General features: G+C 41.6%; 1 protein-coding gene and 1 pseudogene across 1 annotated transcript; one reads left to right on the top strand and one right to left on the bottom strand.

Annotated features, from left to right (window-relative positions):
* Positions 1 to 53602: 53602 nt before the first annotated feature.
* Positions 53603 to 119577, bottom strand: SLC15A5 (solute carrier family 15 member 5). Its single transcript, XM_073329880.1, has 10 exons — positions 119538 to 119577; positions 117523 to 117885; positions 114399 to 114621; positions 102215 to 102384; positions 95276 to 95496; positions 92177 to 92363; positions 77174 to 77362; positions 71617 to 71748; positions 58280 to 58388; positions 53603 to 53750 (listed from the first exon to the last, which is right to left on the bottom strand). Exons 1-10 carry the CDS (start codon positions 119575 to 119577, stop codon positions 53603 to 53605), a joined length of 1782 nt encoding a protein of 593 aa, XP_073185981.1.
* LOC140906255 (large ribosomal subunit protein eL33 pseudogene) lies at positions 103449 to 103845 on the top strand (annotated as a pseudogene).
* Positions 119578 to 144179: the final 24602 nt, after the last annotated feature.

The following is a 144179-nucleotide window of genomic DNA, read 5'->3' as shown; positions in this document are numbered from 1 at the left end:
ACTTCCCCACTCTTTCTAGGCTGTGGCAGAGGGGTTCCACATCCTTTTTCAATTGCCTTTAACCAAACTGCTGCTTTGGGGGTATGAACATTCAAACTAGGATCCATGTGTGAATTTTGCAAACGGTGCCATCTTTCTAATGAGCTAAGCACTCTCTATTCTCCAGATTCAAACACCCATTAATTTTGGAGTGTTAGAAATTCAGTTTTGGATGTGCCTTCCGATTTTCAAGCTTGGTGCTCTCTACTGAAAATCTGGCCAAGCCTCTTCCAGCAATGGCTTAGCAGGATAACCAACTTGCTAATTTTTTAGTTGTTTTGCCCCCTGAGGTTTATGTTACAATAAATATTCATGACACATTCCCCATCACATTGTTAACTTCTGGAGAAAACACTGTAATCTGTTTAAGAAGAACATGAATCAGGCTGATAAAAATAATTGGCTGGGTTTTTCTTTTAAATTTTTTTAATATATATCTATATCTATATAGATATATATTTTAAATAAATCTGTCAAAGTTTCCTATGGTAATGAGGAGCTTTGTTGTCACGACAACTGCTTATTCCTTTTCCTTTAAAGAAGCCTTTAATTTGATAAGCAAAACATCAGGAATAATTAAAACAAATGGTAAGTGAAAAAAAAACATCTGCTATGAAAAATCCCCACCAGAAAGCTTAACAATCTCACTTGTTAACTGACAAACTTCAGATGGGATGTAGACATGTCAACTAGCACAGACATACTCACCAGCTGCCAGGGGCTTGGATAATCACACATCAGGAATCCCAACTCTTTGTATGGAGCAAATATGTCTTATTCACATGATTATTTCTCATTATTTCTGATGCTTTCCCCTGTATATTATACACATATGCTGCTGCAGCAGCTCAAAAGAGGGATTCTTTCCAGATGCAATTCTTTCTCTCCCCCAACTAAAAGAACCTTCACAATATTGCCTCTGGGCATGTGGTAAGTGGAGGTACTGTCCCCTTTTGACTCTAGTCGTGCCCAGGAGGAAGGAAGAGGCTTGACAAGTGGGGTGAGGGTTTTCTTTGGAAAGTTAAGGCAGACTATGGTGTTGAACACTCTTCTGTGCTGGTTTCAGAGTAACAGCCGTGTTAGTCTGTATTCGCAAAAAGAAAAGGAGTACTTGTGGCACCTTAGAGACTAACCAATTTATTTGAGCATGAGCTTTCGTGAGCTACAGCTCACTTCATCGGATGCATACCATGGAAACTGCAGCAGACATTATATACACACAGAGATCATGAAACAATACCTCCTCCCACCCCACTGTCCTGCTGGTAATAGCTTATCTAAAGTGATCATCAAGTTGGGCCATTTCCAGCACAAATCCAGGTTTTCTCACCCTCCACCCCCCCACACACAAACTCATTCTCCTGCTGGTGATAGCCCATCCAAAGTGACAACTCTCTACACAATGTGCATGATAATCAAGGTGGGGTGGGGGGGGTGAGAAAACCTGGATTTGTGCTGGAAATGACCCACCTTGATTATCATGCACATTGTGTAGAGAGTTGTCACTTTGGATGGGCTATTACCAGCAGGAGAGTGAGTTTGTGTGTGGGGGGGTGGAGGGTGAGAAAACCTGGATTTGTGCTGGAAATGGCCCAACTTGATGATCACTTTAGATAAGCTATTACCAGCAGGACAGTGGGGTGGGAGGAGGTATTGTTTTATGATCTCTGTGTGTATATAAAGTCCGCTGCAGTTTCCACGGTATGCATCCGATGAAGTGAGCTGTAGCTCACGAAAGCTCATGCTCAAATAAATTGGTTAGTCTCTAAGGTGCCACAAGTACTCCTTTTCTTCTGTGCTGGGGAACAACCCCTAGAAGATTGATTTGGGAAGTACTGGAAGCCATCCTGGTTTTAATGGAGCTGTGCTGCCAAGCCGCTGGAGAAAATCACAGGGGACACCAGAACTGGTGCAGAGGCACACAGGCTCTGTGTGCATGGCCTTGTACCCCCATGGATGGATCCTGGAGATAACTCCCCCCCCCCCCCCGGCCCACTTCTGCTGTCTCGGATTGGGGCAGGCATGAAGGGACATAAAATGAGCCACAATGACTGAAAGATTTGGAGACATCTTTGCAAAGAAGTTTCCCCCTTGTTGCTTCCCTATCCTGTGGGTTTTCCCAGGGGATGGCACAGTCTGGCACTCAGTTTTTACTTCATCATTTCTCAGGAAAGATTCCTGTTTGACTCAATAGGACTTTTTGTTCAGTAAAGAACTTCAGTATTTGACCTCATAATAATAATAATAAAAGAACTGATGGAAATGCATACTATCGATCATAATGCTGAAACACTTTGGTCTTGACAATAAACTAGGAAGACATAAACCATTCAGAATTTGGAAGCTAAAATTCTTGCTCTGTTGCTGACCTCAGTGGAAGCAGGAAGTACTGAAAATCTTGCAATAGAGCCTGTTGTACTATTTTCCATGGCACTCTGAGGTCTACTTTTGTAGTACAGACCATTTCCACAGCACACTCTGTGCCACCCTCTCCAAAAGGATCTGCTATTCTTAAGCAGCACATTTTCTAATGGTTGTATTTCCATAATGTCTATCTTTGATACCTATATTTTGCATGCAGTCTCTTCTGGATGCCTTGGTGCTCTTCACTCATCCATCCAGGATATTCCTATTAGAGGTGAGGTTTTCAGCCCCTTCTCCTACAGAGAGAAGTTGTTCCTTGCATCTTACCCATTTCCTCATGAAGAGACTGCATCAGATTTCTGGAAAGATTGCCTTGCTTAGAAGATGGGAGGGCTGGGCAATCAAAATAGAGAGAGGCAAGGTGGCTTTTGGGGCAGTAGCTTTCCAGCTGCACTAACAAATACTTGAGCAAACAAAAAAAAAAACAACCCTGCCTTTGATTTTCACTGCTTCCTATCTTCATTACAGTCTTAAATTAATGATAAACCAGAATTACCAGTATGGACATTAGGCGGTGCTATGACAGTGGTTTCTGAGAAGTCTAGTAGGAAAATTCTGGGTAGAAGAGTGCAGTAAAGAAGATTGTAAATGGTTGCTTGGAAATAAAGGATCACTCTAATAGAGTTAATCTATTGCTATCCATTTCTATTCGGCTAACTTATATGATTGGACACTATGAGTTGTCATTGATGATGTCTGCTGCTGCCTTTTGCCATCCAGTCATTTCCCCCATTGCTCAAGAGGCTAGCCCCAGCAGCTCCACCTAAAAATGCAAAGAAAGGTGCTCAAGAAGTATCTTCTTGTGAATGATGCCGTTGTAAAGGAGATAGAGGTATAAGGACTGCAAGTATTAACTGGCCTAAACATGGAGATAGATCAACCACATACCATGTTTATAACACCTGTCACTGAATGCAATGCTAAAGTCAGCTGCACGTTGGGAAGGATTACATTAGTTCACTGTAAATACTGATACTTGGTACTGACCGCTATATGTTGGTCTAATAGGTCTATATAGCTATATATCATATTGTTAGTATGTATGAAGCATATGATATCTATATCAGAGGTTTCCAAACTTGGTTCACGGCTTGTTCAGGATAAGCCCCTGGCGGGTCACGAGACGGTTTGTTTACCTGAGCGTCTGCTTGCAGCTCCCAGTGGCCACGGTTCACCGTTCCCGGCCAATGGGAGCTGCGGGAAGTGGTGGCCCGGCATTTAAAAAAAGCTTTGCCATTTCAAAAAAAATGGAAACTTGTCCAGGGGCTAAATACATTAATGGTCTGCCCTAGTCAAAGATGAGGAGGTGCCTTCACAGACCTGTACCTGGAATGCTAGTATTCAAAACAAAAATAAAGGAAGGTACAGAACAATTAGTTAAGAAACTGGTATGAACTGGTGGGTTGGATTTTGGTGGGTAAAGCGTTTTGTAACTTGTAAAGTTATCTTATAAATACTACTAGCTGAAATGTGTAACTTTGAAGCACACCTTCTGTGGAAGGTCAATGTAACAATGCTGCACAAGATGGCTGCCTAGAGACTGGTATTGTATTGTACCTTTTCCCCTGTACTTTACGATTATTGACTTTTAACAATAAACCTGACTGATGTTGTTTATTCGGTCTCAAGTATATTTTGTAATGAACCAAAGTGTAGCCAAGCAATGGACTATACTGACCCATCCGCAATGGGTGTTTTTTTTTCTTTTTAAAATTCCCCAACCCAAACACCAGTGCTTGTAAAAGGGACTAGATAGGCCTGGACACTGAAATCCTCTATTCGGCCAGGTGTAGTACAGCACAGGCGATAGCTTCTCTCACGCTGCTGAGGGAACTACCTAGATGAAACTACTTCTAGGGAGTGAGTGTAATTAAGTCTCCATTGCCTGCTTTCCTGTGAGACTAGTCTCAAGATGCCAGTTCATGGTAACTATGGTGGTGGGAGTGGTGAACTGTGTGGAATTGCCCTCTGGGAACTCAGTTGGGACCACCAGCTCATTTCACATAGGACACTGAACAGCCACCTGATGGCAACAACTTTCAGATCACAAACAGACCCTATTTTAGAGGAGAAAGGCTCCATTTCCCATGATTAATATCCCCTGGGCCATCCAATCCTGCAGGAAAAAACATTTTTGATACTTATAGATGTGGGACATATCATGGTAGTCCTCCTGTAACTGCATTAAAGACACATTATTCTCCAAAAGTTAACATAGTTGCTGAACATCATAGGACTCTGACAGCATGTTAAGAGACCAGATGAAGCCATACATGGGCATGCTGCAGCTCTTTGTGCTCCTGCAGGTGTGAGTGAATATGGTGACAAGAGAGATGAATAATGCTTAGAGACCAATTAGTGGGAAAGTCTTCCTTTGTATAAGCTACATTTGATGCCCCAACTGAAGTGTTTCTCTTCACCTTGTAAGTGTTACACAAGACAGACCCTGAGCAAAATTCTGCCCTCAATTACATAGCACAAATCAGGGGACTTCACAGGGGTTGCACGGGTACAAAATTGGACATAATTTGCCCTCCATATGTAAGAAGAGACTGACCCGTGGAAAGCGTTACCTGTGGTCCAGTTTTAATCTGAGGAGTCTAAAGGACAAAGTCTGCACTGCATAACTGTGCTTGGGGGTAATAATTTGGCCTCTTCCCCCAACTAAATCAACTTACTCATGATCACTATGGCTAACAAAGTAAAAGGACTTGAGGCTTGCTCAATTGATGCTTCCCACTTCAGAGAGAGTTACAAGAGAATTGGATACAGTTTATAATACATTTGTAAATCTTAGTAAGAAAAAGCAAAGCAGAGTGATTAACAGTATACTGTAGGTAGTGGTGCATGTATATAGCAAATATAGACACAGTAAAATACATATATTTAATATTATAAGCACCCAGCTGAATAGTACACAGGTCTGCTCTCAGACAAAAGAAAGTCACATCAGTACAGGTAGTGCTTGTGACAAATTTCTGTTGCGTCTTGGGGCTCCTTGGTGCATATGTTACTATTTATAGCCTTATCCATTGCCTACCATTTATCACTTACCATGGCCAAGACAAAAAAAAAACAAAAAAAACCAATCAGACCCCACCATTGGACAGGCAGGAGCCAATATTCAGGAGTGGGAGTTGGAGTGTGTAGACAGAAATTAGGCTCACTCCCTCCCCCTCTGCCAATCTGCAATTAATGTGGCGGACAATGGATACAACTACATTTGCTAGGGTGACTCCATATGAGCTCCCTGTGCTACTGTGGTATAAAACTATATTAAATTTGTAAGCTATCAGTTTAAATGCTATGGGGTCTTTCCAGGTCCTGCCTGAAGGCTAGAGGGCTCTATAGAGAAGTGTGCAGTCTGCATCTAGCTTCAGTCAGTTCTGCAGGTGCGTTGAGTTGTGCCTCTCTGCCTCAGGGAGCAGCCTGCTTTATTTCTCTCTGTTTTTGAGTTCTTGTGGGTTAGCTAGGATGACCAGACAGCAAGCGTGAAAAAATTGGGACACAGGGCGGAGGGTAATAGGCACCTATATAAGACAAAGCCCCACATATTGGGACTGTCCCTATAAAATCAAGACATCTGGTCACCCTAGTATTAGCTTTCTGAATTCTAAGCAATGAAGTAGTGTTATGTTGCAACCTTCCAGTGAGAGTATTTCATGTTTTGAATTAACTTCTCTGTGTGTCTGCTGTGAAACATAACAGCTATCACCCTCCTCTAACCCACTCTCTACATGTAGTGATGCCTCATTGACCTGGAAATGGAAGCAGGATGGCTAAGCTGTGACAAGCTGAGAAGCTGTATCAGTGCTAATTGGGCAAATGAGCAGGAAAAAGTTTCCAATCTTCTTGGGGGCAATAGCCCTTAAATAGCCTTAGCAGAGCTAACAGTCATTTGCTGATGAGTAGCCTTACAACAACGGAAATAACTAAATATACAAATAGAGTTACAGTAAAGCAGCTACTCTGACATAAGCAACTAAAGATGTGGACACAGAATTTTCCTTAAGTAGGACATTCCCAACAGTGGTTGTTTATTGCCACCCTGCTTGGCCATGCAGTGGGAGAGGTACTTTGCGCAGCTGTGCAAGGATCTTAGATGATAGCAACCTATGTGCTCTGGAAATTTAATTACCAAATTTAAATACCAAATGCTTCGCAACCTAAATGAGTGGCCTCAAATGGGCATGTTGTTGGAGCTCACCTTACAACATGCTATCCCTGCTTGTTGAATGAAGAAAGTGCAGAGATTTGTGTTGCTTGGCTTCTGTCTGCACAGCAACATTTGTGTATCTTGGCACAAATCTAAAAGGTAGATTTAATATTTACATATTTCTAGCTTGACAAAACATTTAAGGAGTGATAAAATTATACACCTTCAAATATCAGAGGGAGTAAATATCAAGGAGGTGGAATATTCTCACAAGAGAACCAAAGAAAGGTCCATGTGATTTTCTCTCTGCCAGCCACTGGCTCAAATGTGGCCAGCCTGGTAGTGACCAATTATCCTCTAATGGTCATCTGGAGGCTTATATGAAATGCATTAATGATCTGATCCACTTCCTAGTGCACTGGCTTCTATATAATAAATGCTGTCAATGAGAACCTCATTTGTAATGGCAGTCTCAGATCAGAGCCCAAGGACTGCATGGCTACAAAGACTGAACTGCTTTCTGAACTACACTCAGGAGGTGAGGGCCAGGGGCTGGCCTGTTGGTGAAATAGCAGAGAGGGGAGCTTTCACTGTTGTGGTCTGTTCTGTTCCTGGATTAGGGGATTTCTGACCCCAGGTCTGCCAAGCCAACATGTTTTACCAGCACTATGTCTATGAAAAAGGCATGCAGAGATGAAGAGAGATGCTAGAAATCCCAAATACAGCAAAGATGCCTTGGTAAGAGCTGAGATTCCAGTGCATATCAGGAAACTGTTCTGCAGAGTTTCCTGTTAAAGCAAAGAAGGGCCAACCAATGCACAGAGAAGGAAAATGGACCCTAACAGACCCTTGCCAGTCTGATTGCTACACCAGACAATGCAGATAATGCTCCTGATCTGCACTTCTCTTACTCAACCCAATACTAGGGCACAGGGAATGAATGACACTCAGACCTGTGAGCTTTGAGATCATTTTTGGCACTTGTTAAGTACTGTTTGGAGAGAGATCTACACATTGGATCATAGAAGATATTAGTACCACTCTTGGGTTATTGCTGCTAGGGGAAATGTAATGGGTGCTCACTCTTTGGTGCCTCCTAGTGGCCCATCTGGGGATTAGCTCACCACATGGTAAGATGCCCCTTCCTGCGGTTACTCAGACGGTCATCCCACTCACTCTCTCCATGGCTTCTCTCACACTCCCAGAGCTGCAGCACTTTCCTCCTCATGGCTCAGCTCTCTGGCCAAGTCACACTGAAGTCCCCTCCCCCCACCTCCTTCAAGAATATTATCAAAGTCTCCTTCCAACTGTCCCTGTCAGTCCCTAACTAGGCTGCCCCGTGTGTGCCACACCCACAGTAGCTTGAAGGGGAACCTGAGCCTGCCCTCTACACCAGGTTCTAATCCAGGGACCCTTGATCCAGCAGCTCGGATCTTTCTTCTCCCAGATCTTACGGCTCCTTTCCCTGGACTGCTTCCTACGCTGCCTATTATAGGTGCCTACTCTTCCCCCACTCCCATATCAGGGAGAATGACCACAGGCCACCCCTCTGTTGCCAGCTCCCTGGCTTTATAGAAGCCCCACCTGTTTCTGCCCAGATGAGCTTCATCTCTTGTTAAGCTTCATTGTATCTAGTGCCTCTCCAGGTGCAGCCTACGGCTAATTACCCTCTCTTGCCTATATTAGCGCCTCCAGGGCTAGAGTGGGTGAATGGCCCATCACAGGAAACTTTAGGGGATAGGAATCTGGAGCCCTACAGGATGGGCCTTTGTGGTGACAAAGAGAATATTGTCTCATTGGCAAGATGCATTGGTGGAGATATTGAGAGGAGTGTTCCTTTTGCAGTTCAGTGTATGTAACGGAGGGTGGACACGGTGCTCAGTACCTGTTTGTTTCCAAGTACTTGGTTGTCTAATAACTATAATCCCAATTTTTTCTTACTGTATTAGTGATTTTTGTGACTAATTATACTTTGTTACTGTCAACATCTGTATCAAAAGGGATATCCTGCCACAGCTGACAGGTTGCGATGTTCACCCACATGTGCAGGTGTAGAATGAGGTGAAGATCTTGGTTTTACATTTTAAGGCCTTTAATGGACTGGGTCTCAGATGCTTCCCCCTCCCCCCAATTTTTTATATACCATTATGTCCTGAGATCCAAGTGGGGGTCTTGCTGGAGTTGGACCTTGCAGGGGCACAAAGGTTATGTCCCCATCTTCACATCTACAGCCTTCCATTCCAAACAGAGCAATCATAGAAACAGCTGCTTTAAAAATCTTTTCATTTCACAAAGCTCGGGCCTGGCACATTAATTGGAATGACGACTGTCTAGATTTACTTGAATTTGAAAGGTCTTGGGTGCATTTCAAGATAGGTACTATCAAACAAAATAAAGTCTTCCTCAAAAGAAGAGTGACTACCCTGCTCAGGAGTGTTCATTTTTATGACAGCTGAATACAGCTGGAAAAGCAGGTTTGTTAACAGTTTGTTCTTGTGAAATAAAAATCATATGGAGTTTGTCTTTCCATGAGGCCGATTTCCTTTAGCAGCCTGAATAACCAACTGGCTACTGGCCAAGTGTGGTGGATTTGTCCCATATTTGCAAGATCCGTGAGCAAAGCTGTTTTCTGTTAATAAATATTTAATTTACAAGGTATTGTAAGTAATAAAAAGGGAAGGGAGTTTAGCTGCTGGGAGATTTAACACTTTAGTAGCAATAATTAACAACCAGGTTTGGTTGGTTTTTTCTTCACATGGCCAGTGGACAACTGACTTCATCAGTCTTATTGCATTATACCCTGTAGTGAGAACAGCAAACTTGCTGAGCAAAACAGAAGTGGACTGGGACATGCACTGTACCTTGACTGATACACAGCTGAGGGCAACATTCTTAGAGTCTCCTCTCTTCTTCTTTCTGAGTAACCTGTGATAAATATTGCATTTCTCAGTTACACTGGGAAAAATCAAAAATGTTTGATCCTTCCTGTGATACAGGTAGCTCTATATGAGGGTGAGGGCTGGGGAAGGAATGCAATCTAGCACATACAGAATAGCCAGCAATACTTTATCAAAAGGAGGAACAGGACCTCAGATGAGATCAATCAGCTAACTAAGATGTCTCCAGTATTTCAGAATGGAGCTTAAGAATTAAGAATTCAGAATTAAGCTGGAAAATTAAGTTATTCAAAAATAAGCATGATAAAGGAAAACAGAGTGTTCAACAAAAGCCTGGGCAAAAGAAATATGAATTGAAGGCAGTGTATATCTAATTTTTAATGTATTTCTGAAGCCACTGTACTTTTAGAGAGGGAAAATTGGTCCTGTGGTTAAGACACAGGAGTAGATGTCAGGAGACCTGTGGTATGATGCTACAAGTTGCTAGATGCATCCTGTGATGCAATGAGCTCTCAACTCTCTGTGGAGACAAGGGCACACAACTGAATAAGAAGCAGACTCCTTGGTTCTATTCTTGAGTTTGCTAAAGACTGTGGGCATGTGACACAGAGGCCCATTTGTGGTTCCTTATTGTGGGTCAGCAACTCTTGTCAGGCATGACTATATCTCACACACCAGTGACATGATACTTATCTAAAAAAGTGTCATGTAATGTGTCATCAGAAAACTGATAACTTACTGACTAATATTCTTGTGTGATGTATGTACATGGTGCCTATTAAGAATTATGGATATATGCTATAATTATGACTCATGGGTGTTTAAACTAGGTATATCGGGGGAGTTAGTAAACAGGTCTGCCCTGGACAAAGGAATATGTTTGCTTCTCTAACTAGCAGCCTGGTCATTAGGCAGAGAGAATGAAGGTACAGGTACATTTACATATCAGGTGAACAATGATATCAAGCTAACAAGTGGGAGAGGAGACAGCATGATGTCTATGCCCCAGCAGGTAAGAAAAGCTGGTCTGGGTTTTACTTTTCAAAGAACACATTGCAAAGGTTTACTGGTCTAAAAAGACAGGGTGGCTGAATGTCAAGTGATAAGTAAGGCTATGTTTTAGTCAGAGGTATTTTTAGTAAAAGTCATGGACAGGTCATGAGCAATAAACAAAAATTCACAGCCCGTGACCTGTCCATGACTTATAATGTACCTCTGACTAAATCTTGGGAGTGCTGCGGGTGCTCATGGGGGGCCTGCGGGTGCTGGGGGGAGGATGCCTGGGGGGGCACTGCAGGTGTGCAGGGCGACCCTGCAGGCATTGGGGGGCAGTCTGAGGCATGTTGCGGGTGCTGTGGGGAGGGTGGTCCGGGGGTGCCATGGGTGTTTGGGTGGGAGCAGCCCAGAACCTCTGCTGGTGCTGGGGGAGGGGGGAGTTGGCAGGGCTGGCAGGCTCCCTACCCAGCTTCTCAGAAGCAGCGATTTATCCCGTCCTCCCCGAGCTCCTAGCTCCGCGTGCTGACAGCTCCGCAGCTCCCACTGGTCGGGAGCCGCGGCCAACGGGAGCTGCAGGGGGTGGTGCCTGCGGGTGGAGGCAGCGTGCGGAGCTAGGAACTGAGGGAGGGAAGGACACGTTGCTGCTTCCGGGGAGCCCCCCACAAGGCAAGCGCCAACCAGAGCCCTCATCCCCTCCAGTGCCCCAACTCCCAGCCCTGAGCCCCCTTCCACACCCAAACGTCTCCTGCTGCTGCTGGAGTGGGGGAGGGGGCGGTGGCCCAAGACTGCCCCAGCAGCGGTCAGTGCAACTGGCCAAGGGGCTGCCTGAGCTGCTCGGGCAGCCCCGGAGCCAGCCGCACTATAAGTCAGGGAGGTCTCAGAAAGTCATGGAATTCGTGACCTCCATGACAAACTCACAGCCTTAGTGATAAGCAATTGAATCAACTGATTGCATACTACACTGCTATATTATAAAAGTGTATAGAGTGATGTCTCTTCTGAAAACTAATGACACTGGTGATCAATATAATTCTGAAATGTATGTATTAACATTACATGAGGAAATATGGATACTTAAAGATATTATCCTTTAAACAGGTTCTCCCCCAAATGGGAGAGAAGGCAGTGTGTCTTCAATGAGATTAAGCAAGGTGTCACCAAACACAATGGAAGCTCCGTTTACACAGAAATCATCAAGAGCATGGGAAGCCCACAAGAAGAGAAGAACAGCATGAGAGCATCCTGCCTCTTGAAACAAGGTCGTTGAGCTTTGGAGGACATAAGCAAAGACAGAAGCCGTCTTTGACTCCATCACTAGATGCAAGGGAACAGAGCTCTTGCAAGCTGAGAAAGATGGGTCCTTCAACCAAGTGGGGCCTGAAGTCTCTGGAAACTGAGTATAGATGAGAAACCTGCATAGGCAAAGATCTTTCACGTAGGAAGACAAGAGAAACAAGCCCCTGATGCTTTTTGTGGAAGGTCCTGATTAAGAGAAAGTCAGCCATGGCTGGGAAGAAGGAAGATGGTTGATTTTTGAGAGAAAAAAAATCTTGAACAAAGCCAGTACTTTGCTAGATCAAGTTTTAGACTTTTAGAAGTGTATTTTTGTTTTTTTTCTTTTAACTCTTGTCTTCATTCCTTATACTTGAATACATTTAATCCTACGTATATTTTGTTAATAAATTTGTTTTATTTTTATTGTAAACTAACTCAGTGTTGTGTTTAAAGGGTAGGGTGTATTTACCCCAATTAATCAGCTGCAATGTACTTTTATCTCTTTAAAGGAACAAACAAACCTTTCTTTGAACTGTCTAGGAAAGGGCTGGATATGGCAGAGCACATGGTACTGGAAAATTAGAAACTCAACCACAACAGGCTGCAGAGCACTCAGAACCTCAGGGCGTGAGCTGCATGCTTTTCTGCTGGTGTGCAGGTTATGAGACACAGCATCAGGGCATTTTAGACACCTAGGTTTACAGGGTAAGAGATGACAAACCCTCATTGGTCTGGATTGTACCCCGGAATCCCATGACAGCGTGTCACTTAATCTCTTGGTGCCTCAGTATCCCCCAACTAGAAGATGGAGACAAGACTCGCCTCCTGCACAGGAATGCTAGGATGTTTAATTGTTCAATGTTTGCAAAGTGGTTTGAGTTAAGGTACTATAGAAGTGTAAAGTATTATTACTGTTCGGTTGTTTATTGTACATTACACAGACTCCTACAGAGCAGAAACCTTTTTGCTAGGGATTCTGAACAGCAGTACAGAAACAACCACCAAAAATACCGTGCATGCATACTGTTTTTGATTTTCTAGTATATGGTTGCTGGTGGCTGCCCCCAGGAACCATAGGTAGGTAATATATATTGTTGTTCCTGCCAACATAGAATTAGTATATCCAAGTTTTGACGATTTAATTCACATTGCTTTAGATTTTATTTTAGAGCTGTCACCTATGCATTTGATCACTGAAATTGGTAGGCAGAGTCCCCCCAAAAATTGAAGGCCTGCCCCTTCAAGGGGGGGGGCAGAGAACCCAGAAGTCAATAGACGGCAGGGAACAAAACAAAAAACAACCCCAAACCCAACCCTCTTCCCCCATGGGGTCAGGGTGAAGAGTACAGCATCCAAATGATGGATTCTGAGGAGGGACGTGGCGTGGAAACCCAATTCTCAGCGTATCCACAAACCAGCAGCTCTGCAAGCACTCCTATACTACCCTCCAGTCCTGAGTTAAAAGGCTAGCCTCTAGTCGTTCACTCTCTAGGGCCACGCACTTCTGGGCCTCTCGGATGAAACCATCAACAAGCAGTGCTAATTACGACAGTGGCTTTTGTGCCATTGATCTATTAGGAATAATAAACTATTCTACAGGCAGTAAGCAGCATTGTCCAGTGTCTGAGTGCACTGGAAATGAAGATACCTGGGTTCTAGTCCAGGTTCTGCTACTGACTTGCCTTTGACACTGTCTAGTCACTCACCTCTCCATGCCTCAGTTTCCCCAGCTATAAATGGGGCTAAGGAAACTTATCTTTTGTAAAGCAATTTAAAATGTATGCATGAAGAGTGCGATATAAAAACTAGGTGTTATTAGAAGTGAGCTGCTTCTACTACCTGATTTAACACAGGCTACCAAATCACCATCAGGTAGTAATAAGCCAATGCTGGGTAAGATTCAAAGTAGCAACCTTAGGGTGATATGGCTCCTAACTTCAGGGTGATAAGGGCAACATTTATTCTGAGACATCGATACAGCTCAACAATATTATAGACAAACAGCAAGGTCACATGCTTTAGGAAAAAAAAGGGATTTTTCCTTCATTTTTGCTTGAGACTTTAATAACCATATTTGTTAAAATAAAATGTGATAGCTGGACGAAACACGTTTATTGTAATAACAGCAACATTATAAAACTGATAAACCCTGTTCTTGAAAAGCAGATTATGCCTCTGTTTGTTTTTCTACTGAGTAGGGAATTGTCCCAAAGGATCTCCCTCTGGGAACTCTTGTCTCAGCATGAGATGAGTAACACGATTTATGTAGACACTGTTAGCTCCTTTTGCTTCTCAGACAGAAAATGTCTTTATCTAGTCAGGTAATGTCACAATAAAATAGTACAGTAGAAATTTCATCACAGGATGGGCTAAGAGAGACAGATCACCCAATCTATATTTTCACAGTCTGTTTAAACAGGGTGTTGTGCTAGGAAGGAGATGAGCAGTAACACGAGGAAAAGAAAAATTGAGACCACAACACAGCTTTTAAGCAGAGAATTACTTTGTGGATTGATGATGGCATTACCAAAGTTGGATAACAGACAGGGAGGGGACCTGGTAATGCATTTATTGGATTTAATAGGCTGCTTTCCCACTAACGTTTTCTAGAACCATTCTATAATTAGCATCTATTTATGTTTATATGCACACACTCCACCACCACATCCATACCAGCAGCCAGTTTCTTTAAAGAATAAACCATCAAAATTGCCTTTGGTAATCTTAACCCTTTGGAGACTAAGGGTTTGTCTTCAGCAAAGTTAACACAAGTTCTTTCTTGGGTGTTGCCCCTAACCTGACAGAGATGTTGATGTTTAAAAAGACTTAATATAGTCAGTACAGAAACACAGTAAAAACTGAAAACTGAACTACAAACTCAAAAATGATTGCCCAGCCCCAGCAGTACAAGTTGCATTTCCAATAGCCAATGCAGAATAAATCGATCCAAATTGCTTATAAGAATATAATATCTAAACACCAAATGAAGGCATCAAGCCACTAAAAATCTAAAAAAACCCAAAGAACATTGGCAGTGCCAAATAATTTACTTTGTCTTCTTTTTAAAATGGACCTCTTTGCTTGATCCAAAATAAAGTTGCAAAGCGTACCACAGATCTATTTGAGAACCTATATTTAACAGAAAAAAGTAAGAACAAGTAAAAAACAGTCTCCTCCATATCAAAAAAGGACATTACATGGACACCTCCAGAGTCACACGATGCACAAACGTATTTGTGGCAACAGCTCTGTGAAGAATTTGCTGTTGGAGATCAACCATCCTTTTTGCAATTGGAGACTTGTATACTGTTCACCAGGCTAGCTGGCCAGAGTCCGTTACAGAAGAGGTCTTCTCCGTATCAGATCGGGATAATCAACGAACGCTCGAAAAGGACAAATCTCTACCACTAGCATATTATTTTATATATGGCCTAAGCTATTAAAAGTGAATTCAGAAGACCCATTGAAGGCAAAGCTTCCAGGCTTGTCAACATCTCAATCCACAGCAGGAGCAACAGGCAAGAAAATAGAAACATTAGTACAACCAGGCATGGCTTGCTTAAGGAGGCAAATGTGCAGACTGGCAAAACTGCCTTTAAGAAGGGCTGATAAAAACTGAGAAACCCAGTGAATTGAATAAAAGCCAAGCTTGACAGCCAAGATACCTGCTGAGACCCACGTAAAATTAGTAAAATCAATTAAATGAACCAGTTTTGTTACACCTGCTGCAATAAGGGAAGAGAAGACTCCTAAAAACAAACCTAGGAAACCTCATGGCAAGTAGACCTGGGGACCCCAGTCGCCTATCGTGTGGCCTCAGCTTAAAAAATAAAAATCTCCAACTGTTAAAAAGGCTTTGATAAAAACTGGGTAGCACCTCAAAAATTGAGGAACCCAGGGTCCAACACAAAAATGTCCTGATCAAAACCCAAACCCTCCAACTGCCAAAGAAAAGCAAAGACCAGTTATTTCCAAGGAACAGGCTCATCTCCAAACAGCTGTTGTAGAGACTGTAACCAAAAAGTAGCAACTCTGCTCAAAAGATCAATGAGACCTGGACCCCCTTCCACAATGGGCAGCTACAAAATATTCTGCCTCAGCCAATGATGGCCGGTCCAGAAAAAGTCCAAAAGAACCCAATGTGCAAATCAAACATTTTTTAGGACAAAATTACATCCCATAATAGGACAAGTTTATCAAAAATGGACTTGCTGGGGATGCAATAGGTCTGATCAGTGGGCATGATCAAACCAATCACAGTTTCCAGTGTATTTACCAAGGCCTTTGAAAAAAGTTTATACATTGAGCAAAGCAGGAACACAAGTCTCCAATTCTTCACCTTCTTAAGGTCCCCATTCTTAGGCAACAGAGTAAGAATTGCTCAATGACAAGTGAGTGGCAAATCTTCTCTCTGATGTTCTCCTGAAAAAATCTGGAGCAAGTCAGGCCCAAAGGGCCTTATAAAACTCAACAGGCAAACCATCGATACCAGCTGCCTGCTCTGGAGCAAAGCCATTTAGGACAGAAGTTAATTTTGAGAGGTCAGGTCCTGTTCAAGTCTGTCCATGTCCAATGCTGAGATCCTAGGAAGATCCTCAAGGAGTTGTCGAGTCTCAGATAGACACACACACTCTGCAGCATAGAGGTCTGAGAAAAAAAATAATCGCAGCAAAAAGTTTCTAATCCCCACAGGATCAAAAAGCACTTGGCCCAATAACATCTTGAAGTGGCCAATTATCTTCTGTTCCACGTGTTTCTTTTCCAGGCTAAAGAAAAAAGGAGTAGGTGCATCCATTTGAGAGAGGCCCTGAAATCGGGCCCTAACTAGTGCTCCCTGAGCTTTGCTATCCAATAGGTATTGCACGAGATGTTTTTTTATATTTCAAGCTCTCAGGCAACCCAACATCATTAGTGCCATGAAAGGCTTTTTCAAGTTCCACAATCCCCAACTCATACTCCGGTGAAGGCTCAGGGTTGTCTGCTGCAAGTATTGGTGATAAAAACATTTAACTTTACTCACCTCCCACCATTGCCTCAGGGAGGGGAAAAACATCCTTTGAGGCAACCTAGGCACCCCAAAAATAATTGAGTGAACATCTTATAAAAAGTGAGTGTTAAAATGCGAATATGGACAACAGTCTTGAGTATGGACAACAGTCTTGAATAGAAGGAAGAGACAACACACATAAGACTAAACCACAATCTGAAATCCCAATAGGGACAATACAGCTAGAAAGCAAACAAGACAAATGATGAGTAAAAACATAAAGATGGTCCAAATGGGCCATAGAGAAAGACCTGGCACTGCACACAACCAGGCATATTGCTGTGCATAAGGATGAAAATGTCATCACACATCAATATGTCAGAATCCTGTAAAAGAGTTGCAAGTCTCTGAGCAGACAGAGGATATGGTTCCAAATGATTCCTATCCAATTTCTCATTAAGAGTACGATTAAAATTGCCCCTCAAAATAAAATGTCATTTGTCAAACAATGTGCCAAAAGTGCACCCAACCTCTGGAAAAAAAACAAACAACCACCCTCCCCAGCAACACGCCCTGTCTTTCCCTATTGTAATCAAAAAAGAAGATATTGCTCAAAAGTAGCTCAACCCGTTAATGAATGTCCTGGAACAACTTCCTGAACCACCACTGAATCAGGCTTCACTCTGTCTGCAGAGAGAAGGACAACCCCTGTGCTTGCCATGGAACCATGACACTGAAAAAACTCCCCTCTCCAACTAGGGAGACCATCGGTTTGGTTGCCTGCATCTGTGTGAGTCTCTTGAAAAATTGGAATGTCCACCTTTCTCTGGGACACACGCTTCAAAAAGAGTCATATGTTTTCTGATGTCCCTGCATCCATTCAGAGAGCCACATACAAAGTTATCCATCAGACCAGCATTCACCAGAAAAAATAGGAAATAGACAGACACAGAGTCCCCCTCCCCCAAACAAAAACATCATATTCTCCTAGATCCATTCATTCCCAACATTTTCACTGGTCAAAGAGACATGCACTTTGGTCATCAGTTTTTTCAATCTGTACTGCTTCTGTTTGTCAAACTCAGACACAGAGACACGTCTCTTTGTATACTGAGCAGACAACAAAGTCAAATAAAAATCAAGTAACCAATCTGCCACCTCTACTCCACGTTTCCCTTTAGTTTCACCCAGAAATCTACCAATAGCATCTGGAGTATATATCCCCTCAGGGAATTCAGGATGCAAAGAATCGATGGATTTGTCATCGCTCACACTCTCCGAGTCAGTCACTATTGAATTTAAGGGAGCAAAACTAATATCTGAGAATTCTCCATGCCCCCAACCAAAGAATCACCCTCAACAGCGTGCTTTCCAACGGCACTGACCAAACTAGCCTGCTTCGCAGCACCCTCAGAAACTGGAGCTGCCTCCACCTTCAATGGCCATTTTTTGCTTTGGGGCTTTGCCAGCAAGCCACAATCCACAGCCAAGGCTGCGGAATCCATAGCACAGCCTCCATTTCACAGTGGGGCTCAGGCCGAGAGGCCATAGAGTCAAGAGCCAGTAATGCCATGTCCCCAAGGTTGTAAAGGTGGCATTCACTGCCCCCCATCCCCCGCATAGCTAGAACACACTTCTCACACAGGCAGATTAGAACCTGGAGGCAAAATCCGCAAGCCATGGCCATGGGTTATGTGATGCTGTAGGATTAAAAGGTAAGCATTTATAGAATTGGTATAACCACTGTTATACAATTACTATAAATCTTGTACAAAGTAGGTCATGTAAGGTGTCCATGGAAAAGTTATGATTTGCCAAGTAGGATTATACCGTTTATATGCATGTATCATCTTTGTAACTGAAGTTATGAATATTGGCTATGTGCTTGTATCTTAAACCTGTGTTGTATTCCTGGATAACACCCTCCAGATAAATTTACATCAAGGCTAGACAGCTATGTGGTGGTGGCCCATCAAGGACCCGCAGCATTCACAATGGGCCAGAGAAGAAACTCATCCTGCCCCAGCTAGACCTTCCTGAGGATGTTTCAGCCAGCCAGGGGCCAATGGCCACACCCTGTGATTCAACAGACCATGTGATATGCTCATGTAAGCCTGGACTCCATCTTGCACCAGTAACTTTCCACAAACGGAGGTTGCGGGCTTTTCTTGGGACAGTAATTTTCCATGCACAGAGCAGAGGATATAAAAAGACACCCTGAGACATCTCCATTTTGCCTCTTTCCTTGTCCTAATTCTCTGGACTGTAGATTTACAACTAAAAGGAGCATCTTGAACTATAGACTGAGGATCTTCCAATCTTTTGGAGGTTATCAGAGACTTTACAAGCCAGCAGCCTATTCCATCACTGCTACAAACCTGATATAAGGACTTTGCAATCATTTGTATGTATATAATCTATTAACCAAATTCTGACTCTCTTCTTTTCTTAATAAATCTTTACTTAGTTTACTAAGGATTGGCTGATGGCATGATATTCGGGTAAGATCTGAAATACAAATTGACCTGAGGGTATGTGTCTGATCCTCTGGGATTAGTAAGAACCTCACATATGGTGAATTAGGTTTTCAATAACCCCTCACCATACTAAAGCTGTTTATCTGGTTGGGAGCCAAGGGCAGGAATGCCTAAGGGGAACTGTGTTTGGCTTCTGGTTAACTAGTGGAGTACCTCAGAAGCTCTTTTGTTACTGGTTTGGTGAATCTAATTATAGAATAAACCACCAGCTTGGGGTTTCTCTGCCCTATTTCTTGCAGTCTGCCCTGAGTATGGCATTCTCAGCAGGCCCATTTCAGGCACCCAGTTACAAGTCAAACCCTCAGAATCCACAACAAACAGGTCTCTGTCTCCCTTGGCTGGCCATTCTGGCCCTGAAGACAGACAAAAGCCTGCTAAAACAAAACAAATCCCACAACAACCACAAAACTAAACAAACAAAAAACCAAAACCCCATTCCCACAGCTGAAAGAAATACAGAGAGAACAGCAAAGTACACCCACTCTTAGCCTCATTCCCAAACACTCCCACAATTCAGAAAGAGAGAGAGAGAGAGACACTCACACACACACACACACACACACACACACACCCCTCTTTCTTCCAAGTGTGGTGGTGCTTTCCTCCTGGGCTATTTGTGCCATTCTGGATGGTAGGCTAAAGCCTGAGTGCTGCTTACACTCAAGCTGCAAACAGGACCACTCTGCAGTGTGGACATACAGTCTTAGCCTAACTGCAGACCAATCTTAGCCTAATTGTAAGCACCAGACCAATTTTTGAGGAGGAACACCTTGGATCTTACATAGGGTAGCGGCTTGAAAGAGTGAGCAGAAAAAGAGACCTTGCAAACACAAATAGCTCCAAAAATCTGAGAACTCAGCACAATACTTTAAAGAGTAAAAAGCATTCAAATATCCATTCAGTTGTTTTTATTATTACTCTCAGTCATGGATGTGAAGTAGTCTATTAAAGAACCGAGAGAAAGAAGATTGACTGAACCATCATGTCAAGTAATGAAGCAGATGGGTCCAAATCCTATGAAATTCTGTGTCTCTTCCAATTCCCTTTGATTTCCATGAGAATTTAGGGTGCTCAGCATCTCCCAGGTTCAGGCTCATAGCTACTGAGAGCTTTTATCAGACACGAAGTAGAAAGACTTCCCATATAAACAGCTTTTCTATGTCAAATATTAACATACAATATATGGCCCATATCACATTAACACATATACAATGCATAGCAAGATCCCTCCCTTGGACGTGGGAATCTACATCCAGGATTAATAAATTCTAGCACTAACAGAAAATTCTATACTGCTAAGAATGTAAAAAAAAAAAAAAGTCATAAGACCTTCAAAAAAACCTCACAAGAAACTTAACTTCAGAATAGAAGGCCTTTCAGTGATCATTTGGTAATTGAATATCAAAATGTTGTTTGCTGGTAGTGATATTTTTCTTCAATAAGCAAAACAAACTCATTGAGATATTGGAATGATAAATTGAAAGGTGGAACCTTAAATTTCTCTCTCTAAAAGTTCAATGAAAAGCAAACATCTATCAAAAGGTCCTTCTTGAAAATCTCAGCCTTACAACACGTGGTTAATGGATAACAGAGGAGATAAGTATCTCCCCCCATATAAACATCATGCCTTTTACTATCTTTGCCATTTTCTAATTTTGTCTCCTTTCTTTTTCCCCTCTACCAGGAGAGCTCAACAAGAAGAAAGCAGCATTTAACAGGCTGAAATAGATTGTCAGGGGAACTTACGTAGGTATGGTCTCAGATGCCCTACTGCAGGGGTGGGCAAACTTTTTGGCCTGAGGGCCACATCGGGTTTCCAAAATTTTATGGAGGGCCAGTTAGGGGAGGCTGTCTCCCACAAAATGGCCAGATGTGGCCTGGCCCCCGCCTCCTATCCGACCCCCTCCCCTGCTTCTTGCCCCCTGATGACTCCCCCAGGACTCCTGCCCCATCCAACCCCCCTGTCCCCGATGGCCCTCCCGGGACTCCTACCCCATCCACCTCCCTCTGCTCCCTGTCCCCTGATCACCTGAACCCCCCTCTCATTCCTGACTTGCCCCCTGGGACTCCTGCCCCATCCAACCACCCCTTCTCCCTGTCCCCTGACCACTCCCCCCACAACTCCCCTGCCCTCTATCCAACCTCCCCTGCTCCCTGCCCCCTTACTGCGCTGCCTGGAGCACCGAGTCAGGCCATGCCTCTGCAACTGCCCAGCCCGATTGCACAGAGGATTGCACCTGCGGTGCGGTGCGCTGAGGCTGCGGGGGAGGAGCCGGGGACTAGCCCCCTGGGCCAGGAGCTCAGGGGCTGGGCAGGAAGGTCCCCCGAGCCGTAGTTTGCCTACCTCTGCCCTACTGTCATGCTCCTTTTGTACTTCCTGGTTTCCGTCATTACTCAATTTGCAAGTCCTAAATACTTTACAGCAAAGAATATTTCAAAATACTTCCAATATGGCTGAAACTAGGAAGCATCTTATAAGCAAGCTTGAGCTCATGATATTTCCAGCCCATTTTCTAGAACATAGAAGTTCTGAAATAGTCTGATAAACATCTGGATTTTGCATCTAGTTCTGAGCCACACTCAGAACCTTGTTTTGAGGTTCACTCACCACTGTTTATGCTAATACTTAACGAAAATATCCAGGCAAAGGACAACAACAACATATCAGAACGTTTCAGAGTAACAGCCGTGTTAGTCTGTATTCGTAAAAAGAAAAGGAGTACTTGTGGCACCTTACAGACTAACCAATTTATTTGAGCATAAGCTTTCGTGAGCTACAGCTCACTTCATCGGATGCATACTATGGAAAGTGTAGAAGATCTTTTTATATACACACAAAGCATGAAAAAATATCAGAACGTGTTTCCTGAACTGGATGTTATCAAAACTGCCACCAGCTCTACAAGAAGTGCTAAGACACAGTTCCATAGGAGAAAATAACTAAAAATAGACCAGAATGAGCAACTTGACCCAGCATTGCAAGGCAACAACAAAAAGGAACCAGAATTTAACACATTGTCCAAAGCAGTTAGCAACCAGGCCAACAACCATTATATATTAAATAGAAAATCCTGCTTTATTGCACTATATAGAAGCTGAATAGTTGAAGTCAAATACCAATTTTGCATTTTTTGGGCTGTTTCTTTAACAATCTTATATATTTTATAGTAGATATATTATAATATAAAAAGTAATAGGTCAAGTTACATATTTGACCAGAAAACAGGAAGAGGAAGTACTAGATGGATGTGTAATGTGGCTGAGTTAACATCCCTTTCAGCCTTTTTGAGATTTTTTTTTAAACTATGGAACCCTAATGTTGCAATAAAGAATATATTTCTATTTCATTTCCTAGGGTTGTCTTTTTGATTGGCTGTCTGTGACTAATTTAGCATACACACTTAGGCTTTGATGCCCACACCTCACTGAGGTAAATGGGTGTGGCCAGAATGCAGTCTCATGCAGGACCTTATTTCTGTAATCATTTATTGAAAACGTACATAATATGGTAGAATTTTGGATTCAAAATTTTCAGGAAACTTTAAATTATGGGATCTGCAATTTTATGAACACCCCAAACTCTCCTGACCTCAATATCAAAGCAATTTTGTATTGGCAGTTTTGCTCTGTGTGTTTCAATCATCATCATGCAAATTGTTCTGAACAGCATTCCCTGATCCTGCCTAACTATCTGGTCAAGTCAGTCAGTGATGCAAGACCTACAAGAAATCAGGACCTGATACAAAGTACAATGAAATCAGTTGGAATCTCTCCATTGAGTTCAATGGACTGAGTTCAATGGTTGAGTCTATCAGACGATAGCTAGTTTGAGGGCCAAGCCAGATGAGCTGATATTGATAAAAAATTTATTTATTAACTTACTCAGAATCCAAACTGCTTGGAACCACCAAATTGTGCACAAAAAATTATAGATAATTGTGTGATTTTACTGTTACCCTGTTCACCAGCCCCCCCTTGAATCATCTCTCCTATTGTTATATCTTGTGTCAGGTTTCAAAATACATTATGAAGTCTTTTGGGGTAAGGACAATGTCTTTGTATGTGTTTGAACCTCAACCTAAACAGAGCCTTTTGGCACAACTGCAATTCAAATAATAATTAAAATTTTTTCTTCCCTCTACCTCCATTCTCTTCCTCCTTGAACTATAGCCATGTGAAGTTTCCCATTTTGACCCTATTCTAGTAAGTGTAGCTAGGGGAGTTTTTGTTTTGTTTTTATAATGGAAGGATATTTTTTCCCCACACTCTCATGACTCAAAATTGTCTGAAGGAATTTTTTTTTAAATTACACCTTTAGTCAAGGACTAAACATAAAATATTTCAATCCAAAAAGTGACTTTCAGAAAGTTAAGAACATATGAAATCAGGGGGTTATTATGGAAGTTGTTTAGCAACCACCGTAACTGAGGTTGTTATTAGTAAGTGACAGTAAGCCAGAGTATCCAGAATAATGCAAATCACTATATATCACAGTAGTTACACCAGGAACGTATTTGGTCTAATCAACCTGCATTTATATAGCATCTTTCATCCCAAAGGATTCCCAAAGCACTTCACAAACTACAGCCAAAGTTTTCTACTTAACTGGTGGCTTTGGGTGCCAAGTCTGAGACACCTTAAATAAACCTGATTTTCAGAAAGTGTTAACACCAACTCTCTGAAAGTCAGGCCTCTTTAAGGTGTCTCAAATTAGAGACTCAAAAATTAAATCATCCAGAATTACTAGTTACTTTAGAAAAATCAGGCCAGAAGGGCCTGATCCTGCAAGTGCACCACCCACAGAAATGCCATTAAAGTCAAAAGGATGTCTGTTCAGAGTGCCTGCCAGATCAACTTTTCATGGATGAATCACTATTTTGAAGGGGTTAAATATGGCAGCTACTTAGCAGTGCATAACAGCTCTATACCACACAAAGAAAATAATCCATTATCCAATGAAGTAAGTAGAATGCAATTGCCAGCATCAGGGTTAATAGCTATACTCTGGTAAAAAGTGCAGAAAGAGCTTTCAGGAAGTGGTCAGGATCTTGGTTTTAGTCTCATCCACACTATGGCACCTTTTGAATCATTGGCGTCACTTCCTGGAACATCTCAGTTTTCCTTTGAGATCACCCATGAGAGAGAACGAATTATCTTGATCCTATTTATCACACAAGATCCCAGTCTCAGGTGATATAGCCAGGAACATGTCTTCACAAGATGCAAAATAAACAGACCTTCCCTCTCGTGTCTACAGAGAGTGGGTTAAAGTTCTAATGTCAGTTCTTGGGGAGACATTTGAATTAATGCTTAATTTCAAGCTAAACTTTCAACGTTCCCACTTGATATGATTCCGTTAACAGTCAAATATTTTCATTCTAAGCCATTTACAATTAAAATTCAAATAGTTTCAGGTATCGTTAGATATTTATGAGAAAAGGAATCCAAAATTAAATATTTTTGTTTTGTCAACAACTCAACTTACAATGCGGCTCTCATTTCCTTTTAATTGTAAGTGAACAATAATATTAATAATACTCAAGACAGATAAAACAGCAATATCATCATTATTCATTTTAATGTTATTATTACACAAAAAGTAAAACAAAAAAAAACAACCCCAAACTCTCAATCTCCACTGCCCTCCCCACCAACTCCTCAAGATATTCTTTCTAATCCCATAAAAGCATCTGTCTTTGATTTCAAGTGGAGTACCTGCTGTGCGGGATGCAATGCAAATCCAATTTGTGTGTAACAAAACCAAATGGGTTGAAATGAACTCTGCATTTTAAAGATGTTTTTGTTTAATCATTGCCATCACTCCTCTTTAATGAATGCATAATCAAGTTAAACTTCAAGCAAAAAAATGGAAACGCTCAGCTCAAGAAAAGAAAAAAATCTTTACAATATCCACTACTGATGATAGTTGTTAGACTTCTCTGTTGGCAGGATTGGAATAGAAAGAACTTCAAATGCATATTATTGTAAGCTGTTTCAAAACACACAATATCAGAAGCAACTCCTATGGGGAAGGAGTGTGGCCTAGTTACTAGAACAGTGGAGCAGGAGCCAGGAGACATGGTTATACTCCTAATTGTGCCACTGAGTCACTTAGGCCCAAATTTTCAAAAGTGACCGCTAATTAGGGGTACCTCAGGGATTTGATTTGATTTTCTAAGGGGAAAATAGTGAGAGTGCTCATGGCTTCCTTGCAATCTACAGTATCTCTTTCCCTAGAGGTGTGCTCGTAACTCATTCATCCTTTGGAAACTGGCTAATTCTTAGGTGGATATCACTCAAACTATCCAATTTTCAGAGTTTTCCACAGGCCACTGAAGGGCAGGGAAATACACTAGAGAGGAGGGAAAGTTTCTGGTCATTGGGGGAATGGGGCTCTTAAAAAAAGAAAGATCCAACCTGCCTGACAGGTTATGCTCTCCCATTCCCTCAGACACCACAGTTCCTCCCATTGTTGGTCCTAGTTTGCCCAGCTTTGGCTCCCAACTCCTCCCTCAGTCTAGGAACCAGCAGTAACAAAGCAGGACATGTTTGAAGGTGGGACAGGGGCAGCAGCTGCGCAGTATGAGAAAGCAGCAGGAGAATCTCTGGCAGCTGTGGGGAGAGATGCTTCAGGGCTTGGAGAGTGACTAGACTAGGGCTTAGGAGCTGTGAGAGGAGAGGAAGAGGGAGGAAACGGGGGGAAATTGGGTGGGAGTGACCAGGACCAATTCTGGATTTTGTGGGGCTGTATCTGTAACACCTCTGAGGACTAGTCTTGTTCCCGCCTCACCTGTGACCATGCACTTCTACCCACTGCCTTCTGCAAAATCGATGCCAGCTCCAGCTGCAGTCCCTGCACAGGCTGAGATGACCCTCTGTGCTAGAAGTTCTCCAACATCTGAAGACTCACAGCCCAAGAAGCCAAGACTGGAGCCAAAGATTATCCTTCCTCTGAAAAGGAAGCAGGAGAGTCCAATTTGGGAATTTGGTCTCTCCTGCGGACATTGGACTCAAAGGAGGAATTGCTCAGAGGACGACGGTGGAGGTAGTATGGAGCCCGACAATCAACTGACACAGTGTTACTGACAGGGTAAAAGTCAGAAGCCAATGGCACAGGGCTTTTTTGGCTTACATTCCCATGCTGTGGAACTCCCTAACAGGGTACAAGATTTGCTGAATCCTTGCCATGTTCGGTACACAATGCATTTTAGTCTTTTCACAGAAGGCCTCCCCCCATATAGTGGGGTATGCAAAGAGCTTAGCAGCAGCACTGATATAGAAGACGATAATTAAAACAAGGAAAGACTGGAGGACTTTGGTACTTCATTGGCCAGAACTCACAGCAACTCATCTTGTAACAGCCTCTCGATACCCTAGTGGTGGGTAGTTTTATATAAATGCCCTCTCTGCCTCATATGGAAGGCAGGAAGATCTCGTGGGCCTCTCCTATCGAAGCTGTCACAAACTCATGTCGATAAAATTTTTATACCCCACTGTCATCTCTCTCCATCTCTCTTATTACATATATAGTATTTCAAAGAAATGATATTTCTTGTGAAAAATCTTTGTAATGTGATTTTCATGGTCCTCATTACCATAGTATTGAGCACTTCACAATCTTTAATATAATTGTCCCCACAACAATCCTGAGAGGTGGGGAAGTGCTATTATCCCCTTTCTACTGAGGAAAAATGGGGAACCGAGGCAGAGAGAGAGACTCAGTGATTTGCCCAAGGTCATGGAGGAAGTCTGTGGCAGAGCCAGAACTTGAACGCTGGTCTCCTGATGCTGAGGCTAGCGCCCTAACCATGGGAATTTCCCTTCCTCTCTAGTCGTGTCAGCTCAACCGCTCTGGAAATTGAAGCAGTTTAGACAAGAAACAAAAGCCATACAAGCTTCCCCCACATATTGCTCCAGCCGAGTGTCACCACCCTGACAAGGGAAAACCAGCTCTAAAGGTGAGAGGACAGATGTATTTTCGGCTTCAAGCCTGAAAAAAAAAATCACAAGTCCAGTCCTAAAAATAATGAAAATGGCTTAAAAATCATGATATTAAAAAAAATGGGCAGGGGTCTTTTTGTTTGTCTCCTTGTTTCTGAGCATTTAAGTTGCATTCCCTTTCTTGTTTTCAAGCTGTTGTCTGCAACCATAAGAGCTAAATATGTACTTTTTTCCTTGAAAAAAAAAAAAAGAAGAAGCTGAGATTCTCATTGCAAATCTTGTAGTTTTAGAGTGCATAAAAATGGTAAGAGTTGGCAATGCTGTGACAGGGCAATCATCAATTTTTTCTCTGCTGAGACTGCTAATGAGTGAGTCAATTAGTGCCAATTTTTACGGTCGCTTTTGTGAAGTATACATTAGACACTGACTCATTCCCCATGAGCCATTCAATAGCCAGCCAGAAGTAACATGCATACCAAATGCTCCTATATTTTACATTTAACAAAATAGCTATAGTTTTTCCCCACTCCCTCCCCAGAATGCACCTCATGGATTTAGACTGCAATTAAAAGATGTCCCCTTTTCTTCTGCAAATGACCCAGTTTATTGGTTTCAAACGCTGGTAGGTATGAAACAAAATAACTTACAACACGCACACACTTCCACAAAGAAAGAAATCAACCCCCAAAGCAATTTCTGTCAGCCAGTTTACAGCAGAATCATCTGTGGTGAAAACAAGTCAAATGCATTCTTAGGAAGATAAGAACACTTGGAAACCCTAAGCTTGCGAGGGATTCAGCTGCAATTAATTAATGCTCCAATATGTCTGTTAGTCTATAAGGTGCCACAGGACTCTGCCACTTTTACAGATCCAGACTAACATGGCCACCCCTCTGATAATTAACCCATGTGACCACTGGATGTCCCCACTGTTCCTCAAATGCAGCTGAGGCATCACTTAACTGGCAGTGACAGAAAGAAGCGGTAGGACAAAGAGTAGTGAGAGCATGCCACTGCATTGGGTTGTGTTGGAAACATTGCTTTGGTCACCTCCTCCAGATAGAAGAGACCTGAAAACTACAATCACTGAAAAGATGCTCTTCTATACCAAATCCTACAAATAATGCTTGCTTATTTTTCTAGTCCTTCTCCAGTGCTCAGAGTTTGTGAATTCCTGTAATATTACAGTGCAGAACAAGTCTAGGTAACAGAGTATGTGAAAGAGTTGGGAAAGCAAGTGCTCTCACGAATGTTTGGGTTGGAGAGAAGAACAGAGTGGGGGCAAAATGGGACATATTATAATGATGCATAGGGGAAGGGAAGATGGGAACACAGGGTATTCCGGTGATGTTGTAGGGGATCTCTGAGGTAAGGAATGCCAGGGGAGATCAGCACACAGGGAAACGATTGTATTGGTGCAGTTCTGACCTCAGGGACAAAATGATGGGGGGGGGCTGTGTGGTAAGGATAAAAATTATTATTACAACGCAAAGATAATAGGAGTTTTTATATCATTTCTGGAAAAAAAGACTCACAGGACAGTGTTAAAATAAACCCTTACATTGTGGGGATGTAGGGATCTGAGGTTTTGATTTATGTTGCCATATGACAAAAAAAAAAAAAAAAGACCAAGGATTGTTTTGTCAAAAGTGAAGAAAGTTAGTACTTTATCTATGGTTATAAGAAGAGCTGAGAGAACAACATGAGTGTGTTTGGAGGAGAGGGGGCAGAATTTCCCACTAATGGTCATTCAAAAGCAAATTTCAATTCAATTATGTTCCCTTGTGTACATTGTCATGCTCTGTTAGCACCAGCATATCAGATTTTTTCAAAGTATGGACCATATCTTAATAACAGGATTGACTACCTTCTCTCTCACTCAGTATCATGGAAACTACCTCCCAGCTGCTAGGGGTTGAATAATATCCTTGTGGCAACTGCAGCAATTGCTCACACAAAAAAGTATTCTTAATGTCCAAAGTAGCACTAAATGCTTAGTTACTTCTGTTGACTTTTGCTCTTCATTTGTCTACACTATTGCTTAAGTTAGAGGCAGGCAAACTTTTTGGCCTGAGGGCCACATCGGGTTTCCAAAATTGTATGGAGGGCCAGTTAGGGGAGGCTGTGTCTCCCCAAACAGCCAGGTGTGGCCTGGCCCCCACCTCCTATCTGACCAGCCCCTGCTTCTTGCCCCCTGATGGCTCCCCCGGGACTCCTGCCCCATCCAACCCCCCCTGTCCCCTCCCGGGACTCCTTCCCCATCCACCACCCCCTGACTGCCCCCTGCTGCCCCATCCAACTCCCCTTCTCATTCCTGACTTGCCCCCGGGACCCCTGACCCATCCAACCACCCCTTCTCCCTGTCCCCTGACCACCCCCAGAACCCCTGCCTCTGGCTGCCCCCCGCCACCCCATCCAGCCCCCAACCAACCCCACTGTTCCCCGCCCTACCCCCTATCCACACCCCCGCTCCCTGACAACCCCCCCAACTCCCCTGCCCTCTATCCACCCCCCGCTCCCTGCCCCCTTACCGTTCTGCCTGGAGCACCGGTGGCTGGTGGTGCTACAGCCGCGCCACCCAGAACACCGGGTCAGGCCTCAGCTCTGCAACTGCGCTGCCCAGCTGCCCAGAGCATTGCGCCGGCGGCGTGGAGTGCTGAGGCTGTGGGGGAGGGCAGGCAGCGGGGAAGGGGTCTAGAATCCCAGGCCTGGAGCTCAGGGGCTGGGCAGGAGGGTCCAGTGGGCCGGATGTGGCCCACGGGCCGTAGTTTGCCCACCTCTGGCTTAAGTCGATGTAAGTTACATTGCTCAGGGGTATGAAAAGGCCACCCCCCCTGAGCAACGTAAGTTCCATCAACTTAAAGCGGTGTCTCCTGCCGACATAGCTTCTGCCTCCCATTGAGGTGGAATAATTATGCTGATAGGAGAGAGCTCTCTCCTGTCAGCATAACATGTGTTCACCAGAGGTGTTACAGCAGCCGATGTAGCACAGTAATGTAGACTTGCCCTTAGTCTCCTGCTTGTATCTGAAAACAAAGAGGAAAGAGAGAAAGAGCCACTACTGAGAGTACGTCTATACTGCAATCAAAAGTGTGACTGCAGCTTGGGCAGGCGTACCCTTGGTAGCTTTACTCTAGCTAAAAATAGCAGTGAAGATGTGGTGGCATGAACCCCAGTGCAGGTTAGCAACACGCATACGTAGCTAGGAGGGCTTGTACAGTCCTCACAGAAGCCATTGCCTCCACAGCATCATTGCTATTCTTACCTGTATCAGCTAGATTAAAGCTACCATAGGTATGCCTACCTGAGCAGAGCTCACACCTTTGATTGCAGCAGCATAGATGGACCTTAAGGGGACGCGGATACTGTGAGCTGGAGGCGAGAGTCCAGCTCAAGGAGGCATGTTTACTTTCGAGCTGACTGAGCTAGCTCTCTAAAAATAGAGTGTAGTCACAGCGGCATGAGCCTTGGGAGGGGGCTAGTGAGACGCCCAGCATCTTGGACAGGCACCTACTAGGGGCAACTAGCCTCTCCTGCTATACTCTGTTTTTAGTGCGCTAGCTCAAAACTTGGATACGTCTTTTCTAGATGGAAATTATACTCTCTGCTCAAAGTGTGGACATACCCTAAGTGACGAAGGCCTTAGCTACACTAGTTTAAGTCGATGTCAGTTACCCAACTTAAGTCGATGTAAAGTACGTCGACTTAAGGCGGTGTCTACACCACGCTATGTCGGCAGGAGATGCTAGCCTATTGACATAGCTACCGTCTCTTGTTGAGGTGGAGTAATGAAGTTGATGGGAGAGCGCTTTCATCAACTTATCGTGTCTTCACCAGACCAGTTAAATCAATGCCGCTGCATCGATAGCAGCGGCGCCAATTTAGCCCAAAGTGAAGACAAGCCCCAACAGCGAATCCTGGCCCCACTGAAGTCAATGGGAGTTTTGCCATTGCCTTCAGTAAGGTCAGGAATTCCCTTCAGGTATCAGAGAGCCAGAGTGTGAAAACCTGTAGTAGCACAAATACAAGCGAGGATGGATTTGAAGCTTGATTAGCGATGGAAAACAAACATCTAATTGAGCATTTGATTGTTATGTTCTAAATTTGCAATTTGTGCTATTACCAATCAGGGAACAGAAACATGACTTATGGATGGTAACTGACACAGTACAAGTGTCATATTTCAGACAGTCAAACTGAGTTGTTCAGAGAAAGGTGGAGGGTTTTTTTTGGAGGGGGGCAAATAAACATGAATAAATTGGAATGGTGAATTAATTTGTCAATTTCATGTCTTGCACTTGAATAAATGATTTGCTCTGAATTAATGGCCAGTGACTTTTCTAATTTGTACTATTTTGTTTGAAGAGACACCTGTAAATAAACCAGAAGCCCTGGAAAGAGCATTTGGTTGCTTAACCTGTGCCTCTGCAAATTTCCTGATCAGAATCTGGTCTTGCTACACACACTTAGTGTAAGGAATACTACTGCTAGAGAGCTATTAGCCAAGGCAACGATTAGTACTTTTTAGGGTGACTGCTTGTATTTAGTATTCTCTTTTCAGGTACATTGTCCAACACAGAAAATTCACGTGTATATTTGAGCATTCCAGAAAAACAGTTACTATCATGACTCTTCATCCAAAGATCCCAGATTGCTTAAAAATGTCAGAGATGCTTTATGACAGCTGTTCCAATTCTGAGCAGTTTCTTTATGTTTTTTGGCTCTAAAGGACAATAAGTAACAAATCTAATCCCAGGCCCTGACTACTTTCCCAATTTTAAAAATGTGTACAGTGCATTCACATTATAGACTCCATGTTATGAAGCTAATTTGCTCACTCTTACTGTAACTCTGGAAGGGTCTTCTGGGTGTTGAATACCTTCTTGTGGGCCTCTACACACTCTCAGCTCCCTCTGAAATCAATTGAGATCACTCAGCACCTTGCAGGATCAGGCCCATACAGTCTATTACAAGATACTGTGTTGGAACAATCACCTGACCAGACTCATGGGCCCAGCTCAGGAGCAAAAACAATTCACCACCTGGGCTAGATGCTTCTGGGGCTCAGCAGTTTCAAGCGATCTCTGAATTCAGGGCAGGTCTACACTTAAAATGCTACATCAGCACAGCTGCACTGATGCAGCTGTGCCACTTTAGCGCTTTAATGAAGACACTTAAGCTGATGGGAGAGAGCTCTCTGGTCGGCGTGGTTCAGTCCCCTGTGTGAGAGGCAGTACCCATGTCTGCAGGAGAAGCTCTCCTGCTGACATAGCACTGTAGGCCTGAGACCTGATCAACCCTCCTACCCCCATATTAAGGCAGCCTTGGGTGAAACTTGGGGAATTTACCACTAAAATTGAAAAAACAATGTTCTGCTGCTGATAAAGCACCCCCACCTCAGGAATGTCCCTAACGAGTGTTATAACCACCAAGGTTGTAAAGTGGAGACATCCAGGCGCTGGGAAATTAGGGAGGATACAGAAAGAGACTCAACAAATGGTAAAATAAGCTCAGACCAGCATTTTTATGCTGACCATCTGCATAAACAGAAGGTCACAACACAGTTACAATTTGGGAATGAAAGATAAAATGTAAAGAACTTGGGCAGGAAGGAGGACACACAGGTGCCAGCGTGTAACAGGTTAAAATTTTTGTTATGTAGGAGTATGGGATAATGTGATAGGTTTAGTAAATTTGAAGGAGGGAGCTAGTTTTACCTATATAATGTAAATGAAAAACAATGCTCTTTGGGAACCATTTCCAGGCTGCAGTTCAACATCAAGCTGCTGGAACTCTGACCCTCTGCACGACCATGATGTGCAGAGGCATCGCCTGGAACCCCCAGATGAGTGGATCCTGACGGGCTATAGGGTGAAATTTGTCTGTATATTGGAGTGGTGAGCATAAGAGATTTGCTTGGTATATTTATTCTATGTGTGGTGCTAATAAATAGATGATTAAAGCACAACCTTGTAAGGCTCTTTCACTGGGAAAAGGTTCTGCAGACCCCTGAGACCGTGGGAAAGGACAGGTACTTAAATTGACCATGTTTCTTCCTGAGTCCCGTGGATAAGGATAGGAGCCTTACATCCTGAGCCTTCGGAAGGGAAAGGGTGGGGGTGCCTAAATTGATTGGGTCTCGTCTTGAGCCCTCGGTAGGGTATAGACAGGGTGCCCTAAATTGCACGGGCAACAGTGCTGGTAAAACTACATCGCTCAGGGGTGTGGATAATCCACACTCCTGAGTGACATAGTTATACCAAATTAATTCTGTAGTGTAGACCTGTCCTCAGTTTCCCTCTCTGGCACTGAACTCAAAGGAGGAAGAAATTTAGGTGTTATTTTTATAGTTGCAATACTGACTAGGATGAACATGTCAGCCATAACCTAATTTCCCACTTTCCAGTATCTTGGAACCTAACCCTGATCAGTCTAATGGGATCAATTCTTGGCCCTGTTCTCAGGATGAGCTCTTGGCCCTGTGCTAGTTAACATTTTTATCGATGACCTGGAAGAAAACAAAGTTATTACCACTAAAGTTTGCAGAGAACACAAAAATTGGGGAAGTGGTAAATAATGAAAGACAGGTCACTGATACAGAGCAACCTGGATTGCTTGGTAAATTGGACACAATATGCATTTTAATACAGCCAGTCTTAAAATTATATATCTAGGAACAAAGAATGTAGGCCATACTTGCAGGATGGGGGACTTTATAAAAAACTTGGCAACCATGGTGGACAATAAACTGAACGTGAGCTCCCAGTGCAGCTCTGTGGCCAAAAGAACCAACACAATCTTGCATGAATAAACAGGGGGAATAGCGAGTAGGGGTACAGAAGTTATATTGCCTCTGTATTTGGCACTGGTGTGACCGCTACTGGAATAGTGTGTTCAGGTCTGCTCTCAACAGTTCAAGAAGGATATTGATAAACTGGAGATGGTTCAGAGAAGAGCTACAAGAATGATGAAAAAAATTTGATAATCTGCCTTATAGTGCTAGAGCTCCCTGAATCTGTTTACCTTAATAAGGAAAAGGCTAAATGGTGACTTGATCACAGTCTAAAAGTACCTACCTCGGGAACAAAATTTGATAATAAAGGTCTCATTAGTCTAGCAGACAAAGGTCTAACAAGATTCAATGGCTGGAAGCCAGACAAATTCAGACTGGAAATAAGGAGCAAATTTTTAACAGTAAAGGTAAACAATTTATTAAGGGTTGTGGTGGATTCTTCGCCATGGGCAATTTTAAAATCAAGATTGGATGTTTTTCTGAAAGACATGCTCTAGTTCAAACAGGCTTTAATTCAGGGAAGTCCTTTGGCCTATGTTATACAGGAGGTCAAGTTAGATGATCACAATGATCCCTTCTGGCCTTGTAATCTATTTCTAGGCTATTATATCTCTTCCCTTTAGAGATGAGATTGAGCCCGAATGTTAAGATTCAAAGGCTAACTTCCCCGAAGTTCAGGCATGCTCCTAATGTAGAGTTTTGGTTCAGTTTACCTCTAGCATTTTCACTAATGTAGCTCCCTGTGAACCAAACACGGTTGCATCAGGATGATGTCTATAGACTGTGCCAAAAGTCTATGCAGTTCCATCTGATTCGGTGGAGGAAAGCTGGTCCTGGGGCTGAAGCAAGGAATTGGAAGACAAGGAGTCTGGTTTCTGCCACCAGCTCGGACACAAAATAGCCTGGGTAATTAACTTAAATCTCCACTGCTGTAAAATGGTGATAATACCAACTGATCTCACAGGGGTGCTACCAGGTTAAGTCTACCAATATTTCTAAAGCACAAGAGAAACTCACATGAAAAGTGCTTTGAAGGGATACATAAAAACAACAGACTTCTCTCCCATCCTCCACAGAAATGACCCTTCCTCTCAGTTGTTGGAACAAAGAAGAACGAAGTCTAAAGGAGTCTACTGAGCACAAACTTCCTAGGCCAAGTCACCCGTGCTCTAATTTTATTCAATTTATCCCTGATCTAATGTCAATTAACTCAATTAAATTAGACCAGGAGAGAATCTGGCTCAGAGGATCAATGTTTAGCTCTGAATCCTCTGGGCAGGGTAGTTTTGACTAGATCTAAGTAATCAATAACAAAGTCATCTACAAAATCAACATGTCTTCCAGACAAACTGCACTGATAAAGACATTTATGCATGATAAACTGACGTAATGCTACATGATGAGATTCATGCTGCAGGAAACATTCTCACAAATTTAGTTTGATTTTTATAAACAGATTGCTTCTTGGGTTGTTATTATTAGCGTGAGCTGGACAGCTTGAATTAGAGGATAATTTATTCCCTGTGCATTTCTAATTACGGCAAAGAGGTTCACTCACTGACACACTTGTCCATCTTGTTCTTTCCTGTCTTTCAGGCATGGCTGATTGAAGTTAAATAGACAGACCAGCGCAAATTGCACAAGCAACACAACTCTGTCAAAAAGGGACTGAAGTGTTACCATTAATTATTCTGGACCATGTGCTCATTTACCACAGATCTAACATGAGGAATATTCTCAGAGGTGTCAAGCAGCCTTACTTACGTATGTGCAGGGGTAGCACTGACTACACATTTGAGTGACTGGTGTTATGTGACCTGCCAGAGAGCCACTCTTCCCCCCGCCCCCTGCAGCTTGGGGATTTAATGTGCAATTTGTGTTTCAGTGTTCAATAAATAATTTAAATTGGGCCACTGTCTCTAAGTATTTGTAAAGGATCCACATGCTTCATTCATTACCAGCGTTCTGTGAATACCTCAGAAAGGTATTCACAAACGTTTGACTAAACCATGAATTTGCTTTGCTGATTATTTGGGACCCTTATATCGCTCTCCATGAATGTTCCAGGATGTGCAAATGTTTGTGGAAAGGGCATGTGTCACGCATGCTAGTGAGTATATGAATGTACTCAAGTATGTATGTTGCTAGCTTGAAAGCTCTTTGTGATTTTGGAAGCCATTCAAAACTGGAGAGCAGAAAGGATATTGTTACAGGTTGGGTTAAAGCTCCTCAAAGCTGGTGGGGTAATCACCACCTTTTATTTAACATAGTTGTAAGAAACCATTAAGTCCATTTATGGAAGCTGAAACAGATCCATGTGGGCAGAGGTGTTTCACTGGGTATTGTTTTACTAGAAAGGTGTGCGTGACAGAAAAAAAATGTAAGAGAGTCAAAGAGAAACACCAGAGAATCAGAGACAGCACCAGCAGAAAGTCATGGACACAGTTAAAACTAGCACTGGGAACATGCTCTGAGGGGGGAAAAAAAACAGAGGGAAAGCTTTTGGTTTAAGTGCCGGCTGGAAAGGGGCTTGGAGCTGTGCCCCATCTGATTCCTGCAGTGTTCAGGGAAACCGGATTTTAAGTGCATTCTTTGTAAACAACAGGATTGCAAGGAAATACCTGACTCCATCATCATTTTCTCCCCTCCTAACAGAAAACCTGCAGAACTCCAAATTTTGGCGAACTGCACAGGTCAGAAAGGAATAGCAATATCATGTGACTTAGCTGACCAATCACACACTATGAATAGTATGTATTCAAAGTAATAATGGCAGAGAATGGTTTACATAAACCATTAATCAAATGACAGGTTTCAGAGTAACAGCCGTGTTAGTCTGTATTCGCAAAAAGAAAAGGCGTACTTGTGGTACCTTAGAGACTAACCAATTTATTTGAGCATAAGCTTTCGTGAGGTACAGCTCACTTCATCGGATGCAACAATCAAATCATGAACAAATATGCAAAGGTTAAAAGGTAATTCACAGATAGAAAAATGTGCTGAATTCACTATGAATACTTCAGCCAGCGTTATCTGTAGAACCCTCTTCCTATTATATATTTCAGATATGAGACATTCATCCATTACATGTTCACACTCTCCCATTAATAGATCTTAACCCTAATAGATGCAATTCAGACTGTCAGCTAACTTGACTGTCCTGTTCCAAAGAATGGAACACAGGAGCTGTTTTCGAGCCAGGAGGAAGGTAGCCAGTCGCGGCAGCCGGTGCTTGGGGAAGGACAAACACCAGAGGAGGTTCCCGGTAAGTGGCTTTTATTTTGGGAAGGAAGTTGTTCAGTGCAGGCTTTTGGGGTGGGGAGGGTTAGGGCTGCATGCATGCCTAGATGCAGAATAGGGTGTTGATGTGCTCTCTCACATCATGGTATTCGGCCTCAGTGATCTTTTCAAAGGTCTCATCCAGAACTTGGGCAATAGGCCTATGCAGGTTTCTCAGGTGAGCCACTGTGTTCCTTGTCCCAATCAGGCTAACTTGTCCACACCACTGTGCCGTGAGGGACGGGAGGACCATTGCTGCACACAGGCGAGCTGCATATGGGCGAGAGCGGAATCCGCATTGCAGTAGAAGACCCTCCCTTGCTTCCCAGGTCACCCTCAGCAGCGAGATATCTTCCAGGATGAACTCCTGTGGAAAATGTGGGGACAGTGTTCGGTATAGGGGCCCCCTGCTGCTGTTGGCTCTCCCCAAGGCACAGAAACCCAGAGGACAGTGCAGTCGTGAAACTATCAGTCATGTTTCAGAGTAACAGCCGTGTTAGTCTGTATTCGCAAAAAGAAAAGGAGTACTTGTGGCACCTTAGAGACTAACCAATTTATCTGAGCATAAGCTTTCGTAGCTCAAATAAATTGGTTAGTCTCTAAGGTGCCACAAGTACTCCTTTTCTTTTTGCGAATCGGTCTTGCTTGACCCTGAGCTTACTCACCATTTTGGGGCTCCTGTGGGTTATGTGCGCTCGCTTTGGGATGGGCAAATTATGCTCTTGTGTAGACTGTGCTTGCCCTTAAGTACAAGGGAATCATTGCTCTGACTGGTGTGAACAATGCTGCCTCTGTTAGGTGTTGCATTTGCCTTTACAGATGCAACCTTGAGATCTCAGCCATCCGTGTTATCACTGGCTGAAAGACTCCAAAGAATCAGAAAGAGGCCACGTAGAAGCAAGGAAGACATATTGCATGAAGTAACGCAGCATTCAAGTAATGAAAATCGAAACGTGCAGGAGTGGCGGGACAGTGAAAGGAGGATCCGCCAGTAGAATGAGGAGCACTGGCACAAAAGCATGGTGTTCCAGCAGCAAAGCACGGATCGGCTGATAAGCATCATGGAGCACCAAGCGGATTCGATCCAGGCGCTCGTAGCCACGCAGGCGGAACACTACCATGCCCGACCCCCCCTGCAGCCCTTGTCCCAAAACTCTTTCCCTTGTGCCCCCATGTCACCTCCAACCCACTTTCCCCAGCATCCGGGTTCTTACTGCCACCAACTGCCTCCAACACCTGTAGCTTCACCACCCACCCCTGAAAACTACGACCCTCACCCTCTGCACTCAATCCCCATCACCATGCAGTATAGACATCCTGAAGTGCAGCACTCATTGCACAGCACTCCAGACAGGAAGGCTGAGTATGATAACAGGACATATGCAAATCTGTGATCATACCGTTCCCCACCCCACCCCCTTGCCCTTTCTGTTTCCCAAGCAGTTGTGTTTCTTTTCAATAAATGGATTTTTTGGCTTTGAAAACATTCTTTATTATTGCATAAAGAAAAAGATCCCTTAGCCCAGGAAAGAAACGGGCACTGCAAGTCAGTGTAGCAGTTCCTACTAACATTGGAACTACTGCTCTTCACTCCTGTGCAGGGCACCAGACATTACTGGTGGCTTTCAGCCTCCAATTGCTCCCCCAAGGCATCCCTAATCTTTGCAGCCCCGTGCTGGGCCCCTCTAATAGCCCTGCTCTCTGGATGTTCAAATTCAGCCTCCAGGTGTTGAACCTCCGAGTTCCATGCCTGAGTGAATCTTTCACCCTTTCCTTCACAAATGTTATGGAGGGTACAGCATGCGGATATAACTGCGGGGATGCTGTCATCGGCCAGGTCCAACTTCCCATACAGAGAGCACCAGCGGCCCTTTAAACAGCCAAAAGCACGCTCCACAATTATTCTGCACCGGCTCACCCTGTTGTTGAACCGCTCCTTGCTGCTGTCAAGGCTCCCTGTGTAGGGTTTCATGAGCCATGGCATTAAAGAGTAAGCAGGGTCTCCAAGGATCACAAAGGGCATTTCAACTTCCCCTACGGTGATCTTCTGGTCTGGAAAAAAAGTCCCGGCTTGCAGCTTCCTGAACAGACCAGTGTTCCGAAAGATGTGTGCATCATGCACCTTTCCGGGTCAGCCTGCGTTAATGTCAGTGAAACACCCATGGTGATCCACAAGTGCCTGGACAACCATTGAGAAATACCCCTTCTGATTAACGTACTCGGAGGTTAGGTGGGCTGGTGCCAGAATTGGAATATGTGTGCCATCTATCACCCCTCCACAGTTAGGGAAACCCATTTTTGCAAAGCCATCTACAATGTCATGCACGTTACCCAGAGTCATGGTTCTTCTGAGCAGGATGTGATTAATGGCCCTGCAAACTTGCATCAACACGTTTCCAACGGTCGACTTCCCCACTCCAGACTGGTTAGAATCGTAGAATCTCAGGGTTGGAAGGAACCTCAGGAGGTCATTTAGTCCAACCCCCTGCTCAAAGCAGGACCAATCCCCAACTAAATCATCCCAGCCAGGGCTTTGTCAAGCCTGACCTTAAAAATATCTAAGGAAGGAGATTCCACCACCTCCCTAGGTAACGCATTCCAGTGTTTAACCACCCTCATAGTGAAAAAGTTTTTCCTAATATCCAACCTAAACCTCCCCCACTGCAACTTGAGACCTTTACTCCTTGTTCTGTCATCTGCCACCACTGAGAACAGTCTAGATCCATCCTCTTTGGAACCCCCTTTCAGGTAGTTGAAAGCAGCTATCAAATCCCCCCTCATTCTTCTCTTCTGCAGACTAAACAATCCCAGTTCCCTCAGCCTCTCCTCATAAGTCATGTGTTCCAGACCCCTAATCATTTTTGTTGCCCTCCACTGGACTCTTTCCAATTTTTCCACATCCTTCTTATAGTGTGGGGCCCAAAACTGGACACAGTACTCCAGATGAGGCCTCACCAATGTCGAATAGAGGGGAACGATCACGTCCCTCGATCTGCTGGCAATGCCTCTACATAATCATCCCAAAATGCCATTGGCCTTCTTGGCAACAAGGGCACACTGTTGACTCATATCCAGCTTCTCATCCAAGGTAACCCCTAGGTCCTTTTCTGCAGAACTGCTGCCGAGCCATTTGGTCCCTAGTCTGTAGCGGTGCATGGGATTCTTCCGTCCTAAGTGCAGGACTCTGCACTTGTCCTTGTTGAACCTCATCAGATTTCTTTTGGCCGAATCCTCTAATTTGTCTAGGTCCCTCTGTATCCTATCCCTACCCTCCAGCGTATCTACCTCTCCTCCCAATTTAGTGTCATCTGCAAACTTGCTGAGGGTGCAATCCACACCATCCTCCAGATCATTTATGAAGATATTGAACAAAACCGGCCCGAGGACCGACCCTTGGGGCACTCCACTTGATACTGGCTGCCAACTAGACATGGAGCCATTGATCACTACCGATCAGTAGCTGTCTGGAGTTGCCAGCTTCCAGATTGCAATAGCCACCCACTTCTCCACCTCAAGGTGGCTCTCAATCTCGTGTCCTTGCACCGCAGGGTGGAGGCAAGCTCCTTACACAGTCCCATGAAAGTGGCTTTTCTCATCCGAAAGTTCTGCAGCCACTGCTCCTGATCCCAGACCTGCATGATGATGTGATCCCACCACTCAATGCTTGTTTCCTGAGCTCAAAAGTGGCGTTCCACGGTGGTGAGCATGTCCGTGAATGCCACAAGCAAACTCCTGTCATATGAGTTACTCGAATCGATATCATCATCGGAGCCCTCACTGTCACTTTGGATCATAAGGAATAACTCGACTGCCAAATGTGACGTGCTGGCAAGACTCTTCAGCACACTTCTCAGCAGTTCAGGCTTCATTCCCACAGACAGAAAGGGAAGACAGAGCGCGCAGTACAAAAAATGTTGAAAGATGGCTCCAAATGTGGACAGAAGCACAGGGATTGCTGGGATGCGAAGCGATACACCACAGGGCGTTGTGACAGGACCCAGAATACCCTTCATCTCCCACCCCCTTCGCACTAGCCACAGCACCAGAATGGGAAGAGGTGCTCTCTGGGATAGCTGCCCATAATGCACCATTCCCAGTGCTGCTGCAAGTGCTGCAGATGTGGCCACGCCAGTGCGCTTGAAGCTGTCAGTGTGGACAGACTGCAGCGCTTTCCCTACTGTGCTCTCTGAAGGCGGGTTTAACTCAAAGTGCTCTACATCTGCAAGTGTAGCCATGCCCTCAGTTACAGAGATAAGTGTTGGATGTGCTGCTGTAAAATGCTATAATGCCTGAAAAATGCCAAAATACAAAACAGCAAATTTTTCTACAATGAAACAATAATATTTTTAACAAGGTACCACTTTCTCAGCAAAGTCATTTGAAAGGAGAGGGAGGGGAATAAATTGTGATTTCCCTTTTGTGGAAACTACCTTTTCCTTTTGCAATATCTACATAATCTGCACCTTTGGGATTTCTTCAGTGAAGTTTCCCATTGAAGTCTTCTTATTCCGTTGTATTCTGTGTTCCCATTTTCAGGACACAAGCACCATTTGCTATTACTCAGCATCTTACATGTCTCCACCATTGGGGATGTGTTTTGCATCATATGTATCAAATACTTCAAAACAAATGATTCAAGGACAGTAGGAAAGAGCTCCACAGACTGATACAGTGAATTTTGGAATCACCAGAATTTTTTGATTTCAATTGAACAAGCGAGTTTAAAAAACAGAATTTTTGCCCTGGTCTGTTCAAATTTTCAGTTTATGTACAATCGAGTGTTTTGCTTTGTAAATGAATTTGTGATTCAGTTTGCTTCCTCCTCTTTTCAACCACACTAAGGCAAACTGCCTTCTTTCTTGGAGGTTGGTTATTACTTTAGCCACATTATTTCCAGAAGGCCAATTTCACTGCAATAAGTGACATAACCCTACCTTCTCCTCCACCCCAATAGCTAGGCTGAAAGAGACTACAATGCATTTTTTACATAAACTCTTCTGCAGTCCTCTTGTCGCTACCTCACTGCTGGTACTGCTAATGCAATGCTGGTGACGTAATATCAGCAAGAGAAGTGTATTGCCAAACACATGAAGGCACCCCATAGGAATTTGTTTTTACAAGGTGTCATATAGACCCAAAACTAGAACTAACCAAAGGATAACAATTCCATTTGATGGCAACTTTTAAGATTTTGAGATTTGTTTTCATTCTACATTGGAACAAAACCAAAACCTTTAAAATGTTTTCACAAAAAAAAAAACAGCGTTTCTCTTCTGAGAGAGGCCTTTGTGTGTTTATCTGGGTCTGGGATGCAGATAACCCAGGTTCAAATCTCAGCTCTGCCTGATTCAGGGGAGAGCTTTTCCTCCTAGATCATGACAAATTAGAAAGAACAGGCACTTAAACCAGGATCTCCCACATCTCAAACCAGTACCCCAACTCCCAGGCTACAGTATCTGTCTCTTGCTCTCTCCTGAAAACCTTCGTAAAAAAAAGTTAAGTGGAAACCAGTACTTTTCTGTGAAACGACAAAGGAAACGCAGTCGATCTAATTTAACTAGATTTCAGTAAGGCGTTTGATACATGGGGAATTGCCACATGGGGAATTATTAGTTAAATTGGAAAAGATGGGGATCAATATGAAAATTGAAAGGTGGATAAGGAATTGGTTAAAAGGGAGACTACAGCGGGTCATACTGAAAGGTGAACTGTCAGGCTGGAGGGAGGTTACCAGTGGAGTTCCTCAGGGATCGGTTTTGGGACCAATCTTATTTAATCTTTCTATTACTGACCTTGGCACAAAAATGGGAGTGTGCTAATAAAGCTTGCAGATGATCCAAAGCTGGGAGGTATTGCCAATTTAGAGAAGGACCGGGATATCACACAGGAGGATCTGGATGACCTTGTAAACTGGAGTAATAGTAATAGGATGAAATTTAATAGCGAGAAATGTAAGGTCATGCATTTAGGGATTAATAACAAGAATTTTAGTTATAAGCTGGGGACGCATCAATTAAAAGTAATGGAAGAGGAGAAGGACCTTGAAGTATTGGTTGATCACAGAATGACTACGAGCTGCCAATGTGATATGGCCGTGAAAAAAAGCTAATGTGGTTTTGGGATGCACCAGGAGAGGTATTTCCAGTAGAGATAAGGAGGTGTTCGTACCGTTATACAACGCACTGGTGAGACCTCACCTGGAATACTGTGTGCAGTTCTGGTCTCCCATGTTTAAGAAGGATGAATTCAAACTGGAACAGGTACAGAGAAGGGCTACTAGGATGATCCGAGGAATGGAAAACCTGTCTTACGAAAGGAGACTCAAGGAGCTTGGCTTGTTTACCCTCACCGAAAGAAGGTTGAGGGGAGATATGATTGCTCTCTATAAATATATCAGAGGGATAAATATCAGAGAGGGAGAGGAATTATTTAAGCTCAGTACCAATGTGGACACAAGAACAAATGGATATAAACTGGCCATCGGGAAGTTTAGACTTGAAATTAGACGAAGGTTTCTAACCATCAGAGGAGTTAAGTTCTGGAATAGCCTTCCAAGGGAAGTAGTGGGGGCAAAAGACCTATCTGGCTTCAAGATTAAACTTGATAAGTTTATGGAGGAGATGATATGATGGGATAACATGATTTTGGCAAGTAATTGATCTTAAACTATTCATGGTAAATAGGCCCAATGGCCTGCAATGGGATGTTAGATGGGGTGGGATCTGAGTTACTACAGAAAATTCTTTCTTGGGTATCTGACAGGTGAATCTTGCCCACATGGTCAGGGTTCAGCTGATCGCCATATTTGGGGTCGGGAAGGAATTTTCCTCCAGGACAAATTGGAAGAGGCCCTGGAGGTTTTTCGCCTTCCTCTGTAGCATGGGGCACAGGTCACTTGCTGGAGGATTCTCTGCACCTTGAAGTCTTTAAACCATGATCTGAGGACTTCAATAGCTCAGACATAGGTGAGAGGTTTATCGCAGGAGCGGGTGGGTGAGATTCTGTGGCCTGCATTGTGCAGAAGGTCAGACTAGATGATCATAATGGTCCCTTCTGACCTTAATATCTGTGAATCTATATTTCAAATTTCAGCAAAAAGTTCTACCCAAAACCTTCAACTTTAGGAAGAGTTTAGAACCAGCTCCAGCAATCACTAGTCACTTTGGAATTTAATATATTACAACATGTTTTAATCTCAACAGGACATAAATAAAAGCCACCAGGCCACATGGTTTTTAAAAAGAAAGACCTTTTTGTGCAACCTATATGGTGGATGTATAACATGATAGTTATGGTGCTCCAATACAGTGCTCCCACCCCACACTATAGCATGGAGCAGCCTGCAATCTCAGTAGGCCTAGAAACCTCAGGATCTTCCCCGCCAAAAAAAGCTTAATTAGTTGAATGTTTTTTAGTTTAACTACCATATATTGGTAAAGCTGAGAGAATTGTGTACAGTAAAAATGTGCAGGTCGTCTTTAAGGCTTTACCATGTGCCAGTACAAACATATTGTGTAAATCGTGCAATAGAAATAGAAAACTTCTTTGAATCAAGGAAAGCTATATTTAGAGAAGCAGTCACAGGTGGAATCGGATTTTTAAAATCTAAAGGATTAAAGGGGCTGGGCAACTGGAATAGTCATTCCAAATCAAAAGTTGATATAGACAGGAGAGTAGAAGAGAAGTGATAATTTCCATTCGATTAATGACAAAAGAGGCCTGGTGAGGTGCCTTACATTGGTTTTAAAGTGGACTTACATTAGTGACAAAAGAGAAACCATGCTAATGGAAACATTCCCCCAGAAAGTGCCTCTTGTGAAGCAAGAATGTAAGGCAAACTTACAGTGAATGTTGTAGTTTCTAGAAAGTTGATGCTTTTGGCTTTCCAGACATTGAAGATAAAGGAAATACAAACAAGTTTAAAACACATACAGTTCTCTTCTAAGCATGCAAGCAAAGCTTTCTTCTAAATAACCTCTCCTCCAGAGCCTAGAAGCAGAACAAGACCCATTTTCTGGTCAGATAGTTCACATCCCTCATTCATGAGGATTTCAAGCTCCAGTAGTAGGTGCAATTAAAAAAAAAATCACCCCATTAAAGAACCAGAGAACTTTGCTTGTCTTTGTGCCACTTATTATTGTAAGCGTACAGCAGACAAAGAGCAGGTGTTCCACAAAGGCAAAGTATTGTCACCTGAAGACCTTAAGTTTCTTTGTAAAGATCATTGGAGAGAGCTCCCAAGACCCCCAGGAACATTATTCTTCATTTTACAGATTGGGAAAGCGAGTCAAACAGATTAAGTGACTTACCCAAGGACACACATGAAATCTGTGACAGAGTCAGGGCATAGGACCCACATCTTCTGAGTCTAGTGCTGAGCCTTAACAACTCTATCTTTTCTCTGCAAAGCTGCAGACTTCAGCAAACAAAGCATTCCTTTCAGCTAATTGGTATTATGTGGAAACTGAACTGGTCTTATTTACAAAACTACAGATTTGTGTCAAGCAAAGCCAATTACACTTAATGTTTAAACTATTGCAGGTGCTCAATGACATTGTTGCTAGGCTTTGGAAGTGAAATTGCTCTTTTAATGCATCTTGTTCCAATTGGGAGCATGTGTTCTATCATCAATGTAAAGTTAACAGATGGATATCTTAATCCTCTCCACCCTCCCTTACCTGAAATGTTGTCCCACACATTTTGTCTTAACTGTGGTGCCCAGGAAACTGTTTGGAACAGAACCGGTCTCTTTTTTGTGTTTTGCACCATATACAGTTAACCTTTTAGATGAACACTTGATAACCAGCAACAGCCATGAATATTAAAATGGAATTTAGGTATATTACTTACTGTGTACACAGCAGCTATTTGAGTAGCCAAGCTCTGGGTTGCTAGACACCATACCCCTTAAATCAAGACTTCTGGAATGATGCATCCCCTTAAGTGCACAACCTCTGCTAGGTGGTTGTTCATTCACAACGTGCTTCAGACTGGAACTCTTGTATTGAAGAATTAGAGTACGTATTCCTGGATTTACTTCTCACAGTACAGTACAAATATCAAATAAGACAACAAGCATAGGCAATTGGGGCCTTAACATTTGTTTTTTCCTACCACAACTATCATAGATTGATAATATCCTGGACAAGGAGAGGCTTTGTTGACATTCCAGAGCTTCTCTTTAAGTTACTCTACACACTCATTCACCTCTCTCGCCCCTACATTGCCCCCTTGGCCTTTGTAACTAACCGGCCCAGCTCCATGAAGAGTACTTGGCTTCTTCCAAAGAGGAGACTGAATCAACAGAATCATTTACACTGATCCCAGTGCATGCTGGGACAAAACATTGGAAGAGTGCTGTGCAATTACACATGCAGTGGAGACCCTGATCAATAACTCTTGGTGATTTAGAGTCTCAGTATTCTGGTTTAAAGAGCTCCCAGCCACCTAGGAGCTTGTCTACTAGTTTGTCAGGTATCATGCTCAGCATGGTATAAATACTGTTACGGGTGGGTGTCTTTTTCTCAGGGTAAGTGTAAAAAGCAATTGAGCTCCTTTATGGAACAAAATAGCTGAAACAGGAGCCACCAGCCAAAACACAGCAAAGGCACATGACAAGGCTTGAGTAGAAACTGAACCATGTGGCCCATGGGGTTTCTATGGACTGATATAGACAATGCAGGGGTTAGGGCACTGTCTGGTGGGGCTGTGTGTCTGTGAGATATAGGCAGTGAGAAGCACCAGAGGAGGTGAAAGAGAAGCAGCAGGAAGCCAAAAACAACCACAGAAGAATTGCTAGTGTGATCCCAAGGGAAAAAAAAAAAGCTGGAAAGAGCTTTTGGGCTAAGTGCTGCTTGGCTGGAAAGAGGCTTGGAGTTGTGAACTTCTGTGAGCAAAGAACTTGTCTCCTGTTTGATCCCTGCTGCATTCGGGGAAACAGGACTTGAGGTATATTCATGATAAGTAACAGGACTGAATCATAGAAACATCTGATTCCATCCTCCTAATGTAAAGAATCCACTAGAACACAAATTTTTATCACCACTTGGGCTAAGAAGGGGTAAAAAATACCTTACACCTATCCTACCTCTCCATCAGGTGCATGGCCACTGCCTTAAAGTCCTTCCTCTGGAGGGAGGGAACCTCTATTTTTTGGTAGTTTACTTCTTTAGCCCTCTAGCCAAAAGCAAATCTACTACTGCTGCCTACCCAATCCTAGAAACAGGGTCCTCTTCAGCCCAGGTTCAGGATGCAAGTGAGATTCTGCTGCGTGGAAAGGCATCTCCCAAAGCCCACACTCCTCCTTTCACATCCCCCCCTCAATGAGGTCGAGCTGCTTGCTCCTCCCTTCATGACTGAAAGCCTTCAATCTGTGGCAGCATTTCTTTCCTTTGCAGGGGATTAGTTAACTCTTTCTTCCCCTTCTGAGGGGAAGGGGATAAGGTACATCCACCATCACAGCAGATAGTTTGATATTTGTAGTTGGAACGCATTCTATACTGCCACCAGGTGTCAGACTTTTCCTTCTGATATGAACTGTTCTCATAAAGTTTGAAGCCCATCAGTATGGGTATATAAGAGACTGTAGATATATACGTACACAGCCATCGTGTTCATCAGAGGGAACTGAACCCAGGTCTCCACCCCTTGACCAAAAGGGAGATCACCTTAACCTATGGTAATAGAAAGCTGAATAGTTGCTGGGACCAGTCAATAGTGGGAAACAAAAAGAAAAGGAGGACTTGTGGCACCTTAGAGACTAACAAATTTATTTGAGCATAAGCTTTTGTGAGCTACAGCTCACTTCATCGGATGCATTCAGTGGAAAATACAGTGGGGAGATTTGTATACATAGAGAACATGAAACAATGGGTGTTACCATACACACTGTAACCAGAGTGATCACTTAAGGTGAGCTACTACCAGCAGGAGAGCGGAGGAAAAAAACCCTTTTGTAGTGATAATTAAGGTAGGCCATTTCCAGCAGTTGACAAGAACTTCTGAGGAACAGTGGGGGGTAGGGGGAGGAAATAAACATGGGGAAATAGTTTTACTTTGTGTAATGACCCATCCACTCCCAGTCTTTATTCAAGCCTAAGTTAATTGTATCCAGTTTGCAAATTAATTCCAATTCAGCAGTCTCTCGTTGGAGTCTGTTTTTGAAGTTTTTTTGTTGAAGAATTGCCATTTTAGGTCTGTAATCGAGTGACCAGAGAGATTGAAGTGTTCTCCGACTGGTTTTTGAATGTTATAATTCTTGACGTCTGATTTGTGTCCATTTATTCTTTTACGTAGAGACTGTCCAGTTTGACCAGTGTACATGGCAGAGGGGCATTGCTGGCACATGATGGCATATATCACATTGGTAGAGGAACAGGTGAACGAGCCTCTGATAGTGTGGCTGATGTGATCAGGCCCTATGATGGTGTCCCCTGCATAGATATGTGGGCACAGTTGGCAACGGTAGGTTATCACTTTACAAGTAGAGCTAGGTGAACGTTTGTTCACTGAAAAATGCAGTTTTGGTTGACCTGAAACTATCTGCAAATTTGACCCAATAGTTTTGACTAGGAAAATTTTTTTCAGGAGTAACAAAGCATGCACAGTTGTTGGTGTGTAGGACTTTATAATCTTCAGCTCAGGAGTTAGGGCACTTACATAGAACGGGGAGATCCAAGGTTTAATGACTGTTCTGGCACAGGGACTTGAACTCAGATCTCTCCTGCATCCAGTGCCCCAACCACTAAGCTATAGGCTACTCTGAATAGAACTCAAGCTCATCTATTAAACTGTTACACTTTGTATAAATATCTAAATATTCATAGGTCAACAGAGAGAGAATGGCTCTGTAGCTGATGATTAAGGCACTTAGTTACGAGGTAGGAGAAGTGGATTCAAATTTTCTCTCTGCCTCATCCAGTGAATATTTAAGTATTTATACAAAACAGAACAGCTTCAACAGGAGAGACTGAGAGCAACCCACTCCAGCATAGACTGCAGGCTGGTGGTTGGGGGTGCATCGGGGGGAAGGGAGGAAAGGCGAGGGCTCAAGAGGGATATGAGGTCAAGTGCCCACTCCAGAGCTGGAATTCAAACCCAGCTCTCTCACATCCCAGGCAAATGCCCTAGCCACTGGACTAAGGATTATAAAGGGAGGGACGCACACAGTTTGCTGGCACAAAATAGATTTTTCCAATTGCTGACAAATGCTGAATATTTTTGGAAACAAACCAAATATTTCCTCTGATTTTTCAGTTTGCAGGCCAAACCAAGAAGATCAGTTAGTCACTCCATTCTAAATACAAGGCCAGGTTAATTTATTTTTCTTCCATTACATCATCAGAAGAGTCCATTTAGTACAGTAATCAGTCAATAAAAGTATTTGCATGTTATATCTTTCTAGGTAGAGCTGAGCAGATTTAAAAAATTGGAAAAAATTAGTTTTGGGTCAAATTAAATATTTCACTTATCTCAAAATTACCCATTTAATTTAGTTGCTGAGTGTTTTTAACCTTTCAAAATAAATCTAATGAAATGTATCAAAAGGAAAAGTCAGAAAGATTGTCCAAAAAAGTATTTTTTTTTTCACCAAAACTATTAGCTGAATTTGACCCAGGCTGGCAAATAGTTTTGGTTGATCTAAAACTGCATTTTCCAAAGAATAAACTATTCAGCTGAAAAATTTCATCCATCTTTATTTCTTTGAGTGACTCAAAAACTGTAGTACACAGGAAATAAATTGCATTGAATTAAAGGAAGTCTTGTGTTTTTGAAAGTTGTTTTCCAAGGCAATGGTTTCATTTTCCACAGAGAAATGTGGTGTCAAATGCCAGAGACTTTCAAGATTCATTTTCCCTTGAGATGTACAAAGACTATACTTTGCAATCTACATTCATTTTTCTATTTCCCTACCATCCATATTATGCTGATTTGGTATTACCAACCTCAACCTTTAAAAATTATGAGTCAGGCCACAAACATCATGAGATTTATGTAAATGCCATGAGATTAAAAAAAATACATTTTGGGGTCTCTGCTGCATGTTTTAATTTTTCAAGCTTCTCTCCGCAACCCTGAAGACTAGAAACTTACTTTTTAAAGAATGAAATTCTCTGAAAATTTCAGATAACAATTCCAGCAGCTGGTACCTTTGTAAAAACACCATGTGATGCTGTATGGAATATGGGAGATACTTTATGATATTGTTGAAACCAACATTGTAAAAGTGCAGTGAATCTTACCAAATATACCTTGTAAGGTATCAGTGGAGAAGTTCTAATTCACTCAATACGATAATCTTGTTTGTTTGTTTGTATCACCTTTGTATTGTGGGTAATAGATATGTAGGGAATATATATATTTACAAACGTGTGCTGCGTTTCTGGATAACACTCCAGATAGATCGGCATCAGCATTGCCTAGCCTGTTCGATGACCCATCAACTGTACAATAAACCCATTGAAAGACCAGGGACTACACCTTACGAGTCAGCAAGATATGTAGGGGTACGTCTATGGACAGAACTCTAAGGCATTTTCGTGCCAGGATTGCCATGTGCTGTGAAGCTTGTGTCTGGGACACAGGAAGTACCAATCACATGGCAAAAGAATGTAAAAGGCAGCTGCATCTTCTCCATTTTGTCTTCATTTCTGCTTCTGACCTCTGGAATAACTTTTCTACAACCTGAAGCTCTGAACAAAGGACTGAATGACCCAGTCAAGTTGTGGATATGTTGCAGAGGGACTTTCAAGCCAGCAAACTTACCAGTACTGCTAAGAACCTGATATATGGACTTTGTAGTCTCTGTATGTATCTGATTGCTTGACTATTTAACAGCTCTCTTCTTATTCTTTCTTTTTTCTTCACAATAAACCTTTAGTTTTAGACACTAAATGTTTGGCTGGCAGAATGGTATTTTGGGTAAGATCCAACCTAATATTGACCTGGCAATATGACTGGCTCTTTGGGGTTCAGAAGAACATTTTGCAAATGTGAGCAGAGTTTTAAAATAACTTCTCACTGTACTGGGTCTAGGTACTGATTGGGACCCAGGGAACTGGAATGCAATAAGGGGGCTGTGTGATTTCTTTTTTCAACTTCTTGTAATTAGTGTGAGAAATCAGAAGTACAGTCTGTGGCAGGTTGGTGAGTTTCACAGATATTAAGGTCAGAAGGTACCATTATGATCATCTAGTCCGACCTCCTGCACTACGCAGGCCACAGAATCTCACACACCCACTCCTGCGTAAAACCTCTCACCTATGTCTGAGCTATTGAAGTCCTCAAATCGTGGTTTAAAGACTTCAAGGTGCAGAGAATCCTCCAGAAAGTTACCCATGCCCCATGCTACAGAGGAAGACGAAAAACCTCCAGGGCCTCTTCCAATCTGCCCTGGAGGAAAATTCCTTCCTGATCCCAAATATGGTGATCAGCTAAACCCTGAGCATATGGGCAAGATTCACCAGCCAGATATCCAGGAAAGAATTTTTTGTAGTAACTCAGATCCCACCCCATCTAACATCCCATCACAGGCCATTGGGCCTATTTACCATGAATATTTAAAGATCAATTAATTGCCAAAATCATTTTATCCCATCATACTTCAGTGTTAGCCACCAGTTTTGGGAGTATCTGCTCTCCCTTTTGCAGCCTACCCTGACTTTGGCATTTTCACTGAGGGCTGCCCCAGGCACACCGGGTCACACACCAAATATGGTGACACTGCAATAAGCTCTTTGGGGCAGGGACTGTCTTTTTGTTCTTTTTCCCGAGCACAGTGGGGTCCTGGTGTGACTCCTAGGCTCTACTGCAATAGAAATACTACATAATAAGTCTTGAGAGTTGACAACACTGTAGATTTTCTGAGGGATTTAATCAGATCCCACAAGCTTAACAGTGACAGATCTAGTCAGTATTTGGATGGAAGCCCTATTGCAAAAGAACCTGTCACTTTTATAGACAGCAGTTCTCTTCCCTCCAAACCACTATGGGTACATACATCTACACAGCAAAAAATACTGCAACAGTGAGTCTCAGAGCTCGGGTCAACTGACTCAGGTTTGCGCCACGCAGCAAAACATAGCAGTGTAGATTTTCAGGAGTGGGCTGAAGCCTGGGCTCCAAGTCCTTCCCCCTCATGGGATTTCAGACTCCATCCCAAGCCTGAATGACTACATGGCTAATTTTATCTCTTATCACAGGCCTGAATTAGTTGACCGGGGCATCTCGGCCTCACTGCTGTGGTTTTTGTTTTGCTTTTTGCGTGTAGATGTACCCTGTACAGCAAATCCCCCAGCACACTGTTTAAGGGAAGAGAACTGTGAAGCTAACTGTTCCATGTTCCCAGTGAGACTTTAAAAGGACCTCACCTACTTGTACTCATTAAAATCCCATGACACTGCTGACAAGGGAAATAACTCCCTATTTTGGAATTTGACATGTTGACACTGGAGTTATGTCAACATGTCAAATGCCAAAATAGGAAGTTATTTCCCTATCTGTTGGGTATGTTTTGGATATAGTATTTTTACATTTAAAAACTCCATTGTATTTTTGCCAGGTGAAGTTGTTAAAGAGCTGCTGTATTCCAGAGGTGATGAGTGAAGTGATTTCTGTAAATGCATTTGATGAGCAAAATAACTGGGTTATTTAAATAATTATAATAGTACCACCTAACTCTCTCACAGAGTGCTTTTCATTAGTAGCTCTTAAAGTGCTTTACAAAAGAGGTCAGTATTATCCCCATTTTACAGAGGGGGAAATCAAGGTCCAGAGAGGTGAAACGATGGCCCCAGGTCATCCAGCAGATGACCAGGAATAGAACACAAATCTCCTGAGTTCCAGTCCACTGTTCTGTCTACTAGGCAACTCTGTCTCCAAACAAGATATTTTAAAATTGTTTATATGTAAATGTGTGATGCAATGATTTGCTAAACAAATTTCTAAGCGACTTTATTAAGTTTAAGCCATAATTAAATACACGTTAACACCTTATACATTTCCCCTCACCATTTAAAAGGCTCTGCTCTGTAGCCATTTTGCTTGTGGAGCTCTCATTGACAGCAACTGGAATTATGCTGCTTGAGCAGCTACAGGGACAGACCCTAAGCTTGCAATTGTTTGTGGTACTTGGTAAAAAAAATATAACAACTCATTGGTATTATTGCTAAGGCCATTCATAAATACATATGAATTTCATTAAAATATGCCAGATGACTGACTGCAACAAAGCCTGTAGACTGTTCTCTGATGCCAGGTCTGTCAATTAAGGGTAAAATTTTATAGGGCTGTCTCCATAGGAGAGAAAGTGGAAGAATATTCTAGGACACTGTCATAAAACTTGGGAGACTTTTCATGCTGCAGAAGTTTCTTGTCAAGGATGCTTCCTCTGAACCCTTGGTCATATTCTTGATTCAGATTGCTGTATCTGCAAATGAAAACAAACAAACAAACAAAGCAATATGACCCTCCTTTTAAGGATTTGCTCTTCTGGGGTTTTGCTGTGTGACCTTGGGCTAGTCACTTCCCTCCCCGTGCCTCAGTTCTCCCCATCTGTAAAATGTGGATAATAGCATTTTGAGATCTACTGATGAAAGTGCTGTAGAAAAATTAGGTAGTAGTCTATAGTCGTGATAATTTAAAGGAACAGGCATGAAATAAATTAAAAATTAGGGAAATACAGTACTTTATGAATAATTCATACTTGTATTTTTCAGCAATGGGCCTCAAAGCACTTTACTGAACTTGTGGATAATGATATTCCACTTTATATGGGGGAAACTGAGATACACAGAGAAGAAATTGATCTATCCATTGAAAGAATCGGAGTCAAAAATATAGTCCAGAGCTAACCCTCTAGATTAGCAACTAGACATTGCTGCCTCCTGGTATAAATTCAGATTTGGATTAGGCATGGCATTTATGTGGTTGGCAAGATGCCTGCGTGGTCCTTGGTGTTGCCAAGTTAGGGAAATCTGTAATAAAACAAGTCAGATTTTTAATCAGGCCCTGTTACTAGAAGCACATTTCCCTCAGAGGTATTCACTTCAAGAACAACAAGGAGTCCAGTGGCACCTTATAAGACTAACAGATTTATTTGGGCATAAGCTTTCGTGGGGAAAAAACCACTTCTTCAGATGCATGGAGTGAAAATTACAGATGCAGGTACTATATATAATGACACACGAAGAGATGGGAGTTACCTCACAAGAGGAGAACCAGTGTTGATAGGGCCAGTTCGATCAAGGTGGACGTAGTACACTCCCAATAATAGATGCAGAGGTGTCAATTCCAGGAGAGGCAAAGCTGCTTTTGTAATGAGCCAGCCACTACCAGTCCCTATTCAAGAGCAAATTAATGATGTTAAATTTGCAAATGAATTTTAGTTCTGCTGTTTCTCTTTGAAGTCTGTTTCTGAAGTTTTTTTGTTCAAGTATAGCTACTTTTGAAAAGGACAGTAAACTGTCTAAACTCCTACACGCCATAGGGGGCTGCAGCAGGGGTACCCTCAACTCACCTAACAATATTGTTAATCTATCCAACCACATACTTAGCTCAGTGGAAGAATCTGTCCTATTTTGCGGACACTCTTTCTGCCCCACCACCCCCATGAACATGATACAGTTCTGTGGTGATCTGGAAGTCTACTCTCATCATCTCCCACTCAAGGAATATTTTCAACATACCACTGAACACTGCACTGATACACAGGAACCCTCCTACCAACACTACAAGAAGAATAATTGTGTGTGGACTTCTCCTGATGGTCGAAATGACAGACTGGACTTCTACATAGAGTGCTTCCGCAGATGTGCACAGGCTGAAATTGTGAACAAACAGCATCAGTTGCCCCATAACCTCAGCCGTACAGAATGCAACGCCATCCACAGCTTCAGAAACAACTCTGACATTATAATCAAAGGGGCTGACAAAGGAGATGCTGTAGTCATAATGAACAGGTCAGATTATGAACAGGAGGCTGCCAGGCAACTCTCCAACACCACATTCTACAGGCCAATATCCTCTGATCCCACTGAGGAGTGCCAAAAGAAACAACACAAGCTACTCAAGAAACTTCCTGCTACAGCACAGGAACAAATCTACATGGACACACCCCCAGAGCCCCAAACAGGGGTATTCTATCTGCTACCCAAGATCCATAAACCTGGAAACCCTGGATGCCCCATCATCTCAGGCATCGGCACTCTTACAGCAGGATTATCTGGCTATTTGGACTCTCTCCTCAGACCCTATGCTACCAGCACTCCCAGCTATCTTCGAGACACCACCGACTTCCTGAGGAAACTACAATGCATTGGTGATCTTCCTGAAAACACCATCCTAGCCACTATGGATGTAGAAGCTCTTTACACCAGTATTCCACATGAGGATGGACTACAAGTGGTCAAGAACAGTACCCCTGACGAGGCCATGGCACACCTGGTGGCTGAGCTTTGTGACTTTGTCCTCACCCACAACCATTTCAGATTTGGGGACAACTTACACCTTCAAGTCAGTGGCACTGCTATGGGTACCCGCATGGCCCCACGGTATGCCAACATTTTTATGGCTGACTTAGAACAACGTTTCCTCAGCTCTCCTCCCCTAGCACCTCTCCTCTACTTGCGCTACATTGAGGACATCTTCATCATATGGACCCATGGAAAGGAGGCCCTTGAAGAATTCCACCTGGATTTCAACAATTTCCACCCCACCATCAACCTCAGCCTGGACCAGTCCACACAAGAGATCCACTTCCTGGACACTACAGTGCTAATAAGTGATGGTCACATAAACACCACCCTATACCGGAAACCTACTGACCGCTATACTTACTTACATGCCTCCAGCTTCCATCCAGGACACATCACACGATCCATTGTCTACAGCCAAGCCCTAAGATACAACTGAATTTGCTCCAATCCCTCAGACAGAGACAAACACCTACAAGATCTTTATCAAGCTTTCGTAAAACTACAATACCCACCTGGTGAAGTGAGGAAACAGACTGACAGAGAAAGACGGGTACCCAGGAATCACCTACTACAGGACAGGCCCAACAAGGAAAATAACAGAACACCACTGGCCATCGTGTACAGCCCCCAGCTAAAACCTCTCCAGCACATTATCAATGATCTACAACCTATACTGGAAATTGATCCCTCTCTCTCACAGATCTTGGGAGGCAGGCCAATCCTTGCTTACAGACAGCCCCCCCAACCTGAAGCAAATACTCACCAGTAACTACACACCACACCACAGAAACACTAACCGAGGAACCAATCCCCGTAGCAAACCTCGTTCCCTACTCTGTCCCCATGTCTACTCTAGCGGCACCATCAGAGGACCCAACCACATCAGCCACACCATCAAAGGCTCATTCACCTGCACATCTACTAATGTTATATATGGCATCAGGTGCCAGCAATGCCCCTCTGCCATGTACATTGGCCAAACCGGACAGTCCCTCATAAAAGAATAAAAATGGACACAAATCAGACAACATACAAAAGCCGGTAGGAGAACACTTCAATCTTCCTGGACATTCTATAACAGATTTAAAAGTAGCTATACTTGAACAAAAAATCTTCAGAAACAGACTTCAAAGAGAAACAGCAGAACTAAAATTCATTGCAAACTTAACATCATTAATTTGGGCTTGAATAGGGACTGGGAGTGGCTGGCTCATTACAAAAGCAACTTTACCTCTCCTGGAATTGACACCTCTTTATCTATTATTGGGAGTGGACTACATCCACCCTGATCGAATTGGCCCTGTCAACACTGGTTCTCCACTTGTGACGTAACTCCCTTCTCTTTATGTGTCATTATATAATGCTTGCATCTGTAATTTTCACTTCATGCATCTGAAGAAGTGGTTTTTTACCTATGAAAGCTTATGCCCAAATAAATCTGTTAGTCTTTAAAGGTGCCACCGGACTCCTTGTTGTTTTTGGGGATACATACTGACACGGCTACCCCCAATACTTGACTTCAAGAATATTTAGTGCCCACATCAAGCTACCAGCCTTCCAGCAGAAGAATCATGATTTAGTTGCGGATTGGTCCTGCTCTGAGCAGGGGGTTGGACTAGATGACCTCCTGAGGTCCCTTCCAACCCTGATATTCTATGCTTCTATGAATCATAGAAATTAGAATTAGCAAAGTTCAATTAGCTTATCTCAAGGGTTCTCCATGTTTTTCATAGTGTGAATCACATTTTGATAGAGAGTTTATCTGTTGGACCCCTCCCTTCCCATTTGCAATGGTGTGGGCTGCTTGTCCTTGTGTCGGTGACTGAATAGCATCCCTATGGCAACTTGATTACAGGGGAAATATTAGTTATGTATTTAGTGTATTTTTGGATTTTAACGTGGTTCAGCAGCTGGAAACAAGGAGGTAGAGACAGCACTATGTCCCCAGACAGCTTTGCAGACATTATTGGTGGTCCTATTGGCCAGAGTTTGGGAACTCCCAGATTATACAATCTATGGCCTACTGGCAATATAGAATTTATGCATTTGAGTGCCTTGAGTCATTTCACCATCTCCAGCAGGGAGTCTAGCTAACATTAGTATATAGCTGAGAAGCAGGAAACATTCCCTATGCATTCCTTTGCTCTATTCCATCCTATTATACTTACATTCCCCGAAACAGTTCCCTTCCATCTTTAGTGTTTGCATTCTTCACAGAATTTTAGATTTTTAAGGTCACTTTAACAGCTGGGACAAAGGATGTATATTTTGTTTTTAATCTTATCCCAGTCAAAGTACTTTCAAGCCCCTTCTGTCCAAGGGGGAGAGAGACAATCCTGAACTCTGACCCTCTGCATGGTAATCCAATGAACTAGTGCTCATGAACAGTCAGCACTGTTTTGTTATAAGGTTTATTTGTAATTTTAATAACAAATCCTACACACACTAGTGAAGTGTCAGATTATCATTTTCTGGTACTTACCTATGTGAAATGGTCCAGAACCCCAAGGTGTTCACCACCATTAATGAAGCCAAGAAGAAGTAGAATCTCTCCAAGTTACCCTCATTTAGGAAGTTTGGGAACCAATTGCCTAGTGAAGCAAATATTTGAAGCAGTGTTAGTTTAGTCAGCTGGCTAAGAGGTAGATCACATATAAGTTATTGAAATATAAGCTTTTGTAAGAGCACCCAGATCCTACAGTGATGAGTGATTTGAATTCTATCATAGATATTTATATAGTCCCATTACCTCAGTATCTGAGCACTTCACAATCTTTAACACATCTATTATACCCTTTTACGGATGGGTAATTTAGGCATAGGGAAACTAAATTACATATCCAAAGTCACAAAGGAATCTATGGTGGATCAAGGAATTGAACCTGGGTCTCTAGTTAGCACCCTAAACATTGGCCTATCCTTCCTCTCTGATCATCTTCTATATGCTTGTATTACACACACACAAATATACATTAAGAGAACATTATTAAAGTTGCAAAGTCAAGTATTCTAAAGTTGGGAAATGCAGAATTAAGGTTGCCCATACAACCTTAATTAAACCTCTTGTGCATATGCCTTATGATGCAGTCTTTAATTACATGCTCACATACTATTTTTTCCACAGGACACTCACTGAGTGCACAGAATGAATGGTGTTCACTTTGTGAGAAATTATTCAACATTTTGTTTTTTCCTCATTGAGCAATAGGTGCCCCCAGGCCTTATTTATGGCACCCTATTAAACCCTACTCTTGAGACATTAATAGTTTCTTCCACTTTCCACTCCTCAGATGTCTCATCCCAGTCCCACTTTCCTTGCCTAGCAAATCCTAGTCTCACCCCAGTCTCCTCCTAACTCCACTCCAGTCTCCTTGTCCAGCCAGTCTCAGAACCACACCTCCCACTTCCAGCTCCTCATCCAATCTGTCTCTTCCCTCACCCTGGCACCAAGCCACTCCCCCTTGCTCACATTCCTGTCGTAACTGGCTCCCAGTCCCAGTCTCTGTCCCTGAACTCTTCATTCAATCTCAGTGTGTTTCCTCCCCACCTGCTGCTCATTATCTCAGGCTCATTGTCCAGCAAGTCCCAGTTCTCCCCCCAACACCAATTCCTTGTCAGATGCGCCTCGGCTCCTTCCTCCCTTCTTTTCCCTCCACACGGGTTCCTAGTCCCCATCTCCTTGCCCAGCCAGTCCAAGTCTCCCTGTAGCTCCTCATGCAATCTCAGTCTCCCTCCCACCTACTGGCTCCCAGTCCCAGTCTGTTCACCCAGACATTTGCAGTCCCCCCAACACAGCACCCAGATCCAGTCTTCTTGTCCAGCAAGTCCCAGTCTCTTTCTCTCTGCACCCCCCACCATTTGGAACAAAACCACATTTTTCAAAATTTGCTGTGAATGGGAAATGTGCTAATGTATATCTGAGAAGGTAAAGTCAAAGTGCTTCAGGCCTTCCAGCAGCACCATCCACCAGTCACTGAAAAAACAGGAAGCTTTGCCTTTTTGTTGCTTAACATACTGGCCATGGATCTGCAACAGCTAGGACTTTCTGGTCCTCTTTATGCTGCACATCATAGCTATTTGTAAATGCGCTAAAAGCACAGACCCTTACCACTTGGCCTTTTGGTAGTATAGAGCCTATGACACATTTCAGCACTTCAAATTCCAGCAAGTAGGGGTCAATGGCACATATGCACATACCCCAAATTCTTGAGGTGTTTTGGACAGTAACTGTAATACTTTAAAAATTCCCCCCTGCCGGTCAGATATGCTGTGCACATCACAATTGCAGGAGCAGATTTGCTCTTGGTAACTGTAGAGATTGGGTTTCACAGAAGGAAGCCAGTCATTAGTTAGCCTGGATTTCCAGAAGTTGAGTTCATAGAATATCAGGGTTGGAAGGGACCTCAAGAGATCATCATATATTTCATCATCTTGAAGGATGATGAAATATAGTTAACACACAAAACCAAACTGAAACCACAGAGTGACAGAGGAGCTAAAATATCAGAACAAAACTCTACAAGGCAGTATCAAGCCCTTATTCTAACTGGGAACTCAGCCTGCTTATCACCAAGAAAAACAACAGCTTTCTTCACTCCCCCGTTTCCAGTGTGAAGTCCTCTAGCATTAGAAAGCAGCTTTTCCCCAGAAGGTTTTGCTAAAAGGGGAATAAGAAAAACATAGCTTTTCCTTTTGCAGTTGTGCCATTGGAAACTAATAGCCTTAATTGACGTAAGCTGTCTGATGGCATTCTTAGCTCAGTTTGCAAGAGCTACTTAACCTAATTAGAATGAGGAGAAGGAAACTACTTCAGTTTGAGAGAGTGACCAGTCAACGGACTGAAAAAAGGATCTCTGCTTTCCTCTTTTATCCTCATACACTTTCATCCGTACCTCAAAGTTGTAAACATCTCTTGGTCCACTAAGCAGTCCCCTTTAGATCTCCATGGATTAATAAGGATCAACTGTAATCAGTACAGTAGTTTTCCCTCCTCCTCCTCCAAACTTTGTTCTGCACAGTGATGCCTCTCCGCCTGTCAGAGAACAGCACCACCTCACCTCTGCATATGTGGTTCCCTTTGTGGTATTACCTCAGAACTAGTTTTAAAATGTATCATTTAACATTGTCAGTTGACTGAGCTCCCAGGTACCATAACTTCATTTTAGTATCATATAAACTTTTACTGTCATAATTCACAATCAGGCAGTTTTTCATTTTACATCCCCCAGTGGCCGATAGAAAAAGGAGGGAGAGTGAGTGTATCTGATGAAAGGAAAAGCAAGCATGGGGTTCTGTACTACAGCTTTTCAAAGCAGAGTTCACACTGTCTGTTGGATTATTTACATCTGTTGGTCTAACTACGTGAGCAGCAGGAGCTTCGTAATGGAACTGGGTTTACAAGGGAATCCAAATAGAAAATATGTCATTAAAATACCACTGAATTATAAGAAAAATGAATTTAGTTCCACGCCTGTGCTCTGTAGAGTTTGTGGCTTCCAAGAAAACGGACCCAAAACAGAGTCCCTGAGACTGAGTTTTCAATGCTGGTGAAGGACTCCAAATTAATAATGTTGGAAATGGAAGCCCTCTTTTCATCTGCAGAACAAGAAAAGTGATAAGCAGCATGATCTAGTCAATAGGACAGTGGACTAGGAATCAGGAGACCTGGATTCTACTTCATGCTGTGCCACTGACCTCCTGTGTGACCTTCAACAAATCACTTCTCTCTGGGTTTATTTTCACTCATGCTCTTTCTCTGCCTTGTGTTTGAACAGCGCCTAACCCAGTGGGGCCCAGATCTGAAGTGGGGTCTTTAGACAATAGTGTAATAGAAAATTGACAAGGAAAGCAACAATGCAAGCTCTCCCTCCTCTGAATCAGAAGGGATAGTTTTGGGGTGAGAAAGTTGTTCTGTCTTCAGGGCAGAGGTAAGACAATAGGCACACCGTGACAAGGCTCCACTTCCCACAGCCCTGTCCCTGTGTCATGCCCCCCACTGCACTCAAAGTGGGAGGCAGCACTGGGGCTTCCTTACCCCTCTCCCCCCCACTAGTTCTGGCAGCAGGGGCCATTCTCTCCCCAGTAATAGCAAAGATCCTCCTCCAGAGAGGCAGGGGTGGCAGCAGTACTGGGAGTCTTCTAAACACATACCTAGTACCCAGCATGTATTTGTATGGGAGGCCCAGGCCTGCTGCACAAGGAATGGTCCAAAATTTTCAGTCAAAACTGGTTTTCAACTGAACATTGGCCTTGTGTTTAAAAAAAAAGTTCCACAGAAAGTTGAGACTTTCTGGGGCCGGACGAGTTGCATCCGAGAGTGCTAAAGGAATTGGTGGCTGTGATTGCAGAGCCATTGGCCATTATCTTTGAAAACTCGTGGCGAACTGGGGAAGTCCCAGATGACTGGAAAAAGGCTAATGTAGTGCCAATCTTTAAAAAAGGGAAGAAGGAGGATCCTGGGAACTACAGGCCAGTCAGCCTCACCTCAGTCCCCGGAAAAATCATGGAGCAGGTCCTCAAAGAATCAATCCTGAAGCACTTACATGAGAGGAAAGTGATCAGGAACAGTCAGCATAGATTCACCAAGGGAAGGTCATGCCTGACTAATCTAATCGCCTTCTATGATGAGATTACCGGTTCTGTGGATGAAGGGAAAGCAGTGGATGTATTGTTTCTTGACTTTAGCAAAGCTTTTGACACGGTCTCCCACAGTATTCTTGTCAGCAAGTTAAAGACGTATGGACTGGATGAATGCACTATAAGGTGGTTAGAAAGTTGGCATGGGTAGTGATCAATGGCTCCATGTCTAGTTGGCAGCCAGTGTCAAGTGGAGTGCCCAGGGGTAGGTTCTGGGGCCAGTTTTGTTCAATATCTTCATAAATGATCTGGAGGATGGTGTGGATTGCACTCTCAGCAAATTTGCGGATGATACTAAACTAGGAGGAGTGGTAGATACACTGGAGGGCAGGGATAGGATATAGAGGGACCTAGACAAATTGGAGGATTGGGCCAAAAGAAATCTGATGAGGTTCAATAAGGATAAGTGCAGGGTCCTGCACTTAGGACAGAAGAAACCAATGCACCGCTACAGACTAGGGACCGAATGGCTAGGCAGCAGTTCTGCGGAAAAGGACCTAGGGGTGACAGTGGACAAGAAGCTGGATAGGAGTCAGCAGTGTGCCCTTGTTGCCAAGAAGGCCAATGGCATTTTGGGTTGTATGAGTAGGGGCATAGTGAGCAGATCAAGGGACGTGATCGTCCCCCTCTATTCGGCATTGGTGAGGCCTCATCTGGAGTACTGTGTCCAGTTTTGGGCCCCAAACTACGAGAAGGATGTGGATAAATTGGAGAGAGTCCAGCGAAGGGCAACAAAAATGATTAGGGGTCTGGAACACATGACTTATGAGGAGAGGCTGACGGAACTGGGATTGTTTAGTCTGCAGAAGAGAAGGAGGGGGGATTTGATAGCTGCTTTCAACTACCTGAGAGGTGGTTCCAGAAAGGATGGTTCTAGACTATTCTCAGGGGTAGAAGAGGACAGGACAAGGAGTAGTGGTCTCAAGTTGCAGTGGGGGAGGTTTAGGTTGGATATTAGGAAAAACTTTTTCACCAGGAGGGTAGTGAAACACTGGAACGCGTTTCCTAGGGAGGTGGTAGAATCTCCTTCCTTAGAAGTTTTTAAGGTCAGGCTTGACAAAGCCTTGGCTGGGATGATTTAGTTGGGGATTGGTCCTGCTTTGAGCAGGGGGTTGGACTAGATGACCTCCTGAGGTCCCTTCCAACCCTGATATTCTATGATTTTCTTTTAAACAAAAAGTTGAAATTTTCCTTGGCGGGGGTTGGGGTGTGAAATCTGCCCAGCTCTATCCTGCACTCACACAGCGTCATCTACTGGGGTGGCCTCCACAAAGCTGTAGGGCTTGAAGTTAAAATTCCATTGAGACACATGGGGGAGCTCATCTCTGCTAGGTGAGACACATGGGGGAGCTCATCTCTGCTAGGAGCTATTGCTTCGGGATGTCTGAAGACTCAAAGCCTCCCTGCATGGATTAAAGTCTGTTCATGTTTTCAAGTTTTTCTTCTACACAATGAGACACAGAACTTTACTTGGTCTGTTTTGATTGTTCATTGTCTTAAATGGAAGCTGAGACTCTATTGTAATCACAGAAATCCAGGAGCTGGTGTCTCAGACACTGACTTGTAGTGTCTATGCTTTTAATTGGCAGTATCTCTACACCCCGGGTCAAGTCCTTGGCTTTTCTACTGAGATTGCCAACAAAAGTCCCAGTTGTGGGGATGGTTTGTCATGTGGATACTGGCTCACTGGGAATTAGACTTGCACAACAGTTCCCCTATTTCCAAGTTTATTCCAACATGAAAATTCTCATTGTTGATTCATGCTGTTAAATGTTATCAGCTACTTCTAAGCACGGATAGATTGAGATCCTTTTCCTTTTGGGTGTCAATGAATTGTGTGTGTTCCATGAATGATTGGAAGAGCTACTTAACCTAATTAGAGCCATTGCAATCAATTTTACACAGAAGATTCTCATATACTACAGTGATGGGTGGCAATATAAAATGCCTCACAGCCTTAGTGGGGCTCAAGCTAGCATGCTAAAAATGGCGATATGGGCATTCTGGCTCAGGCTGGAGCTTGGGCGGGTTTCAGAGCCAGAGCCTGAGCCACTATGTCCACATGTCTATTTTTATCACTCTTTCTTGAGCCGTGTTAGCAAATCTCTGTCTACCTAGGCTGGGAGGCTTGCTCCCAGCTGCAATGTAGACCTAGCCTAAGACAGATGGTGTCTGGCTTGCACATGTATACAAAGAAAGAGGTAGTGGGTTGGGTTTTGCTCCATGCAAAGCCTGGCCTAATATGGGGAATGCAAGGACCACACTATGCCAGGTTTGGATGGAGCGCAAAGCATATGCATGAGGCTAGTGCTGTTGCAGGCACTAGCCTCTCCAAAGCTGGAAGGGAAAGGCAAGGCTGTAAAATCACCATTTGTCCAAACAAGTTAGCAGGTCCACCTGGATACAGAGAAAAATGGATGCTGCATCTTCAGGGCTGTGCCTGGAGCTCTAGCTACACCACCTCCCTTGCAGGGCTGTATCTTGAAGGCACAGCAGAGCCCCAGGCTGGATGAGTAGTGTAGTTTGTTTACTGTCATATAGATAATGCCATAAACTCATAGTTAAAGGGTACAGATAGAACACAGTGAATACATCCCACCGACCAGTCTATCCTGAATAAATCCCAGATACTTACCTTTAACCCACTACTGAGACTTGGAGTAAAAAAAAACAAACCCCACTTAAATTCAAATCTTTCAAGAGCCTCATATATCCCTCAATCAATCAATCAAGTGATGGAATATAGTTAATGCTTATCACTTCCAAGTCTAAGTCCATGCTGTCTCTCATCCTTATCGGTTAAACAGGTATCAGTGGACACTGCCATCTGGACGGTAAAACATCTTTTGGCAGTATCATATTTTGGTGATAATCACACAGGTAAATTAAGAATATTGGTACCAGAGATCTTAACAGAAAGAGGCAATCTGGACTAATTTCCTCCCCTTTGACCCCCCCCCCCCCCTTTACATACTTGCATTACTACTTTTAGATACATTTTTTCTGAAATGATTAGCAAAGGAGGACAGGTTTAGTTTTGCATCTCTTCCATTAAAACGTCAGGAGAGGTAAAAGATGCGAAAGAGATCAGTTTCCCAGCTTGTACTGAAAATATCACTGTCACCCGTCATCTGTTTGCACTCATCAGATTTCAAGAAGTCTTATTTTATCATATTCACACCATCCTCCTTAGAGGAGTTAAAATGTGATTAATGCAGCCTAGACTCTGTGTGACTGATAGCTGATCAACTGTGCCAATAAAAAATACCCTAAGCTAGCGATATGGAGCATGATCCAAAAAAGGTTTAAGTTGTTTAATCAACACCTTTCATGCTCAGCGGTGTAATTCACAAATTTTATCCTTTCACTGACTAATTCAGTATGTTCTGAACAGCTTCCCCAAGAGCATGGGTACCACTGAACTAGGGGTGGGAGAATGCAAAATAGTTTAAGCTCTTGTTCCAGTAAACCTGAATCATGGGACAATGCACAACACACCTTGTTGCATTTAGCTCCACAACAGCACAATTCATGTGTCATCCTGCTTCACTGTCACAGAAGGAGGCCTGGACTTCAGAACCTAATCCAGGTTCAGCTGGCTTAAAAGCAACCGATTGAAGTTGGTTTGCCTTCCTCCTGCACCATGAGTTGTTCAGATATTGATTATTTTTTTCAGAGTAGCAGCCGTGTTAGTCTGTATCAGCAAAAAGAATAGAATAGGAGGACTTGTGGCACCTTAGAGACTAACAAAGTTATTTGAGTATAAGCTTTCGTGAGCTACAGCTCACTTCATCGGATGAAGTGCATCTGATGAAGTGGGCTGTAGCTCACGAAAGCTTATGCTCAAATAAATTTGTTAGTCTCTAAGGTGCCACAAGTCCTCCTGTTCTTTTTGATTATTTTTAGCACTCTTTATCATGGAACTTAGCTTTCTGAGGGATTGGGGTGTAGCTGATGTCAGTATTGGCTAATTGGTACTGGCCCTTAGTGTCATTCTCAGAAGTGTTGCCTTTGAGGAGAATAAGTACAGTAAAGTGGTTCCCTGCATTGTTCATACCTTCAATCTTACATCATGGAGACCAGTGACGGGGTCCACTCACCTCCCGTGAATGCCCTCTATCAGCTATGTGTGTGCCTGTTCTCTTTCATCTCTGCACTGCTCATTGTGCCTTCCACTGGCATAGTACCTTCCACTTGCCTGAAGCCCCAGCACCTTCACTCCAAGGCTGAAGTTCTGCTTGTGTCTCTTCAGCCAGCCAGGAGCGCCTTCCTTGCTCCCCTAGTTCCTGCCAGCAACTGAATCAACTTTGACCAGCAGCTCCTTGGCAGCTTGGAGGACTTATCCCTACTGCTTTTTCCTGGGGTGGGGTGTGGTCAGACCATGAGAACTCCAACAGGCGTCCCCCAAGTCTACTATACCTCATCACAAGACTATTAAAAACAAAGATGGAAGGAAAAGTGAGTGAAGAGTTGGTCCTGATTCAGTTTACAAAGTCTCAGGGACCCAACAAACCCTGAAATTAGGGAACTAGACTGGATCTTTTATACCCCTTCTTTATGTAACTATTTGAATCCACAACCATATTTGATCATATTCCATGACCATAACAAGATTAATACCTATCCATTATCCATATGTGGCATTGCGGACTTCATTAATTAATCTTCTACTCTTTAATATTAATATATTGTGTCAATCATTTCTTAGTTCCTGTAAATCACTGGGGTCAAACTGCCTAGTTAACATATTGCAGAAGGCCCCCAAGTCCCCTCTAATTTGCGTAACTTGCAGTCACCTGTTTACCTGCACAGCAAGAGAAGGCATAAGTGGTTACCTGGGTATGTCCTCAGGCCTATATAATTTTAACAAAAAACCCCTGCCTTTGCCTGATTAGAACCTAGACTCTCATGCTCAGCCTCATACCAATAAAACGGGCCACTAACGATAATAAAAGCACACTAACACAATTATTTATATTCACCTACTTCCTATTACAGCTTCAATAACTTCCATTATTATTTCTGTAAGCATGCTTACCAGATATATGATATTTTACCCCAAAACTATAGACCCTCCATGATCAGGTCAGAGGTCAACAGTCAACAATAAGGTTTTTAAAGCAACAAGAACTACTTTACTCATACCACTTGTAGCAATACAACACAAGCACCAAGAAAGGTAATCAAGAATGACATGAGAGTAACAGCCTAATACAGACACTTTAATCATGCAAAAATAATGGAATAATTTGGAAAAGGGCATCATGTCTGACACTATTTCCAGAAAGGGCATCAAAACATAGATGGAGCAGCAGTGAATTCTTGCATTCCTTTGGAAATGAGGCAAGAAAACCTCTGCTGGTTTCATTATAATTTAAACTCAGCTCAAAAGGTCTGAATTTTTACAAACAAGCCTAGCTTAATTCATGGTTCAGAATCAAAAGTTGACAGAAGTAAGTACCAAGTATTACAATATTCATAAAGTCTCCCATTTAAGAGGTTATACAATAGAGATACAGAAATATTTACATTATATTTAAAGGTTGTGTGTCTGTCAGAGATGCTAGTGAGTGGCCACCCATGAGGACTATTGTGAGGGGCAGTCCAAGTCTCTGGATCCCCTGAGGAATGTTAAGCCCCTGCAGCCTGAACAGAGTTCACCCACTACTCCAAATTCAGGGTCCCCTAGGCAAACTCTCAGACCTTCTAGCTGGCACCCCCTTCTGAGAGTTGGAACTCCTGTCCATCCACCTGGGCACACTGCTGACCCTTGAGACTCCCCAGTACTTAAACACAGTCCTTTACCAAAAGTTCACCCTAAAGGTGTGAAGCTTCTGCTTTATTACTTGTCATGCAGTAGTTGCCAAACAGTCAACACACACACTTCACATAGTCTAACACCTTTATGCTCTTTTGCACTTAGTCATGTACAGCACAGGAGAGTACAGAACAAATAACACAAACATATTAAACCTCAATGTCCCTTACTCTCAAGCTCACCATCCCCTTGTGAGTCTGTGGGGAATTAACTGGGTTCCAGCAGGCATTGTGTCCCTACCTCATGAGGTGTTACATGCTAGGTTGCTTCTTCTTCATGGACAGGAGAAAAAGGACCCCTGAGCAGTACAGCTTCTGTCCTTTTAAAATCTCCAGTCCCACTGTGTCAGGTGATACCCTTGCCAGCCTCCCCACATGAGCACAGACCCTTGCCAAGTGACTTCATTGCAACCTTCTCACTGCTTAACTAGTTTTTCTTGACCGGGACTAGTCTTGTCTACAGTGAAATGAGCTCCAAGGATAGGGTACTTAAGAGTCAGCTACCCTCTTCTGTTATTCTTTTGCCACCATCCTTTGGAATTTCAATCCAACAGAGGTAAAGAGACCATGCAGAAGGCAAAAAGCTGCACATTCAAAATGGTGTTTGCAGCCTGACACAGACACATAAGGTTCATAATCTCACACAGAATTCATAAATTGTACAGTCATATTCCCAAATCACAGTATCATTCCAGGAATGGTTGCTAGGAATAGGTGAACTGGTTCTGGTGAGGGTCGAGGCAAAAGAACCTCAGAGGAATCTCCACCCATTTTTAGAATGGAACTTCTGAGGCCCTAAAAATATATCAATCACATGAGAATGAAAAAGAGTAATATAAGTGTTCTCACTGGAAGAACAGTAGGACACCATTTAAGAACAATATTCCACTTGATTCTCATTATAGGTTTGCAGACTCACAAGGTGTGAATAAGAATCAGTCTTTTGAGGGGCTTATCCAGGCCAAACCCCAAACCTTATGAGTTCAGACAACCACTGAACCACCTCAGAAATAATCCCCCTCAGTGGAAAGTTGCTTTCAGTAGCTGTCTTCAGTTCTGTGTTCACTCACAGGAAGGCAGTAATGCAGATAAAGATGTGGGTTGAGATTTTGCAAAGATGACTATGGGATTTAGTCACACAACTCCCATAAAAATGTAAGAGGTGAATGGCTAAATCAGCCAGTTGCCTTTGAAAATCTCAGCGACAGCTGGTTGAAACTCAAAATTTCCTTTCCATGGGAAATTCTGACAATTTTAAATATTTTTGTTCTGAATTGGAACAAAAAGTTGATACTGCAAAATTGCTTGCGAATCAAAAATTGCTAAAAAAAAAGTTCTTTTGGATCAAAGTGTTTTGTTCTCCTGCCAAAAGAATTGTTTCAGTTTTGACTTTTGTTTGATTTTATATTTTTTTAAATCAGTAATTTCCTATTATAATTGGTATAACAAAAAATATAAAATGACATCATGTTGTGACATGACATGAGTCTAAACATTTTGACTTTTATAACATCATATACATTGTTATATTTAATTATAACAAACATCAAAATGATAGTTAAAATAAAACTTTTTTCCTCAACAAAACAAAATATTTCAACTTTTTAAAAAAAATCATTTTTATAATTTTATCACTGAAAATTTTGACAAAGTTGATACATTCTGGGAAAATGCTGATTTAATGAAATCAACATTTTAAAAGGAAATGTGCTTTATTGGAAAATTTTTGACCAGCTGTAACCTCAACTATTAGGCCTGTTGGCCCTTCTGCTTGAAGACTTGTAGGTGACTTGTTGAGCTAGGCATTTTAATATCCATTTTCATTTCTAGACGGAACTCATGGCTTGAAATAAAATTCTATCTAGTTGAAGTGTTAACTTAAGCAAATATAAGAGAAACTTCATTACAGAAGTGAAACAGATTAAGATACCAACTACTTGTACATCCAGATCTTGGAAGCATGGATTAATATTTTCTGACACATACTTTTTCAATGCTTCACAATCTTTTTAACTGCACTGTTCCCCAGGATAATGTCTCTTGGAGACATAGGTTCAACCCGAGTCGCTCTGAAAATTGGCAGCTGTTTGTACTACAGCCAGCAACAGTAGCATGTTAAAAGGGTGCTTCTTGAAATGTGGTAATGATCAAATTTATGGATGTCAAGCAATCAGCAAAACTGGTACCAAAATATGATACCTATTTTGGGCATATAAACAAAGACCCTATCCTTTTGTTCTAAGTACTTCCTTGCGTTTTAAAGGTAATTATAAAATAGATAACTCCAACATCCTAACTGCATCTAACAAAGGTTCATCAACAAAAATGGTATTTTTAAGAACGGTGTGCCAGATTCCTACCATGACCAATTCAGAAGAGTAACCAGGTCAGATTTATAATAAATGCTGTCAGTTGGTTGAATGTATGGAATTGGCTTAGAAATGCCATGAGAATGAGTTTTCTGGGAATGCTAGCTCTTTTCTAAGTGGGACAGAAATACTGTGAAAATATCTTGTCACAACATTTTCTTATTTTTGGGTTCTGGCAGCACCTGGGCATGTGTGAAAAATGAAAGAACAAGGAAATATTTAACTTCAAAAGAAAGGTTCAGTTAGAGCTTGGTTTCAGCTCTGGGATGAGGTTCAACTTCACCCTTATTTTGCTGGCTGTATGAAATTTGAGGTTGAGCTTTTCATAGCTGACTAAGCATCAGACTGTGCCACCTTTACTCACACCGAGTAGTACCTTATGCCATTGATGCTCCCATTAAGGTCAATGACTATTTGCAGAGTAAGATACTACCCTGTGGGAGATAGGGTGGCAAAATATGGCCCTGGAGGGAGTTAGCCACATATTTCTTGTTATTTCAATAGGAGCTGTCTCTCTAAATCTCCCTGTCAGTTTTGCAAATCTCCACCCATTTTTCTTGTCCTTACACTCAGGACCCTGGTACAATGTACCTACAATATATTCTACTATTCCACCTTTTGTAAAGCACTGAACACACATTCTGGTGGCTCAGATGATCCCCAAGTAAATGTGGCTGGGGATGCACATGTGCTGAGGGTGCTGGAGGATGAAGGGTGCTTGATAGCCAATTTATTGCCCATGATTTCAGAATAGAAAGCACGGGGCTCCTCACAGATGCCATTCTCTAATTACACCACCTATCAAAAGTAAGAGGACTCATTAAAATTTGATGAATATAGCTGCAAGTCTATTTCCTATCTTAATTCTATCTTAATTGTGAAAGTAAATCAATAAACTTTGGCAGCCACTCTTATGCTGTTACATGCTTCTCCAAATCAATAGCCAATAGGATTAGAAAACTCATCTCTCAAACATACAGCATGAGCACATTCTTACCTTGAGAGCCTACGTATGTTGTCTGAACAATAAAGGCTCCCATAAAACAAGCAGCTCCATTGAAGATGGTCAAAAAGTGCATGGCGATCCCTCGAATTCTGCCCGGCACAAGCCTGAATGTTAGTAAGGAACCTTTGCAAGGAAGCAGAAGATAGTTACAAGTTACACAAGGAAATAACCTTTCAGGGATGGTGAGGTGAATGATACAATTATTAGAAATCCAATGAATTTAAAAAAGAAAAGAGCACAGAGTCTACTGCAACAGGATACACCATGAAGCTTATATTCCACTGCTTTTTAAATATACAGTGAAACCGGCTCATTTTGTAAAGGCAACCACAACTGATAGAATGTGACACTTCAATAGGTTAAGTTAAGCCTGCTTAAAATGATCATACAGTTGACCATCCCAAATCAGTCATCTAGTAATACTGCTACTTTGCATGTGTGTATTCCTTTCCATCCAATGATCACAGTGCCTTTTACAATTCCTTAATTTAGCCTCAAGTGGGAAAGTTCTCGTTTCTCCATTTTATACAAGAGGAAGCAGGTTGTGAGATGCTGTATCTGACCTCAGGCAAGTCACTATAAGTGGTGGAGCTAGGAATAGAACCCAGATTTTCAAGAATGACTAGTGATTTTGGGGGCCCAACTTGAGAAACCTTGAAGAGGCTTGGATTTTCAGAGCATGGAAGATCAGTACCTCTGAAATTCATACTGCCAATTTAAGGTATTTGATGCCAGGTACCAAAAAACATAAGGACCTCTCCTCCACAAAGTGACTAGTCAGTTTTGAGAAATCTTGCCTCTCCATCCCAACTTTCAGCCCATGTCGTAACCAAAAGTCTGACCATCTCTAGTTGAGGGATCTTACTAACAAAACAAAAACAGCAGACGCTACATGTGGTAGCTTGGGGAGGCTTTAGAGAGATTAGAGGTGTTTCTTAATGCACTACATTGCTTTATCTACACAAAAGTTTTCCACCGTTACTAACAGCAATTGCACTAGTGCTTCCAACAATTGGGGGTGCTAGTGGAGACAAGGCTGCCATGGTTATCAGTGTTTTTAGATGGTGTCATTTAGATTTGTTTTGAGCAGCATTTAATGACATATTAACAATGCTAGTGGCTTCAGCAGCTTTGCTACATTCATGCTCCCCACCTGATGGGTGGAGATGCATCAGTAGGCGATTTTTGCACCTTTCCCAAAAAAAGTTTAGTGTACAGCCTAATGCTACAGTGATGTTCAAGCATTTCAGAAATGGTGCAGGGGAATTTAATCATCACCCTGTTCCTTTGCAATGGCTTTGCTCAGTGGCCAGAAGAGTCAGTAGAAAATAAAAATAATCAATAAAAGACCATTTTTTTTCATTTAAGTAGAACAATATTTTTGTGCAATGCTATTAAAGCAAACTATGTGGCTCTAGAGATCAAAACTAGAATGTGGAATAGAGCCTTTAACCTTTAGGTGACCTATGTAAATGCAGTCCTGGATGGCAGTGACCTACACTCCTTACTATCCAAAGACTCTTTGCTTATACGAAGAGAGACCAGCCTGGAGACCACTGTTGGCAGGGAACCTTGTGACAGCCTTGGAGAGACCCCAAACCAAGTATTGAAACAATCTTGTATCTCTAAGGAGGAGCCTCCTCTCTCATGGAGTAGGCTTGATTCACCTCTCTGTGCTATACCTCTTCTGTGGAACAAATAGAGAACTCAGTCTCTGTGGTTGTCAATGCCGCACCTTAAACAAGCAGTAAATTCCCACTGGTAACTCGTCATTTGCCACGTATTCACTCCTTCACAGTGATATTTAGGTAGTTGCACCTTTAGTACAAAACTAGCAATTACTTAAAAAAGAGTGAAGCAAACTAGTTGGTTGCCTTTAGCCTAATTACAAATGAGTTATTAAACTAGATTATTAGGGAGGTACAGAAGGAGTCTCTATGTGAACAAGCCAAATTGAACAAGGAACTTGCCTCCTCCTGGGTTTCAATTTTTAAGCATATCAGAGAAAAAACAGTTGATAATGAGCAGAACTGCTTCTTTCATCATGAAAAGTGACCCATCAAGACTATTTGCCAATTATTAACTATGGACTTCTGCCTCAGTAGAATTTCTGCTGTGATTCACAAATGTTTTCTGCCCAGTTTTTTGCACAGTTGTTTGTTCTCTTTGGTATCAGCTTCAGCCATTGCCAAAGTCTCTAGTCTTCATAATCTCACTTTTGGAGCTCCTGCTACATCTACTCCCATCAACTCCAATCCTCCATCTCCTCTCCCTTTCCCCCTCCTTAGTGGATATTGCAGCAACGTTCATGGAAAGAATTCACAATGCGAAGACTGTCGATAGGAGATCCCAGTTCCACATTTGGATGCTTGAATCATCACGGAGTATAACTGACACAATACAATCACTGTCCCCATCCTTGATTTTCAAGTCCAAATGAAGGATTTGGAAATCTTATTAAGAATTTAGGTTTTGAACCAGATTTCAGTAAGTGGTGCTCTTAGCTCACTCAGTAGTGCAACCAGAATTTGTGGGGAAGGGGAAGGTGACCATATGGCGTGCTGTGTGTATGACAGTACAGTCTATGGCCTTGTCTTCACTGCTGAAAAAAAGGTGTAGTTTTTTTAAATGAGGGGTAACTAATGGAAGGGCTATTGGATTGTTTAATTGTATCATGAGATAAACCATGAGATAAATGTCCCTATACCCACTCCAGGGGTTGGACATTGGTGAGTTTACCTCATGGTAAAACTGAAGTTCCTGGTCTTCACTGTGTGTTTTTTAACCTCAGGATAGCTTGCACACATTAGTTACCCCAAGATAAAAAAAAAGACACTTATTTTAGCAGGGAAGACAAAGCCTAAGAAGTTGTAAAACCAATATCCAGACCACTTGTAATCATTAAGTGCAGATGGAGCTTTCTTTTTGCAAGACTAGGGGTGTAAAGCACACGTCCTGGCCAAATTCAGCTCTGATAATTGCATTCTGCTTACCTAAATTACTCCTGATGTTTCAATTGCACTCTGTATTCTTCACTTCTCCCACAGTGTTTCTGTGAGCTATTAAACAGCTGCTGCATTCTACCCTAGAGAGACTATTCCGTTTCAGTGGTGGGCGAAGTGATCCCCTATATATTCCTTAACTAAGAGACTGTTTGTTATGAGACTCAGCATTCACAAAGTACTTTGAGACACTTGGACTAGAAATGCAGATATTTTTGCAATGCATCAGACATAGCAGATGTGGTAACCCTTTGTTTGACAAAACAATCACAGTATATAAATTCTCTATTGGCAGATTAACATAGCTAGTGTGAACTAGTTCAGGTTGTTCATTTAGCTCTATTGTATCCTTGCTCTCTCTTTTGTTGACTTTTTGCTCCCAGCCTGTGTGTGTCTTTAGCCATAACTACCAATCAACATATTTGAAACATGCTTTAAATTTAGCACATTGTAAAAGATGAAAGTACTGTAAGTACTGTAAGAAGAACTAAATACTCCTTAATAAAGAACAGGTATACTTTTTGGGCTTGAAACCACCCCACAAAACCCCTTGGAGATACTGAGTGCTCCTACAAGAAATTATGATAGGAGTCCTATCTTTCAACTCTCTGTAGATTTTTTTAAAGGAACAGCATTAAGAGTTTTTGAGGAATAAAGCCATAGGCAGCCATGGATTTGTTGCAGAAATTTAGTTCCTCCTGAACAGGTTCAGGATTTGCTTTGGCCTGGTAACAGGAGGGTAGCTGCTTCAACTAGCAGCCTACATCCAGGTCACATATGAGCAAAGTTCCTCTGTTTAGTTGTAGGGGTGAGCCAAATACTTGGAACCACAGGGATAAATTTAAAATTTTCAACTGGATCTTAAGTTTAATGCAACCATAATAATATGTTTGTAACTTTAACAGAACAGAAATTACCTGAGGAATTCACCAGTTTTGTCTGTACTCTGCAGTGGTGCGGTGAGAGTGGCAAACAGCAGAACTCCATGGGCTGCACTTTATTCATGCTTGGCTTAGAAATATCCAGAGAAGTAGAAGAATCTCTTAGAAAACTGATGGAAGAAGTGGATAACAGCCTAACACTACCAGTTATTCCATTAGCTTAAGTGGCATATGTCTGTGCAGTGGATCTAAAGATCCTTAACCCAGCTGATGACTCATGGCAGGGTGTGTCGTGCATATGTGCGTGTTGTTCCACACGATGGAATTTGTTTATTCAGGTTACTTTTTTAAAAAGCTTAGGAAATTACACTGTAAAAGAACAGCTATAAAGAATATGACGGTTGCAAAATCAAGCTTTCAAGAGCCTTGGCAACCCTACGAACAGGATGCACCAGCAATCTTAATTCCACCATTTCCTATCTTTTCAGAATTTGACCTCCCGAATATCACAAGCCATAAAATGCTACCAGGCAGTTCCTGCATCAAATCCATCACTCCTAGTTGAGCTAGAGCATATTTTATAGAAAGCCATCCACTCTTGATTTAAAGACTGAGTATTGGAGAACCCACTACATCCCTAGGTAAGTTGCTCCAATGGTTAATTACCTTTATTTTTAGGAACTTGTGCCTTATTTCTAGTTGGAATTTATCTAGTTTAATCTTCTAGCCATTGGACCTTGTTATGCCTTTGTCTGCTAGATTAAAGAGCCCTCTACTATCAAAAATCTTCTCCTCATACAGATACTTATAGACCATGATCAAGTCACCTCTTAACCCTTTCTTTTTTAAGCTAAATAATGAAGGTCACAATTTTCTGATAGCCTTAGCCTGTAACTTAGAGACCACATACACCTGCCTCAGTGAAGTGCTTGAGATATAGGGATGAAGAGGCATTATGTATGTGCTAAGCATTAAATCCAGGAAAAATTATCCTTTGGGTGAGACCATGACCCTCAGTTCCGAGAAATCTAAGAGTATAAGAATGAAAATTCAAATGCTCAAAATATTCAAGCTATTTCCTACCCCTATGTAAAATCTGAACACTTCTGAAATTGTTTTAGAACAACAACAAGAAGAAGAGAAATATACACAATATATTATTCTTTCTGTGGAATTCACCACTTGAGAAGGTCATTTAGTCAACTACTGTAAGTGTAAAACAACTGTTTTAAAAGAGCTCTGAATACCTTTTGAAGGCTAACAACATTTGTAGTTATGCAAGCTAAAATAAGGGTAATCAAATCTCTTGCTTCTCACTATAAATTAACAACTTGCAGAGGGTAGAAAGTCAACATACAAGTGGGAAAGGATGGAGTTTGCCTACTGTAGTTATTGGCTCCACTGCTCATGGGTGGATTACAAGATTTAATGGTCCAATGGTCTGACCAGGACTGACAAATTCTAAAATCCTCCTAATCTCAGAGAACATTATTGTTCACTGTGCAGTACAGCAAAGAACAGAAATTAAGCTCCTTCAGTGCAGGTGATGAATAAGCCTATTCAGAAAGCCCGTGGAAGAGAGCCAGGGGTGAGAAATCAGATGACAGTCATTTTAATTCTTGTGAAGTTAATTTAATTCCCTGTTAGTTGATAAAATGTACTTACAGGTGGGAGTTACCAAAGCTTCAGCCACTCCAAGTAAAATGTACTGAGGAGCCAGATGAAAACAAGGCATGGAGGAAACTGGAAGCACCTTGCCTGACAGAGTCTGTTCCACCTGAGGGAAGCGTTTCCTGTGTATTTCAGAAAAGCCAGCGACCATCACAGACAGAGCCGCAGAGAGATGACCTACAACTGGGTAAATGGAGCAAATAGGGAGAGAGGCTTTTTGACAAGAATGAAGTTATAGGATTCCAGTATATTCAAGTGACGTATGATTTTAATGTATTCTTTTAAAAAACATGGTAACAAAATATAGTTCAGTGGGTTCTTAATTATCCATGCATACAGCATAACACATTTGCACAGCACTTCAGAACATAGATAAGAAGTGCTCTCTGCCCACAGGAGCTTACAGTCTAAACAAGATATGGCAAAGGGTGACAGCTGAGCACAGGGAGTTCAGCTTTGGAGGTCCCCAACTGTGAGAAAAGAGGAGGCATTTTTTAAAGAAGCATTTTAAAGGAGAGAGAAGGTGGTAAGTGGAGGAGGAAAAGGAGACTTTTGAAGGTATAAGGGATCACATGAGTGAAGGCATAAGGCAGGAGGAGAAGAGGGTGGGAGTAAGGTGAGAAGGCTACAAAGAGCATGGATACACTTTACACTGCCAGTGTACAAGGGATGTACCCATATGACCTGTGTCTTGTCAGCCCATTCATCAGATGTGGAAGAGCACAAGACCCACTTAGGACCACTCAGAGCTTTTTGAGGCTCTTATTAGACAGGTATAATTAGCGGCTCCATAGTTAAGGTTGCATTTAATTTAATTTGTAAAGGTGGTTTTAACCTCCTTTTACCCTGATTCTGAACTGCAATATACACTGTCAGACCCCTGGCATCCTCATGGAGCCCCCTCAACTTCAGTAAGGCTCCACATGGGTGCAGAAAATCTATTTAGTAGCTTATGAAGGAGGATATTATTTGGTCACACGGGTCACACAGGTTCTGTGACTTTAACAGGTCTCTGTGACTTCTTCAGCTTCAGTTTTAGCCCCAGGCAGCTGAGCTCTGGCTGTCAGCCCTGGGTGGCCAGGCTCTGGCTTCAGCTTGAGCCCCACCATGACCACACTCTGATTTTGTACCTTTTCCCCCATAACAGTTCCATGAATTTTGCTTAGTTTTACCCCAACAAAATTGTATTCATACTTATGAGTTAAGAGTTAAAATATCTTATTTAACATTACAGGACATAACTTTTTTGGGGGGGGGAGGGGGCGGCTTTAACTAGTTCACCCTTTTCACACTGTCCAAATACATATTAATGGAGCTTGGCTTGATCTGGGTGAATTCTACTGACCTAATCTTTTGAAAATACATTTATTAGAGATACACCTTTTTGCTATATTGTTTAACATTTTAAGATAAGGTGAGGCTGCAGTACTGGAAAAGAAAAGTAATCTCATTCTTAAATAACTGTATTTATTTTTGTTATAGTGAAGCAGAAGTTTTCATCTGAACCCAGATCCAGGCAATCCCCTTAAGTTTGGTTCTGAACAGAGAGGAAATGGCATAAAAACTATAATATGGATTTGAAAGTTCACAGCTCTCTAGTTTCCACTCATATCTCAAAGATCTTGATCACAAGAGATCACATGACTACAGCTGCCTCTGAGCATCCAATAGTGTCACTGGATGACTCATGAACCACTGTTAAATGCTGTCGTACTAGTGATTAAAAGTGGGGTCTGCTTCTCTACTCACCTTCCCCACCAGTGCAAGATAAGTGCAAAGTAGCTATAAAACACTATCCTTCTGACCTGGTGGTATTTGAAATGCTATGGACTACAACATAAGTGTGAGGGATGGTACTAGCAACAGTACTTATGCCACCCATTTATACTATTGGGTATCTATTGTGTAGACAGAAAGAAACTGTTGTAACTCCATAAATCTATATTGAGGCCCAAATTTTCAGAAGTGACCTCTAATTTTAGGTGCCCAATTTGGGACACCTGCATTTCACAGGTCCTGGGCACCTGCAACTCCAACTGACTTCATCTAGAATTGTGAAATTTCAATATCCCTGAGAATCAAGCCCTAAAATACCGGAGCTGGCTGCAAAAAATTTTATCGGCTTAGAATCATAACTTTTGACAGTTCAGGCCGAAATACCTGAGCTGTGTGCTAAGTTTTGCCTTGGTTTATGAAGCTTCATGCTGTTCTCTGTCCCAAAATTGTTCACCTTCTGCAGTACAATATTCAAAGGATGGTTGTTTCTGAGACTGTTTAAATTATACCAAAGTCAAGATTACACCGAAGTTGAGACAAAAAGAGATAGAACATTGAAGGTTTTGGTATCCACATGACCCAAAAAGTCAAGTCCTTGTGTGGTCTCCTTTCCCCCAGCAAAACTCCTTTCTAACCCCTGCCACCAGTCTGAAATTTTCCTGCATTTCTAGAACTCATAATACACATTTTTAAAAACAAAAACTGCATTCTGGGAAGATTTTATCATTGATTAAGGCCCCTTTAGTGTTTATTAGGAACCTGGATGAATTATTGCTTGAAAATCAATGACAGGAGAGCATTTTATAGCAGATGCATCATGTCAAGGATAGGTATAAAGCCCTCAAGGAGCTTCTTGCAATCTATTATGTCAAAAGTTCCCCAAATAAAAAGCTATGTTAGTGTTGGGCAAGCCACAGAGGATTCAGACAGACAAATATTACTACTTGGTATTTTATATATAGTGTTTTTCACCCTAGGTCTCAAACTACTTCATAAATACTTATTTAATACCTGAATACCCTACTATGTTAGGTATTCCAGGAAGACTGAAGTTAAGAGACTTGCCCAGGATCACAAATCTGATAGAGCCAGGAACAGAGAAACCAAGAGAGACCCAGCTTCCACTCATCTCTTCTAGCCACTGGACCTCATTCCCATATCTAACTCCCCCCCCCCCACACACACACAAAGAAGAGGTTTTGGATACTTATCCAAAACTTGGATTTAATACTTATGACAGCAGGTTGTCTTGAACCCTTCAATCATTCTTATGATTTTTGTCTGAACCCTCTCCAATTTTTCAAAGTACTTCTTGAATTGTTGACACCAAAAATGGGCACTATATTCCAGTGCCTAATAAAGAGAGAATATAACCACCTTACTCCTACGCCATATTCCCCTGTTTATACATCCACAGAACTCATTAATCTTTTTGGCTACAGTGTAGCACAGAGAGCTAATGTTCAGCTGATTGTCCACCATGACCCCAACTCCTTTTTAAAGTTACTGCTTTCCAGGATACAGTTTCCATCCAGTAAGTATGGGTAATGTTCTTTGTTCTTAGATGTACAATAGTACATTCGTTAGTATTAAAACACATAGTATTTGCTTGCACTCAAATTACCAAGTGATTGATACAGCTCTATATCAGTAACCCATCCTCTTCACTATTTACCACTCCCCCAATCTTTCTGTCATCTGCAAATGTTCAGTGATGACGTTTTGTTTCCTTCTAGGTCATTGATAAAAATATTAAATAGCATAGTGCCAAGAACCAATCCCTGAGGGACACCACTACAAACACATCTAGTTCCTGAAGATTCTGCATTTATGATTATATTTTGACCTTTGAATTAGCCAGTTTTTAATCCATTTGCTGTGTGCCATCATTCTAATTTCTGAATCAAAATATCATGCGGTTCAGGTCAAATGTCTTACAAAGCCTAAGTACAACACATCAACACCATAACCTTTATCAACCAAACTTGTAATCATATTTTTAAAAAAATATATCAAGTTAGTTTGACAGGATCTGTTTTCCATAAACCCATCTTGACTAGCATTAATGTTACCTTCCTTTAATTATTTATTAATGAACTCCTGTATCAACTGTTCCATTAATTTGCCTGGGTTCGATGCCATGCTGACAGGCCTACTGTTATCTGGGTCATTCCATTTACCCTTTTTAATTATTAGAACATTAGCTTTCTTTCAATCCTCTGGAACTTTTATAGTGTTCCAAAAGTTATAGAAAATTATCGCTAATAGTTCAGAGAGCTCCTCAGCCAGCTCTTTTAAAATTCCTGGAAGCAAGTTATCTTGATCTGCTGATATAAAAATGTTTAGCATTAGCAGCAGCTGTTTTACATCCTCCTTAGTTACTGATGGAATGGAAAGTAATAAACCATCTGGCTTTTCCCCAAATATAAAACAAATATTTATTGAACACTTCTGCTTTTCTGCATTATTATTGACAATTCTACCTTTTTCATCTAGAAATGGACCTGTACCATGGTTAGAATTTCTCTTATTCCTAATATACTTAAAAATAAAATAATGTCCTTACTCTGCTAGCCAGAGAGTTTGCCTTGTGTCCTTTTGCTTCCCTTGGCAATTTTCTATAATTCCTAACTTCTGGTTTATAGTCATTACTATCAATGCTTCTTCCATTTGTTATATGTTGTTCTTATTATAACTGCTTTCCCTTTCCCTTTAAGCCATTTTTTAAAAGTATGGCCTTTTTGCTTGATTGTGACTTTTTGGATATCTAGTAAAATGTTCTTAAACAATCCCCAATTATCATTTACATTTTTCTGTTTAAATTATTTCTCCCAATTGATTTAACTCATAGTTCGTTTTAGATTTATGAAATTTGACCTTTTAAAGCACCAAGTATATTTATTAATTGTTTGGACTTGATTAAATTTATGTGCAAGCAGAATAAAGTCATGATCACTAGTACCCTAAGCTACCACTAATATTTAGTTCTGTGATCAATTCCTCTTTATTTATCAAGACAAAGTCTAATATAAAATTCCCTCTGTGCTGGATGCAACACTTCTTGAGTTAGGAAATTGTCATCTATAATTACTTAGAAATTCCAAAGGTGTTTTCATAGTGGCAGGCTGAGACCTCCTTCAAACATCACTCAAGGACTGGCTACATGGTAGGGTAGTGCACACAAGCTTGCTAAGCAGAAACAACCTGCATAGACACTGCTACAGTGCAGTGAAAGCCACGGAGATAAACTGGCCACCAGGAAATTTAGACTAGAAATTAGACGAAGGTTTCTAATCATCAGAGGATTGAAGTTTTGGAACAGCCTTCCAAGGGAAGCAGTGGGGGCAAAAGATCTATCTGGCTTTAAGATTAAACTCGATAAGTTTATGGAGGAGATGGTATGATGGGATAACATGGTTTTGGTAATTAAATATTCATGGTAAATAGGCCCGATGGTATATTAGATGGGGTGGGATCTAAGTTACCCAGGAAAGAATTTTCTGTGTATCTGGCTGATGAATCCTGCCCATATGCTCAGGGTTTAGCTGATTGCCATATTTGGGGTCGGGAAGGAATTTTCCTCCTGGGCAGATTGGAAGAGGCCCTGGAGGTTTCTTGCCTTCCTCTGTAGCATGGGGCACGGGTCACTTGCTGGAGCATTCTCTGCTCCTTGAAGTCTTTAAACCACGATTTGAGGACTTCAATAGCACAGACATAGGTGAGAGGTTTTTTGCAGGAGTGGTGGGTAAAATTCTGTGGCCTGTTGTGCAGGAGGTCAGACTAGATGATCATAATGGTCCCTTCTGACCTAAATATCTATGAATCTATGAGCGTGGCTTAGCATACTGCTCTTTCATGGACAGCTGGAGAGGATGCTTCTGAAAAATGACCCAACTGGTCAGGGAAATGTTGTGCTCCTACTATGAGGCCAGGGGTTAGCTGTGGGTAATAAATGCATTGTTACCAAGAAGACTACTAAAATATGTTTGTGTATTGAGTTTTATGAGGAATTTACATGGGGAGCTGTTCCTCAATGAAAATTTTTAGTCAGTTTTACCAAAAAAATTTATTGAGGTAACAAATAACATAGGTAACAAATTATATTAATTGAACAACAACAATTAAACATGAACACAGTACAAATTTAAGACCAACGGAACTATAACATTGCCAAACTATGGAGTGCTCACAATCTCCTGTAAGCGATGATGTGTTTGAAAGTGTTCTTCTCCATCTCCAGGAAGTTGGTGGGGTGGTATTAGTAGCCAACATTTAGTGTGACCACTAGGGGGCATAGAACAAGGAGGTAAGACTGTGTAGGAAATAAAGTCAGTCTTCTTTTGCATTCACTCCAACTACGGGTGAGTCTCTAATCTCTACCTCGTGTCAGAGTGGGATTAAATAAACATCCATAAGATCACAGAACACCCCTACGAAAAGCGGGGGAAAGGAAACAGAGAAACATGCCCTCCAGACAAGCCAGAACAGGCAAAAAACTGCACAGAGCTGGGAGAAAAGGCAAAGAAGCCTGAAAACACAAAACCTAGAGAAACCTGTTACAGTGAGTCCAGGCTGCAACAGTAAGTGAGGGTCAGAACATGAAGCTAAAGCTAGGGACACAGCAACAACTCCCTTAAAGGGCCACATCACCTCAATCCACAGAGGCAAGAATAAAGGGGGCGGGGGTGGAAACACACGATAGTCTGGTAAAGTAATAGAAGTGGCTACATTTTACCCAGCATTTTTTAAAATCCCACCCCCAGCAGAATTTGATTTTCATTACCCTGAAGGATGGCCACTTTGGATAAGCAGATTCCAGACGTTTGGTCAGAATTCCAGTTTACATCAGCAATTAGAGGAGAAACAAGTTAATACCCTGCTGTATACAATGGGATCTGTAGACGAGAATATTATCTTTCCCAGGAGCCTCACAGCAGCTCAGTTGAAGTAGTTCAATACAGTTGAACAACTGGAGAAGTATTTCTTGCCACACCACAATGTAATTTTGAGCAGGCACCATTTCACTTATACAAGCAAGAGAAGGGGGAGTCAGTGAATGATTTCATAAACAGCCCTGCACAACTTAATCCAGTGCTGTGGCTATGGGGAGATGAGTGAAGAATTTATCAGAGACAGGCTTATTCAAGGGCTGAGGGACAGCCAACTATCAGAAACACTTCAAAATGATCCTAACCTCATACTAGAAAAAGTCAAGAACATAGTCCTGCAAAGTCAATACATAAAGAAGCAAGAGATTCTTCTCAGGAGTAACTTTGAGGAAGAATGCACCGTAGATACCACAGACATTGGGAGGAAAATATCTCAGGATGCCCAGAAACCTAACTTACCCAGACCAGTACAAATACAAAGGGACCCAGAGAGAGCGATTGCTAACATGGAGTAAAGAAAAGGAATACAGCAAGAGCATGAAAGAATGCCCATGGTGTGGCAAACCACCGCACAGCAAACAGCTTTGACCAGCAAGAACACCACATGCAGGAAAGGTCTTTTAAAAAGGGACATTTATGCAGCAGTCTGCCAGTCTAAACATATGGTTACACCTGTCTTTCAAGAACATGACTCAGAAGACACTCCTACTTTGGAGCCATAGGAGATGACCAAAAAGAACCACAATTGATCATCAGGAATTGCCTTGGGAAAATATAAAGCAAACTCCAAAATAGACAGGAGTTGATGTAAGTGATTCCAGAATCGTTTTTTCAGTAGGATGAAACCATGAACATGTCAAGAACTAACAAAAAGATATTGAAAGTCCTAGGTCAGTCCCCATTAAATGTGAAAGGAAAATTTTTGACCACTGAAACTCAGAAAGAAAGAAGACTATATCCAAAGAGGTCTACATTGTAGATGGCCTATGCACTGTGCTACTAGCCACCTACCAATCATAGCCCTAGAACCTGAGATCAGGAAGAGGTTCCCAAAATTATTCCAAGAACTGGGGGAAATGGAGGGAGAAACCACATTAAACTTATACCATTTGCTCTGTCAACATCTAGTAGAGTCCCCCTCCCATTACTGCCCAGGGTGAAAGAAGAGTTCAGCTGCATAGATCAGATGGGTGTAATTTCCAGAATAGACACTCCACCTGAATGGTGTGCTGGCATGGTAGTGGTCCCAAAGCCAAATGACAAAGAGTGGGATCTGTGTAAACCTTACCAAGATCAATAAGAATATCTGCAGAGAGCAACATGTACTCCTATATGTTGAACACAGTCTTGGATAACTTACTGAAACAGATGTCTTAAAATTGGATACTCCATCTGGGTTTTGGCAGATACCACTTGCTGCAGAATCTGCAATGCTAATGATCTTCATGATACCTTTTGGAAAGTTTTGTTTCAATAGGCTACCATTTGGAATACCATCTGCTCCTGAACACTTCCAGAGGACAATGTCAACTCCTGGAAGGGGCTTTCTGCCAAATGGATCCTTATCTTGTTATTTACTGATCGACCCTACATGACCAACATCTGTTTGCAGTCCTGGAAAAACTGGAGAAAGCAGGACTAACACTTAATGACAAATGCAAATTGTAAAAAGACAGAATCTCATTTCTAGGCCACATCATTGATGGGCAAGGATCAGATCAGATCCAGAGAAAGTGCTTTACACAGGTAAAGGAGCCTCAAAGTGTCAGTGAAGTTTGTTGATTCCTGGGTATGGTGACACTCCTCGGAAAATTTCTACTTCACCTGGTGGTGAGTTTGAAGCCATTATAAGATCTCATGAATTCACAAAATGCTTGGTATTGGGGAACTAAACAGAGTCAGACATTCAGAGAAACAAAGCAAGACCTGAACAATACATGAGTTTGGGTCCTATGTTGTCAAGGTTCCTCCCCCACTCTGAACTGTAGGGTACAGATGTGGGGACCTGCACGAAAAACCTCCTAAGCTTATCTTTACCAGCTTAGGTCAAAACTTCCCCAAGGTACAAAATATTCCACCCATTGTCCTTGGACTGGCCGCTACCACCACCAAACTAATACTGGTTACTGGGGAAGAGCTGTTTGGACGCATCTTTCCCCCCAAAATACTTCCCAAAACCTTGCACCCCACTTCCTGGACAAGGTTTGGTAAAAAAGCCTCACCAATTTGCCTAGGTGACTACAGACCCAGACCCTTGGATCTTAAGAACAATGAACAATCCTCCCAACACTTGCACCCCCCCTTTCCTGGGAAATGTTGGATAAAAAGCCTCACCAATTTGCATAGGTGACCACAGACCCAAACCCTTGGATCTGAGAACAATGAAAAAGCATTCAGTTTTCTTACAAGAAGACTTTTAATAAAAATAGAAGTAAATAGAAATAAAGAAATCCCCCCTGTAAAATCAGGATGGTAGATACCTTACAGGGTAATTAGATTCAAAAACATAGAGAACCCCTCTAGGCAAAACCTTAAGTTACAAAAAAGATACACAGACAGAAATAGTTATTCTATTCAGCACAGTTCTTTTCTCAGCCATTTAAAGAATTTCATAATCTAACATGTACCTAGCTAGATTACTTACTAAAAGTTCTAAGACTCCATTCCTGGTCTATCCCCGACAAAGACAGAATATAGACAGACTCACAGACCCTTTGTTTCTCTCCCTCCTCCCAGCTTTTGAAAGTATCTTGTCTCCTCATTGGTCATTTTGGTCAGGTGCCAGCAAGGTTACCTTTAGCTTCTTAACCCTTTACAGGTGAGAGGAGCTTTCCCCTGGCCAGGAGAGATTTCAAAGGGGTTTACCCTTCCCTTTATATTTATGACATATGTAAGCCAAATAAAACCACCACAGTTTCAGCTGATGCCTCATCTTATGGGATGGGGCAGTCCTCCTTCAGGAACAATCACCACTGTGGGGTGCCCAGAAGCATGTGTCTCATGAGCACTAACCAATACAGAGCAGCACTGCACAAACAGAAAAAGCAGCCCTAGCCACTGCATAAGCTTGTGAACATCTCTGACCATAATCCTCAGTTTTCCTCTCGGATCCTTGAGGGTCTACATAGCTCACAGAAGCGAGCTTCCCAGCCTGGGTCAATAGACTTGGGTTTGCAGGGCTTGTGCTCTAAAAACAGCTGTGTAGACAGCGCTTTGAAGTTGTGGCTCAGGCTGGAGCTTGGCTCTGAAGCGTGGGGGTCAGGACGTGGTCTTGACCTTTGTAACAAAAGGTGCTCCATCACAGCTGTTTGCCTCTGCATTGTGTCCTTTTCTAGGGTCAACTACTCCATTTTGAGCCTTTATAATTGCTCCAGGAAACCTTTTCTCCACACTTCCCCCTTTGCAGTCCCTCATTTCTTGAGCATATCCTTGTGTCCTTTCCCCCCCTCCCCTCAGAGGTTTGTCAGCCTCTCAGCAGGTGAGAAGTCCCCTGTATGCATGGAGCAGCGTGTTACGGGTGCTAAGGGAAGTCAGAAAAAGCACAAGTACGTACTGTAGCACCCCTAGTCTCCAGGCTGACAATGATAAAATGTTGTTTTGCCTCGCAATTTTGGAATGTGGAATTCTCTTCCCACTCTGGCTCATTTTGAGATGGTAAGACATTTTCCAAATTACTTCCCTCTTGTATAGGACCCCTTTAAAAATGCTGGGTGGGTGAAGGGGTCAGCAAGGGCTGGATTGTTAATTACAAGTGCACCTCTGCTGGCTGTCCTTCTGTTGGTGGATGTTACCCTCAGGCAGGTCCCCAGGAGACATAGAAGAGACTTGTTCAGAAAGGCAATGGGCAAACCCAGAAGATATGCAGTGCTGCTCTTGACCAGGAAGATATCCCTCCCAGCTGGTGCAAGAGTAGAAGGGAAACACTAGTTGTATAAGCAGTCTTGAGAGAACTACTTTGCCTTGCAATGTGCATGCCAAAATAGGGCTTTGGCTTTGACTTAAATTCTCTTTTATGACACTCACCAGTCAGCATAAAGTATACTGCAAAATAAATAGAAACCAGCAATAATTGCTCTAATTCCAAGGAGTTCTGATAACCATGAATGCCTTAAAACTCCCCATGCATTTACCTCAAAATTTCAAGTTCGCTAAAAGCTGAGGGCATTAATGACAGTGTGAGCCAAGCACAAGGGATGCTGCTGTGGATGATGGGGGAGGAAAGGAGAACATCTCAGGAAGGGGGAAAATGAAGCAGCAAGTGTTGCTGATGGTTGTGGGATTTAATACTCCAAGGAAATAAAAAACTCTCTCTTTAAATCTGTGGCACAAATGCCATTGAGCAAGCTGCAGCTTGAAGGGGTTAAAAATCCAGCAGAAAGAGAAAGGCTACTGTTGTTACCTGACATGGCAATGGATAGCTGGTACCCAGAAAAAAAGTTGTTTGAATTCCTCTGTATTGTTGTGCTATAATACAGCACACAATAATTAGTGGTACAACTCTCATCCACTGCATTTTCAGGTTGGCTGCTGGTAGAGCTCTCTCTTCAACAGCAGTTTCAGTATGGCTAGCCACATGGAGTTCTTGTATAATCTCTGAATCTGCTGTGTCGTACTGTTCTTGGGTGCCCAGAAAAATCTCTTCCTGATCAGACCTCCTCCTACACATGGGGTCAAGGGCCCTTTCCATATAGTCTTCGACACTTTGTGGAAAACTATCTGCCATATCATTCTTGGGAGTGCTGGTAGCATTGCTTGTAAAAATGCCAGCCAGGTCATTGTAGTATGGGCGGGTAGTGGGAGCATTACCGGAGGCCCCACTCTTGTTTCTTGCTTTCGGGTACCTCTGCTGGAGCTGCTTTGCTTTGACTTGGCACTGAAACCAGCCTTGGGAGCATGCTGGTCTTCATTTGGTCTGACTGTGTCCTGAAGAGGTTTGCATTCCGGTAACTTTGTCGAATGGGACTAGCTCTCTGAAAAGGTCAATCAAGTCCAGGAGCTCTGCAGCGGTCTGTAGGGAAGCATGGGTGCTTTAATGGGTTTGTGACCTTACCACTACCTGGTATTGGGACAGGACACTTCTGACTGCATGCCATCATTTAAAGGCAGAGAGGACATCTGGCCAAGATGACCCCGAAGCAGTGGCTGGTATAGAAAGAGGCCAATCCAGGTGTGGGATAGCAGTTGGAGTACTGCCAGAAATGGAGTAGTTAGACAAATTCAGACTGGAACAGTGAGGGTAACAAGGTATTGGGACAACTTACCAAGGGTTGTGGGGGATTGTTCATGACTGGCAATTTTAAAATCAAAATTAGTAGGTTTTTTCCCTAAAAGATCTGTTCTAGTTCAAAGAGAAATTCATTCAGGGCAGTCCTATGTTATGTAGGAGGTCAGACTAGATGATCACTGTGGTCCCTTCTGGCCTTAGAATTGATGAATGTGTAGCATGAACCATGATGCTAACAAACACACTCTGAAGTGGAGTTACTCCTGTTCCAAAGGGGATTAATTACTGTGAACTAAAATGCTGAATAATTCACTTTAAAAAAAATGCTGTGTGTGGACACAAGGCACTTGAAGGTGAATAAACTGAAATTAATGTGATGTGTGATCCCTGTGTAGCCACGCCCTTAGGGACAGAAGAGCAGGGCTTTAGCTGAGGTTTTTCCAAGAGAAAGACACCTGAGTGCAGTTTGTGATCTTTGTTCAAAGGAAAAGAACTTGTGCACATCCTGTAAACAAATTGCACTAATATCTTGATTCTGCCTTACCTATTTTCCGGTGGGAAAACTTTTGCCTGCAAAATTAAAGAATCCTCTAACAAAAATCTCTAAGAGCCCTAAAGTATGTTATTACCTGGCAAAGAGACAACATTTCCTACCTCTAGTTGAGTCTGTAATGCATTAAATATCAACCTAATCTAAGAATTACTATGTAGTCCATCTAATCCAGTCTTATCTGCAACATCAGCCAATTCCAGTTGCTTCAGAGGAAGATGCATGAAATCCTACAGTAAGCAATTATGGAATAGAGAAAGTTTATTCCTAACTCCCCTTTAAATCCTGCAGCAGAAGGATTAATATCACTTTTTTTAAAAAAATCCTTATTGTACATCTGGATATTATCATTATCCACATATATGGCCAATTCTTTTTTGAATCCTTGTCACTTTATTGAATCAAGAAATATAAGAATTCCACATATATGAGAAATAATCTTAAAGAAATTGGCTGAATACGTACACGTCTCAGAGAGAGGTTCAGGTTCACAATAAGTTTGGGGCTAAGATTTAGGGCCACTAATTTTTCATATCAGTTCATTCATCCCTAATTTATAAAAAAAAACAATGTTTTTGGAAGATCTAATATAGTCTGTTGAGTAAATAGAATTTTTAAACATTCTGCATATAAGGATTTACATGACAAACCACAATAGTTCCAAAGGTAATGTTACTGTCGGATTAATAATGCATAGTTTATATTATTTATGCAGTTACATCTTTAAAGATTTTTAGTCTTTAGCCAGGTTCTTTGATATTAACCTGATCACGAATAAGTAATATATAATGTACTAGGTTAATGTTTTATTGTAACTTTGTCAATTTTTTTTTAAAGTTTCTTTAATATCGCTGTTATTGGGTTTCTTTTCTGTTATGAAATTTGCATTTGAATGCATTAGGACCTGGCTTAAAACCAAAAGCCTATTTACACTTTCAATTTTGCTCCTGCAAATAATTGTGAACCTAATTAACTTTTGGCACAAAATGCTGGCACTTACAGCTCTAGCAGATTTGCAGGTGCAATCATGAGTTAGATATCTAACAGACATTGCTTGCACCCACAGTTAATTGCACCTCAAGTTATTTGTGGGCACAAAACGGGAGGCTATTTTTAAAAATGGAACCATTAAGAATAAGCTACCTCATGTATTCTGCAGCAGGAAAGCACAATAGGATAGTACCCTAGCACACATTTGGAATTTCCATGGTTTTAAGGAAACCATTATTATCTGAATGTACTTTTTGTGGTTTAATGTAGATTTTTTTTAAAACCAGGGTTAATTGCGACCTGCTGGGTTATACGCTTCTAGTTTGTGTAAGACTTAATAACAGCCTTAATTGGTCTAACTTTAGTCAGATTAATACTTCTGCGTTTCAGCACTGACTGTGTTCCATGCCACAGGGCACTGCATTAATACAGAAGAGGAAATACTGGTTTATGAACAGTTTTGTCTGAAAAGTTTATATTGCAGGGTGGATGATAAACCAAACAGGAATAGAGTTCGCTTTGTCTGGAAATCCTTCTGACTGAAGACAGATTTAAATAATGGGTGAACACTGTTCTTCTCAGATATGAACTGACAAGGGATGAGTCCCAAAATTGCAAAATTTGTCTCTAGTTGTGAAATGCCCCAACATTTAGGGAGAGATTTAGAATCATAGTTATTGCTTGACCTCTTACAGAAATAGAGCCTATTGGGAAATTCATATTTTGATCCAGATTTAGACTGGAGAAGGTAGCCGAGACACTAGGCCTGACGAGCTCTGACTCTCAATTGGACTGCCCCATCGACCCAAACAAGAATGGCTTTTGCTCACTTTGAACTGTAACTGTTATAGCCTCTGTACCTAGACCAGCTGCAAACTTTTCCTTTCCTATCAGCCCCATTAAAATACCCTTTCACTTAGGCATTTGTCTGAGTGGTTATTGGTCCCCACCAGGGCTATTGCCTACAAGGGCTAGCGGCTGAAGCACCTACATTGGTTGCCTCTGAGTTATGTACCCCAAGCACACAACTGGCACCCGAGGACTTTGTTGTATTCTAGCACTCAGCAGCCACAACCATTACAAATTTGTAAATGTTTCATGGTTATATTTACAGAGGGTAAGACAAGACAACTTTTCATACTTGGAAAACCAGGCAATATAGAAATCAAACTGGAACTAGCAGAAACCTTTTAGGTGGTAAGCAAATTCTCACCCAGGGACTCAGGAGTGTCCCTCTAGTACATCTTTGAGTGCTTTGTCTCAAAACTTTGTCAGTTTTTAGTGGCTCAAGGCAAAATGATTTTCCCCAACCTATCTCTAAATGGAGGTGGAGATGTTTTCTTAATTACCAGCATGTTTTCTTGGCTCAGTTACAGCCAATCACTTCAAGCGGTATCCACCTTGGGGACAACCTCAGAACAGTTGGCTTTCCATCTCTGTGTTCATAATTCCAAATACACTGATCACGTCATCCAGCAAGTGCACACTTCTTATCCATCAGCTAGTTTACTATTTCAATCAGGAATGAAATGCAGATGAAGACCATATACATATGTATTCATACTCACTAATGTAAACTGTTGGAAAGCGTCTGCCTCTCTTGGAACTCAATAGATGAGTATTGATGCATTCCAAAACAGGAGCAAGAATTAATAAGGGTATGATGCTTATCACATTCATTGCTGCAATTGGCAAGAGAAATCCATTCAAATTCAAGTTGGAATTCATGGTCTGGAGATAATATCCTGAAGGAATCTGCATTGGGGAAAAACCCTGTTTATTAGTATACTACTTTTAGGCTTTTTTGCAGGGACAAAATTCTAATATATTTGAAAACCTCTTCCAGATGGATCTTTTTCCATCTTCTCTTCTCCAAGTTGAAATGACAGTAAACCAAATATTTGCAGACCTGTTACTAGACTCTCAAAGGGAAGGCCCAACCATAACAAAATTAATCAATTATCTGCCTGTTGTTGTGATGCCATCATTGTGATCCTCTGCTGAGAGCAAAATTTTTACCTCTGTTTCAATTGCCCCTCAGAATAACAGGATCAGCAAATATGACCATTGCATATCAGCTTCTTTGTCTATGCCTCGTTAAAGCGATTGATTGAACTCGTAGCAGTAACTCTGTGAAAGAAGTTTTAATTGTTCCTTATACTGAAGCAAAACAATTTTTTAATAGAATTGATCAGCCACAAACCTCTCATAGGAACATGAGATATGAAATTATTTTACAGAAAAACACAAACAGGAATAGATCATTATAAAAACAGCAGTAATTTTTTAGATATCCTTGTTAGTAAGTTGTATCTAACAGATGCACCAATACGATGTACAGGATGAATACTTGGCCATGCTCTTTAGAACCAGACTAAAACTTGATCGATAAGTATAACAGAATAAACAACATTTCTCTGTATTTCTAGTTCAGTAAATGAAGAGAGAAACTGATAATTGGAGGGAGAGAGAGGGCCACTAGTGCCATTCCCCTAAGGCCAGTGAAATCAAAGTAGGTTTATAGGACGCGATAGGTGTATCCCACAGCAACAGGGGACAGTTTGTATTTCTTTTGTATCTTACAATGAAGGTCTATCTAGATTTTTACAAAGTCACTCATCATCATGGTATCAGAGCAGTTCCCACCAAAATTAAGAAACAAGTCTCTTTCTTTTCTAGACTCAGACTTTACAAACAATGATGAATTAAGCCTCACAATCCCTATGTGCAGAAGGGAAGTATGATTATACAGACTGATAGGGAGAGAGAGAGAGATAGGGGACTTACCCAGGTCACACAGAACAGTTGGATATAGAACCCAGATCTCTTGACGCCTACCCCTGCATCTTTACCACAAGTCTATGCCTTCTAATCCTGCTAATTCTCCAGAAGATGAATCTCTCAGTAAACCCAGTTATCTGCTGATAAACCCAATGTAAATCAATTCAATTAAATGCATTTGAGCAATAATCTCTGATTTGACAAATGTATGAAACTAATGTTATTTACATTAGCTTTGTTTTCCATAATTCGTTCAGAAGAGACATACAACTGAGGTCTGGAGCACTTACACAGAGGACCCCATGGTGTTTCCCATAAGATCATCATGTTAATCTTAGTTTCCTGGGGAGATTCCAGCTCTGATAATTACTTTCCAATTACTTAAGACTCTTGCTGCTTCAGTTAGAGCTAGTATTCAATTGCTGTCCTACATTGTTGCTCAGTGTTGTTAGGCATTCCTAAAACAATTGCCATGTTTTCACCTTTGGGGTGTCTGCAAGTCAGTGGCGGACAAAATGATTCCAGTGTGTTCAGTACTTTTAGGGTTATTCAGAACGTTAAATCTTTAAAAAAAAAAAAAAAAAAAAGATTTTCCATTGCTCACCTCCACAGGAGGATATAAACTATGCAAAAACTTAAGGTGAACAAAGAAACGGTGGCTGAACTCTGAAGGGCTGCCGCACAACTTATAGACCTCTGATTTCTGTTACCAATTGCCCATGAAAATCGATGTTATTAATAGGAATAACATTACCAGCAGGAATCATGGGCACTCAAATCTGTTCGTAATATAGAGAGTGTGCTATTCATCTTTACAGAAGCAATATTAATCTATCGCCTAATCAAAGAAAAGGCTCAAGCCTTGAAATCCTTGCTTCCTCTGCCTCAAGTACAAAAATCCCCTTCAAAATTTGACTCCCTTTTCAAATACATGCCTGAATATTCTGACTATAATCAGTGTCAATAGAGGTTCATCGTTGACATTACTAGCCACTACAAGGTAAGTGTCAACATCAACTTTTTTATTTTTAGGAAAAGGCTGTCTCAGGAATGACTGTCAATAATAGCAGTATAATTAAGATATGGTATTTTAAGATTTTTTTCCTCCAGCAGCCTGGCACTATGCACTAATTTTAGCACCAATCAGTGGAAGTGAAACTCAAAGCCTGCTCAGTAACATACGGCTCAGCAGGTTGCCACAGGGTAAACTACCTTGAAAACTTCTGCTTAACCTGGAACATCCAGTCAAAAAATCATGTCTACCTAAGTAGATCTGCATGACACTTTCACATTTATTCAGCACCTCTTCCCTAGAAGCAGAGAAACCCATACACAGGCCGTGAAAGGACCACATTGTCCACCACTGAAATACACCCACCTCTGGGGTGGGCCATACCAGAAACACATCCCCTCCAGCGCAGTATAAAGAACATACCATTAGGACTACAGAGAAAGTCTGTGGTGGAAAAATCAAATGAGTTACCATTTGTTGAGGAAATTGGAGATAATGGTATTTCTAACAAGCACGGGTACTCTGTCTTTCATAACCACAAGTGTGTAGGTCCTCACCTGAAACACAGCAACTCCAGCAGCAGAGCTCCCTAGCACTGGGCTCTAGAACAATAATGATGCAAAGAAAAAAGTAGCACATACTGGTCTTCCTGCATCACCCGAGGCTCTCTCCCAAGTGCTGATCGAGCCAATCATCCTTAGTTTATGAGAGTCAATGGGACCACAGCCTGGTTAGTTTTAGTAAATCCAGACTACTGTACTGGTAAAACAGCTGTTGAGGACCACACCAAGAAACTAGATATACAATTGTATTAAATATATTTCATCAGATTTTAATAATCATGGGAATTTAGGATTAAAAGCTTTTTACTCACCTGCATGATGCACATTCTATATAGAATTTGAAAGGCAAAGAGTGGAAAGAGCCTGACAAGCAACTTCGTGCTTTCCACATGAGTCTCACTGTACCAGCCACCATAGCTTTCCTTGGCATGATCTAACCAGCTTGTCACATCTCCACTAAGGTGGCGGTATCTTACACAGCACATTTTCAGTGCATTAGCAACTACCCCAAAGGTGGTCAGCTGGGAACTACCTGTGAATGATCAGAGACATCATGCATCAGTACGTTTTACTTGCTGCCAAACTGAAGACAAGCCAAGTCACTTTCGTAGCAAAATACAACTTGATATGATTTACCTTGGTCATTTCCAAAGGGTAGAGAAGACCAGATTTGTTCCAATGCATTCATCTTTACAAGACAAGACAACTTAAACATATAGGGCCAAGTTTGGTGGCAGCATCCACCCTAAACTGCCCTACTGAAGGTACGCAGGTAAAGGCCTTTGTCTTCAGTAGGAAGAATGATATTATTATACTTGTTAACACTTTGGAATGATTTATTGTTATGGCTGAGCAGATACTGTATTAATATTTTCCTTTGAATGTGTTTTTTATTGATTTGATCTGGGTCATTTTCCATGCAAGCCAGTAGTGAGCTATTGTATGCCAGCCAACAATACTGTCAATAAAAGAGAGGGAGGCACTGGTGAATTGAGGTAAGGCCCGGGGGAATGCTAATGGGATAGAGAACTTGTCATGGTCATGTTTCATGGTCAGGTTGGTCATTATTAAAAATATTACCTTCTGATGGCCATGTGATAGGCTGTCTGAAATAAATTTGGGGTTCTCAATCTAGTTCCTAGCAAAACAACAAAAACCTCAACTGCAACTACCATTCTTGTTGTCAGTCTCAGAGAAACCAGCAATGGTACAAGTATAGAAACTTAGACAGGAAGGATGGTTCAGTCATTCGGACCTAGCATAGGGCTTGGGAGTCTTGGGGTCACATTCCTACTCTGCCTGTGAGACCTCAGGCAAGTCACTTACTCTCTGTCCCTCAGTTCCCAAACGTCAAATGGGGTAATAGCACTTCTCTACCTCACAGGGGTGTTTGAGTCACTTGGATACTACAGAAAAGGAGGGATAATATGAGTATGATAGATAGATAGATGATTAGATAAAATAGATAGATTAGATCGATATATCGATCTTAAATGCCTTTATCCCACAAAGGTCGTCCCAGGGTTGAGACATACTGACAGGGAGGTCTGAGGTAAATTTGCACTGCTGCTGCCTGGGGACTATTTCTTTTATTGATGGTAGAGTTCATCTCCTGATTTGGCACCTATCACAAACACTGTATTTATTCACTTAATGTCAGGAAAGAACTAAGAAAGCAATGGCTATTGGCTAATCAAGATTAAATCCACTCTCTGGCTGCTTAGTATCCACAGCTGGACTGTTGGCATTGATAAATAAGATCTCCCTAACAGAGAGGAAAATATAGAATATGGATCCAAGTTAGCAAATATCAAATCTTCTGGCCTATGTACTCTTTTTTTAAAAAAAGTTTTGAGGTCCAAAAACATAACCAAGAAGAAAAAGCAACCTTTATAGTAGTGTTCAAATTAAGATAAACTGATCAGAAAAAAAGGAAGAGGGTATAGATTCTGGATCCTCTGGTCAGCATGAAGAGGGTTTTTAGAAGTGAAAGTGGACACTAGAGAACTAGTGTAAGGGCATAGTTTGTACCAGCCTTTGTGGTTCGGGGCTGTAGCTAGCTATTTGATGTTAACACACCAGGGCTGATCTCTAACTTTTTGCCCCCCAGTTGACATTGTGTCATTACAAAGAATGCACTCATCTACAGCAGGTGCAGTTACAGCCTAGTCCTGTGAGAAGTCAGGAACCCTAGACTCCTCTTGAAATCCATCCTTTTGGGAGATTAAGGTATTAGACAGCTTTACCCACTTATTAAATAGGTGGACAGGATGAATAAAGAAAAATGTTACACCTTAAGAAATGTTTGTGCTGCAGCATATCCAATTTATTGCAGATTACACCCAAGATCATTTTTATTCCTTGGAAACCACAACCATTAAAGAAATTAGACTTATGTTCCATTATTCACATTGGAAGGAAGATTTAACATGGATGGCAGGTTATTGTCAAGCCCTGACATGTCAATACATTTCTTATTAGACCAATTTCCCTCCTCTCATAATACAATCTAGAATCAACAGCCTATGAAAATCTAGAAAATATTTTGTTCTGCACAAGAGTAAGAATGCAATGATATATTTACTTGCAATATACTAGTTAGCTACTAGATATTTCTGAACAACGTGTAGAGTTCCAGACAGGTTTTGGTTCCTCCCAGGTAAACAAGACAGACAAATCGGGAACTCAACCTGTGTATGAAGCTTGTTTATCTGTAGTTGCACTTTTGTTTAAATGAACAAGTTGCATGAAATTCTGACCTCAGTGATGTCAATAAAAGCTTTGCCACAGATATTAGTAGTGCCAAGAATTCACCCCTCCTTTTTAAGGAGGAGTGTAATTTCAGAGAAATACACTGTTCGAATTTTGACATTAATTGAAGCAGTAATTCAGGAAAGTATGGGGTAAGAAGGGCAAAGGGAGACGGTACAGAAATCGTATGATGTGCAGCACTATCGTTGCAACAGATATATCGGTTCTACAGACATAACCGTGTACCTCAGCATATATCAACATTATCCATTTCATGTTTATACATGTTGAGATTTTTAATGTTTCCTTGGAAATATTAATCTGTTTAGACACTAAAATAAAAACTTTTATAAAGCAATCTTTCCCCTTCTTTATACTTAACAGCCTTTGGCTCTGATGTTCTGCTACTCTGACCTTGATCTAATCATGAATATCTATGCTACTTAATTATAATAAAAAGCCTACATTGTACTCTAGATGGTAGACACACATTTTTTCCCATCTTTGGTCACCTGCCAGTTCTTAAAATTATAGCAGTGGGAAGCAATGCAAATGAAGTCAGTGCCTGACCGCTAAACATAATGGAATGCATGGTCCACATTGGAAAAGTTACCTTAAAATAAAAGGGAGCATATATAAAAATCATTTATTTGAGGTCACCTCTGGATTTGAATTATGGCTCTAAAGAATTTCGAATGTAATCATTTTATTGGACGGAGCCAAAATAAGGATTCAAAGCCATCAGAATATTACTCAAAAAATGATCAGTTCTGTTGAGACTTGCAAAATATTAATTAAACCAAACAGCATTTGTTCAGAAAAACATTGAGCAATGATATTCAAACTAGTGCTGCCTGTGCTGACTTTGTAGGGCAATTAACATTTTTGTAAGGCCACTTTTGTTACCAAAAAGTTCTTGGTATCACTTGTTTTCTTTGCTGTGACCATAAGTAAACCTTGCCAGTGACCTTGGTGCTATAATTTTTCCATAACAGACAGGCTGGCTCAAGCTGCAAAGTTCAGATACAAATTTCCTAATGCTAAGTACATTCAGATCCACGGCTTTCATTCAGATATGTCCTTGGTGTCAACGTGTGATAAGCCAGAATCTCCACTGTCTTCAGTTTCTTGCAGGAATTTTAAAAAGAGTCCATTGAAAAAAATCAATGGGATTTGGGTGCCTAACTTCCTGAGGCTCCTCTGAAAATCCCATCCTCTCTTCTTTGCACCTGTACACATTATGTGCAACACTACCAATGTAATTTGATAGGGCTTATACTTGTGCAAAATGGGAGTAAAATACTATCCACAGTGCAAAATAGTAGAGACTCAGAAGAGGTGTGTGATTTGCTGACTCGTTTCAGGTGACATTATCCCACCTAGAATTTAGGGCAAGGGAATGTTTCTCAGAGGAATTCAGCATGGGGGCTGAGCAGCCCTGGCAGTAGCCAGACTTGTGGGGAAGACTAGTTTTATTCACAAATGGAACTCAAAAGGAAATAGCACAAAGCCCAGGGAAGCAGTAAGCTTTATCTTGTTTCAGCTTAGGTAAATTGTATTTGAAGCAGGTAGGAGAAGCCACCTGATCACAGCATTATGGGGTTGAATCTTAATCTCACCTTGGAACTCAAAGATGCTTCATATATGTGAGTAATTAATGTGTCTGAAAATTCCAGAAACAATAGCCATCATTCAAAAGTAAGAGACACAAGGTGAGTGAGGTAATAGCTTTTATTGGACCAACTTCTGTTGGGGGATGGGACAAAGTTTTGAGCTTCACCAAGGTCTTTCTCAGCTCTGTAAAACCTGAAAGCTTGTCCCTTCCACTAACAGAAGTTGGTCCAATAAAAGATATCACCTCACCCACTCTCTCTCTTATCCTGGGACCAACATGGCTACAACATGTTGTACAACATGTGGCGAATGGGGGAAGTCCCGGATGACTGGAAAAAGGCTAATGTAGTGCCCATCTTTAAAAAAGGGAAGAAGGAGGATCCTGGGAACTACAGGCCAGTCAGCCTCACCTCAGTCCCTGGAAAAATCATGGAGCAGGTCCTCAAAGAATCAATCCTGAAGCACTTACATGAGAGGAAAGTGATCAGGAACAGCCAGCATGGATTCACCAAGGGAAGGTCATGCCTGACTAATCTAATCGCCTTTTATGATGAGATTACGGGTTCTGTGGATGAAGGGAAAGCAGTGGATGTATTGTTTCTTGACTTTAGCAAAGCTTTTGACACGGTCTCCCACAGTATTCTTGTCAGCAAGTTAAGGAAGTATGGGCTGGATGAATGCACTATAAGGTGGGTAGAAAGCTGGCTAGATTGTCGGGCTCAACGGGTAGTGATCAATGGCTCCATGTCTAGTTGGCAGCCGGTATCAAGTGGAGTGCCCCAAGGGTCGGTCCTGGGGCCGGTTTTTTTCAATATCTTCAAAAATGATCTGGAGGATGGTGTGGATTGCACTCTCAGCAAATTTGCGGATGATACTAAACTGGGAGGAGTGGTAGATACGCTGGAGGGGAGGGATAGGATACAGAAGGACCTAGACAAATTGGAGGATTGGGCCAAAAGAAATCTGATGAGGTTCAATAAGGATAAGTGCAGGGTCCTGCACTTAGGATGGAAGAATCCAATGCACCGCTACAGACTAGGGACCGAATGGCTAGGCAGCAGTTCTGCGGAAAAGGACCTAGGGGTGACAGTGGACAAGAAGCTGGATATGAGTCAGCAGTGTGCCCTTGTTGCCAAGAAGGCCAATGGCATTTTGGGATGTATAAGTAGGGGCATAGCGAGCAGATCGAGGGACGTGATCGTTCCCCTCTATTCGACATTGGTGAGGCCTCATCTGGAGTACTGTGTCCAGTTTTGGGCCCCACACTACAAGAAGGATGTGGAAAAATTGGAGAGAGTCCAGCGAAGGGCAACAAAAATGATTAGGGGTCTAGAACACATGACTTATGAGGAGAGGCTGAGGGAGCTGGGATTGTTTAGCCTGCAGAAGAGAAGAATGAGGGGGGATTTGATAGGTGCTTTCAACTACTTGAAAGGGGGTTCCAAAGAGGATGGCTCTAGACTGTTCTCAATGGTAGCAGATGACAGAACGAGGAGTAATGGTCTCAAGTTGCAGTGGGGGAGGTTTAGATTGGATATTAGGAAAAACTTTTTCACTAAGAGGGTGGTGAAACACTGGAATGCGTTACCTAGGGAGGTGGTAGAATCTCCTTCCTTAAAGGTTTTTAAGGTCAGGCTTGACAAAGCCCTGGCTGGGATGATTTAACTGGGAATTGGTCCTGCTTCAAGCAGGGGGTTGGACTAGATGACCTTCTGGGGTCCCTTCCAACCCTGATATTCTATGATTCTATGAACAAAACTGCCAACATCCATCTAACATGTGTTTCTGTTAACTATATTTTTCCACGGATTAAACTATCAGGGTTTATTTTAACTTTAAGCTTCTATTCTCTCTTTTGGTAGGGTCCCCCTCCTCCTACTGCATACAAATTGCATTTTACAAGTTATAAAGCAGAATCAAAATACTTTAAAGTGAGTTGCTATATGTTAAAATGTTGCAACAAGCTGGGAGATGCAGTAAAAACCTCTGTGTACAAGTACATCTGTCGTAAAGTACTCAAAGCTAAAACTCCACCTACCTAAACACTGCACGTTAGAAACGGTTGAACATGTCTAATATTTAGTTTTACGGATACAGTAGACCTTCAGAGTTATGAACACCAGAGTTATGAACTGATCAGTCAACCACACACCTTATTTGGAACCAGAAGTGCACAATCAGGCAGCAGCAGAGGCAAAAAACCAAAAACCGTAAACTACTAGAAAAATAAAGGGAAAGTTAAAAAAAATTGACAAGGTAAGGAAACTGTTTCTGTGCTTGTTTCATTTAAATGAAGATGGTTAAAAGCAGAATTTTTCTTCTGCATCGTAAAGTTTCAAAGCTGTGTTAAGTCAATGTTCAGTTGTAAACTTTTGAAAGAACCATACCGTTTTCTTCAGAGTTACGAACATTTCAGAAAAAAGAAAAGGAGTACTTGTGGCACCTTAGAGACTAACCAATTTATTTGAGCATGAGCTTTCGTGAGCTACAGCTCACTTCATCGGATGCATACCATGGAAACTGCAGCAGACATTATACATTTCAGAGTTACAAACAACCTCCATTCCCACAGTGTTTGGAGCTCTGAAGTTCTATTGTAGTAGCTTACATTGCAGTAATGATAGCTTTAAAATAGAAAATCAGCATCAGATCTCCCATGATGCAGCCACCTCCCGGTAAGGCCCACTTTAACTGGTTGTGTGTGGACCTGATTCTGCAAAGTACTGAAGTTAATGGCAGTAGAAGATGCTCAGCCCTTCACAGGAGGCACTCAGCAGGATTAAGTCCAAAATGAGTGCAAACAGAACAGATGTAGCTTTGGGGAAAGAACAATTTTTTTAAGTCACCTTTAAAACATTTCTAAGAGACAGATATTTACATCTTACCTTTTTTGGGCTGGTAAATCATTTCACTGCGCACCATGTGAATTGTGATCAGGGCCATAAGCACAGACACAAATGGGATAAGAAAACCAAGGTTCTTGGCCACAGATTGCTGGATATAAGAAATGCTAACAAAGACAACTGCTGAATTTAAGTTAATCAGCCAATAAAACCTATGGTAAACAGACAAAAGTTATTCTAAGAGGGATACCAGTGAAGAGATGCAAGTAATTAAGAATGCAATTATGTTGCAAAAAGTACAGTTTTAAGCATTCTGAAGTTAAAAGGTTTACTTACTTTGCCAACAGTGAGTGGGGTATACTTACACCCATGTGGTATGCCCCAGGATCCTTCATAGCCTGACAGTCTACAACATGAACTTTCACTTGATTATGGGAGAGTCTCAGCATTCACTTATAAAAAAAGAGACCAAGTTTCTAGCCCTCATGGTTGTAGAAAAAATACTGAAGTCTAAAGGCTCAAAAGCAAGAAGACAAAAAGTACCCCATTTTTTTAAACTCATGATTTTTAAGTCAATCTCTTGGTTTATGGATGCCTGACTAAGGTTTGTGAATGTGTGGGGTTGGCGACACAATTTCAAAGGAAGATGAAAAAACCCATAATCCCCTATGCCAGATGTATAATTCTATACACAAGGAGAAAGTGTTTCCTTTCTGACTCTAGCACAGTGGTGGGCAACCTGTGGGCCGCATATGGCTGGCTGTGAGACATTTTGCAGACATTGGCGGTTCACGTGCATGGTCCCCCGCAGCTCCCAATGGCTGCAGTTCTCTGTTCCTGGCCAATGGGAACTGTGGGAAGTGGCGGGATGCAGGGACGTCAGACATCGCAAAATGTCTCGCAGCTTGCAATCAGCTTACCCTGATGGGCTTCATGGGCCGCAGGTTGCCCCCCACTGATCTGATCTGACTTCCTGCATAACACAGGACAAACAAATCTCACCCAGTAATCTCTGTATCAAACTTGAGACACATTATTTTCAGAGAGTGGATGCTCAGCATGAAAATGATAAAAATCAGGCCCCTTTAAAATGGGTCTCAAACTTCTGAAAGGGTTTAAAAAGCTAATGCTTATATTCTTTAAAATAGCAAGAGCTCAACAATCTACAGAGCACATTGCTTAGATTTCTTTTGTAAGTAGTTTTAGTATTAAAACCACAGTTGTCACCCTTGCTGAGAGCCACAGTACTGAGAGCAAGGACTTACTGAGCACTTGGGTCGGAGGCGCAGGGGCCTGCTGGGAGCAGGACTTCAGGACGACACCATGTCTGGGAGACTGTGGTCCAAAGCCATTTTTGCTGGCTATAAGCATGGCCTCCGAAACTAGAGGGAGCACACTGCCCTTCTGAAAATTGATGGAGTTTATGCCCGTGATGAGACTGAATTGTACTTGGGCAAGAGATGTACCTATGTATACAAAGCTAAAAACAACACCGTGACTTCTGGTGGGAAGCCCAACAGAACACAAGTGATCTGGGGGACAGTAACACGTGCCCATGGAAACAGTGGCATGGTTCGTGCCAAGTTCCAGTCCACCCTTCCTGCCAAGGCCATTGGGCACTGCATCAGAGTGATGCTGTATCCATCTCGGATCTAAATTTTTACTAAAAATAAAATTCATAAACTGTTAAAAGAAAAAAAAATAGAAATAACTGATTTCCCACACCCCCTCCCCACACACAAAGATGGACTCTGTGTACTGAGATGGAGGCACACTGAGGAAGCCTGGAGGAGCTCGTATTGCTATTGCCTTGGGTTCTACCTGTCCTGCGGACAATGAGCAAAGAACTTGAGTCTTTTGCGCTGTCAATCTAGCATGAATCATTAGTCTTGAATTCACTTAAAATAAACAAGCAGGAGAGATGACCTTAGCTATTCTTGCTCACCTCACCCTTATTGGCTCTACAACTTTTTATCTTAAGCACGAGTGGGCAGGGCATACTATCAGCTAAGCTGGAGCTGCAAATCTGTCTAGTATCACTGGCCTCTACATAAGAGAACATGTATTAAAGATCAGCTCAATGTTTTGGCTGTGAACCTTGGGGGGGGGGGGCAGTTGCTATTAAACACCAAAGGTCCATCTGCATTGACTCGGCTTCTTCCCTTTAAAAGGCTCCTTGCTAGTCTGTTGTAATGGCCCAGAAAAAACTGCAGTGGCATCACTGTAAGTTACAGTGTTGGGTTCATTACCGTCGTGCTTCTGACCACTCTGTCATTGACCTAGGTAGCTGGAACCAAGAAGAAAAGCCTTGATAATGTTGAAGACGTGGAGGAGTGACAATACCCAAGTTTGTTCAGCTCAAAACAAAATACTCTCTCTTGCCTTGTTAGAGAAGAAGAGAATCTGGCAGTGGCTTAGAGCAGCAGCGGGCAGGAGAGCAGCAAGCCTAGTGGAATACAGGCAGCGGGGCCAAAGAAAGAATAATGACAAATCCAATTTGGATGAACTCAGTGCTGCTGAGAAGCATTTGGCAGCTGTCAGGAGTACAAGGAATACTATGTATGCTGGGAAACAGGGACTTCCAGGCTTAAACCATCCTCCAAAGCATCTGAAAAAGTCCCTGAGAATTTCAACTTTAATTCTTTTTAGCTAGTGCCGTGTCTTTTAAACCATTTCTGTCATGAGCTACGATACCACTAGAGGGATTTTTTATTTAAATGTAAAGCAGTTGTCTGGGGTTTGGTCTTAACCACTTTGGAGAAAAGATATTAAAAGTTATGGAAGCGTTTTGCATACAGATGCTTTGGCCCTCCTTTGGCAATTTTGTTTTTAAGTTGAAAATTGCATGATAGGGACAAACAGCTCCAAAAGCTGTCCAGGTTCAAGATTTCAATCCTTGTCTCCAGAGCCCGCTATGAGATCAGTCCAGGCTGTCTCACTCTAGATGACTATAATGTCAATTGTGTTTCACTGGAAATGGCAGCGTAAAGAATGAAACCCATATGTGCAGGAGATGGACTTTTTTTCAGCAACTGGAACTCATTCTCAGAAGAAATTAGGATCTCCATAAATCTTGGTGCCCTGAGATCAAAATTTAAAACACACTTCCTTGATCTAGCTTTCTCACAGTACTGCCACCAAAATAAGTAAAGAAAAAATATCCAGTCTTTGATGACTAGAGGGAAGAGAGAAAGAGAAATGTATCTTGATGTGCACATTTCAAAATTCTGAGACGTGCTCATGTCATAGACCAGAAGGGACCAACATGATCATCATGTCACAGTGATGGGTTACATACAAGAACCTTGACAGACAGACATGACCCTATGGCTTGTTTCTGATTTTGATGCCCCACCTCCTTTCCTGACATTCCACTGCATTCTTCAGAGCACCTGGGAGACCACTTCGGGATAGAGACAGGCAGGATCCTTGAGATTCAAGCCCTGGATCCAGCAGCCCTGGATTACAGGCACCAGTGCAGCAAACTGACTGTTGGAGACCATACATCTGCCGGGGTTGGCTGGGGCTGTGTTTGAAAGGCTCAAAACTCTAATAATTTAGTGCTCCCTCACATTTCAAACATTGTTATTGTGTTGGTGGAATAGCTCCCCCGCTGAGGATGATTATAATGGAGCTGTAGGGCAAGTGGTCAGGATAGTAGTGACAGAAACAAGCAAACAAAAAGTCACCGTGCAAGACCTTGAACAGTTGACATAAATTCTATGACAAGGCCCCAGATTGTGTGGCACTCTGATGCAGCAGACTGGAAGTTCTATGGTAGCGTCATGAACTAGCTATGAACAACCCACCAACTATGGATTATGCTGCCTTGGCAATGAGTGATGAGGAATCACCCCCAAAAGGTGGATGAGGAGAAGCTCAGTACCCCAAGGCTGGGAGTATCATAGCTACTACTCCCAAAAGGAAAGATAGGGTAGTGGTTTCGGTGACTCCCTTCTGAACTGCTGTTGGCCTGACACGGTATCTCATGAGGTATGCTGCCAGGGGCCGGTATCCGAGATGTTACTGAGTGATTGTCGAGGATCATCCAGACCTCTGACTACTATCCCATGCTACTCATCTGTGTGGGCACTAATGATACTGCAAGGTATGACCCTGAGCAGATCAGAAGTGACTACAGGGATGAAGGGCCTGGAGGTGCAGGTAGTGTTCTCTTTAATCCTTCTGATTAAAGATAGAGGTCCAGGCAGAGACAGATGCAGCCTAGATGTGAATGCCTGGCTATGCAGATGGAGTCGCCAAGAGGACTTCAGCTTTTTTGACCATGGGATGCTATTCTGGGAAGGTCTGCTGAGCAGAAAAAGGGTCCATATATTAAGGAAGGGGAAGAGTATCTCTGGATGCAGACTGGCTAACCTAGTGAGGAGGGCTCTAAACTAGGTTGGATGGGGGCAGGTGACAAAAGCCCATGGGTAAGTCAAAAACATGGAGACCTGGGAGAACGGTCAGAATCTGTCTGGAGCATGGGCCATTATAGCAGGGGCAATGGAGAGACAAGAGGGAAAATAGAGGGGAAATCAAATCAGTATCTTAGATGCCTGTGTACTAATGCAAGAAGGATGGGGAAAAACAGGAAGTACTAAAAATGCTAGTGAATAAACACAACTATGACATAGTTGGTGTCACAGAGACTTGGTGGGATAATCATAGAACTAGAAGAGACCTTGAGAGGTCATCTAGTCCAGTCCTCTGCACTTGTGGCAGGATTAATTATCTAGACCATTCCTGACAGGTGTTTGTCTAACCTGCTCTTAAAAATCGCGAGTGATGGAGATTCCACACCCTTCTTAGGCAATTTATTCCAGAGCTTAACCACCCTGACAGTTAGGAAATTTTTCCTAATGTACAACCTAAGCCTTGTTTGCTGCAGTTTAAGCCCATTGCTTCTTGTCCTATCTTCAGAGATTAAGAAAAACAATTTTTATTTCTTCCCTCTTGTGACAACCTTTTACGTACTTGAAAACAGTTATGTTCCCTCTTAGTCTTCTCTTTTCCAGACTAAAGAGACCCAATTTTTTCAATTTTCTCTCAGAGGTCATGTTTTCTAGATCTTTAATCATTTTTGTTACTCATCTCTGGACTCTCTCCAATTTGTCCACATCCTTCCTGAAATGGGACGCCCAGAACTGGACACAAGTCCAGTTGAGGCCTAATAAGAGCAGAGTAGAGTGGAAGAATTACTTCTTGCTTACAACACTCCTAATACATCCCTGAATGGTGGTCACTTATTTTGCAACAGCATGACACTATTGACTCATAGTTAGCTTGTGGTCCACTATGACCTCCAGATCCCTTTCTGCAGTACCCCTTCCTAGGCAGTCATTTCCCATTTTGTACGTGTGCAACTGATTGTTTCTTCCTAAATGGAGTGCTTTGCATTTGTCCTTATTGAATTTCATCCTATTTACTTCAGAGCATTTCTCCAGTTTGTCCAAATTATTTTGAATTTTAATCCTATCCTCCAAAACACTTGCAACTCCTCCCAGCTTGGTATCATCCACAAACTTTATAAGTGTACTCTCTCTGCCAGGGGTGGGCAAACTTTTGGGTCCACTGCCACATCTGGGTATGAAAGTTGTATGGCGGGCCATGAATGCTCATGGTTCCCGGCGAATGGGAGTTGTGAGGGCAGCACTTTGGGCAGGGGCAGCTTGGGGAGCCCTTTGGCTGCCCCTGTGCATAGGAGCCAGAGGGGGGACATGCCGCTGCTTCCGGGAGCTGCACAGAGCCCTGGCACGTGCAGAGCAGGGCAAGCCCCAAACCCCGCTCCCCGTTGGGAGCTCGAGGGTCAGATTAAAACCTCTGAAGGGCTGGATGTAGCCCCCAGGCCGTAGTTTGTCCACCCCTGCTCTATGCCGTTATCTAAATCATCGATGAAGACCTTGAAAAGAACTGACCCAGAACTGATCCCTGCGGGACCCCACTCGTTCTGGCCTTCCAGCATGACTATGAACCACTGATAACTCTCTGGGAAACGGTTTTCAAACCAGTTTTGCACCCACCTTATAGTAGCTTCATCTAGGTTGCATTTCCCTAGTTTGTTTATGAGAAGGCTATGAGAGACAGTATCAAAAGCCTTACTAAAGTGAAGATATACCATGTCTACCACTCCCCCCGCATCCACAAGGCTTGTTACCCTGTCAAAGAAAGCTATCAGGTTGGTTTGACACAATTTGTTTTTGACAAATCCATGCTGACTGTTACTTATTATCATATTATCTTCTAGATATTTGCAAACTGATTGCTTAATTATTTGCTCCATTATCTTGCTGGGTACAGAAGTTAAGCTGCCTGTGTTTATAATTTCCTGGATTGTCCTTATTTCCATTTTTATAGAGCAAATAAATCAATTTTCAAACACCTAGAAAATAATAAGGTGATAAATAACTGTCAGCATGGATTTGTCAAGAACAAATCATGTCAAATCAAACTAATAGCTTTCTTTGACAAGGTAACAAGCCCTGTGGATGTGGGGGAAGCAGTAGATATAGTAGATCTAGATTTTAGTAAGTCTTTTGATATTGTCTCACATAACCTTCTCATAAACAAACTAGAAAATTACAGCCTAGATGGAACTACTATAAGGTGGGTGCATAACAGGTGGGAAAATTGTTCCCTGAGAGTAGTTATCAGTGGTTCATAGTCAAGCTGCAAGGGCATATCAAATGGGGTCCCACAGGGATCAGTCCTGATTCTGGTCCTGTCCTATATCTTCATTGGTGATTTAGATAATGGTATAGAGAGTACATTTATAAAGTTTGAAGAAGTGGGTTTTTTACCCATGAAAGCTAATGCTCAAATAAATCTGTTAGTCTTTAAGGTTCCACTGGACTTCTTGTTGTTTTTGTGGATACAGACTAACACGGCTACCCCGGGATACTTATAAAGTTTGTGCATGATACCAAGCTGAGAGGGGTTGCAAATGCTTTGAAAGATAGGATTAAAATTCAAAATAAACTAGAGAAATGGTCTGAAGTAATCAGATAAAATTCAACAAGGACAAATGCAAAGTAATCCATTTAGGAAGGAACAATCGGTTGCACACATATAAAATGGGAAATGACTGCCTAGGAAGGAGTAGTGCAGAAAGGGATCTAGGAGTTACAGTGGATTGCAAGCTAAATATGAGTCAATGGTATAACGCTGTTGCAAAAAAAAAGCAAACACCATTCTTAATGTATTAGCAGGAGTGTTGTAAACCAGACACAAATAATTCTTCTGGTCTACTCTGCACTGAGAAGGCCTCAGCTGGAGTATTGTGTCCTGTTTTTGGAGCCACATTTCAGGAAACATGTGAACAAATTGGAGAGCAACAAAAATGATTAAATGTCTAGAAAAGATGGCTATAAGAAATGATTGAAAAAATTGAGTTTGTTTATTCTGGAGAAGAGAAGACAGGGGGGGATGGACATGATAACAGCATTCAAGTACATAAAAGGTTATTACAAGGTGGAGGATGAAAAATTGTTCTTGATAACCTCTGAGAATATGACAAGAAGCAATGGGCTTAAATTGCAGGAAGGAAGGTTTAGGCTGGATATTAGGAAAAACTTCCTAACTGTCAGGGTAGTTAAGCACTGGAACAAATTGCCTAGGGAGGTTGTGGAATCTCCGTTATTGGGGGGGGGGGGGTTTAAGAACAGGTTAGACAAACACCTGTCAGGAATGGTCTAATTATTATGTACTCCTTCCTTGAGTGAGGGGATTAGATGACCTCTCGAGGTCCCTTCCAGTTCTACACTGCTATGATTATTACATTGTATAAAGGAGATTTTAAATGAAGTGGATCTGAATATTAATATAATTAGCTGCTTATTTTACTGATTCTCATTTGATCCGAAACAGTTGACATTTAAATCATATTTAGTTTTCAGAGTTAATCACTGAAAAGAATGGATTCATTCAACTCTTCAAGTATTGTTTCAGACTACCTGCAGATTCAGGAAGACATCTTTGCATTGATTTGTACTATCTTCACAACCCTGAAAACTAGAAATATATAGGTATATAGAAGAGAAAGCATTCCTGCTAGAGTATTATTCTATAGCAAAGCATGGGTTCAAGAGCCACCTAATCCAAAGGCCCCTGGCTCTACAAAAATGACCATCAATACAATCAACCTATAACCCAAGAGATCCTGCTAAGCCTTTAGGGAGAATTATGAAATTCTTCAAGGCCAAGTGGGGAGGTGAGACATCTCCACTAGCATCTTCCAAACAACCTAAATTTGCTTCCTTTATTAGTAGTTCTTCCCATACAATATGCTGGGTAAAAAGGGCTATCTGGCAGGTGGGGCTAGTCTGACGCAGCATGATTCATGTGATTGGTGATGGAAGGTGGGGAGGGGAAAAAACTGGTTGGAATGTTACACTGGCACTTTGCTGCTGGCCCCACCAGTTTGTGTTTTCAGTTTTAAGCGAGGCTGTAGGTCTATTGTGAAGAGCACCATCCAAATTTGAATAGCTACCACAATGTCCAATAAAGTCCACAGACATCAAGAAAGACAACCTCTTTCTGATGAGAACTACCCTATTAATCTCAGTTGGGTGTTAGCTTAGAAGCTTTATAATTACAGTTTAAATGTCAGCATCTTAAGTATTTCACTTCAAATAATTATACCGGGAATAGCCAGATATTTTATGCTGGCATTTGAGTGGAGTAAGAAAATGTTAACCCCATTCTGCTCAGCCTTTGATCACAATACTTGCTTCTGCAACTTCTTACTCTGAAGCAGTTTGGCCATTTACTAGTTGCTTTAGCATTTCTCATGCACCAAGTATTACAGGATTTCCAGTGATATTTTGGTGGTACACATTCAGGTCAGATAAATCAGTCCTGGCGTGTTAAGCTTTAATCCTTTAACAAAGATATTCCAGTAGTCTCAGGAGTCTGAACCTCAGGTTTGCTTATACTCCCTGAGATCACAGGTTCACATTCCAGCAGTGACGACTCCAGCCTTCATACTTGCCAGGTAACAGCTTGATTTCCATTCCGAGATATACAAAGTTTTATTGGAGAAAAGGGGTTGGTGGCCACTTTTTAAAAAATGAAGTAGCACAGATTCTGCCCCAAGGTTCTGTCTAGAAGTGATGGGAAATTTGACAAAAATCAAAAAGTTTCACAGGACCATACCACTTAGGCCAACATTTTCAATAAATTAGCCAAATGTTTTGTTTTGACTTTTATGTATATATTATATTCTATAGGGTCAAAGTGATGTGCTTTGGAATGTTTCAGTTCTTGAAAAATTCTGAGTTTGACTTTTGATCCTGAAACAGGTTGAAACAAAATTTCAGTCTCAATTTTCTGTAGAATAGAAATTCTGTTTTTCGACCAGCTCTGTTTCTGACAAAGTTAGATTAGGAGAGACAGTGTTGCCTAATGGATACAGCACTGAACTGGGACTTAGGAGACCGGCATTCTATTCCTGACTCTGCCATGATCTGCTGGGTGACCTTGGCCCACCCCATGCATCAGTTACCCCGTCTGTAAAATGGAGATAATGATACTGACCTCCTTTGTAAAGTGTTTTGATATCTACCGATGAAGAATGTTATACAAAAGCTAGGCTAGCTATAGGCAATGGAGTTTGGACTAATATCCACCCAAGTACCAGATAATGGTTCATTTCCAAACCTATGCAGAAACATTTGTTTACCATACTTCTCTTCATTTGACAATGAGGCTTTGCAGAAAGGGAAGCCATTCTGACATCTTGCAGGGTATAACTATTCAAGGGCCATGGTAGCGAACGTGGGGAGAAAGGAACAAAGAGATAAATATAAAATAGGAGTGATGAAAATAATTGAGAGATTGAGTTGAGGCAAACAAAAAAGGAAAGAAAATATTAGTAGAAGGAAAAGAGAAACACCAAGCAAGATGGAGAAGGAATAGAAGACAAGGACAGATATAGAAGTGGTCCTATACAATCCACAATTTTCCAACATCTCAATGCAATTTCGTTTTACTAGCTCAGTTGTTGGTGAGGATTTAAGGACCATATTCTGTCCCCAGCCCTTTTGCTCAGCTCCCATTCATAGCAATGGGAGTTCTCATGCATCAAGAAGTAGTACCAGTCTATGGTCTTAACTTATTGCCCCAGGCTTCAGACTCTCAGGGCCCAGTTCTCCTCTTTTTAGTTTAACATTGGTGAAATTTCATTTATTTCAATGATTTTACACCTAGTTTGTTCCAGAGAATGGATTCAGGCCCTAGAAGGGTGATGCAGCCCTCACCACACACTAGGGTTAAGATGATAGTTATTCACTCCTTTGCAAGAAGTCTGATTTTTTTAAAAGCTGTTAGGCCTGATTTCTGAAGTAAAGCAGGTTGGATAAGAATCTAGATTTTGCTAAAAAGCAACAGTGTGCAACTGTCTCATTAAATATATATATGTATTTTAAACATTTATTCTCGTGATAAAGAATCTACCAAGAAGAGAAAATAGCGTATGATTATATACTTATGAGGTTGTAATGAGACTAGGCAACGTGAAGAAGTAAACCCCATTTTGTTAGTTTTAAGATTGCAAATCATATGGTTCCTGCTTCAGATGCCAGACAACTGTAGAAATTAGTTTCTAATCACACACACCTTTCCTGATACTTCCAAAGCCCCAAAAACTGACCCGTTTGGATTCCCCCAAGGAAATACTTTATTCATTCTGTCGTTATGTCTCCTTTGTAATCAACACTGAGAAATGTCACTTTGATTAAACACAACTCTGTATGACTAAAACCACAGTACAATAAATTCTCCAGAGCTATCTTTCAGAACAACTGATTGCTCTCCAGTCTTAATCCTCCAGAGTCTTATTTAATCAAAATGATGTTGCTAATTAAGGATTAAAACTCAGAATAGAATCGAAAAGGAGGATTTTTTCTCTCTCCTTTGGGCAGGTCAAGGAGGCAGAATCTGTTTTAAGGAACCAAACAGTCTTTTCCACCTTTGTAAAGCTACACTATTCACTAAAGTTTGGATTTAGTCCAAAGATCTGCATTATTAACATAACTGGGGGGAAGGGAATAGCCCTGAAAGCCACCCCCATATGAACAGAAATATGACCTAATAAATTCATTGATTCATCAGTGATGCATTATCAATCTTCAGATTTCATCAGTTTCAGTTCATAATAGATACACTTTGATTTATTGTTGGTACTACCAACAATGCTTTGCACATATATAGCACCTCTCAATCAAGAATTTCTGGATAATTGGCAAACATTAAGTATCACAAAACTCCCTCTGAGGTAGGTAAATATTTGTGTGTATCTAATAAAGGAATTTCTGTCCCAAGGGAAATTCCAGTAGATCATAATTTTGTCCCAAATCAGAAGAAAAATGTTGAACTGTTGAAACTTTGTGGAATAAAGTGTCCAGAAAAAAATCTGTAAATGTCAAAGTGTTCCATTTCAGTTTTTTAACCAAAAGAAAACAGTTCACTTTGGGATGACAAAATGTTACATGTCAATTTTTCCAAGGAAAATTCTTTTCCTGTACAAAATTGTGATTTTGGTGAAGCCCCATTTTCCAGCCAGCCCTGGTAACTATATAGATCTTTAAATTGAAGAACAGAAGTCAAGTGACTTACCTGATGTCCTAACCTGTCAGTCACAGCTGGAAAGAGAATCTATGAGGCCTATCTTTCTATCACCACTACTCACATGAGGAAGACTACCACCTCTTGAAGTAAATGACAGTTCCAAATGTGATGTTTTGATTTTTTTATTTTAGTGCTGGTACTTATATGTGTTCAAGGAACTTTGCCATCTCTACAGAGTCTACTCAACTTAGAGCAAAGGATTGAGACCCAGCAAGCAACTTCACCACATCCCTGCCAGGCCTTTCGGTACCATAGTGTAAGAACCTAAATAGAATAGCTTGGTTCTACACAGCAACTAGCTCATTAATTCTGTGTCAAGTTGAGCAAATCACTTGACCTTGATTCACCCTGGGTGAAAGTCCCTGGCTTGTGTTATGCAGGAAGTCAGACTAGATGATCAGAGTGGTTCCTTCTGGCCTTAAGATTTATGAATCTATGTGCCTGGAAGGAAATTTAGGTAGTCCATTTGAAAACTAATTTTTACAGCTAAAAATGAGATTTCCTATATAAATTTGTTTTTAAAAAATTGAGATGCACTTGAGTTTTTAATTAAGCTCCATCATCTCACACAGTTGTGCTATTGCAATATTAAGAAACTCACCAATTGAAAAAAGAAAGAAGTTCCTTTGGTTCATAATCCTCAAGGTTGTATGCACTCAGTGGACAAACTACAGCTCTTATGCCTCCTGATCCAAAGCAGGCTGTTAATAGCCCAAAGTAGAAGAGTATTTTCTGCTCCTTTTTGGCTAGTGGGTGAAGGATATAGCGTCTGTCTATATAAAAATCTTCAAAGGGGAAGGCAACAAGAGGTAGCAGGGCCGTACCTGGAATGGGGAAGAAAATGGACATATATAACTGGTTAAAATGATGAAGCACTGAATCCAGTATTTATTTTCTAGATTAACAGCTATATTGGAATGATAGTCTCTGAATTAGTAAAAAAATCCACATGCACAATGAGAAAGAAAATTATTCATTCCTTTAGAGCGAGATGTGGGTACAACTACAAGTCCAGAACTTTTCTGAATACTACTATTAGGCAAGAATATTGACTACATATGGCAGAAGTACTTGAACTTCGCTGCTTTCAGGGCTGGCCTGGGGCTAGAGGGCTGCAGTTAAGTGGCACAGAAGTTCTCTTACAAATAAAGAAAGATTACCATAATTTCTGCTACTCTTTTAACTATCAAGATGGATTAATAGAAATTGCTTGCTTGAACTCAAAAGCTGTAGTTTATCACTATATCAGATAATTTGGCAAATGTTATGATGTATTCTCAGATATGCTAATTGGTTATTTTTACTTATTGTATCAGTTTTACTCTTCCCTTTGCAGCTTCAGAAAAAGTTAGCCCCAGAACACATTTTAGGACTCTGCAGTCAAGATTTGGCACCTCCAATCTACGGCATTGTTCCTATAAGCAAAGTGAGGCTCCCATATTTGATGAGTTACATAGCCTTCTAAGTGCATTTTGAGAGAGATTGAAAAATACATCATATACATAATATTTGCACACACATCTGCTTCGAGCATGGCAACAGGGACCAGGATTGTGATACTAAACATCAAAATCTGAAACCCCAGCCCCAGGATGATGGATGAAGCAAAATTTGTAATAAGCTCCCACGATAAAGAGTCACATCCCATGCATCGTACATACACTAACAAGTCTAGTACCAAATCATCATCCCTGACTAATATTTTATATTTATTTACAAGAAACTTTCCCTTGCTATAGTGACATTTGTTCCTCTTTGGAAAATGCTTTGTACTACCTCTGACAGTTGTCAGTGGAGGGCTAAGTGGTCAGATGCAATATATTCAGTATACAGTTCAACGATTTATCCTCGTTTTATCATTAGAGTCAATTTGTCCCACTTTGATGTCTTATTTTTTTTTTTTTGTAATCTAGACTCAAAGGGCAAGGGGATTCCAAACAGGAAGTTTATGGAGTAAGGAAGGGGATCTGAAGGAGGTCATCTTCTCAGGTAGTTCGTTCAGTGCCTTGGACCCCTTCTTTCTTTTTTCCACAGACCCACTTGATCCTCTGTCGTTTTTTTCTTCTAAATTCTTGTGACAATTTCTCTTCAGTCATCCACAGCAGGTGCTTTCAATCCAGAATTATTTGCTGCTGCAGCAGCATTCTAAAGGAGGCGCTAGAGTTTCCAGTGCAAAGGTGTCTGAAACATGACCTCGGGGCACCTGCTGCGCACAACTGAATTCAAACCCGCACTTCTGGATCGAGGTCAAGAGGACAGAAATGTTGCCTCGAGAGACCCATTCAGAAATTCTCTCAATTACTCCAATGCTATTCTGATGCCTAGCTAAATAACAGCTTATTTGCCTGCATGCAAAAAAACACTTGGGATGAGTAAATGTGAATAAGCTTGTGTGTCCGCTATACATGAAGTGGCTATGCAATTGATATATATTTTAGTATAGAGTTATGGGAATTTCCAATGTCTACGTAATGTGGCCCTGGAGCGGCAATAATTTGTTCTGCCCTCATCTTCTGCCTGTTCTGGTCACTTCAAAGTTGGTGATTTTATTAAGTTAATCTGGTAGTTGTGCAGTTTAAAGGACAGGCTGCAGCATCAGTGGTGACTGTTACTGTCTAGTTGTACCTGCCTGATCTGAGCAGCAGTCTTAAGGTCCCTGCTTCATCTCAACCCTGACCTAGAGACAAAAGATAATTCAGTTTTTATATCAGCTCAGCTTAGGCTGAGAAAGCAATGGTCAGCTGTGACATTTACTAAATTCCACATGACAGTTGTACAAAGTGAGCAGAGACTTGCAAACTCAGTTTGTCTAGGAAGGGGAGTGGCTCCACCCCCTATTCCACCCAATCTCCTTCACAACCCATACTAATAGCTTTGCAGATCTAAAGTTTCAGATTGTCCCCCATTCCAGCCACTATGTGGAAGATTATTAGGAGGTGTCCATACATTACATTCCTGTGTATTGAGGGGACTTCAAATGTACAGAAGATCATAGGTCAGTAAAATTTACACATGTAAGTTACCTAGAAAAATATTTAAAGAAGTTTATCTTCAAAGATTTTAGCCCATTTGGTGGGGGAAGGAATCAGATAGTGCTAATATGAGTCAGGCCCTAAAGGTAAGCATCAAAGTTTGGCTTCTGAGTTCAAAGTTTGTCGAGGCAACATGTACGTCTTATTAACAACCATGTAGCTTTTAAATACAGCAGAACCCCATAAATTTGCACCAACTGGAGAAATGCATTGCAAATTATGGACATTAACGAGTGGATAGATCATGGAATTTCCCAGAAGTGACTAGTGATTGCGGGTGCCCAACTGGATACCTTAAAGGGGCACAGTTTCAGAAAATGCTGAGCGCCTGCTTTCTAAAAAAAAGTCAAGTCACTTTAAGGGGTCACAGTTTAGGCTCTCATCAGACTGCAGCACCCAAAATCCCTAGTCATCTTTGAAAATTTAGATCTTATTTTACAAACATTATGTAGTGGTGTTCAAAATAATGCTTCATTAAAGTATATTAGCACATATACTCCAGACTAAAGAAAAGCTAAGTCCTTTGCTATTAGAGAAGTTTGATGAGGCCACCACGTTGGAGACAATCATTGGATTTGCATATATGTGAGGAATAGTATGTTTCTATGATACTTTTAAAAAAATTGACTTATTAGAGCAGAATTGCATACAAAAAGCACATTGTAGATGAAATAATCATGGCATAGCACCTACCTAGAAAGTGGAGAAACATACAGATATACACCAGCTTGATTCTCCCCACCAGATGTTCAGCAAGCCAGCCCATGAACACAGGTGCTAACATGGAGGCACCTACAAAGCACATGTTTATGATGGCTGCCTGGTAGTTGGGATAGCCAAGTTTGATAGTGCAAAAGAGAATCATGTTGCAGACAATGCCAAAGAAAGTGAACCTCTCACACAGCTCCATCAACAGCAGGCAAATGGCCATCTGAAGTTTCTTCTGAGACTTGAACCCAGATGAGTTTCCAACATGCTTGCCTTCCTCGGGGAATTTCCTTTTCTCCCTCTCAGCAGTGTGGTTCAGAAGTTGTTTTTCTTGTAAGTCTCTAAGGTCTGTAACAGGCATACTTAGCTGTTCTGAGCAAGACTAAATTGAGTGGGTTAGGTTGTATGTACACTTCTGTTATCCTCCGCTATAATTAACAAACTGGTAAGACCCTTGCTTTGAATTCCACACCTTACTACCACAATTCCTCAGGATACCTATCACTTTAGTGCTGTTACATTCAAGATCAAGGAGCATGGGGGACACCAGTATTTAAACTTCTCTGAGTGCACAAAGCTGCTGAATCCAATCTGTTTATTTAATTAGTTTGTCTGGTTGTGAACAAGACTCCCCCCCCCCGCAAATAATATTACCCATTAAATTATGTGAATCCAATACAATATATGCCAAATTGTATCTGCATGTTACAGATAAAGGTTTAAATACTGAGAGAGGCTAAATTGTTTCAGCAGAATTCAAGTACTAGATCAAGAAAATAATTTGGGGCTAATATTATGATACCTTAATTAAGCAATAAGTGAGAAACTGCAAGCAAAGAGATAAAGATAGAAAGAATGCATGTTTTTAGGTGAACAATATCTTATCATTATTACAATTCTTGTTATTTTTGGTTGAAATTCAGATAAGAAAGTTAATTAGAAAAGTAAGAAATGCTAGTAAATTTAAGTACAATAAGCAGGTTTTACAAGAAAGTAATTCTGGAGTATTAATGAAGAGAAAAAGCAATAAAAAAGCACCCAAAACCAGCACAGCTTCTTTAGCCTGACCTTGTACCACAGCTACAACATGTCATAGGGAATCAGAATGGCTTTGGTTCCTGGGTATTAATTAGAAACTATATAGTCAACTTAAAGAGAAATTAGGAAGGTTCTACAAGTCTACAATATCCCTGGTGGGCAATCCACTAAGAAGTTTACAGAAAATGTGTCCAACCTCCTAGACATAATTCTCCACTACTATGTATAGCCATTTATACCTGTCCCAAATGGTAGTGTTCTGCATCCACTTTGCACAAGTGTAAATGACTACACATGGTTAAAGGCAATGGTGAATCATACCCACTGTTTCTAAATAGAACTATCAAGTCCTCACTTTGTAAGCTGTGGGAACAGAGACTCTTTTTTAGTTTTACCTAACTATACAGATACTTACATGCACACATGCTCCCTACCCTTTAGCAGCTCTTATACCTACCTATTATTAAGTAATAGAGATGCAAGATAGTATATAAATGACATGCATAGGCCCAAGTCAGAATCCCAGATCCAAAATTAACTGAACTTTGGTATCAGGTGTAAAGGTTACTGCCCTAACTTTTTTCTGTAATGGCCTATAAATAACAAATCCAGAAGCCCTGAAACACAGATCCAAGCATCCATAGAGCCCCTTTCTTAACCAGTGTTTTTAATTCAAAAGGGGTTCTAAAGCCAGAACTTGGCTAGAGGTATCACAGAATTTGCTTAGCTCTGGGTAAGACTGTAGAGGATGAGAGAACTTTGTATTATACCAATATCTATGTCTGCCACCTTCTCTAAAAGAGACTAGGCTGAGTTTCATTCATGTTTGATGGCTAGAGAAAAACAAGCTACAGAGATCACCTGCAGCCCCAGCTGGTTTCTGTTTCATAGTTTAACAAACCTTGTCCCAAACCAAGCCACAGGGAAGGAGAAAGTACTGTGACCAAAGAGTGCACACCTACCCTGTTCTGGGGAGTACCTCTTACCTAGCTGCTGGTGCATTAGGGTGCCCTTTCTTTACTGTACTGGAAGATATAACTGTAGTATAAAACCAGATTGAAAACACTATAGTAAATACACTCTGCTTCCTACACACAATTTAATAGGGAATATTCCCAACTCCAGTGTAGATTTGGGGTGGGGTAGGGGCACCTGTTTCTCAGGTGTTGCTGATTGAGCTCAAATGAGATCATGGGAAGAGGGGTAGAGCTAGAAGGTTTGCTAATTGGGTTAGATGACAACAATTCCTTATTTGATGTTAGTTTGCCTTATCTTGGGGTCGGGCAGGGAGAACAACTGACTGCTTGGTTGGTTAACCCCCATAAACACCTCAAGGTAGGCTGAAACAGGTGTGTGAGAGCGGGTTTCTATTTATGTGATTGTTTCAGAAATGGGTCTGGCTCATTTGATTGACATGTTTGATACTCTGAGTATATATATATATATATATATCTTCTAATAATGGTGGCGTGCTTTGCTGATGAGAGCCTAGGGAATATGTGCTCTATACCTAGTGCTGACCTGCTGTATGGTCTTGATGAAAACCTTTAGTCAATCTGCTCACTGGTTTACCCCTTAATATAGTACTCAGATTGCTTACTGAAAAGTGCTTGAGGAAAGGTGGTGGTAGACCTAATAATATATTTAGGGTTACACCAGTTTTGAAGCAGGTGAGATTTTTAAGTGGAAACCAACAGCACCAGCTCAGGACTGAAGTGGGCTCAAAGAGGAGTCCTGCTTCCGACAAATCACCTTGGCCCGCAGCAAAAGGCTTTGGGTCAGATTGACAAAGGGACCTAGGACTACTAGCTTATGGGATATTCTATTGAAGTTGTTCCAATTTACTGAACTGAATAACTCAATATTAATTGGGCCACTGAGACTCACCCTACAGCCCAGGGTGGCGGACACTCACCTGAGAGTTAGTAGATCCCCGTTCCAAGGTGGTATCCTTAGCAGGTAGAATAGGGACTTGAACTGAGGGTTTTTCACATCCTAGGTAAGCACCCTAACCACTGGATTGGAGGTTAGCCTAGTCTTACCCTCCTCTGCCTTGGCTGTTTTATGTGGCCTCTGAGCACACCTACTGGATCAGGCCCTGCACATGACTCAGGAAGAGAAGTGCCTATTTTCCCACAGTTCGTAAATTGAACTGGGGCTTATATGTGAGATGAGCATGTGTACTTCCAGAGGGAGGCAGCAATGTGCATGCCCCCACCCAGAAACGTAGGCACTGGGGGAACTTTTACTGCACAAACTTAGGCACTGAGTGAGTTAAGGCCCCTTCAGGGTTCGATGGCAGACAAGTGGGAGTTTTGTGGATCACAGTGATGTATAAGTTTGAGGCTTAGGTGCCTGAGTACCTTTGTGGATCTGGATCTTGAAATCCTTGAAAGTATCTTCTGTGAAGATGGGACAAGTAGTTCTTGCAGTGGGGTTTGCTATAAAAGCACTTGTTCTTTCCAGGGCTCCTAGTGGTCACAGTCTCTGTAACAGAGGGCTGACTGTCTGTAGAAGTTGTATTTTGGCAGGCCATCTGTCAAATGAATAGGCCAACAACAGAAAGGAAATCTCTTGGTTCTAGAGTCCATTTAAAATAGTAAAATCTGGCCAGGAAGTAGCTGAGGCACTTGTGTTTGGCTCAACTCCAGCTAGTACTAACCTACCACCTGCTTTGACTTGGTTGAGTACTGGTTGCCTATGTGGTTCTATGGCTAAAGGGCAAATGATCTAAACTTCTCTTCATGTGCTGGAAAAGTCAAATTAGCTCTTGCCACGTTTCTTGAGGGGAAAACTTCATGGACATTTCACTGACTTCTTTGGCAGTACAAGTGTAATTTTTTTTTTAACACAGGTCCAGATTTTTAAAAGTACTTAGGCGTTGCTCTGCTCAGTGTTGCCAGTCCTAGCTAACTTAGGTTTCTCAGTGGCATTTTCAAAAGTGATGTAAGCCCAGATCCTCAAAGATATTTAGGTGCCTAACTTCCACTGATTTTTTCAATGGAAATTAAGCACCTAAAGACCTTTGAGGCACTTAGGCATCTAAATCCTATTGACTTTCACTGAGACTTAGGAGCTGAAGTGTCTAAGTAATTTTTGAAACTTAGACATAGAGTCCTATGTCAGTGAGGCTTTGCAACACTGAGCAGAGCAACACCTAAATACCTTTAAAACTCTGGACCACAATGGTTAAAGCAGAAATATTCTATGGCTGAAACACTAGCCATCTTTGAAGTCAATGCCAGAATTCCAGTTGACTTCTGTGGGATAAGGGTTTGGTCCTGTGTATACTGATCCAGAGACTGCAATGTAATTAAAAGGGTGACCACTTCAGTGACGGGAAACAGAGATGTGATACCGGAGGCAAAGACTAGAATCTTCTGTTTTTGAAAATTACCACTTTAATCTTTCTTGTGTGTGTGAGAATTGTTTAACTTAATGTAGGTAGTAGTTGTGACTAATTCATCTCCCTGCCAATGAAGCATTGTTCCCTACAAGATGTTTTCTAGTAAGAATAGCTGAATAGACAGGCACCGTTGCTAGATGCTAGACAGGCACTGTTCATAACTACTTTGTTTTAGGGGAGTGCACAGTGTCTATTTCCACACCTCAAAGAAAGGGTCACTCTTCCAATTTTTATGTGAATCCTCCTCTTGTTCTCTCTGCAGTTGATTCCCTGATAGGAAAGGAAAAAGTAGAATAACTTTCAGTCTGTCTGAGACACAAAAATAATTATTGGAAGCAATGGTCTTTGACAGTCTGAAGATAACCTGCTACTTATGTAGTTGTTTCAGAAGACTCCGAAGTGGCTCTGAAAATAAAATAAATTAAAAGGCATGATAGGATAGCCATGTGGTTAAAGCACAGACTGGGAAACCGAAGAATTGGGTTTGAGTCCAGCTTTGACTCAAGCTTGTGGCGTGACCTCAGGCAAGGTCTCATAAGCTCAGTTTTCTCCATCTGGAAAACAGGGATGATAACACCTCCTGCGAGTGAGGTAAGATTCCATAAAATGTGTGATTGTTGTAAAAGCCTCTGAGGAAAGGCTATATGTAGGTTAAAAAAAATTATAATCTTCCACTTAACATATCCATTTATGAGATTTCTGTGTTGCTCATCCCCATGGTATTTAGGCACTGTAGTCTATAAGCACAGAACTTTGAATCTGGATTTGAATAATTGGAATAAATCATAATACACAACAGTGCTTTTTTGGTATTCCTTGTATTTAATATGTATATCTGATGCTGCTGATAAATCTTGTCGGCAGCAATGAATAATGTTGAATAATGTCCATAGGACTATGAACAATACGTCGCAGAAGAGCAAACACATATCAAAACCAGAATGCTTTGCAAATAGTGTTAAAGACCAATTAAAACCCTGAAATACAATTATCAAGGAGTTGAGAAAGCATATTTGTGAAAGTGGGAAAACCAACACATCTATTCAAAGTTCTCTAAGCTATAAACAACTATTAAATGTGATAAAAGTACACTTTGAAAGCTGGAAGATAACAGCTATGAAATCACCAGTTTATTAAGACTATTGATTATAAGAGAACTGCTCTGTGAAAACCCTCAGAAGTTATATGGTTATGCTACTAAATAACATTTGCATAGTTTTATTCATTCTTTGGTAAGTGTATTCTTGAAAAACTTTCAACTTCTTAGAGGAAATGGAGAACCCAAGGCCTGAATTTTCCCTCCCCCTCCCCACTGCAGGATATGAATAACTCATTTTTCAAAGACAGTAGCAAAGACTGCCCTCAGAAGTGCAGCACCAGTAAAAGGTACTTGATTTAAGTCAGGGGCAGGGTAATATATATCAAAAATGTTTGTTTATTTTTTCGCTTTCCAGCAGAATTAAATTGGGACTTTTGGGGAAGCCCTTGCAATTCTTGCTTATTCTGCTAGAAGGAAACACTACAACAGATGGAACCAAATCCCTGAAGTGAGCTTTCCTCCAGACCAACAGTGAAGTGTGCAGACAGGACCAGTTTCATATTAACTCTCAAATGAGAATAATCTGTAGCATTCCTATGGGGGTTAGACATCGTATCACCCACTTTTTGAGTGGAGTCTGGATAATGTTGAGATATTTTTATGATTGCTTCAAATATTAGATCCCAAATCTGAAAATATATGAAGTGAACTTTCATAAGGTAGCAATAAATTTACTTGTCTTCCTTTCCCCTTGTGTTCTACACTTTTCTTTCCAAAGAGTACTGTGTCCCTTTGCCCTCAGAATAATTTTTGATCATTTTAAAATGCCCCAGTTTATATTTTTCCCTCCTAAAACTAAGGACCCAATCCTGTGTCTCCTAACTGTCATGTGAGTCAATGGAATTTGAAGGTTCCTGTCACCTTGTAAAGTCAGGCCCTAAATAACAAAGAGTCAGGAGACCAGACTTCTATCATGATTCTTCTGCAAACGTCTTGTGTGACCATGGGCAGGTCATATTTACCTCATCTGGGCCTTACTTTCTCCATCTTCAGAATTGGGATAATATTTAGCTACCTCACCGTAGTGGTATGTGGCTAAGTTCACTAAAATTTGTACAATGCTTTGAGATCCGAGATGAAAGGAGCTTGGGAAGTACAAAGTATTATAAATAACCTGAATGTTTTCTATTGCCATCCTTACAGGCCAATCCAGCAGGTACTTCAGAACATGTGTAATCTTAAGTGCGAGCAGTCCTACAGACGTGAATGTGACTACTCACTGCTTACAGTTATATAGGTACTCTACCTTGCTGAAATGGAACTATTGAGAGAAAGCAAAGGAGGGGAGAACATAGCTACTGGTTCTGCTGCCGAGTACATGGTTTATAACTATCAGAGAGAAAAGGCAAAGTTAGTTGACTTTTCTCTATAAAGTCCTCTGCAGGGAGCTGATTTTAAAATTGCTGATCCAAAACCCATTGCTATAATAAGAATGATTTTGGCATAATTACACTGTTCCTTCAAGCAGCAGAGGTTTTATTTCTTGAGATTTTGTTCAAACATATATAATTATCTATGCTGAACAGTTTTTCATATGTTCTCAGGCTCTTGTCTTACTGCACCTATTTGATGTTTTTATAATTCCGGAGTAATTGTATTGCAATTGTTTTTCATGATGCATGGTGCAGTTTTAAATCACATTGCTGGCAGATATTCTTTATGATGACATTTGTTCTAATGGGAAGATTAGAACCAGTTCTATCATATAGAAAGATGGCTTTTTTTTATGTCACGCTATAGTTTGTAGATGGCACTTAGGATATTCTTTTCTGACATAGATTTTTAGGTAGAGATTGGAAATAGCTTCTAAGGCTGTGTCTACTACTGAGACAATATTATCTGTGAATCCGAGATGGTTCCTACTGTTCTCAGAAAATAATAGGTCCTTTTATGTCCCAGCTGTGTGGCTTGGAAGAACCCCAGTCTGGAGGGAAAGAAGCATGGATCTCTACCCAAGAGAGGTAACAGCTGAGAGCCAGGAGCCTGGAGTGGGTACCCTTGCTGAACTATGGAGGGGAAATACAGGCACAGTTGCTCTGAACTGTGACACCCACAAAGTAGACTGCTAACTGCAGAGCTAATCTTACTCAAACCTGCAACCTTTCCGTTATCTTTTTCTAGTTCAAACCCAGATAGCTTGCAATAGTATGGATTTGTGTGTGTGGTTCCCCTCCTCCTCCTCCTTCTTTTTTGTACAGTTCTAGTCAATAGCTTCTGTCTTTTTTTTTTTTTTAATTGGGCTATAATATGCAGTAACACTTAAACTGAGATAATTAACATTGACCTTTTGCCCAGACAGTAAAATCAATTGTGTCGGGTGCCCAAAGATCTGTGTGCTTGGATCCCTGCTTTTAATCTGTGTATGCACATCACTGTCAGTAATTGAATGAATCAATGTGGATTTGAAATTTCATTCCTATTCTAATGATACATATGATAGGGTGAATTTTAAAATAGTTCTAATATTTCTCACATCTTTGTGCTGTTTGCTTGGCTATCCAATATAAAGGCTTAAATGTCTAGAGCTTTAATTCAATTCAGCCAAACCAGAGCTGTTGCTTGTCCAGTCAAGATACTGGCTTCCATCTTCTTTGTTTGTTTTGTTTGTTTGTTTTTGTAACTGTCTAATGAAGTTCCTTCTAGAGATAGTCCTGAATCAGAATCATGGATCACCCTTGAACTTTGGGAAAGTTTGGATCTCAATAGGAACTTCCAGGCTCCAGCACATCTTTATTCTCTTCTTAGGCTTTGAAGCTTAACATATGAATTATATATCTCTGCTAGAGTGAAAATATCCCTCTACTGCCTTAGGAATAGTTCTTGATTGCTAATGCACGGAACCATGTTTAGGCCTCTATTTTATCTCCTTTAGACTGTGGTAATGGCCTTTTGGCTGATCTCCCAGCACACACAATTAACAGACTTCAGCTGGTACAAAATACTGCTGCTAGGATCCTATCCAGCTCAAGGAAGAGTGAGCACCACGTAAGTGAAGGTCTGTCTTAATACACAGAAATCAGAAAGTAAAAGACTACTTAGGATGCTCCCCACAACCTAATTCAGGATTGTTCCCAATAGTATTTTCTTCAGGGCTGTGTGAAGGCAATCTTAAAGTAAACTTGGGCCTGAACCAAAATGCTAAATCCAAATACTCCCAAACTGAAGCACGAGTGTTAGGAGTCTGGCCCATCTCTAGTTTTAAATGTCTCATGCAAGGTGGCTTTAAGACGTCTGTGTGCCCTAGGATTCCAGAGAGGCCCCTCGCATAAATTTGAGCACCTAGAGACTGGTCTAGTTGATAGTTGCCTCTTATGGGTTACCATTGGGCTCATCCACAGCATGGTACAGCCCAGAATTCTTAAAGTGGCATGGCTGTGGAGACTCCCCTAGTGCTCCAAATATGTATCCTTCCACTCCTGGCATTTCATCTGTGCCAGGGCTTATGTGAGGGCCTGTGCAGGGCCTGCACTGGAGGAATTCTTCCTAACTGACTAAGGGGCTTTTACAGCTGCTCTATGCTAGTACCAGTGTCTTAGTGAAGGGGAGAATCCCTCCCTTTATCCATACCCAGGAACCAAAATAAGAATGACCTGACTTTTTTTTCAGAAGTAGTAAGTACCTGCAATTCTTACTGATGCCCAGGGCAGTTGTGGCTGCTCACAGTACTGACAATAGGGAGGGAAAGTGGGGACAATTGTACGGGGGCTCAGCGCATCTGTATTGTCTGAGTAAATAGAGTGAAATGGGAGGGGTGGGGCCCCAGTGAACATAATGTACTGGGGCCTCAAATCTCTCTGACTGGGCCTGCTGCTCAGCACCTCTGAAAATCAGGCCACCTATTTAGATACCTAACTTTTGCCATCCGCACTTAACTCCTACTGAATTGCAATTTTTATGTGTTATTGGCTTGTGTGCCTTGCTACTAACATAATGAAATGCTGTCACTGGCTCCATTTAGTAGCTTCTCTCTGGAGCCTGCTAAGCAGATGTGAAAGGGATACTGATTCCCCTGCACTTATTTAAAAACTGAACAAAACCCAAGACACACTTGTTTTCTTTCTGGCTTTGACTTGTTAGTGTGGCACTGAAGAATGCATCATTAAACCATTGCAAAGCTTTTTATAAAGCACCTTGGGATGTCTCTCAGCATGATAAGTCACAATACAAGTTGTTGTTTTAATTCCAGAGGCCAGTTAGATCAGTGCCTGTCACATGTTTCAAATGCTTAGGCCAGTTTAATCTTTGTTCCATCATTGCTATCAGCTTCTTCTTAAAAAAATAAGAATAATGATCATCTCCTTATTTGAAATCACTGAAAAAAGGGTCAGATGTCAAGTTAGCAGTTAAGAGAGTGAAAGTAGGATGTTAGGCACCTAAAACACCTTTTTAAAATCTGGCCCCTGAAGAATGATTTAAAAGTCTAAAAGACCCTGATCATGTCAGGTGCTAAGTACTCCAGGTTAGATGCCAGGTGATCTCAACATCTATTGACACTGACAGAAGTTGGGAGTGCTCTGTTTACAGCTCAAGATATGCACAGCACTCTATAATTACTCTTGAGTTTAAAAAAATTAATCCTATTCAATTTATATCTAACTACCCTAAATGTATTTCCACTTAACAATGTAGGTGGAAAAACTGACCAAAGTTTGTATACCAAAACACAATGGATTCCCCCTGTTCCCCCCCACCAGATAGTTTATAGATTACCTTTGTCTGTATGAATTTCTTGAAGGTTTTTTTCAGCTCTCTTCTTTTTTTTTTTTTTTTAAAAACACTGTAGCTACACAGTCTCGGTCTAACTCTCATAAGCTAAGCAAGGTCTGGCCAAGTATCTGGATGCACAATGGCCAAAGAAAAGTCAGGGTGCTGCAGGAAGTGATGATGAAGATTCAACAGCTAGCAGATCAGTTGGTGTTACATCAATAACTAAGGTACTGAGATAGATACTGATCTAATGCTTCAGGTCCCTGACCATTCATGGTTATTTAAAGATCCCACAGAATTTCTGAAAGGTTAGGTGGTATTACTTTGCTACCCTGACCAAATTCCAATCGGGGTGATTACATTTTTACCGATCTAAAAGTTTCCCCTGTATTCACTTGGAAGAAGATATTCTTCACTTTCCATTTTCAAATTGCCAACGATTGTTGGTGCAAAATACATGTTGTGTTCTATTCAAGAAATGTGGGTGAGCAATCCCTACATATACAATCTATAAAGCCTTTTTGGATCTTTCTGGAGAAGGTGCATACAATTTCAAGATTATTTCTCTTCCCCATGTCTGCAATATCCTTAAATGAAGGATAAAATCAGTGAACTTTAAATCCCACTCTTAATTGCTGGGAGCTGGGATTGATGTCAGAAATACCATTGCTTATTCAAAATTATACAGTACTGTATTTGGGAAAAAAATCAAGACATTTCAAGAAATACTACATTTTGAAACAGATTTACTTTTCAAAAACATACACAAACTTGAATATGTAGTTCCAAAATCATATAATCAAACTAAATGGCTTAATCATAGATAATATATGATAGCAATTCAAAGCTTTTAATGCAAATGCATTACAAATGGTTATACACTTAGCAATTCTCTGTTGGTTCTAAGAATGTACATTTCTGTTTACAGACTGCCACAACAGGTAAAAGAATAAAAAATTCTTTTGACTGGTTAGCAGAGGAAGAGTTAGTATTGAAACAGAGAGGACAAAGGACTCCTGATAGCAGAGAGATTAGGTAGGATACAGTACGGTGTCAAAACATAATTGATAATGGCATAAGAAGCAGGACTGGTATGAATAAATGGAGACGAGAAGACAACTGGAAAGAGTAAAGGATAAAAATCTGCTGGTACAAGATGCTTACACTGTATAACTATACAAATGTTTGTGCAGTCGCAAAACCTTTGTCACTTTCACAGCAGAGGTGGACCCAAAGCCTGGATCTGAGCAAGTCTGCATCTGGATTCACACTCTGAGCTTTGCTGTTCATTGCTGTCTCGGGAATGGACCTGGCCAAGATCCCAAATCTGAACTGGCCAACTGAGAGCCATTTCTAGCATGGAAAATAGATGGCAGGCTTTGAGTATCATTTCAGCGGTATGCGGGAAACACAAGAATGTGCCATAGAAAAGCCCAGGAGGAAATTAATAGTTCCATTTTCAGAGCAAGGTTTGAAAGGTGTGCAGTAAATAAGTCCTGGGGCCACACTTGAACAACAAGGTGAAAACAATATTGAATAGGTGCTCATTAAGTGAGCATTGTCCACCCTGTGCACCGAATGAGGGAGGGGTCCTGTGGGAAAATATAGCGTGTGATCATGTAATTATAGACTATCATAATACATACAGACAACAGGGACAAATTAAGGTTGCACAGGAAACCTTTATTCGAACATTTCCTAATTTTGGAGTGTTTGATTTTGCAAACATGGTGTTCTTTTCATGTAGTTTATTGTGTAATACTACATATGTTTGATTTTTTTGGTAGTAATCCAGCTTCTATAAAATGCTAGGTCTTTAATATTGTCACCTGTTCTGAAGTGAGTGGATACCCAAAGTCTGGGGTCTTGTGGCTTGGCCTCATTAGAAGGAGAAATTGATGATGCGGTTGGTATTTCTTTGATGCAATTATATTTATTGACAAAGAATGTACATAAAGTTCTGTTTACCATAACACAGGAGGAATCAAATAGGAGAGAGTTTCTTTGCTCACAGCTCCAAACTCCTTTTAGCCAGCACTGGGCCAAAAAAGCTCTCTCTAGGCTTTTCTCAGAGCATGGACCCAGTGCTTGTTCAGGCTGTGTTTGGTGCTGAGAAAGAAGGCAGCAAGGAAGCTTCTCTGCCATTTCTCCTCCTCTTTCACAGGCACAAGAACCTTCACAAAACAAGAGCCTGCAAAACCCCTCTGCTTGCATGTGCCTTTTATTTTGGGTGGAGGCTACTCTTGTTTCAGCTATCTGGTTCCATAAAGGAGCTTAATGGTATCTTACAACTATCTTAAATGAAAGCCAGCACACCCCTCAGTTTCAAAGAGGTTTAACCAACCCAGAACAATATAAACATTATGAACCTGATTCTTCCTTCCATAAATGTTACCAGTGTAATCTCTTGTAGTCCCACAGAGTTGCTTAATTATTTACACCAGTGTAAATGCAAGAAAAATCAGATCCAACTTGTCTACCCATAGCAAGAGCATCTGAAGCAAATATCATGAATTAACCCTGTGATGTTCCAGTTCTGAGATCAAAATGTGTCTGGCAGATTACAGTAGGAACATTTTTTTAAAACAAAACGTGGATTTTTATCACAATGTTGGTGAAACACTGGAATGCGTTACCTAGGGAGATGGTGGAATGATTTAGTTGGGGATTGGTCCTGCTTTGAGCAGGGGGTTGCACTAGCTGACCTCCTGAGGTCCCTTCCAACTCTGATATTCTATGATTCTACGATTCAAAGAAGACTGAGTGCCAGGCACCTGGTGGTGATGGGACTGATGCTGAGCCAGGACATGACAAATACAGGGATGGCTGCTGGTGTAGGACAGATTCTGAAGCACTCGGAATGCTAATGCTATTCAGAATTAGAGGACAATAAACGAAGCTCAACAGGAGCAACATCGCTACAAGCCCCTTCATATTAGGAGATTTCCTCCACAGGGAATGAAGCTGAGCCCTACAATTATAGAATGAGTGATCACTATCTGAAAGAAGAAAAGGGAGACTACAAACCTAGTGGAATCTCAGAGATGATTGTGTGTGCAACGAAGGTGACAGAGGACAGATGGGAAAACTCAGGGACATTTTCTGCTGCCCTGTTCAAGACAGCAGGGATTGTGGAAGTGCCTTACAAAGCAGGGGAGTAAAATATGGCCTAACGCTGGGAGAAAGAAAAGATCGTAAGGAGAGCACTTCAGCTGTACACTGTGATGTCATCCTATCAAAGTCAGTGCAAACCCCAGAACAGTGAAGTCAGTACTGAGGTAAGCACACCACCTGGGTGAGAGATGACACCTGGTGTGCCTTTCTAGAAGAGACTCAGGAGCAGCTGAATGGAGTGGGAGCACAGTGATTTGATGCAGTCACACATTGGGGAAGTTAAAGAAGGAGGAAAGAAACTAAAACGTATAAAGAAGTGATTTAGCAGGCAACATGGGAGAAAAAGGAAGAGGAAGCCAGAGAAACACTTATAGATAGGTACAGATATGTTCATTGTGTTAAGAACATGGGTGTGTTTGTGTGTGTATGTGTAGGACACAAATGAAATTTTTTTCCTGAGTAGTATATTTACCAAAAAATGCAGTTTTGGTCAACCCAAAGCTATTCTCAAATGTTTGGACTAATGTTGTTAGTTGTGTCCTCTTTATAACTTTTAGCGCAGTAGTTAGGGCCCTCACCTGGGATGTGGGAGACCCTGAATCAATCCCCTCTGCCTGATGAGTAGAAAGGACTTGAACTTAACTACCCTAGTCCTTGGGAAAGCTCCACCCCAGCATACCCCAAAGCCCAATCTCTCCAGGTGAAGCTGCTCCACTTTGTATAACTAATTAATCATTGGGCAAGGACATGAACTGGGGTCTCCCACATCTCAGTTAAGTACCCTAATCACCAGGCTACAGAGTCCTCTCTCCCTGTCCCTAGGCCCCCATGACTTAACCATTGGAACAATTTACCAAGGGTCATGGTGGATTCTTCATTGCTGGTGATTTTAAAATCCAGACTGGATGTTTTTCTAAAAGATGTGTTTGAGGAATTAGTTTAAGGAAGTTCTGTGGCCTGTGTCATACAGGAGGTCAGACCAAATGATCACAATGGTCCCTTCTAACCTTGAAGTCTGTGGCTCACACTTGGGGTAGATTCCTAGGACATCAGTTCCAACTCCGAGTAGGTCACCTCCATCCCCTTCTGTTCCTGTTCCCTGTCCCCCTGCAGCTCTTGCCCGTGTCCCCTTCCCTGTTGCTACCTCTTTGCCAGTTCCTGCCTGTACCCTCACTGGCCAATTACTGCTGCCCCTGCTCCTTACTGCTCTCTTCCTTCTAGCTCCACCCTTGACCCTATCCTACCCCCCTTGGATCCTGACCGTGTCCCCAATTTCTGCCTTTTTTTACCTCTCCCCATTCTGCTCTGATGTTCCCCCATGCCATGTGTTCCTCCACCCCTTTGTTCCTATTCCCCCATCTTCTACCACCTCTGCTTCTGCTCTTGTTCTCCCTCCGAGCTCCTGCACCTAACACCTACCCCATCCCAGGTTCTTATCACTCCCCCCCCCCCCGGCCCCTTTGCATCTGTCAGGCTGTCTGGTGTGGCTCATGACCTTGAGTGCCAACCTCAGGGCTGATTGTCAAGAAGCAGGGCACAACCCCCAAATTCTATGTTCTATACTTAGATTTCACCAACCCAGTAACAAGTGTGAACTCCTAAAGCACTATTTCAGCCTTACCATGGAGTCACAGACAGTCCCCTCGGGCACTTGGGTCTATCATGCCACCCAGGCAAGCCTGCCTTGGTGATAGATGGTCCCTTAGAACAAACATCACAACAATATTCAGGTTACACCCAGTCCCAAGGCACCAGTAACTTACCCCCACTCAATTGTACCTCAGATCTCAAACTGAAGACAACACTTGTAGCCAATCCTATAATACTAACTACAGACTTATTAACTAAGAAGAATGAGTTATTTACCAGGTTAAAGCGTGTAAACATACACAAATAAGACACAGTCTTACGTTCCAAAAGGTAACAGTAGCTGCTATAATATGCAAGCGCTACCTGTCCTTTAGGGCTAACCTAATCGAAGCAGCTTGGGGGATCTCTTGTTTATGCTTAGAAATATTGCCCTCCCTGAATTCCAAGCAGCACAGGAATAGCATTTTTTTTTCTTGACAGGGCTTTTTATCCCCTTCCCCCAGAGCTCACGCTGTTGTGGTATCCTCTTGCACTGAGGATACCTCTCTGGGGGAGGGAACTCCAGTTATTAGGAAGAGGCAGGTATTAGTAATGGGTGTGTCAATCGTTAGAAACATAGATAGCTGGGTTTGCGACAACTGGGAGAACTGCATGGTGACTTGCCTGTCTGGTGCGAAGGTTGCAGATCTCTTGAGATATCTAGATAGATTTGCATGTAGTGCTGGGGAGAAGCCGGTGGTCGTGGTACATGTAGGTACCAGTGACATAGGGAAGGATAGGAGAGAGGTCTTGGAGGCCAAATTTAGGCTGCTAGGTAAGAGATTGAAGTCCAGGACCGCCATGGTAGCATTCTCGGAAATGCTACCAGTTTCACATGCAGGGCCAGTTAGACAGACAGAACTGCAGGGTCTCAATGCATGGATGAGATGATGCTATAGAAGGAGGGGTTTAGATTTATTAGGAACTGGGGAAACTTTTGGGAAAGGGGGAGCCTAAACAGGAAGGATGGGCTCCACCTAAACCAAAATGGAACCAGATTGCTGGCACTTAACCTTAAAAAGGTCATAGAGCAGTTTTTAAACTAAGAGATAGGGGAAAGCCAGTAGGTGTAGAGAAGCATGTGGTTCAGACAGAGACATCCCTTAGGGGAGGACCTATTAATGGAGATTCTCTATGTCCTAGTAAGGAGGAAAGGATGGAACATGATAAAATACAGGTAGGTTCTGATGAGAACAGTCAAATGAAACAAAGTCCCATTCAATTACATCATGTAATGACAGACAGCTAAAAAGTGACAAGTTTTTAAAGTGCTTATATACCAAGTCTAAATAATAAGATGGGTGAACTAGAGTGCCTCATATTAAATGAGGATATTGATATAATAGGCATCACAGAATCTTGGTGGAATGAGGATAATCAATGGGACACAGTAATACAAGGATACAAAATATATCGGAAGGAGAGAACAGGTCATGTTGGTGGGGGAGTGGCACTTTATGTGAAAGAAAGCGTAGACTCAAATGAAGCAAAAATTTTAAATGAACCAAATTTTAAATTCTATGTATCATAGAATCTCTTTAGATAGTAAGTCCATGCTCTAATAAAAAGAATTTAGCAGTAGGGATATATTACCGACCCTCTGACCAGGATGGTGATAGTGACTATGAAATGCTCAGGGAGATTAGAAAGGTTATTAAAATAAGAAACTCAATAATAATGGGGGATTTAAACTACCCCCATGTTGCCTGGGTACATGTCACCTCAGATCGGGATGCAGAGATAAAGTTTCTTAAATGGCTTCTTCTTGGAGCAGCTAGTTCTGAACCCACAGGAGGAGAACAATTCTTGATTTAGTCCTAAGTGGAGCACAGGATCTGGTCCAAGAGGTGAATATAGCTGGACCACTTGGTAAATAGTGACCATAATATAATTAAATTTATCATCCCTGTGGCGGGGAAAACACCACAGCAGCTCAACACTGTAGCATTTAATTTCAGAAAGGGGGACTATACAAAAATGAGGAAGCTAGTTAAACAGAAATTAAAAGGTACAACACAAAAAGTTCATGCAAGTGGCATGGAAACTTTTTAAAGACACCATACTAGAGGCTCAACTTAAATGTATACCCCAAATTAAAAAACATAGTAAGAGAACCAGAAAAGTGCCACTGTGGCTAAACAACAAAGTAAAAGAAGCAATGGGAGGCAAAAAGGCATCCTTTAAAAAGTGGAAGTTAAATCCTAGTGAGGAAAATAGAAAGGAGCATAAACTCTGGCTAATGAAGTGTAAAAATATAATTAGGAAGGTCAAAAATAATTTGAAGAACAGCTAGCCAAAGACTCAAAAAGTAATAGAAAAAAATTTTTTTAAGTACATCAGAAGTAGGAAGCCTGCTAAACAACTAGTGGGGCTGCTAGATGATTGAGAGGCTGAAGGAGCACGCAAGGACAATAAAGCCATTGCAGAGAAACTAAACCTGTGGTTCTCAAACTTTTGTACTGGTGACCCCTTTTACACAGCAAGCCTCTGAGTACAACCCTCCCCCCCCCTTGTAAATTAAAAACACTTTTTTATATATTTAACACCATTATAAATGCTGGAGGCAAAGCGGCGTTTGGGTGGAGGCTGACAGCTTGCAACCCCCCATGAAATAACCTCCTGACCCCCTGAGGGTCCTGGCCCCCAGTTTGAGAACCCCCGAACTAAATGAATTCTTGGCATCGGTCTTCATGGCTGAGGATTTGAGGGAGATTCCCAAACCTGAGCCATTCTTTTTAGGTGACAAATCTGATGAACTGTCCCAGATTGAGGTTTTGGAACAAATTGATAAACTAGACAGTAATAAGTCACCAGGACCAGACGGTGTTCATCCAAGAGTTCTGAAGAAACTCAAATGTAAAATTGCAGAACTACTAACCTCGGTCTATAACCTATCATTTAAATCAGCTTCTGTACCAAATGATTGGAAGATAGGTAATGTGATGCCAATTTTTAAAAAGGGCTCCAGAGGTGATCCTGGAAATTACAGGCTGGTACGCCTGACTTCAGTGCCGGACAAACTGGTTAAAACTATAATAAAAAACAAAATTGTCAGACACATTGATGAACATAATTTGTTGGGGGAAGAGTCAACATGGTTTTTGTAAAGGGAAATCATGCCTCACCAATCTACTAGAATTCTTTGAGGGGGGTCAACAATATGTGGACAAGGGGGATTCAGTGGATACAGAGTTCTTAGATTTTCAGAAAACCTTTGACAAGGTCCCTCACCAAAGGCTCTTAAGCAAAGTAAGCTGTCATGGGATAAGGGGGAAGGTCCTCTCATGGATTGATAACTTGTTAAAAGACAGGAAACAAAGGGTAGGAATAAATGGTCAGTTTTCAGAATGGAGAGAGGTAAATAGTGGTGTCCGCTAGGAGTCTGTACTGGGCCCAGTCCTATTCACCATATTCATAAATGATCTGGAAAAAGGGGTAAACAGTGAGGTGGCAAAATTTGCAGATGATATAAAACTACTAAAGATAGTTAAGTCCCAGGCAGACTGTAAAGAGCTCCAAAAGGATCTCACAAAACAGGGTGACTGGGCAACAAAAGGGGCAGATGAAATTCAATGTTGATAAATGTAAAGTAATGCACATTGGAAAACATAATCCCAAATATACATCTAAAATGATGGGGTCTAAATTAGCTGTTACCACTCAAGAAAGAGCTCTTGGAGTCATTGTGGATAGTTCTCTGAAAACATCCACTCAATGTGCAGCGGCAGTCAAAAAAGCGAACAGAATGTTAGGAATCATTAAGAAAGGTATAGATAATAAGACAGAGGCAATATGATATTTTCTATATAAATTAATGGTATGCCCACATGCAGATGTGATCGCCCCATCTCAAAAAAGATATTAGAATTGGAAAAGGTTCAGAAAAGGGCAACAAAAACTATTAGGGGTATGGAACAGCTGTCATATGAGGAGAGATTAATATGATTGGGACTTTTCAGCTTGGAAAAGAGACGACTAAAGGGGGATATGATAGAGGTCTGTAAAATCATGACTGGTATGGAGAAAGCAAAGAAGGGAGTGTTTTTACTCCTTCTCATAACACAAGAACTAGGGTTCACCAAATGAAATTAATAAGCAGCAGGTTTAAACAAAAGGAAGTATTTCCTCACAAAATGCACTGTGGATGGAACGCCTTGCCAGAGGATGTTGTGAAGGCCAAGATTATAACATGGTTCAAAAAATAACTAGAAAAGTTCATGCCAGGATGGACAGGGATGGTGTCCCTAGCCTGTGTTTGCCAGAAGCTGGGAATGGGTGACAGGGGATGGATCACTTGATGATTACCTGTTCTGTTCATATCCTCTATGGCACCTGGCATTGGAGATTGTCAGAAGACAGGATACTGGGTGAGATGGACCCTTGGTCTGACCCAGTATGGCCGTTCTTATGTTTTTATGATCAGATGAGGGTTTGTCCACATCTCCACTTCATGGGTGTGAGGAGAGCAATCTACAATGTTGTTGTTTTGTCCATTGATATTCCACAATAGCTAGTCTGATGTCTATTTGGCCTTCTTTTCTTGGGGAGAAGATGACATCTCTTGTGGTAAACTAGTATTTCTCACTTGCTAATGCTTCTTCCCTGAGCGGGGAGGTTTACAGTCTTAGCAAACATTTTTAGAGTTACAAAACAAACAGATATTTCCTTATAATATAGGGTACAGATATTATTAGTGAGATTAATGCATGCAGCAACTAACCAGTATTTCATAAAGCCTAACCACTAAACACATTCTTATAACTGAACATTTATAATAACAATGCGAACACACAGGTGAGTCAGACTGGTTTCCAGCTATGAATTTTTTAATGGTGAGTGAGACATAGGGGCCTTTGCATGAGTTGGCACCTGGTCAGCCAGCATCTCTTCCTCTTTTCCCTATCGTCCTCATCCTTTTTATGTTTGTCAGGATTTTTTCTTCTTCTCCAGTACAGCTAGTTGAAAAAATTCCAATAATTCTTTGGTCAGATTTTGTCAGTTTGTTGAACTTTGAACCATTTCACAGAGACAGTTTGATTTCAACAAAGATCTGACGGATCTCAGGCAGGTTTGCATCAGAAATCTGCTTGGTTCCTGCCAGCCCTCGACAACCCTCTGTAGGGCTACCTTTGGATCAGGGATCCCAGGGCTTCTAGGGTCCACATACCTGAGGCAGCCTGCCATGATGACTGTCTCAGAGCAGGGGCTCCATTCCGATACATGGAAAATTTTTGGTTTTCATTTCAAACTCTGATGAAACAAAATTTTGAAATATCAAAATCCTCTCCAAAATGGAATTACCTTTGTCCTCCCAGCTCTACTCTCCGTGCTGCTTGTGTGGAGGAACAAGAGCCCAGGATGGACGGTCTCCATGCTCTTCATTGCAGTGCCCAGAGACACAGTGCTTGGAAAGAGCCAGGCAATCTTAAACACAGGAATCACAAACTGGACCAGCTCTACTAGAGAGAAAACATTTTAACCTCCCCACCCTCACAAAAATAACCCTGAGAAGGCTAATATAGTTCTTGGGTGCATTAACAGGAGTGACCTATGCAAGACATGGGAGATAACTGTCCTGCTCTACTTGGCACTGGTGAGACCTCAACTGGAGTACGGTGTCCAGTTCTGGGTGCCATACTTTAGCGAAGATATGGATAAATTGGAGAGTCCAGAAGAGAGCTGCACTGATAAAAGGTTTAGAAAACCTGATGTATGAGGAAAGGTTAAAAAAAACTTGGTATGTTTAACCTGGAGAAAAGAAGACTGAGTGGGCACTTAGTAACAGTCTTCAAATATGTTAAGGGCTGTTATGAAGAGGATAGCGGTCAATTGTTCATGTCCACTGAGGGTAAGACAAGAAGTAATGGGCTTAATCAGCAGCAAGGGTGATTTATGTTAAATATTAGCAAACTTTCTAACCATAAGGGCAGTTAAGTTCTGGAGCAGGCTTCCAAAGGCGGCTGTGGAATACTTGAAGGTTTTTAAAAACAGGTTGGACAAACACCTGTCATGAATGGTCTGTTTATTGGGTCCTGCCTCTGCACAGGGGGCTGGACCTGATGACTTCAAGGTCACTTCAAGCCCTCCATTTCTATGATTAAAATCCTAAACCCAAGTCTTATGTGACAAATCCACCCTGAGCATCCTATCTAGTGGGCTAGTTCTGTTCTTCTGTGGTTCAGCATGGACAGCAGCAGAGAATGTTTTCTTTTAGCACATTTTAAACTACCCATTCTCTACAAATGTGGCAGATCAGAGATATCTTGAATTGAGAGTGACTCTGTGTTATAGCACAGAGAGAAGGAAACATTCTGAGGACTTACTCACATTTCATAGCTGTTAGGTCACCATTGGGTTGTCTGCATGGTGCACCCTGCTTGACAGTAAAGGGAGTTTGACTGCAGGTAACCATCACGCTTATCACTGTACGAAAGCATCCTCGCTCCCTGAGCTCCTATGTAAAAGCCTGCTGTGATTTGACCCAGTGAACCCAGTAACAATATGGTTTTGGTGGTGCTTGTAAGGACGCACCCAATCAGGTAAAAAAGGAGTAACAGCTGCAGTTTGTTGACCAAGCAACATGTAAGATTTTTCTAGACCTTTTCACACCTTTACGATTGACTTTCTTAGAAGTAGATCAGAAAGCTTCTGTTGCCTACTGTAACTGTTATTGGTATTGTGAACAGGGGTTCACTTTCAAGCATATTTACATTGCAAGTTCCTTGGAGAATGGGATCCTGATCTTGTTTTGTGACTGTCAGAACTACCGGTATATAAATATTAAATAATGATAATAAACATGATTTGGGACAGATGTAACTTATCAGGCCCATCTGAACACCTGAAATTTCTTCTCCCCAAGTCATGTTATTTTCTTTAAGATTGCATATATTTGTCTGATTTTTAATTTGGAAGAAAACTTGGTCAACTATTGAGTACAACCAGGGCCCTTAGAATTCAGGACACTGAAATACTAATTTCTGCAGAAAGGGAGAAATTTCAGAGGCACTTTTTAAAGACTTTATTGACTAGATCCATTGCCTGGCTCTGTTCACTGGTATGCTCTCCAAGCCAAAGAAATTCTTATTTCTCTATTTCATTTAACTACTTTTCCATTTAAAAAAAGAGGGAGAGTAAAATGCAATTCCCTTCTCAACCACCTCACCCCTGGCCAAAAGACAAAACAAAAACAGAAAAATGTGAATGCAAGGTTGAAGGTCAAACACTAAAAAGTTGTGACGTTTCAAAATAAGGTTGCCCCATATTGTTACACAGCCACATTGCCCCAAGTAATATGTTTTCTGTTTTCTAAATCTAATCCTTAAGATATTATGGTTTGTTATGAATGTATTTCCATGACATAATATAGGAGGTGTGATACAGCCAAGCGAACATGGTAGAAGCCACTGTAGCTTTTACAATCTCTTCACTTTTGTGCTCATGATTTCAAAATGAACATGTATTAATGCTTGAATGTTACATTGTATTTTAATAATAATTAATATATTCCATGATGTTATTTGGCTCCTTCCAAGGAAAGGATGAAATAAGCTACTAGATGGCAAGAAGCCGAAGAGAGATGTTTTTAATTCAGTTACAAGATCTATTAATATGCAGACAACTGATAAGAAAAAATTAGTAGTTTATGTAGGTCCACTGGGGAGATGTTAGATTTTAACTCAGCCTCTAACAAACTTGTGTTTATTCACACACTTCAGTGGAATTTTGTCCAGTCATTCAAAAAGAATTTACACTGCAGCGCTGAATTGATGCCAGTCAAAACTGGGTCAGCAAGCAAGAGATCCATAATGAAAGCTAAGCCCTGTATCATTCATGTGTGCTGTGCAAGTAAGTTCTGGCAGTTTTGTGATGACACGATGATGTATGGCATTTTGCAATTAAAACCACTTGCCTTTGGCAGTCACGTACCGTACTTTCACGAGATTGCCATATCCTGAGGGGAACTGTGATCAAATTGAGTTTCCCTAAACTGATCTCTTCTCACAATCTGTGGTTTGTTTCTTCTATGGATCTTGCAGGTTGCTCTGGGTGGGTTTGGCAGATTTTCCCCATCTCCCTCTCCCCGCCAACAATGAGGAAGATGGAATAAAACTCCCAAAACTAATTAGGGTTGTAAATCTTAGATGTTGAATTGGGTGAGAGGGATGAAGGGAGGGAGATTTCCATTTCAGAACTTCTTTATACCAAAGTGATGATAAATAATATAAAATGATGGGTAACTTCCTCCTTCTCAAATATTATAGCTTTGTCCTTACATATAGAAACTCTTACCGAAGGGTCTTAAAAATATTTTATGACCATATATGCCTAAATTTTTTTAAAGTGAGAAGTGATTTTGGGTGCCTCTGTATTTGGGGTGCCCACCTTGAGAGACCTTAAAGGGGCCTGATTTTCAGAGGGTCTCTCAAGTTGAACATCCAAAATCACTATAGTCATTTTTGAAACTTTAGTCCTCTGCTAATTAAGGCTAGAAAATTCCTGACCGGTAAGTAAGTAAGTAGTAGTATTTCCCCATTTTATAGATGGGTAAACTATGGTGCAGGGAAGTTATGGAAATTACCTAAGGTCACATAGTCTAAGTTATAGAGCCAAAAATATAAATAAAGAGCCCTGATCCCAAACCTCTGATTTGAAGTTTTCTCCAATAGTGATTTAAGACTGGGACAGGAGAGAGGGGGAAATACTGTGCACCAGCCTGCAAAGTACTTAATGCCTTTCAAAAGGTGCTGATCACACCAATTCCCACTGAATTCTCAGGAGCTGCTCTAGAACATTATTGGAAGTTATCAGATGCTGTTATTGGAAAAGGTCTCCCTAATTCTGTTAATCTGGATGAATAGCACTTAGATCTCGGGGAAATGCTTCTCTGCTATGGTTCATTTCTTTCAGCTGCTGCTGCTATTACCATAAAAATCTGTTCTCCCTGCCTGAATCTATTTTGCCTTACTATATCATTCATGATTTATGTATTTATTTTACAGTAGAACCTATAATGTGCTAGACACTATCTATGGTTTCTGCCCTAAGAAGCTCACAATCTTTGATTTAGGTCTACACATAAAAGTTCTACTGGTATAAGCATTTTGGTTAAGAGTGTAATTTTTTTTTAAATGATATAGGAATGCCAGTAAAAGTCTTAGTGTGGACACAGTGGATAAAGGTGACATATCAGTATGTTTAGTCTTCTTCCCATCCATGGATAACTATAATAGTAAAAAAACTCTTATACCAATAAAACTGCATCCACACTAGAGGGCTGGACCACTTACTTAAAGCAATACAAATTCTATGTGTAGTCAAGGCCTTATTTACCACTCTGCGCAGCTGCCATTGAAGGGTTATACCCCACAAACACATGAACCATTACCTGATGCCAAAGCACTGCTTGCTCACCACCTCATTCTGCCAGCCCCTATATCTATAGGGATCCAACAAAGCTTCACAGGGCTGACAGTGAGATAAGTGCACAGAGCAGCTGCTTTTCTACATTGTTCTAAGTGCTTCTATACCAAGTTTAGAGTGAATTTATAATCTAATTTAGAGACAACCTGCTTCAATACAGAAATAAAAACCCCTCTGACTGCATACCCCAGTTGTCACCTACCACCCCATACTGGGACTCATACAGGGGATCATTAAACAGCTAAAACCCAACTCGATGGAGACCTCCATCCTGAAAGAATTTTTTCCTGAATTCCCACTTCTGGCCTACAAAGAACCACCCAAACTCTCCAAGCTCATCATCAGAAGCAAGCTCCCCCACAGACAAGGGCACATCAACTCAAAAAGGCACCAGACCCTGTCAGGACAATAGATGCAAAACCTCCAGACATATCTCTACTGCTACGAAGATCAACACAACACACCTTTCAAGATCCATAGCTCCTACACACACCTATCACAACATGTGCTGTACCTTGTCCAGTGCACTAAATGCCCCAAGAGCTAGTTATGAGGGCGAAGCCAGACAATCACTATGCTCTCAGAAGAACTCAGGAAAATGATAAAAGACAAACACCCTATCTCCTGTGGGTGAGCACTTTTCACAAAGTGATCACTCTATATCTGACCTCTCAGTCCTCATCCTCAAAGGAAACCTGCACAACACTTTCAAAACACAAGCCTGGGAGCTTAAATTCATAACTCTGCTAGCCACTAAAAATCATGGACTGAATAGAGACACTGGATATATAGCTTATTACGATCTGTAACCCAATCCCCTTCCACCCCTCTTTTTTTTGCCCTATGACCACAGCAGTGTTAATGGGCCACTCCCTGAATGATCCCGTAGAATGTATGCTAACTACCTGTGCAAAAATTCCATCTAGTATTTAACTGTAATCATCAGAGTATCTTTCCCAGACCTGAAGAAGAGCTCTGTGTAGCTCGAAAGCTTGTGTCTCTCACCCCAACAGAAGTTGGTTCAATAAAAGATATTACCTTGTGTCTCTAATATTGGCTACAACAACACTGCATACAAGTTTAGAGTTCAGTATTTAGTGTAGCGATGGGTGGATTTATTTTATTTTATTTATTTATTTAGGCAAAACAAAAGTCTGCTTCAAAAAGGAAACAAAAAACTTTGCCAGAATTGTTGTCTTCCTCCCCATTTTCCAACCAGCTCTACTATACAAGTCTTGACACTGGAAGACTTCAAACCAAATTTTTAGTGAGCATGGTTCATAAGAAACTATTCTTGAAAGGGACACTGGGCTGTATTCTCTGCACCCATTCACTGGGTGCAGCAGGGGAGGGGGCCACAAAGAAGCTGGTGGCTTCTCCCTGATCTAGAGTCAGGTTCTATGGCCAGTCTGGTTCCAGAGTTGGTTAAAGGAGCCTCTGCCAAGAGACCATCTGTTGGGAATTGGTGAAGTATAATAGGCTTTGGTCATACTCCTATGTTCACAGGATCGTGTAGGAGCCTTCTGAAAATCCAACCTCTTTGTGGAATCTGGCCATTATCTGGATATTTTGGTTATCCATCAGATCAGTTAATATTTAGGCTTAAGAAAATAGAGACAGGACTAAATTTTGCCCTGCAATATGAACATGTGACTCCCACTTGAGTCAATGACAGACATCATGTGCATCTAAGAGCCAAATTTTGTCCATCACAGGTTTAGATTAAATATGGGGATTGCATTATGTGATCATTCTCTTGTGAGGCTAGTAATGCCTGTTTCTCTTTAGCCTTTTCCGCTGAGGGGATTATGGTTGTGTTAGAGAACATTATTATTTCACTGTATTTGTGTTGTGATTATTTCTAAAAACCTAAATCAGACTTGGACCCCACTGAGATAGAATCTGAACAAAAAGATGGCCCCTGCCCTAAAGATTTCATAATCTATTTTCTGTATTGATCATCAACATATACTATCCAACAGCTTTTCATATTCATTCATGCTCATTTTAAAAAAAACTTTTAGAATGGTTAGAGTTGGTTCCCTCCTTCTCAATATATGCAAAAAATGCTATAGAAATAAATATAAAAAGCTTTATACTGGTTTGAGTAAAATACCAGTAAAGATCTGTAATCTAAAGCAGAGTGCTGTGACACAAAATCTAGCTCTGAAAGACCTCCTATAAAAATGTCTGTTTTACTCCCAAACACAAGTTGAACAACCTAAT

This window comes from Lepidochelys kempii, chromosome 1 (assembly GCF_965140265.1).
Source record: "Lepidochelys kempii isolate rLepKem1 chromosome 1, rLepKem1.hap2, whole genome shotgun sequence".
NCBI lineage: Eukaryota > Metazoa > Chordata > Testudines > Cheloniidae > Lepidochelys > Lepidochelys kempii.
The sequence above is the reverse complement of the archived record's forward strand: the minus strand, read 5'-3'. Positions and strand labels throughout refer to the sequence as shown.

Bases quoted from the DNA above. Each gene is read 5' to 3' on its own strand.
- SLC15A5 (XM_073329880.1), bottom strand. From the start codon at position 119,577: ATGCACCAGCAGCTAGGTAAGAGGTACTCCCCAGAACAGG. The intron at 77,363-92,176 runs GTGAGTATGAAT...CCATTTACCCAG, and splicing joins CTTTCCAACAGTTTACATTA to TTGTAGGTCATCTCTCTGCG. The intron at 53,751-58,279 runs GTAAGTACCAGA...TTTCATTTGCAG, and splicing joins TTCTGGACCATTTCACATAG to ATACAGCAATCTGAATCAAG.